General features: G+C 40.2%; 1 protein-coding gene across 1 annotated transcript; it reads right to left on the bottom strand.

Annotated features, from left to right (window-relative positions):
• Positions 1-17838: 17838 nt before the first annotated feature.
• ENAH (ENAH actin regulator) lies at positions 17839-109752 on the bottom strand. Its single transcript, XM_080616054.1, has 16 exons — positions 109620-109752; positions 62299-62464; positions 60106-60283; positions 48669-48680; positions 48218-48302; positions 32683-33002; positions 30663-31463; positions 28527-28834; positions 28123-28259; positions 27674-27728; positions 27338-27386; positions 26222-26288; positions 23732-23794; positions 19583-19661; positions 18805-18862; positions 17839-17975 (listed from the first exon to the last, which is right to left on the bottom strand). The coding sequence occupies exons 1-16, from the start codon at positions 109622-109624 to the stop codon at positions 17938-17940; spliced, it is 2421 nt and encodes an 806-aa protein (XP_080472180.1). The 5' UTR covers positions 109625-109752; the 3' UTR covers positions 17839-17937.
• Between the last annotated feature and the right edge of the window lie 6566 nt (positions 109753-116318).

Here is a 116318-nt window from a genome sequence, read left to right as displayed (position 1 = left end):
GGAAGAGAAGGGACAAGAATGGAAAAGAGGGGAAGAGAAGGAAAAAGAATGGAAAAGAGGGGAAGAGAAGGAAAAAGAATGGAAAAGAAGGGAAGAGAAGGGACGAGAAGAGAAGGGACAAGAAGAGAAGGGACAAGAAGGGAAGAGAAGGGACAAGAAGGGAAGAGAAGGGAAGGGAGGGGAAGGGAAGAGAAGGGAAAAGAAGCGAAGGGAAAAGAAGGGAAGGGAAAAGAAGGGAAGGGAAGAGAAAGGAAAAGAAAAGAAGAGCAGGGAAGGGAAGAGAAGGGAAGGGAAGAGAAAGGAAAAGAAAAGAAGAGAAGGGAAGGGAAGAGAAGGGAAGAGAGAAAAGCAAAAGCAGGTTAAGCTTTTAATTTTTATTTCGTTACTTCTCTGCACGTTTCTTCCCAGCTCTATCCCATTGCACAGAAGCCCAACTTGCCTAATGTCTACATTAGTGGCAGAGGAGCAGAGCTGAACGCTGATGTTGAGCTCTTGGTACATTTAGGTTCATGTGGGGAGGAAAACAAACCCTCAGCCATTTCTGCTACCTAAATCTCATGCTCAGGGTGCGAGTGCTTGGTGGCATGGCACAGCAGGGGACATTGGGGGGGAAGAAGCAGCGCTGTGCCAGTCCCAGAGCAGCATCGCTGCAGTCACACCACAAATGTACAGACTCATTTCCAACCTAAGTTTCGGGGGCTTGGACTCAGGATCATCCATTTGGCCCTGGAAGCCCCCACAAGTTTAAAGAGATTTACTTTTGGTTTTAATGCAGCCTGTTACCTCTCCATAGAAATAGCTTTTAGAGATGTTCTCAAAGAAACCACTGCCCCAGGATCATGGTGAGCTGCCTCTGGTCTTCACCTTATGGTCTCAGGGGTTGGTTTCCTGTGGGATCATACAGATAAAGAGACAAAAAATGAGACAAGGCAGAGAGGAGAAACTCTGCGTGTTTTGCACTAAATGCAGCTAGTTTTTTCACAGCTATAGACTCTTACAGTCCAGTCTAGACAGCCTTGTCTATATGTATTTGCTGTCTGGTGTGTATGATACAGAACAAAGTAATTTTAAAAGATTAGGGGTAAAATTAACAAACACACAGATCATTAAGAAAGAATCTTGTTTTGGTATCAAGAATGAGACCTTCACCTAATGATGGAAGCTGAAGCCCTTTCTGTCATGCTGGAAACATAGGAGCATTTAACCACATCCAAGAGGACACCAAGGCTTTGGGCTACTCCACATCTCACTGGTATTGCTATAAGTTCACACTCCTTTGGAGTACGTATTTCAACTGCTGTCGTTTATGCTTGATTATTACTGAGCTAGATACCAACAGCCCCCTCACCTGTCTGCTTGATGTGCTTACACTGAAGTCCTGCCTTGGTGACTGGCTCGCTGTGGACATTAGCTGCTACAGGCTGGGGGCTTGTTTTAGGGATGTAACAGCCCACAGTGTTCACAGTGTTAAAGGCATTATCCTGGTTTCTTCCCTTTCCGTCATTCAAAGTCCCTCCTCTTAGCTGTCCCCTTCTCTACTTGAGCCCACTGACAGGCAATGGATGATGCAGAGCACTTACACGTGTGACTGTCCTGTCCCTGTGAGCACGTTACTGTGTTCCTTCCCAAAAGGACGTCAGGTAGTGAGCAACAACCACCACAGTTTTCACCCCACCAAGCCCCAGGACTCTGCAGGATCAGGTTGTTACAGGGCTTTCTCTAGACCAAAGGGGAGTGCTTTGCAAGCCCAGACTGATGGCTCTGAACCGGGCACTCACGGGGCACAGGGGAGAATGTTGGTACCCAGGTGGGTGGGCATCCTCCCACTGCCACAACCAGCTCTTCCTCTCCTGTGCTTTCTGAAGACCCCTTGGAAACCATTCAGGGAGGCAGGAGGAAGAAGAACAACTCTTATGCCACAGTTTACTCATCCTGGAATAAAAACCCCAGGAATTGTTCTGACTTAAAAAAGAGCTTTGGTTAATCAGCTCTTAGAGGAAACAAAGCTTCCTTTAAATTTTGTCTGTTGAAACTGCAGCAGCACATTCAGTCTGTCACTGCTTCAGATTCCAGCTCTCCATCCAAAGAGCTTTCATGACTCACGCTGGCAGGAATGGCTATCACTGGGTAAACCCACGCAATTCAGTGCAGAATTTACCATCTATCTGAACAGAATTAGATGACTGCATGATGTGCTTTTCGAACCCTGCATCTACAGCCCTCTCAACACATGTACTTCTTTCTTCTCTTCTTTGAGGAAGCCATCTGAAAGCCTTCAAGTGCAACTTGAGACAGACACACGCACACAAGGGGATGATATTGGTAAACCTCTTCTTCCATATTCTACCTGAAAATTAGGATTTATTTACTGTGCACGTCTAATAAGCTGATGTCTACAGAACTGGCATGAGTTAAGAAAGGTTGCCCTGTGCCAATGTAATATATTATTACCTCTAGGGTGGTACTTAAGTGTTCAAACAGCCACACAGTTTGTGCTTTTAAAACATGTATCTGGGGACAAGAGATGACTCCAAATGGGTTTGTGCCCAACCCCAGTGCTCCACAATAGCCTTCAGGTCACATGAAGCAGCAGGTTGGCAGAGGGGTGTGCAAGTGAACTCCCTCTTGGGCTCACTTGCACACCAAGTGAGCTCTTGGGCTCACTCCCCTTGTTAAAAACCAGCTGAAACAGCATTTCATACATGCATGCACGCAGCCAACCTGTAAACATCAGCGCTGTGGGAAGGGTTTTGCACCATTAGCAGCTCTCTGACACAGTATCACACAGCACTGGGAGGGTTCAAGGTAAATGCTGCTTTTCTCAGCAAAAGTCCTAAGCAGCACATCTCCACAGCAACCTCACATACAAAACCAGAGAGGATGATGCACTCAGAGTGCAAGGGACCATTCACCAGTACCTGTTGTGCACATTAGAGCATGCACTGTGAACATGTGGTTTCTGGTTTGAGGTGCTGCAATTAGACTGGAGGAAGGCAAAGCAATCCATGTAGGCTCTGACCTCTCACTCTAGGTGTGTATTAAACACATCAGAGTTAGCATGCCAGTTATCTGTGAGAAAAATTGCCTGTAAGGCCTCTATCCCTGTCTTTTCCTGGTGGAAGGAGTGCTTTCCATCAGCTTGCTGGACTTGGCCTATATGTCACAGCGTTCCACATTTTCCCCATTTTCAATGGAAGTGCAAGCTATTGCTTCACGGATGTACAACTCTGAACAAAAGGCTTATTCAGTCTCCTCTGAGTTTTCCTTGGAGTCACTGGCAAATCACTGAAGGTTCATCAGTTATACCCTCCCCACACCAGGCTGTCCACGGAGCATGCAAGTGCTCCCCTCTAATGAAAACAGGGTTGTGGTACAGTGAGATGAGTACAGGGAGAGTAAGTGTGTGTGTGCAAGTGCAAACAGGGACCAGAGGTTGTGCCATCTTCCCTGCATCCAGCTGTGGCCTTGTCATAGCCTAGTTCAGATGTTATTCTTGGGCTTATGCCTTGCTTACCCAAGTAAAACTGAGTCCAGCAAACTAGGTGGTAGCCTTAAACATGCTGTGCAAAAGAAATCTTGAGGCTGGGGCACTTCTCATCACTGCTTTTTCTCCCTCCCCACTTTGTTTGTGGGAAATAACTCACTCGCAGTGTAAAATCTGATGCCTCTAACAGCAAAGACTGCATTTGCCGTGCCACAGTGCTGCTGTGTTGTTAACTGCATAACACTTATGAGTTTGATAAACACTTGTGAGCTTAATCAACTGAAATGCAAAAGTACTTCTCTGCCATTTAGCATGAGTAATTTCAAGCTGTGGTAATACAAGGTCTCAGTTTTTATCTGATCTCAGCGTTGTGAGATTTACTATTTGCACATAGTCTAATTCACAAGAGAGGCTAAGTAGCCCAGCAAAGACTGACTTTGTACTTACTGGATTCACCATTAGCTTCCAGGTAACACAGAAAGCTGGGAAGGCTGTTTTGAAGGAACCAATTGGATACAACTTTGATCGGGAAACAGCATCCAGATCTGAGCATTGCACTTTGAACAAGGAGCCGAATATTCATCTGGAGAGAGTTCAAAACCCCACCAACCCCTGGGACCCTAAGGTAGCAGATCTCCTCAGAAGCTGCAGGTGATGCACAGAGCAAAAGCTACAGTATAAATGCACAAGAATATGCTATTTGTGAAAGCCCAGGAGGCTCTGAGAGCCGTGATGAGTGGGTTGTTGTGAACTCAATGCAATAAAGCCACCACGAAGCAACCCGGAGCCTGCTCTGGCCTACATTGCTCTTATGAGCCCTGCTCCAGCTTCAGTCGTGTTCCACAGAAGTGAGCGCACAGCCCTTGCCTCTCGCAGCAGCAGCAGCTGCCAAGGGGGCATCATTAGCAGGGCTGGCAGCCCACAGAGAAATAATTGCGTGCATTATGAAGCAGCGACAGTGAAGACAGGCTCAGAAAGCAGCCCCATAATCAAATGTATAGGTAAGAACAATAATAGCATACGGTGACTTGGAGGAAGATGACAAGCGGGTTATTGAAATGCGCTTTAAGGAGTAGAAAGATCAGCTTAGATAGGCGGGAATCAAACTGGCATTCCTTTTAATTCAAGTTCAGCCTCAGCTATAATCTGCACATTCAGGTTTAGGTCCAATTCAGACTACCAGCAGACACCCTTACACACAGCCGTACCACCCCACTTCATGTGTGAAATTGAGCTGGATCACTTCAGATGTCAGCTTCATGAGACATACTTTAAAATTTGAACTCATAAAGTTCTGAAAATGCTCAAAGCTGACTTTTTCTGAAGGCCATTTTTTGTATTGCTGGGCAAAAGATGTAGGCATCGTTCTGATTTAACCTTGGATGCAAGGGGCAGAATGAGAATGTAAGTCTTGGTTACTGGGATATGTACTTTATAAGAGATTTTAGAAGTATTGATGGCCTTTGGAAAATGAAAAGTTTTAACGCACTGGAAATTACATATGAAAAGCCAGTAGCATCCCTTTAACGTCGTATCTGTGGCCTCATCCACTGGACTTGGTGGCAAGTTGTGCATGTTTGGATTTTGGGGTGAGATATAGCATTTTGTGGTACATCCTGAAGCCCAACAGTTTTTGTTGTATCCCATTTACAATGGATACTTCTAGACAAGCGTGTAGCAAACCAGCATCAACTTTCACAGTGCCTGCCTTAGAAAAGAGGAAAGGAAAATAGCAGTGTCCCTGTAGATGTTTTGAGTACAAATATGTCTATAGTCTTCTGTAGGTGTATGGTGATTTACTGCCTGCTTTCCTCCCGTCCCCAAAAATAAGCAGCAAACACTTTGAATGTCATGTATTTAATTCCAACAACCAGGGCAGGACCTTACCAGCAACAGGGCTTTTTTCCCTCCTAAGTATTGTGCAATTTAACAAATAAAATCAAATTTAAAAGATCTCTGGTTCGAGTTCAGTAAACTGGATAAAATCTAGATCCTCCCTTAGCAGCACATCTGGAAGCCATAGATGGAGTGTGGGACACTGGTCATGTAGCAAACACACAACTAACCCTCATGTGGGCATGAGGGTTAACCCTCATCCAGGACTCCCACACCTATTCCTGCACCCAGGCTGCTGGGCTGGGTGAAGTCAGACTTCTGACTCTTCCACTGGACTTCGGTTGACAAGAAGGACTTCACTACCAAAAGCAGAAGGGTTGGTGAATATGGAAACTTCCATTCAGGTTCCGTGGGAATTCACCTAAAGCACCAGTTTAGATTTCTGTGTGGAGCCAGACACAATGAGGAGTCAAGCCCTATTCAGAAGGAAAGGGATTTGCTGAGGAATTTGCTTTATTCAGCTCTTGCTCCCCCTCAGGACAAGCTGGTGGCATCTGAAAGGTGGGGAGGAAATTGCTGGGGGGTGTGTGTTAGTTTGTTTATTTTATCTTGTGCTATGGCAGATAAAAGCCTTTGACAGGGCACATCACTTACTGTCCCACAGCCTGGTTTCTGTGCTTCACATCTTCCCCTGTGCACTGCCATGGTCCATTAACTTCTCCACATGAGCACTGCAGTGGAGTGAGGGTTTAAAATACAGTTGCAGTAAGTTGTCAGGAATCAAACAGTACGGGAAAAGTTAACTTAATATGTTGGATCATTTAGGTCAACATTAGGCTCTTTTGTGCCTTTTGCTATTCTGTTCTGAAACAGAACCCACTGCAATATTCCCGAAGTGTAATATACTGTATCAGAGCATCAGTCCTATTGAGTTGCCTCAATAAAACCCTCAGATTCTACTCAGGATTAAATTCCTCCTGTACTAAAATAGTCTGTGTTGTGCTGCGTTTATACTGTTGCAGCTCAGAAACACAACACAGACAAGTTTCATTTTTATAGCACCAAGATGATGTGCAATAGGTTTCACAAAGCTCCACCAGCTCTTTGCTGAATAGTTTCTCCATTGTTTCCTCCCGTAGAGAACAAGTTATGTGTAACTAATGGATCTTGCAACTCCGCAGATAAAAGGTGAACGGTATTTTTATGATGCCTTTCATTTATTCACCACCAATATGTTCACTTGCCAAATTATTATGTAGGCCCAGCTACCAAACTTTGTCTTTCACTAATGTAATTGTAAAATAGATGCATATATTTTCTATACTAATCTGAAGCACTGAACCCAAAGAGCATCTGTGCAGGTCTAGTATGCCAAGTTAAATTTTTCCCACTGGAAAAAGATGTCTTTCAGATTATCTTCTTTTTTTTCCCCACAATTGCTCAATTCTATGCAATACATTTAATGCCATTTTAGATAAAATACACAGCTTGAAACCAACCATCCAATTTGGGTCTTTAAAAGACATCAGTACCAAACTGCTTTCAATTACATGATAAAAGGGGCTATAAGGACTTTTAAGCTGCTAATACAACTGCTTCTCCTTTACCCCTGACATTGTGCACCAGGAGATGTGTTAACTGAATGGTCTTTTTACATTACCTCCGGAACAGTGAATCCCTTCTGTGTTTAAAAAGCAGATGTTGCTCCGCGTGAAATCAGATGACCCTGTATCTTTTCTGGTGGGGAGCTTTTGGAGAGAATAAAGGAGAGTTTTGCTTGTTTAGCTTAAATCACTGAACATTTGTCTAAAAAGTAACTTCTTTCAGCAGTTAAAGTAAGTGGAATCCTGACTGGTGAAATACAATTCCCTGTAATTGCACAGTATTTGATGGGTAATGTTAATTCCAGAGTGATTTGCATTACATCTGTTCTCTCTTCTAGCATTCTCGTCAATGACTTAAATCAGCCTCCAAGAGGCTGCACGTGTATGTATGAGCAGAAGGGAAACATTTACACATGCAGATGGAAATGTGCTCAGTGTTTTGCTTGCACTGCTCCTTACTGAGAACATACTGCTTGCTTTGACAGCGTCCCAGTGAAAAATACTGAGATTACCTGGCCAGACTAGGGACACACGTTCTCATGGTTTAGCCACTTTCCATCTGTGCCAGACTTCAAAGAAAGGCAACTTCAGTAGGGCTGAGATGTTCTAGGACTGACATTGACCTGAGGAAAGCAAATCCTTAAAATAAATGAGGAAATCAAAATCAGTGAGTTTAGTCCATCATATTTAAAGCAAAGAATTAAACTTATAAAGTAGATTACAGGGAAATTCTAGTGGAACAAACCCCAGGAGTGCCTCATCCAACCTCTGGCTCAAACCAGGGTCAGCCGTAAGGTCAAGCCTCTTGCTCAGAGCTTTTAAATGTCCTTCATATGGCATTTTAAATAGCTCTATAAAACATGCTTTAGCGCCCAGCTTTAGTATCCCATCTATTGTCATTGAAAACGCTGCAGTTGTAAACCTTGCCAGCAGATGCCACTACAGTAAAGTTGTTACAAAATACAAAGAACCAAGAATGAAGACCTTTTGTTCCTTGGTGGTGCATCTTGGTCCCTACCCAGCATCTTCACAGAAACACTTAGTTCAGAAGCTGGTCATTGGAGTAGAATCCCCCAAATCCTGCACCACCACCACCCAGGGGAATGAGTTTTCTTGGGTTTAGCAAAGAAAGAAACCCGCAGCATCGAAAAGCATGAAGGTGCTGCTTGATGCAAGCAGAAGGGCTGAACATGGCAGATGCTGATCATGGCAGTTAACCCACCCTGGCAGATGCTGAGGCAGACAACGAGAGGCATGACAAAAACCTCAAGGAACAGCCACACTTAGAGCATCCTGCCTGCAGCTTGTGCTCCATGAATCCTCAGAGACCTGCCAATGCTCATGCAGCCTGAAGCATCTCACCTCCTTCAATACAGAAAGGCCTAGAAAAGGGCTCTGGTTTCAGTTTTGGGTTTATGTTATTTTGGTTTTGTGACGTTTCACCATAAACTGTTGCTTGTTGATACAAGAAACATGGCCATGCACAGGCATCAAAAAGCAGCAATCAGCAGGCACCAGAGCCACATCTAGGGAACGTCAGGCTCCATCTCAGCTGGGGCTATTTTCCTAGTCAGGTCTCTCCTTGGCTGTCAGTCTCCGAACATCATTATGCTTTTCAGAGAAGGAAAGATCTGCACTATTACTAATAGTCATAGACAATACATGTCTGTCCTTGAAGAGGCTGCAGAGAAGTGGTGGAAGAACCCATCTGCTTTTCTTGGCCTATGTCAGCTAGAGACAGTTCCTCAGTGATAGGGGAAGCCCAGCTGCAGAAATGCTCCTGGCTGCTGCCAGTTCAGCAGCCTGAGAAGCCTGATAAGGCTCAAAATGCTGTGCTGGGACTTGACAGCGGCAGCCTATGACTTATCCAAGAAGCAGGTTGGCACAGGCGGCAGGCATGCAACACCACACCCTGACCTCCCGCTGCTGTATGGGGATCCGAGCTGTTTGTTAAACTGATGGTTACAAAGGCGACATAGAGAAGAAGGGAGAGAGATGGGGTAATGCTGGCTCATGTACTGTGAGACAGGTTGAATGACAGGGAGGCAAACCTTCAATTCACACAACAGTAATTAAGGTATCACCACTTCTGAAGACAGTTGAGGTGGGCACGGGAAGGCAAGAAAATACATCTATAATGGATTCACCTAGAAAGTGGGACAGGAACAAAGGCAGACCCTTAAACAAAAAGCACAGCATCCACACAGTTCCTGGACATCCTTCAAACTAAGGGAGCTCACCAGCTTCTGATAAAGATGGAGAGGGACACAGTAGAAAAGCATTCTCCTCCCAGGAGGAGAGACAGGGTAGTCTAATCTGGGCGCTTGGGTTTCTCAGAAGGGAATTTCTCTGCTTATGATGCCCCCAGGGAAAGAGCCTTGTTTAATGAGTCTCTCTCTGCCTTTGTAATCTCACTGATCTCAAGTTGAGTGATAGAAACCTACTTATGACAGCAGCCAAACCATCAGCTGTGCAGCAGTCAGGGAACTGGAGCAAATTTCTTTGGTGATAAGCCATACCCTTGGGAATTAACTCTCCTTCTCCTGTTCCCAAGTAGTGATTTCTTCCAGTCACACTTGGGAACAGAGGATGTCTCAGCACTGCTCCTGATATACCCCTCTCTCTGTGGACAGAGCAGACTTGTAGGGAGATCATAGATGACATCTCTTCTGCAGCAGGGTGCTGAGGATGCAGTAGCTCCCCAACACACCCCACTGTGTATCAGCACCCGGTGTTCAGCTGAACAAATAGCACGAACCAGGCTCCCATCAGCAACTCTAACTTGACTAACTCCCAAAAGCCTTTTGCCTGACAAGCTTCACACTCCAGTGGCCATGGGACAGTAGCACTTGTACATCTCTATTCTGAACACATCAGTGGGATTAGCAGCTCTTCACAAGACCATTTTCTGTGAACTTAAATTATGTTTACAGCATATGAAGGTGTTGCCTCATGTCAGGAAGTAACGTAACTCAGACCACAGAACCAACATTTCCTTCTCCTTTTTTTACTTGCAATTTTAGCAGCAGGTTTTTGGGTCTACTGTTCAAAATACAATGGTGTCACTGTCAGGTTTGGGTTTTTTAGAAGGTAAAGTGCCTTTTTTTTACTGGTTGATTATTTGAAGCATCATTATTTTTGCCTTTCAGAAAATTCTACCTGAATATAACACCAAGGCCTTTTAATAGAAACTTGTGTGTTTAGGAATAGGGATCTTATGCACAAACACCTCCTAATTGCCCATCGTTATTCTTGCTGAAGCTAGCAGAGTGCAAACACAGGCACCCCCATTACAATTAATACCTTTGTTCCCACAGACCTTATTTTTCCCCTTCATTGGCTCCAGCTATATTGCATGTTTCCCATGACATAGCACAATATTGGGCATTGTATCCCGAGTGGAACCACCCTGAGATTTACTGCAGCTGCTGCCTTTGCTGGCTGATTTCACAGCAAATGACTATTTCCTCATTAATATACAGCCATGTGAATACCACTCTGGTTTGGGCATTTTGAGGGTTGTTTTATAGGCTTTTAGTTTTAAATTGCATTCTTGATTCTGGAATAAGTACTTGGATGTTTGTATTACTGTGTCCTGAGGTTTGTCAGGTTTTTTTTCTACTTGTTTAGTAACAAAGAGCACTATGTTAAGCAGCCCAGTCCACATTGCCTGCTGCCTCCTCTACAACTGCAGACAGCTTTTCCATTCATTACAGCATCGCTATTTTTGGATAGTAACTGAAGATGATCCTGCTATGGCTGCAAGGAACCAACACACTAGTACATGATCACTAATAAAGTCCCAGTGAATTACGGTGAGGTGCAGACCTTCTAGACCCTAAACCTAACTATTACTACCCACATCACCTCAGCAAAAGCTTGTGAAGTAGCTCAGATCTAGAGGCTCAGAACCACTCTTCGGATGAGGAGGCTCACCAGAAAACCCCTACCTCTGCCCTGTACTCAGCAGAATGTGTCATCTGCTGCAGCCCTGAAAGCTCAGTAACTCTGAGATACTGAACTCTGGACCAGAGTACATGGAAACAAACAAACAGGCACTGGTTTCCCAAAGTAGTGGTAAATGCTCCATCCCTGGCAGTGTTCAAGGCCAGGCTAGACAGAGCCTTGGGCGACATGGTCTAGTGTGAGGTGTCCCTGCCCATGGCAGGGGGTTTGGAACTGGGTGATCTTAAGGTCCTTTCCAACCCAAACCATTCTATGACTCTGAAGTTCTGGGGAGACCTTATACCAGTTTTCCAGTACCTAAAGGGGACTACAAGAAAGCTGGAGAGGGACTTTTTACAAGGGCATGTAGTGCCAGGACAAGGGGGATGGCTTTAAACTGACAGAAGGTAGGTTTGCCTTTTCTGAAGCTATTTTAAGAGTAAAAACACCCAAAAGAAGTTGCTTTTCAGCTCTTGAAGGGAACAATTCAATTAACAATTTAGTGATGCTTCAGCCATGCTATAGGATATCCCCTATAGAGACTGAAACTATGATGAGCACCAAACAAATCTATTTTGTTTTTCCTTACTGTTCTACACACAGAGTATCTAAATCCTTTTGTTAAAAGCAAGACATCACAGAGCAGAGACATTTCTGGTTTCTGCCCTCTCTCAAGCACTTCAATTACCTTTCTAAATCAATGCCCATTGCTAGAAAAAACCCTACACCTCTTACATTCATGCCAAATCATCAGAATTTATTTCACAAAGAAAACGGGTATTTTGCTAACTCAAAATAGTGCCTCTTCTAATTAGGAAAGCATGGATGAGGAAGAAAAGTTAATCCATTATTCCTCAGAATATATTCCCTTGTAAGACAAGCTTCCTCCCTCCCCTCCCTTTCCAAAGCAACATACATTCAAGAGGAAAAAACTGAAATTAGCAGGGGAAATCTATATGCAGTTCCTAAAGGACTATTTTAAAGTCACTGTTTGCAACACAGACTCTCAATCCAGCTGTGCTCCATCTTTACAGCACTGAAGTTTTCCTCTGGGAGCATTAGTTTGGCAATGACATCTGAAAAAAAGGTACTCTGAGGTCACTCTAATTGGAGCATTTTCATTTATAGCCTTTTTAAAGCAGACATCAAGCCATTTCTGAATTTTAAGTGAGGAGTTGCTCCATAGAAAGCTGTTTTCGTTACCTATAGCTAATTTAGTTCTAAGTGAACTCAGTAGCATAGTTCAAATATCCCCCAACACATGTACTGGCTGCAGCACCCTGTAATGCTGGCTCCAGACTGCACCAGCTGATGATGCCAACTCCTTACTCAAAAAGAAGACCTTACTTGTCAGCAGTTACTATTGATTTATTCAGTCTGTGTCTCATTTAACAAATTAATTTTAGTTTAGAAATACGGCCAAATGCCTTTTATTCTTTAGTCTTTACTATAATAGCTATAATGTAGTCATATTACAGTATGTGCAATTACTATGTTACTAGGACACTGATAACAAGCACCACTGTACATAAAAAGCCATTCTAGAGCTTACAGATCGAAAGTAAGCAATTAGAAATACTTTTGAGCCATGCTCTTGCACCCCTGACAGTATTAGAAGCAGGATTCCCAATCTCCAGTAAAAACATTTCCTGTAATTCAAGTTACATTTTACTGGTTACATATTTTTCACAGATGCATAAAAAATGCTGAGCAGTGTTTACTAGATTGTATAGTAACTGCTTTTGTGGCAGTGAGAGATTCCCTAGATCCACATCCAGGAGACATTTATGACCATGGCTGCACTGCCCCTTTCCTCAGGGCTATGTGTCAGCTACTGGGGCTGGTTCTGCAGCATCCCAGGAGCTGTGGAGGGTTAAACTGGTTTCATAGTACAGTACTGGGGAGAAAGTGTCAAATAGCAGATAATTTACCTTCAACACAGTAGTATTTCATTAGTTCTAGATGCTCTCTTCCCTGCGGGCATCAGCCTACACTGAACACTTGAGAACTCCCTCACACTTTCTCTTCCTACGCTCACTTCTTTGCTAGCGTTTTACGTTTTTCTCTGCCTGTGTCAGCAGCTTGCGGACCAGCTCCTGGAGGCTCTGCAAAGAAAACCAGGATGCAGTTCAGCACGTTGAATGGTGTAGTTAGTATACATAACTTTATTGCTGAGTTGAAAGTTGTTCAGAGAGGAGGTAGGGATTTCAACTGGCTAATGGTAAAAAATCACAATTTAAGGTGGAAAATATGGGATGACGATGGGAGATCACTTCCAACTCTACTGTGCTTGAGCAGTTGAAGAGACCTGCAGTTGTGAAGAGAAGTGAAAATGTCACACCAATAGCAGCTCTAAAATAGGCTGGGAAGGGAGGAGAAGGTGGTCCAGAGAACTGAACAACGATGACAAAATGAAGCATCTCAACATTCTCAACAGAGAAAATGATCAGCTTGCAGCTGAAAGCTGCAGCAGGCAGAGCAGCAGTACAGCTCATCTGCAGTAGCTGCTCTGTATCTTTGCCATTTAACAGTTTTATCAAGGTGGGACACCAGAAAAATACTCAAAAAATACCACTGAGTAAGATCCAGGACACCGAGCTCTATAAAATAAACATTAGAAAATGCATTTATACAAATGATTTGAGAGCTCAACAGGGGTCCATTTATAAAATGGAGATAATTCTACAAAGCTTCTTGCCTTTCAGCATCATTGTGACGAACAGCTACATGAAGAACAGAGCTGCTGATTACCAGGTAACATGCAGACACTAGTGCTGTGACTTTAAAGTTTTGTTGAGCTTTCCCAACATGCAGAACTACACCTCTTCTTCCACACTTTGGACAATTATGCCAAATTCTAGTTCACATTTGTTTTAAGAATATAAAACTAAATCAACTTGAATGTATTTCCTGATATATCAATTTCAACAGTCTTAGGTGACCACCTCCAAGGAATTAAAATATCCATTTAACACCTGTCAGACCTTCCTATGGGCTGACTTAAAGATACTTCTTTTGAGTATCTTTACATAAATTACATATGTCAAAATACATGTATTAATGTATTCTTCCAGTTAATACTTCTCTCTCCGTTAAGACTTTCCTAGATAGCATGTAACTGAACATTAAATAATCTTCAGTGCTTTCATACCCCTAAATGACCCCCCCAAGACAAGTGATTTCAGTGAACTTTAGCCCGTTCTTCAAGTACTTTGCACTGGCCCCAGTTCCACTGAAACCACCAACTCCTTCCCTTTTCACCTGCTATCAACACCCACCAGTGACAGCCTACACAGCGAGAATTTAATCCCCCAGGAACTATTAGTCTCAGGTAAAAAGCCAGTTTGGGAAACTTTCTCCTTGCTCCTCTCATCAGCCCAATCTTGTTCACCTACAGAAAACAAAGGGAATATTCTCTTGATTTTGCAAGCTTTGTATGATTAGTTGTTAGAGATACGCTGGCAAGTAATACTTAGCACTGGAACTGAGCCTCATGTAAAGTGCTGATAATCACCAGTTTGCTCAACTGCAGATCACCGTCCTACTTTTGTAATACTCCACTTTAAAAAGCAGATGCATCCATCTCTTGTCACTGATACAGCAGGGAAGTGCAGCTTTCAGGATGCTAAGTCAGGTACTCTCAATATTCTGCTGTAAGACAAATTAAGCAAGTCCTCAGTGTACAGAGAGCTATATTAATCTTTCATGGTAGTTTTTCTTTATTACCAGTACTGAAAATGTCATGAACATAAAAGCAGAAAAAGTCTGATTAACTGCAACTGTTTTTCCCTCAGTCTTTCCCTCTCCCTCCCTCCCAAGTTCTCTGCGGACAGAGACCAAAATGTATATGGTGTGAGAATGTAAATCACGTCATGCGTTTAAAATGGATTTTAATGTGTGTATAGCAATTACCGTTCATGAATGTTACACAGTCCCTGCAATTACATCCTTTGTAAGGTAAGTCTTCACTTCTAATGACTGCAATCGTTCCTTACTCCTTGATCTCACTCCTCCATTCTGTTTTGCATTAGAAGATTCAGCAAAGATTTCAGGAATTCAAGCAGTAAACCTTAGAGAGTCTTCTACAGAGTTCCAGAAATAAATGGTGGCAACGTGTATATATTGCAATTTTATTTCATTCGCTCAAACAAAATGTTAGCATGTAAGAAATTTAAAACGACACAATATGATAAAAATAGCAGAGAATGAACTGAGGAACTAAAAAGAAGGTAAACCTAAATGTATGAAAAGTCAACATTCATTAGTGATCATCTTCAGTCTTTGATTGACACTTGGTGCTCGTTAACTTTCGAAAACAATGAACTGGAAACCATTATGACTATCGGAAGAGATTTCAGCACCAGCACTAAGATTTTTACATTCAGTTGGTTTGCAGTTGACTTGGTAGCCACTTGTCTATAGTGCAGGTTTATCACAGGTCAGATCACAGTGTTGAGGAAAGCAACGCCTTCCTGGCATTAGAAAGGATCCCTTAAACTGCCCTCAGCTTAAGACATCCAGTGTACAAAAGCACAGAACCACCACAATATGGTTTTTAAAGAACTCAGCAGTAAGCAAAATAACCTCAGCTTCTGCAGTTCATTTTCAATACTGAAATCTCTGGAAACGGTGCAACTGTCGGTAGGACAGGAAATGTCTACAGTAATCTTTAATTCAATCCAATTTCCTGGAAAGAACCAATTCGGCGGTTTGGGATTACAGAAAGTGTGTATGTAGAAGCAGCACGAAAGACAATATCTGTTCCTTTTTCTTTTAAACAGAAATCATGTTAATTGTAGACCAAGGCACAAAACGTTTAGTGCATAAGCCAGTTCCTTGCACAATCTAGTAGTTCAGCCTTTAGTTTTGGACCACTTTATACCCATTCACACTACTCCGCTATGCTATTCCTGAACTCTCCTAGAAACAAATCAAACATGATTTCTGACAACGGTAAACACCCTCAATGCTCAAAAAGTCCGTGTAAAACAAAAACTTACATCAACAAAGATGAAAATGCCTCCTCTTGTTTTGAGAAAAATAGTACTTGGCAAGCTTACTACAGAGTTGGTTTTTAATGCCTTCAATAAATGCATGCAGAAAAATGTTTTTGTCTATTTCCACTGTAGTCTTCTCTTAGAATTTGAACCTTCAGAAACAGGAAATGTTTGAATTGGAGAAAAATTTCTCATCAAAGCCTTTCCAAAGCTGTAAGTGCTGTTTTGCTTTGGTGTTCAGCACTTAAGACAGTATGTCACTGAAAGCATTTGTCTTATGAATGGAGCTGCATATAACTTTTAAGCTGAAACATTAATCTCCAAAAGTTGCAAATAAACTTCTCTTTGGGACCAGCACAGACCCCAAAGCAAACATGGCACTGTTACGGCTCAGAAAAACTGACAGTACAAAGGAAAAAGGGAAGATTTTGATCCATGTTCTTTGTCTGAAGCACTACAGATCCAATTCATGGACTTTCTATTCCACTGAATTGTACCACATTAGAGAAATTCAAAAACTAAAGTTTACAAGCATAAAGTCTGAAAACCCTGGGAAACGGGAAGGTATCATCTCCCCTAACAATGATTCTCAAATTGCTGATTGAAACCAATGGCATACAGGTGCTATTTGTTTCAGAGGCTGGGCTGTGTGGACCTGTGGGGTCTTCTATTGGTTTTGATTTTTTTGGAAGGAGGGTGGCAGATAAATGAGGAGGAGAAGGGGACATTTGCTGTGACCTGATGCTCTGTCGTTCTAAGGTAACTAACTGCTGCCCTGTTTCATTAAACAGCCAAACAAGGATTCTCAGAAAAGAGTGAAGCAGAGGGTCATGGTAAAAAGGTAAAGGACAACGCACTTACACAGGGGCATCCTCAGTAAAGTCAGATGCTTACACATTTGTTCTCTCACCGAGAAATGAGTTCGGTTCACACGGGAGTTTAAGAACCATTATGGAAGTATTACTGAATTTCAAATAGAAAACTGAAAAAGATACAAAAGGATTAAGTACCTGGTTCCATTAACATGGTTACTGATAAAAGTAGTGTTTTCCCTCATTATTACACATGCATGTAAGATGAAGAAAAAGTGTAGAAAGTAATAAAAATGTGTCACCTTCCCCCTCCCTCATCCCACATCTTTCTGGGCATAAATTAAGCCTTACAAATGAAAAGGCTACTCTGTGACATGCAATTTTTCTTTTAATTAAAAAGCTGGCTGTGTTGTGTTACATTACAAAAATGTCCACATGCATAAATCTAAAAAAAGCCCCAAAATCTACCGTAAATCTACAACATACTAATGATTTACATTTGACTGCTGATTCGCATTATGTCGAAGTCTTAGATTTGGTAAAGCATCGTAACAATGTAGGAAGGCATCTACATCTTTAAACTCTGGACTGTATTTGCTTTTTTTCATTTTCCTATAAAATTGCATGAAGGCTAACTAGAGAGGCTTCCTATCATAAAATTCCCAAATCTTGATATGTCATCACTGTCTAGGTCATTCACTTACAAATATTGCCCTTTAAAAGCACACGTTTCTAATTGTTCCATGTTTCGTGAACTGAACTTCTACACATCTGATCTTGTAAATTATGCATGGAAGTATCAGATATGATAGGAAGACAAACCTGAGATACATTTGAAGTACAACAGTATAACTTGCTAACTCCTTCATTAACAAAGAAAACCTCTCTGAAAAGCCTTCCCACGCTTTTCCCTGTTTTTTTGTCTTAACAACAAATTCTGAAACATGTGCAATTTTATCTTGACATGAGTAGACTTCAAAAGCACTGTGATCTTGTCTGACAGGTGTAGGAATTTCTGCATAATCATTACAGTAACGTTAAGAGTCTTTTCCACCCTGCTGTAAAGGTCAGAAAAAAGCTGCAAACTAGGAGGGGAATAGCGTATCACCCGAGTGATGCGTCTGAAGCTTTCAGAATAGGTTGTTTTCTCCCTCCTTCCAAGTGTCTGTTTGTCTGTCTCCGTTTTCTTCTAACAGCTCACAAAACGTAGTCAGTTTTATACCAAGTTAAAGAGTCACATCGGCTTAGTACTAGTCTTTCTATGCAGTATTCGACTTGCTGAGTTCCTGCCTGATAGCTAAAGAAAGAGAAACAGAGAGAGAAGTTAACACATCAAATATTCAAAGTTAAAACAGAAAGCCAGGATACACAACTGACCTCTTAAAGAAAGCTCACCCCTCTCCAACAGTCTTATAATGTGAATAACCTATACGTAAGATAGCTTCATGTGGCTTCAGACATCTGGTATTTTACCAGCAGTGGTATCAGTTTAATATCCCTTTTTCTCTTCCGTACTTTTAGCACTTTCCATAAAGGAACAAAAAATGCTCACCAAGGCAGTAAGTCACACACAGAGTTTTATTTCCTTCACTGGTGGACCTTTTAAGGTTATACTTTCTCAGTGATATCCCTCAACTACAGAGGACTACTTAGGAAAATACATTCTGTTAAATTAAAAATGAAAATAGTGAGAATTCTCTTCTTTGACTCTTCTGTTACAGACCAAAGAAAACTGAAAGCTGGAAGCACAATCCTAGTCTGAGTATCACCAGTTTTGAAATAGGCACCTCAGCAGCTCTGGATTATTTAAAACTAACCCACCTACCACCACATGATACTAAAGATAACTGCAAATCACTCAAATACAGCATCCCTCCAACTGCTTTTAAAAGAAACTACTTGGTGTCAATGTTCTATTCAAACACAATATGCAGGAGAGAAAACACGGAAACAAAGTCAGTCAGAACTGGGCTGGCACAAATTAAAGTAGGCCACCAGAGTAAGCACAGAGCTACTTTTACCAATACATTCTTTTCAGGCTAGAAACACATTACACTGACGTTGTTGTATCCCTGTAGTTAATTACTCTAAGACTGAACAGCAGCAGTAAACAGACTGATACCTACCATCAATGAGCTCTTCCTTTAATTTCGTTAACTCCTTCCTCATTTCATCTAAAATGTCCTACGGTGTCAGAACATAAATAGATCAGTTTTGCAACACAAACAGCCCAGTTTTGCCACCTGTCATTTTCAGCAGAGAGAAATCTGAAATTCTTCCAACCTTTAATCCTTCTGAAATGCATAACGCACCCTTTAGCTTCCAAGTTAATCCCCAAAACCTAAAGCATCCCTAGAACAGTCTTACTGCTGGTACAGTGAAGAAAAAACTTTCTGGAGAAGTTCTATAAACTGATTCCTTTACAACTTACGAAAGAAGAAGGGACATACTGAGGTTAGACTTTCACACTAACCTAAGTGCTAAATAAAAGTAGGAAAAATAATACTTGCCACATCCCTTTAAAATGAAAGCTAGAACTGCTTCTGAGGGCTTGTTGTTTGTTGGTTTGCTTGTTTGTTTGGGTAGAGAGAGGATAAGGTAAGATTTTGCAGGCAAACCAGTTTCCCAGTTCTAGCTATAGTATCAACAGCATAGTATCAGCACACTTGTGCTTGATATTGCAAAAGCAGGAATCAGCATCTGTAAGAAGGTGATGGGGCTGTGTAAGCCACCATCCCACAGTTACAGCTCCTAACAATACTGAAACATGTCTGGGGACAAATAATGACTAATAATTACTAAATCATTATTTAAGTCTGGAACTAGTTAGCAAAACAGTTAAAAAGTGGTATTAGACAGCTACAAGTTCTTATACCCAAGTTTTCTATTCAATTATATACGTACCTGCTTCAATCTGTCATAATCTAGACCTTCTGTCTGTACTCCATTGGCACTGGGTTGTCCCGCTGGTGTAGATTTTGGTCTGCAGTACAAAAACACATCCTTGAATTACTTGCCACTCTTTATTACAGGAGACATAGGACTTCCTCATCAAACTTGCTAACATGTGTTCACCAAAACCATAGTAAAGAGTCAGAATAAAAACAAATGTTGGGAGTGGGAGGGTGGGAAAATCAAGCAGACCCAAAATACCACACAGAGTAGAAAGCAACAACCAAGAATATTTTCCACACACTGGAACTAATACCATAAGAGTTATTAGTTCAAAACAAGAACTTTTCAAGTGGCAGACAGATTTCACTGACAGTGGTTTCTGATTTTTTCATAATGGGCATGAAAAGCTGAATGCCTTCAAATGTCAAATACTTTCCCTTCTCCCTTTTCAGCTGCTTACTCATTTCAAAAGAGGTCCTCTCAAAGAAACACTCCCACTAATGACTACATGTTGATGCTGGAACTGTATGAATGCTGTGGAATCATCCTGGCACATTTTCAACATTTGACAGAACAGGGCTGAGCAACCTTATCTAACTCTCTTCCCACCTGAACTATTCCAGTAGCTTTCTAAAGCTACTGAAAGCAAATATTGTAACAGCAAACTTGATTTATAAGATAATACTTGAGAAGTTGTAGTGTTTTGGACTATGTCACATTCAATGTTTGCTTACATAAAACTCTCTTAAGACATCAAAAACATGCTTACCAAGATAAACTTGTATTTTTAACACACATTCCAGAAGAAGCAGGTTTCCTGCCTTCTCACTTCTCTTTTCTGATGTCCTCTGTTTATACACAGCATAACTCAGACTCATGTACTTACTACACTTCCACAGGGCCTTGCATACCTACAGCTATTAGCAGAGACAGAACCTAGATGCTAACAGTAGAAATGGTTCTCCAAAGCAGGGATGGGTGGGTGGATGGATGGATAGATGGATGGATGGAGTGGGACAAAGGGAGGAGTGCTCTGCTGTTCTTAATTGCTTTTTACATCTTGGTTAACGTTCTCTCTCCACTGCCCTGTAAAATGTTAAATCAAAAAGCTGTTGATAAAAATGCTGACTGCTCACGCCAGGAGGTTTCCCCAGTGTTTAGAATTATCACACTATGATAACATTAAGGAAGGGAAATGTATTAGTAGGCTAAACTAGGTCCTATTTTCTTGTCCTTGTATGTGACATCACTGAACAAAAAAGCCTGTGTCTCACTTCAAAATTCTAACAACGGAGGAATTCATTAAACAGTGTATTTTTCTGGATTTGTTGCCTGAAAGTATAACCTTATTTATTACAATGGAAGGTGGCCAGGAACAAAAAAAGACAGACCAGCAGGAAAAGCACAGTTCCGTGCTTTCAAATATACAGTATGAAACGATCTACTTTCAGAATAAAGCAGAATGTGTGAGGGACACAAGCAGTATACCCATTGCTTTAGTATTTCCATTTATGTATTTTAATTTAGCTAACAGAGAAAAACTGGGTTCTCAGAAAAAAAGGAATAGTGAACCTATATATATAGAGAGAGGCTTGTTTTTACAAAATCACTACTTTCAGCTTTCATGCATCTTCTCGTACAATACAGCAGTTCATCCATGAAGAAATTGTCTATTACACTTTCTTCAGTACCAGGTAAATGAGCCTCATACTGGATTGTCTGGATGACTTTTAGGACTGCAAATGCAACTCCCAACAGAAAAGGGCATCCACACCAAAATGTCATTTTGCTACTAAAGAACCTTCTCAGGTTTGTGCTTTCCATCAGATACTTTTACATCTTATAGGTTTCCAGTGTGAAAAATGCTAAGAAACAACATGGGACACAAGGGTTGCCGATTTGCCTCCCCCTAACCTATAACAACATATGCCTGTGTCACTGAAGAGCCTGTCACATTCAAAAGATTCATTAAAACCTTCATAGCTACCAAGTAATCCTGGTGACAGGACATTTTAAATTGGTACACCCGAGCCCATTCATCTTTTCAAAAGGCAGTAACTCCAGTGTAGGTGGTAGAAACCTCTTGACGATCTTTTTAATGCTTCACGATTATTTCTGTGCTCTTGAGTCAGTTATGTCAAGCCTAGTGGCACCCACTTAGGAAAAAACTGTAGTTAACCACACAAAACAGTCAGCAAAAGGGATTGTATTAACTATCCCTTTGCTGCTGGACTTTGCATCAAAGCAGAGAGATGCAGGAACATCCTGTGTTGTTCTACCAGCTCAGCTCTTCACTTGGGATCAAAATACTCAATTGCTACAACTGTTTAGATGTAAGCTCCAAGAGAGAAATCATTAACATTATTATTGCTTGAAACACACCAAAGTGAAATACACAATCTACTGAGGAAGGCAGAAGGTGAAAGGTTCAGTAACTTGGATAGCGGAAGAAATCAGAAAATAGAATTCACCTCACATCCACCAGAAACTTTACAGTGTGTGCTAATGCTATGAAGACAAACCACAGTTTAGGATCTGTTACAAAACTCTTTAGATATCATCAGAGCTTAGTTCATTATGAAAGAATTCCTTGCTCAAAAAACTTCATCGAGATGAGAGCTTTGGCAATTGCTGCTTCATCATGTGTCTGATATTGAAAGTGTTACTTGCAGTTTACCCCTCAAACTGAACACTGACTGACTCCAAGCAGAACAGCGTGAGTTCTTCCAGTTCTCCATATATAGTTTCTGATCATTTCCATTGACTATCGCTTCACTCCCATACACGATGATATTACAGCATCTACCCAACATGACCAAAAAAAGAATCAGTGAACTCCCAAATGCAACCCCTGGCAACTGAAAAAGGGCACCTACTACCTGCCTTAATGGAAGAACCCAAACAAGAACATACTGGACTATTTTAATAAAATTACTTATGACTTTAATATTTTAATGAGATGACTTTAAAGAAAAGGTCTCCACAGACAGAGTGCTTAAATGTTTCTTTTGCTTCACGTCTTTAGAATAAAAAGACAGCGCTACCAATCATACACTTATATATTCCTGCTACCTGTTAAAAATCTCAACTGGAAAGTCTCTTCATAAACTCTATGACTCAGTCTTAAGAACTCATTGCATTTTCGCTTTCTAAAATGCATGACATTCTTCATTCAAATGTGAAAGACCATCATTTGTAAACTAGATAATTTCTAATCTCAGGCAAATGTAGCTGTCACCTCCAAGAATTATCCTTTTTCCTTCTTCAATTTGCTCAGAAGAAAGATCAATGGTGAATGTAGTTGCCATTATGGAAAACATTAACTATTGAAATTTAGTGAGTAAAACACCCCAACCATTCGATGCTAAGATGGCTAAAGAGCTCTCCCGTGTGGTTTTTCATAGCATTGCCTAACAGGACAGTAAGGCAACCTCCACAGTCCAGAAAACACCTTTTATCAATCATGCAAGATAAGATTTTTATTCATGCCAACATGCAGAATACACCACCCAAGATAAGTAGCTAAAGGGGAACTTTTCATACAAAAGATTAAGTAGTCACCACAATGAGTGCGTTCATGGAAAACAAAGCTGGAATTTGACTCAGTAATTCCGAGGGGCTCCAACACATTTACCTGTGTGAAGATCTTAAAACCTGAGGGCTTTTAAGACTGCCACTACAGACAGTGAAACAGAGATCCGCAGCTTAAAATACACATAATGTTAATTCTAACTTGTGAATATATTCCCAGCAGAAACACTGATTTCTCTTTTCAATTATTTTGGTTTTCCTTTCCCATGTTTATCTTTACTTAATTTGTGAAAAGCAGATGTGAAAACCCACCTGGAAATATATTTGCTATTCCTGTGAATGGTTCACTGAATCCTGGCATATCCAACAGGAATATGCATTTTTGCAGGTGGTAACTGCCAGAAAACCAGTAGCTACTATAAATCCATAGCTAGTTCCTAATCCATCTCAATTTGCCTTTGACATCATCTGCTTTTAACCAGTCCAAAAATGGGCTCAACTGGACAAACAAAATGTGATGAGGGACCTGGTGGTGCATGTGGTGATTACCAATCCATGTAGAAAAAGTCCAACCCTGAACTGGTCAAAATGGTTATTACAAAGTCCCAAATCCCAACAGGATGATACCTGTTTAATGAATCATAGAACCTGTTTTCAGAAGCAAGCAGATTTTTCCACGGAGATTCCCGTCTACGAAGGGGAGAAACACTACCTTAACAAGCTATAATAGGTCTTAATTTTGTTCAGTACTAGCACCTTAAATGCCATGGAGTTTCACTAGTTGTGTTCCAAGAATGTTTCAGGAAATACTAAAAGCACATTGCTTAAGTCTTTTCAAAGTCTGCTACAAGAAAAAGGCCTGATTTTAAACATGACACTAACTTACAATAGTCAGAACATTCATTCTGAATAACAACTCCTTCATTATCTACCTGTTTGGAAGCTCTGAAGAAAAAATTTTGCTTATTCACCAGTTTCTGAGGTAGGCTTTGTTTAATCCCTGTAAATGACTCACATACTCTGTAGAGGTCAGAAGCAGGTTCTGGAGCCTTACCAGGCAAAAGATATCCCCTTTTGGGGAAGAAGGTATTACAGTGTTTCAAACAGCTGCACCCTTTGATTAACTCACTGAAACAAAGCCACTTAAACAAGCTGCTGGCTGAGATAAACTTGGTAACTGTGGAAAATTAACTAAAATGCAAGGATATTCAAGAGAAACTTCCACTAATACATTTTATTCCTTGGTCTATGAAACATTCTTTATCCTGGCAGAGCAAACTGTCAACACTAACTAGAAAACTGTACCTGCAGTTGTAGAATACATGCTATGGCACCTTCCTGTATGTTATGACAGCACTGGAAAATAATACTGATATTTGATAAACATGGAATTCTTATTTTGGAAGTACTTTTATTAGAGTATACACCCAGTGAGGCTCTCATCAAGCTGAATTCTATCAATATTTTCCATTGAATGACTGAAGACGAAAGTTTAATGGAGAGATTGTCTCAATACATCAAGAGAAGTCTCAAAACTCCTCTGTACTCCTTTTCTCTTCTAGGTCAGAAAACATGTTTAAACAGACCATAGTAACCTCTGAATTTCACCAGCTGAAACAAGATCAATGAAATGGGATGCATAAAAGAGTTGTAAGAAGACTCCAGCTGTAGGGACAGGCAGAATAAAGACTTAAGGGCACCCAAAACTCCCCCAAAGAGTCTGATACGGAGAGCTGCCCTACTTACGAATCCCTTCACTTTCCTTACTTCACTTGGTTATCCATAGGGTATCTATAGCCAAAAGGCCAGGTCAGCAACTGTCTTAAACACTGTGAAATCTAAAATGCTCTTTAGAATTCCTTACACAAATTATTTCTGCAACAAGTACCCCTCGATGCCATGTATCAAGACCCTGATCTCCTTGAGAAAAAGAGACCTTGGTTAAAGGAGTTAGATCTAGTGGGGGTGTGGTGAAGAATACAGGGAGAAGTCAGGCCCAAAAGTAAAGCAATGTTTTGTTACACTGACAGTATAGCAGGGTGTACATCACTACCGATGTCACCTGCAAAGCAAGCAACCAGAATCAAGGCTGGAGACATTTTAAGCTCCTTGATTTAATTTGAAAGACAGACAAGGATACTGGTATAGGCTGAGAGTGTTTAGTGTGTTATAGAACTGAAGACCTCGATGGCAACCTCAACCACAAGTAATGCCACTTAGAGAACAATTGATTTTTCTTCTATAGTCACCAAATCTTGCATATCTGTTTCCAACAGGCCTGAATTTTAGGGAGAATTCAAGTAACTTCAAACACAGCATTCTCAATTTTAATGTGTTTTCTTGATTTCTCAAGAACTTCAGGTAACTTTGCCAGGTTATCAGAAGTCAGAATCCTTTAACCTCTCTACACAGAATGTGTAAGAACTCTAAAATGGACCGTAAAACTTCTTAATGTAAATGGCAATTAAATACACCTCAAAAAACAATTCAGAAAAAGCTATGGCAGCCATTTCACTCTTGCCTTACTGAAATGCCTACCAAAACACCCAGTGCCTACCAAAGTTCCAGCTGACAAGTTACCAAAGACTGGTTAATGCACTGAGGGATGTATAATATTTCTACTCTTCTTTGGGATGGACTCCTTTGGATTGGTATGAGACAGCTACTGAAAACTGTCACAGGATCAAATCTTACCAAGATGGCTTAAATATCTAGATAACCATTCTATGACTAGCACAGAAATAAAAAGGAGATACACTACTGAACATACAAATCACAGCACTGAATTTGGTGACTTTTGGTGAATTACAGACTTTAAAATTTAAAGAAACAGAAAGAATTAAACATTGCTGTAGGCAAACACACATCTCAATTGAAGATATACGCCAGCAATTGTTAAGAAATCTTTTTGGGTTTTACTTTGGACTTTACTGTCAAATGCAACTCTTCATTCCTAATTAAAACTGACAAAAGCAGTTTCACAGCAGTAATTTTAACCCCATACATTTTGCTTTTCATACTATTAAAGCAATTTTCACTATTTTAGTCCAGTAGCTTTGGCAGCATGAGCAACAACAACAAGCATAAGGAGAAGACAGCTGGCACAAAAGGGAGTACCTGGAGATAACAGGCGACTTGCTTCCATTCACTGTATTTGTCCTTTCCCAAGGCTTTCTTGTTAGTTCTGGAAAACATAGTGACAAGATTAAAAATGGTCCTTTTCTATTTGCTGTGCAACTTATGTGAGGAAAGTTCAAGTACCTGGCATCTTAAGTCAGACTTTGTGGGGTTTTGTTTTGGTTTTGGGTTTTGTTGCATTTTGTTGCATTTTACATTGCATTAGTTCTTTCATATTAAGCTACCACCTGTTGTATATATCTTATTTTTAGTCATTCTACCATTTATGTTGTGATGGCATCTTGAAGTCTTGCTTTTTTCTAGACATTGTAAATACCATTTGATTCTCAATCCAACTGGGAGCATGTCTGCCTGTGCTTTATGCATCCGACTGCTTCAGTCGTGAAACATGGAATTCTGGAACTATAAGCAAATAGTCAACTTCAAATACTGGGGGAGGGTACTGACAGAAAAAGAAAGGCTTGAGTGTCACCTGAGTCCTTGTAACACAAGTGTTTACAGTATGAACACATATGCATGATGACAACACAGCCTGGCCAACTATAGAATTGGAGAGATACAAGCTTTCCCTACTGACTGCAGCAGAAGTGTTGGCTACACACTTCCAAACTGCCGCAAGCATACCTCAGCACAGGAATCATGATTAAAGAATTTCTATTCCATGCACTTACATTCATTTAGAAAGGGCACCTGCATGTGAGGGAATCTTTACTTAAGTAGCTGAAGAGACCACTCTTTCTGTCTGACTCTGATAGTCTTGTGCGTCTGCCTCGACGGAAACAAGCTACTGTCCCAACTTGTGTCCTGCAATGACTGAAACAACTTGCTTTCACATTCACTACCAACTGCTTTGTGTGCACCAGACCCATAGTTTCAACACATGAGGACCCTATACCAAGTGCAGTGTTCCAGTGGATGTTCTTTTTATCTGTCATTTTATGAAGTACTTCTGAACCAGGACCAGCTCTACAGCAAAATACCAGGCTATAATCATAGGAGAGGAGGCAGAGTCAAAAATTCAGCAGAGCTGACTGAGATTTGTCCTTAGGTTTTAACATTATAGAATCACACAGCTGACAAACCTGTGGTACTTACCAGGTGTGCTTGTTGAAGAAACCTTAGAAGTTGAAGACTCTGATTCTTCCTGATTAAAAGGGAGGAGAAAGGGAGAAAGGAGAGGGGAGGAAGAGAAAAAAAAAAACCACTTTTGACTCAACAGATTAATCTCAACTGTTTCCATATTTAACTTTTTATATTTAAATGGTTCTGTTCAGTTTTATGTAGAAAATGCACACGCACTAGGCACTTCACAAAATAGTGCTTATGTAAAAAGATGTATGGTAAAGTATAAATAAACTCATGTACACCATCAGAATCTCTCTCATAATCTAGTATTGAATAATGTGAAGTAGGTAGAATTTCTCAACTCACAGTTTTATCTTCTTTCTGCTCTGGTTCTGTTGATCCCTTTTCAGCAATTCTTCTCCTATAAGCAGAGACAAAAAGTTACCAAGGTCATCTTGGCTTTAAGACGGAAGAATGTTGTTTAGTGTAATTAAAGACATACAGCTTGATAGCTAGGATAACAAAATCAGTGTTTAGAAAAAGCACTTTCACAATACTTTCAAAGGCAAAGCGCTCCTGCCAAAGTGACTGTGCAAGTCTGTATCCCCTCCCCATCTGCTAAACAAAGACTTACACAGAAGAAAAGTATTCGATTACACTCAAGTAAAAATGGCTATTCATAAAACATTATCAACTTCACAAAGCAACCACACGAGCAAGCCAAGTTTGATCTTTAGCCAGCTGCAAAGAGGCACTCAAAATCCTACCTCTTACAATGACTAAGCAGCTGGAGCACAGCAGAAACAGCTCCTTACCTCCTGGCCAGCAGGGCACTCATTTCTTCCATCAACCCACTGCCTCCCAAGGGAAGTGGTCCATTTCCACGGCCACTATCTGTTTTAGATGAAGCACAGCCTCCTCCTCCTCCACTTGAACTGGAGGAGTCTTCACCCTTCATAATACACAAAATAACAGCAGATGTGCAAATAAAAGGATAGCTGACTTAATGAAAGAAGCAAAGTTCACATACAGGAAAGAAACAACTGTATAAAGAATGTGATGGGCTGGTAGTACATCCTGTAATACTTTTTTAGTAATGAAGCAAGCCTACCCCGAAAGTGTTAATACTGTTACTCATCTTGAACGAAAATTACAAACAGCTCAGGAAGACAGGACTTAAGAGGCAAGAACTGGAGAAAGAAACAAGAGCTGTATTTACCCGTGAGACTTTCCTAAGTTTGGCTCCAGCGAGTGCAGCTGCTAGTCCAGTTAAAGGGCGATTTTCTTCGGACACGAATCCCACTGAAAATCCAGAGGCAGGAAGAGGGGGAGCAGGAGGTGGAAGGGGAACAGAAGGAGCTTGGCTAGGAAGTGGAGGAGGTGGTGGCGGCGGTGGCGGAGGCCCCGAAGGTGGAAGTGGAGGTGGTGGTGGTGGGCCAGGAGGAGGTGGGGCTGCTACTGAAGACTGAGCTGGGCCAGGGGGCAAAGGTGGTGGGGGAGGAGGTGCAGGTGGTCCTTGGACAACACCTAGTATCAAAGAGAAAACACGTAGACTGTATTAAGGATTTAGAAAATAAAGGTCTTATTTCTATTGAAATACTGGTTCTTTTGCTCAGTGTATGAGACTGTATGTATACTGGTAAGGGTCCTTTTTATAAGCAAGGAAACACTGCAAGTTTCAGCAGGAGAGAAGTATTCCTATTAAACGCACTGAAAAGATGACAGTTATGCTATGAGAGAACAGACAGCTTCAGAGACATTTACATACAAAACCCCTCCAGTAAGGTTCTGTGCTGCAACCAAGAAGAATCTTACATTGGGAAACAGGCAAAGCTTTTTATAAAGAGTCAAGTAAGGCACGAGCATCGTACTGCGTAGGAACAATCTGTGTGTTCAAATGGTGCTACCACAGAGTGACTTCTGATTCTACTAACAGGCATTTAACACTCCACCCAAACATCTGAACCCTGGAACAGTTTAAGTTCCAACATGTTCTAAGCTATATAAAAATCTTTCCTATAAAGAACATTCCAGGAATAAAGTTTAATAATTTAATAGAAATGCTAATTAGTGAGTTAGAAGACTGACATGTTTTAAGCTGATGGGAACAAGTTCTTCTATTATTTATCTCTGATTCCTTTGATACTTTAAATTTGCATTGATATGCAATACAAAAATGTGTTTTGAAGAAACACTATTGTGATGATCCCTGTGTTATTATTATAGGAACAGTTTAAGAAATTGTGACTAAGAAAACAGCCCCACACATCCTCCCCCTGCCTCGCCCAAACTGCCATGAGCTACTAAAAATGCTGAGCAACTACCTTAAGCCATGTCTACAGGCAGAAATTTCACACACAAGTCTTCCTGGTTTCCTACCCTGATGACCATTGTGTAAATTTAAAAGCCCTTTACGCTCTCTTGGTGTCAACTCAGCATCCAAGTGCTGACTGACTCTTTTATTCCATACTACACGTTGAGGCCATTCACCCAATTTCTACTCCATCTCAGAGTAGCTCACACCTTCATTTAAGACAAGAGGGTATAAACAGGATCTACTCTGCATGGCTCATGTGGGATGAAGCCATTGTCTGCTCATCTCCCAGGAGCTTCTCTGTCCACGCCTTTAGCTGAGCTACTGCAGACCTATGTATAAAGACCTAAATCTATTAATATAAAAGCAGTGTTCAGGTTAACAAAGACATTTACATCCATGTAAAACACATTTCTGTCATATTGGTAGAGTGTCCATTAAGACTGTCACCTTCAGCTATGCTGGTAGAATACTACAGGAGACCTGGTTTTTATATATATATATATATATATATATACACACATGCATAAAGCCATGTATCAGAATATGACCACTATCCAGAAAGAAATTCTGTTGGTGTCACATACTACTTCCTAAATTTGAAACTACCTGGAGTATCAAAGTGGTTTAGATTACTCTTCACTTAAGGCCATTCACGTTTCCAAAGCTGCACATTCGCTCTTCCATGCTGGCTGCCATCAGGAAATGAATGATGATTGTTATTAGCCTGTTAACACCATGTTCCAAATAAACCAACAGTGCAAGATTTACCAAGCAAGTATCTGACAAGCTCTGTTCTTGTGGAGTGCTTCAAGAAACCAGCATTTTACTCATGACAGGCCACAAAACGCCGGCTCTTTTCCACAGAGCCTTAAAGTGTCCCTTACCCCATCTTCCAACTGGTATTTCATTGTGGTATTAAGATCACTGCAACTTTGGAGCCATTGTATTAATTCTTCGAGGCAGTTACAGGCTTTGATACCAACTGGTTTCGACTGCATTCCTGATTAGTGCATTAGTAGCAATAACAGAAAGCCTTACCCTGCTGGGTCGTAGGTTCAATCGGCTGAGAGGCTGCCTGCAAGACTGGCTCAGAAGCAGAGGAGTCTCCCAGCACAGAGTTTAGAGAGTTCTCAACAGAGGCAGGGGTAGCTGCAGAGGGAGAAGGGAGAACACTAGGCTTGGATGAGGGAGTCGAGGCATTCGGGGAGTTGGGAGAAGGAGAAGCTTGAGGTCCAGAGAGTGACAGAGGCGGAAAGGAAGGCAGTGGGGGGGGAGGAGGCGGCGGAGGCGGCGTTGGACCTGAGGTAGAAGGTGAAGGAACCGGATAAGCCAGGTTTTCAGGAAGCCCGTTAGGAGCCGTGGGAGACGTGGACACTTGGGTCACTGGATTAGAAGCCGACACTGGGAGGACGGGTCTCGGACCAGTAGCTTTGCCTGGTGGACTGCTTATCATTACTGGAGGAGATGGGGGAAGTGGGGCAAAACTGGGTGCGGACCAGGCAACAGGCTTTGTATTTGGAGGCAAAGTCGCCATGGCATTGACAGGTGAAGGGGGCCGAGAACTTTTGTTCAGTGGACGAGGAACCGTAGCATAATGGGGGAGAACAGGGTGGAAAGCTGAGCCTAAAGATGTAGCAAAACGTGATGCAGAGTGCCTTAGAGGCGGTGTAGGGGGAGTGGAAGTCGGTGGTGCAGAAGTCACTACAGCGTACTCCGGTGTGGCCTCTGACATTGGTGCTGAGACTGCTTTTGCATAAGATGGAGGAGGTGCTGAAGGAGGCTGGCAACTGGAGTATTCAGGAAGTGGAGTGCTATACGGGGAGTTGTCGAAAGATGGAGCTGGACAGAAGATGGAAAGCAGCAGCAAAGGCAGGATAAAAAAAGGAGAAAGAGAAAAAGGGAGCTAATGAAGCAACAAAACCAGCATTCAAACAAAATGTATAAACGTAGACTACAGTTAGTATCAGAGGATTAGGCACAAGTGAAAATACTGTTAGGAAAGTTTCACATATTATCAACAGCTGCTTGTAAGTTTTACCAACTATTTTTGTGCCAACATTTGAATTTACAAGCATGTTCTAGAATAAGATTTCTCAAATCCCATCTGTGAGATGGATTAGGCATAGGGTTGATTAATGAGTCTTTTATCAGCTTTTATCTTCTTGTTTGGTTGCAAACTGCAAGCAAGTGTAGTGATCTTAACATCTGTTACAACTCCACTAACAAAACTCATACCATAGGCAGCAAGTATCATCTTTCTCTTCCCCAGAAAAAGCTCCATTGCAAACTTGAAAGTACTGGGAATAAAAATACCAATAAAATCCTCTGCTTTAAAGTGACAGCTCTCACATAGTGTTCCTTGATTCCTACTAGGAGCTGAGTTATGTAGATTGAGTTTGTTACTAAAGAACAACCGAATGCTTGACTAATGTTCCATTATATTACCAAAATGCGAAGGCTTTCAGCTATCACTTGATACATTTCCACAGGCAGTGTATTATCTTATCTACAAGCAGATACAATACACTTCACTGAAGTGTTACTACAACGCTGAATTAAACAAGACTTCATTCTGAAATGCATTTCTTGCACTATTACTTCGCCTTATATAGTTACATACCTTCTACATTAATACATTCAACCCGATATGTTTAAGGAGGGTTTCCCCCGGCTCCCCCCCCGATTATGTAATGAGAATACATCTTGTTGAATAGAGCAAACAATGACATGGTATTTAGCAACTCATCATATTTTAACCTATGTTGGAGGCACCCAATGTGATTCAAGCACTTCAAGCGATCAAACTATGGCAATGGAGGAAGCAAGTAGCGCAAATAATTTTATTTCAGAGTTAATGGAAAATTATGACAGGAAAGCCAAAGCTCTTGGACTTCTTGCCATAGAAAAAGGAAGCAATTTCAGCAAACAGAAGCCTGAAATACTGACTGTTGTTACACAGTTGTACTCACTGCCCTTTGTTGCTTCTCTCCCAACTCCATCACCCAAACACATAAAGAGTAATCTGGTACTCAAATACACTTTGTTTTGAAAGTCTTACCAGCATTTGAAATTCTTCTCTCTCTTTCCCATTCCAACTGTTCCCTTTCCAACTGTTCTTGCCGTTCTCTTTCTTGCCTTTCCCGTTCAAGTCGTTCAAGTCTCTCTCGATCCTGCCTCTCCTTCTCTTGTCTCTCCCTTTCTAGGCGCTCTTGCCGTTCCCTTTCTTGCCGTTCTCTCTCCAGCTGCTCCTGTTCTAGGCGCTCTCTTTCAAGTCTTTCCCTTTCAAGCCTCTCTCTCTCCAGCCTCTCCCGTTCCATTCGTTCACGATCCAGCCTCTCCCGTTCCAGCTCCTTCTGCCTCTGTTGCTCTTGCAACTGTCTACAATCGTGGAAAAAAGGGAAAAAGACTAAGCTGCAAAGCGAAAATCAGTATCAAGCAACTGTTAAGAGGACAAGAGATAAACTAATAAACAGTCTTTGCACCAGCAAGAACACACGCACAGCATTTGTACCTACATAAAACTCTTAATTCCACATGTCATTTTTCTGAGCTGGATAATAGCTTTATTATGTCTACAGTAACAAAATCATATATCCAATTTCCTCTTAACTAATTTAACATTGAGAGACAGCTTTCAAGAGATAAGAATAGAAAGCTGCTGTTGCTCATTTACTAACTGATACAATCTTCCCACTTTGGGATGTGGAGTTATATTTGTTCTTTGCACAGTATTTTATACTGTGAAGCAGTGAATAAAAGTACAGTGAAACAGCAGTAATACAAATACTTCTTAGAAAAAACCAGCCCCAAACAAAGTTTTTCAGATAGTAAGCTAGTATTTATCAAAATTTTTTAGAAGCATCAAAATGCACACATCTGTCTCCACTTGCATAATACTACACGCACATACAACTTAACCAGCATCAAGGCAAGAAGACCCTGAAGGCAGGGGAAAACTGGACATGGTCAGAAAAAGATCCTGGGTGCAGCAGCCAAGGAAGCCTGCAGGGAGCTGGCAGGGTTTCCAGCTCATGGGAGTCTTTGCAAAGGAAAGCAGATAGTGGGAAGATGTGGAGAAGAGGAAAACAAGTAAAAGCAAGGCAGAGGAGACAAAGAACTTCCTATAGGTAAGAAGAAATTGTGCACAATTTGTTGCCAAAGCCACTAGCTCGGCTGAAAGGACGGACTTTCCTGCAAAAACTTCCCTTTGGAACAGGTTGCCCAGAGAAGCTGTGGCTGCCCCATCCCTGGCAGAGTTCAAGGCCAGGTTGGATGGGGCTTGGAGCAACCTGCTCTAGTGGAAGGTGTCCCTGCCCATGGCCAGGGGGTTGGAACTGGGTAAGCTTTAAGGTCTCTTCCAACCCAAACCACGATTCTATGAAAATACAGTGGGAAAAGCTGTAAACAACCCTCTAGTGTCTTTTCCTCACTTGTTTTATATTTTGTTCAGGTTGTTTGAAGGGTGTAAATTAAGTTTAAAAGATACATGTATCTAGTAAGCTAAAATAACAGCTTTTTGATTTCCAAAGCTTTTTCATCTCCTGGGAGAGCTTATTATCGAAACAAGAATTAGGCACATTCTCTTCCAAGCTGTGGCCAGTATGTTCTTGTCAGTGCATATCACTGAAAATGCTGTTAGTTTTTATCCTCTGAGTTGTTCTTTTCCAAAAAGAACCCAATAAGCTTAAAACAAAAAGCTTGTATATTAAGCATGGCAGGAAAAAATGGCTGCAAGCTTTAAGATGAAAACTGAAGATAGCTTCTCAACAAATACAAAGTACAGCCAGCTTTTAAGTATAAAGCAAAAAGGAGACCTAAATTTTAACACCATGAACTACTAGGTATGTGTTTTGTATAGACTGCCACTGGGCAATCTGATTTGGAAAGGTCATCAGTAATTCTATACTATATGCTTAGAGCCATATAAAACTGAAGTCTAAAACTGAAGGGGACTGCAGCTATTTCACTCTTATTCATGCCCAGAAAATACTGGCAGAACAGGAAACCCCATCCCATGCACTGTTAAATACTGAAGTCCATTCTCTTTCAGACCAATGTTTTTCTTTCATAAACAATGTTGGAATTTCAAAATCACTGTAAGAAATTAAGTTCCAGTTATGTACAGCAAAAGTACTTTTCCTTTACTGAATTCGTTACCCAACATCTTAAGAAGCACCAAAATAGCTCTGCTGTAGTACCACTTCTTCCCTCAGCTCCTGCTCTCCCATATAATAAAGCTGTAACATCAGTCACTAAGAAATTAGGGTTGACATTCAGCTTGTTAAATTCTCGATTTTTTGCCTCAGAAGTCCACTAAGAAGTCTGGTAACTGACTGACACAAATTTGGAACCAGTAGAGGATTGCTATAAGTATCAAGACAATACAGTATAAGCCACAGAAATTTAAGCTCCAAAAGATATGGTAGAAGTGTTTTTGGCATTACATTTTTGCTTGCTCTGTATTTTGCTTGCTCTGTAAAACTAACTAACTAAATAAATAAATAGTTTTTACTATGTGCTCTTTTCCCCTTGGATAAAATCTATTATTAGAGGAAAGCAGCGTTTCCATCCTGGCTAACTTCAGCTTGGTCATCTTTGGCTCTTTTTTTGTAAAGAGGAGGTGGAAGTATGTATGTTTGTAGCTAAATGGCTATTCAGAGCAGGAGTCAATATTTACAGACTCCAAAGCAGCTTTATTTTGCTCACTCATTTTTGTTTATTTTCCAGAAATTAGTATATTCTACTTAGAAATGTACACACTGTTAAACCTAAAAATAAATGTAGATATGGCATTTGAGGTCATAAACATTCTATGTCATATTTAGTTTATAAAACTAGAAGGTATCAATCTGCAAAGTTTAACAACACATGAAGCAGATGCCAGGTATTTAAAGTTTCCTTTCCTTAAATTCTTCACCTCTTTAGAGAAATAGAAACTCGATATAGGTCACTTCTCACATAAGACGAGCATCACCAAGGCAGTTCCAGAATAAGCCAAACCAAGAGCTGTGCCATTTTGTATTTTCATAAGCAATGTGGAAAAGAAACAGCAAGGTGCTCTTGAATAAGCTCCTTAATATTAGGTTATTTAGGACAGCAAGGATGACGGGCTGATTATGAAGAACTACTGATGTATCGCTAATTCCAAGTGACTGGGCAACAAAATTAGCAAATAAAACTCAACTGAGATATTAACTGATGCAGGGAAGAGAGGGAGAATCTGCTGAATTCATATATAAAATGTTGGACTTTGAGTCGACTGCTGACTCAGGAGAGAGATACTAGTGTTAAAACAGGCAGCTCTATGACCACATCCATTCATCAACATTTTCTGTTCAAAAACATAAACCAGATGCTACACGTTAGGAAAGGATTACAGAGCAGTACAGAAGATACCATCATCTGCTTCATGAACCCCACATCTCTGTTCCCACCTCAGAAGGGGAAAAAGGCAGAACTGAACATGTTCAAAGAGCAGCAACACTGTGATCAAACGTACCAAACGGTTTCCATTTAAAATAACTAAAGAAGCTGGAATCCTGGATTCTGGAAAAGACAACTGGAGGTCTATAAAATCCTGAGCAATGAGGGCATTGTAATACAACAGTTGGGAGGGAAGATTTGATGCAACTAGTAAGAGCAAAGCTGAAAAGAAGAGAGCATCTCTGCACATCAGGCAGATAAACTACGGAAATCCTTGCAAAAGCAATTCAAAGAGAAAAAGCCCACATGGAAAAAAACTAAAACAACAAAAAACAAGCCACAGGAGGTCATTTAGGAAATAGAAACTGCATCATGCACAAGAAGTAGTTGAACCAAAAATAGCCATGAGATGGAAGAGTACCAGAGGGAAGTATTCACGATGTTTGCCCTGGCTGAGAAGGGTTTCACTTAAAGCTTTTCTAACTATGGAGAAAGGTAAGCACACATGTGTGTGTAGGTATGTACTATATACGGGAAAGGTGGGGATGTGAGTCTCCATAGGGCATGTAATTACATGCAATTTTGATTTAGGCATGCATTTTATGCAATTACAGCATAATTGCAGATGCAGGTTTGGATTGACTAGTTATCTCAGTATGTTTTAATACATTCCTGAAGCTTACCTGGGTGTTTTCTCCTCTTCAGAGAGCTATGAAGACACACAGTGCCCACATATCATAGCAAAATGTACCTAAGTGGTTTAAGGCTTTAAGCTTGAGCTAAGTAAAACATTTCAGTCAGCAACCCATGCCATCAAACTGCACTGGCTGTCTACTAAGATATAGATAAGAGGCAGTGAGATAATCACAGTCATCTACACAGGACCTGAATGAGAAGTTCTCATTATTAAATAAATCGTGGGTGACCCCTCAGTGTTTAACATTTTATTTTTGTAAAACAATCCTCATCTTCAGTTTCTTCAGGAAATAAAGCAATGAAAACAGAATTTGAAATGTACAAGTAAAAGCTATGAACAAAACAAGCACTTTGCTTATGATACAAAAGCTCTACCAAGAGAGGGCAGCAAAATACCTTGCAAACATTTCTTACATAAAATTCCCATGCAGTAAAACGTAAGATGAAATACATCACTGTTGAGAATAATTTTAAGTTTAGTCTCATTATGTATTGCTGAAGCATACATATAATATGTATTGAAAAGCAAATCAAACAAAACCCACCGCTACCCCCAAACCAAACCCATACCTCACAACCCACTACATTTTAGAAGTCTTTTTAACAATTTTCATAAACCTTTCAAATAGAAAAAACCACAAGTGGCACAGGGCAAAAGATCAGTATGTCAGTAATGCAATCAAGTTGCTTTCACACAACTTAATGAGCAAGGCTGAATTTCATTAAGCTGGAGATCTTTCTTAGTTTATAAGTGTTAAAGCCGTAGCTTAAAAGATTAAGAACTCATTTTGCTTATTAAAGAAAAGAGAGAACAAATTTGTTTGCATTAAATCCCCCCCCCCCCCCCCGGGGTTTGTTTAGTTAGCACTAGATAATGTGGTTTTAAAGTTTTGTCAGAGATCTCAATTATATTATGCAAAAGCATTAGTAGATTACGAAGAGTCGCTACACAACAATTAAAGCATTTCTGAAATGTCAGGACTTTGCTAGTTCTAAAGCATGGGAATGTTCAAGAACATCATGAAAGCAATACATGAAAATCCTTCAGCCTTATAAAGCATGGTATAGCTACTAGGACAACATTCGAAAAAGCTAAAAAGGTACTACAAATGCCTCAGAAAGCCATCTTGTAACAAACTGCTCATGATGCTAAGGCAAAGGGATTCTAATTATTTTAATTACTAGAATCTAAGAGCTAATTTACACTGAATAGCTGAGATTGCTATAAAACTATACAGCACAATCATATACAAGGTTCTGTTACATATGGGTTTAGATTCAAATAGCCAACTTCAGAATTTCAGAACAGCTGCTAGCTTTATCACATATCCTATTCATGAAACTTCCTTTCTGGCTTTTCATTAGTTTCATGCCAAAAGCAACTTTGGAAACTTCCCTGTGGGGTGTTTGGGCAGGAGAGGCTCTTGAAAATTTTTATTTATGGATTGATTGGTGGTGATGTTTTTAAATAAACTTACTTTGACATCACAACAGCTTTTACAATTATTTTTCCTCTTGCCCTTACACTTTTATCCAGTTAAGGAGGTATGAGGAGGCATTGTCAGAGGATGAAGAAAGAATCATATTTAGAACAGTAACTTGTGACTTTTAACTCTATCACCTTTAATCCTGCAGTTCTCTGGTCAGCCAAGAATCAGGAACATGACTACATTCTTGAAATAACAAGGAGAAAAATGCAGTGAGCAGAGTTACATACACACCGTTGTATCCCTGCTGAAAAAAACCCCAACCCTATATCCCACGATGGTGAAAGTGTTTAGGATTTCTCCTACACCCTGACTGCAAAACAGAACTGCAGTTAATTTTCACAGGTACACACAAAGCCTTCCTAGTTTGTTCTGAATCAGATCATAAAAGGAAATAAGAAGCGTTCCTTTCTTTCCTCTTGATGTTACATGAAATAAGCTGATACCACATGTACACGAAGGTATTATGCCTTTGGCAGGTCACATCACTACAATTTAACAACTACTGTGTGTCATCATCAACTAGGAATCTGTCCCAAGTTAATACTATCCATTATCTTTAGGTCTGTATTGGAGGCAGTGGGTGGGAAACAGGTGGTTGTTTTTGCTTCTGCTCTTAGAGGTGAATGACTGACAAGAGAGCCTCTGGTCCCTCTGCTAAAAACTCAATCAAAAGAATTGAAGCCTCAACCAATTGTATCAAAATACAGCCATTACCATGTGGGGTGAAGGGAAGACAAGAGATCTCAACTAGATCAAGAAACTTCAGTGTTTACTGGTAAAACAGTATTCTGGGTCAGAGCAGACTTAACAGCCAGAGAGAACCCATCCTTTTCTGGAACATTTCTCACATTTAAGCCTGTATCTTGGTCATCAGCAGAAGAGTTACCACACGTGTCTCAGTTTTTGTCCTGCCACCAGAGAAAGTATGCCTAGACATTAAGCAACCCCATGGTATCAAAAACCAGAGCTGTTGTCACCGGGGCACCAAGATCAAAATCCTACATGTAACAAATCCATTGCTGAAACAGTTTGCGATAGCAAATAACTGTCTGCTCTGGCAGGTCACCTTGTTTCCTCAACTGGAAGCTTTTCTGTACATTCACATAAATCCTCAGGATTCTAACACTAGCTTGCTTTGCTTTTGGATGCAAGATCAAGCCTTTATTTTTTTTTTTTTTCCCCTAAAAAGATGACAGGAAACTGCACCAAGACAGCCATATATCAACCTAAGTAACAGAATTCTGCCACAAACCGGAAAGGCTTCTTGTCACGAAGCCAGATACATTAAACCAGAAGTATTTCCATGAACAATACAGACAAAAGCATCTTTGTATCATATCCAAATTCAACAGGCACTGAGTTGGTAGACATTCCAAGATAACAGAAACTGGTTTGAAGTATTTCATTTTAAAACTCACTGTAGAAGACAAAGATCCAAGACAAAGCCAGCAGAAAACAAAACATCTTGAGGAACAGACCTGACTGAAGTAATTGCTGCCCTGAGTGAAGAGGTCAGCTGCAGGCAGAAAATACATAGTATCTGACAATTGTTAGTCATCATTTATGAACACACTCATTTCATAGCCCACTGTTTCCTGGCTGAAAACCTGGGGTCAAAGCAGGGCGTCAAATCAGGCAGAAAAATCAATAGGAACATCCCTGTTTTGTTTGCTTGAAGATACAACAAGGATTGGGGAAAAAAATACCACTAATGAGTGTAATGAAAGAGGACACCAAAACCCATCACTTGAGCCACTAAAAAAAATAACATGGAATTAAAAATCATCAAACAGATGCACTTGAGGGGAGATTTGCAGGTCTGTGTCCCACACTGGTCTTTGCTGGTTTTGAAAATGGTTTCTTGCTTGTGATGTTACCTATTCTAAAACAAATGTGGCACCACAGAAGAGACATAATGGTGACACCCAAAAGGCAGCATGAACGTTGCTAGACTACTGCTAGCTTAAAATGTTGGAGTAATATTCTGCACTAACTATTCTGAAAGTTACCATTAAGACATTCTGTATAAGAAACCGAATGTGATTATACAAAACTATTCAACAAATGTATGCATCTTCCATTCTGTGCGTCATTAGGTGGGTTTTTTTGTTTTTAATTTATGTTTTATAACCCAACATCAACAAGAAATCTAGGAATAATGCTTCTGTGTCAAAGTTCGAAAGTTAAGTATGTAATATCAACTATAACTGAACCTGGACTCATCAATCCAAACCAATGAGTTTGGATTGATGAGTTTGAAGTTGTTCAAACTGTGCTGCTGATCTGGCCATTAAACTTATGCTTACTAATTAAATAAATATTAAAATACATTTAACCATTAAAATACGTTCACCAGTTTAAAAATCTGCATTGCAATGACCAGCTTTCAGGGCTGTTCCAAGCTCTTGCACCAGCTTCTCTAACCCTGCCTCAATCTATGGAGCAATAAACAAGACAGTGATGTTTGGAGTTTTATTCTAAAATGCAGAAAACCCCAGCATGTGGGCACAGATACCATTATCTAATACAACAGTCACTACTTACGAGAATACATCTCACATGATGGCTGTCCTCCTCCCACCACTGAGTCACTGCAACAAACAGAGCAGCTGCCTGCAAACAGGCTACACAATGAGTAGCTGAGCGAGAGGCGCCAGCACCAGATGCAGGATGACCTCAGCTCCATCTGAGCATGCTGTCGTCTACACAAGAGCATCTACCTTGCAATTGCAAGGATCTGCATGCACTCTATGGACATCAATTTAACTGGATACAGTCAACCTGCTTTATTCACTGTTAAAACCATTTATAGGGAAAAGATGAAAAAGTTCTTTAGCAAGTTATTCGGAACTTGGCTGCTAGTTTGAGTTTTAATAGCTTAATCTTCTGGTCATCTTCCACGCAAGTTCAGAAAAAGATGTGTCCTGGGTGGCCCTTCAGATTTGCAGGAACTTATCTGAATAATAAAAACTGAATGTCAATGTGAAACTTGCTATTCTATCTTTAATATTTATTTATCATGCCAAAATTCAGCATTTACCACAGAGCTCACTCTCCTGTATGGTCACGTAAACCTACGGTATACATATCTCAAGGCCTACACTTCAACACTTACGTATCATGGAATGAACCACCACCACCACCACCACCCAGTTTCGTAATTCATTTACGAAGACAAAATACAACCTAAATCATAACATAAACAAACATAACATAAAGCAAATTTCCATCAAACACAGGCAGCCACCACTGAGATCAAGAATCTTCATTACTAAAAAGTACACTCGATGCACCAATAACATCAGCAGAAGCAATCAATATTTAACTCCTTTGCACTTTCCTTAGCTATCAGTTGCATGAGCTTCACTTTGCACTATCTAAGCTGAATTCCTGCTATATGGTCTCCCTGCTTACCGAGTTAGCTTTTTTAAGTGCTAGACAGTCCAGACAACTCCTACCTGAACATACTGCACATTGTTTCAGAGAAACCCAGACAAGAGGCAGGCAGCTTGATAAAATGAGCAAGAAAAAGATACTTAGATGATCTGCAAAGCTTGACTGTTCAAAGGCAAGTGAGTTTATGCATATATTCTGGAACTGACAATTGCAGTTTCAACAGTGGTGGACCTCTAGTTCTTTAAAGAGTAGTGAAAGGTGAGACTGTTTCAAATCATGTCTTTAAAACAAAATATATCAAAGAACAGTTTACACCTAATTTAATGCAAAATTATGAAGGCATTTAACTGACCACTTTATGATGATTTTGAAACACTAAGCAAATCTCAAAGTCATTATAGCTATTTCCAATGTTCAAGTAGCTTTCCCCTGACTGACAGATCGCTACTACATGTAACACTTCCACTGCCAATTTGATTTTTCCCATACATTAGTGTTAAGACATCCTGAAAACTAGTATATGGTCTACAGGTTAACAGGTTTTTTCCCTGAGAAATGTCTAAAACCAGGACAGTTGTTATGTATTATTTCTCATTCCTTTTTGATCACGAAAATCTGCAACATCACCCAACTCCTCCTGTTCTCCTTTGTACTCAACTCGCATCAGCAGCAACGACTTGCTTTGGTCAACAAAACACGAAATAAAATTTGACTGCTCCCAATCCCAATGAGAACTGCCTGTTCTTATGCTCCTCACACTTTCACAGCGCTCCTCCTCTCTTCCACCCTAACCAGGAAATTCCTTCTTGGTATCTGTCAACTGCATTACTGAAGCCAAAGGAACACCTCATGAACAGCCTTTCTGCTTTTGCAAATTATTCTTTTCTTCAAAAGTAGTTCTAAAGCTTTTCACATTACCAAAGTCAAGCTAACAAGCTTTCATTTCCTTGATCAAAAGGGATTTAAGGTCTAGCAATAAGCCTCTATAAACTCAAAACGCATTAGTTGGAAATAAGAAAATTAAGAACTAGGTTTTATCAGTCAAGCAAAAACTTGTAACCAGCCACACAATGAAGACGTGAAGAGGTAACTATAAACCTAAAGGTTATTAGATCTAAGAATTCTAACAGACAAAGGGATCTATTAATACTCTTTGATCAAACCTCATCAAGCCTAGTTTTCCTCACCTTGATCTTTCAATATATTATGTAAACTGAACAGAACACTTGAACTTTTTTGGCAGAAGCCAGATTGCAGGAAGTCATCTGTGCACATAAAGGTTTAGAAAACCCCAAGAATCTCAGTGGTAGAAAAATTTACTTTCACTGGCAGCTCCCTCTCAGTGGTATATTTGAGTGAGTATGGTCAGGACAGAACTTATAACAGGGAACCACAATAACTAAAACTATGCAAAAAAGTGCAACAGTTTTTAATCCTAATACCATGGTTTGTATTAAACAGAAAAAAACCTACAGAACTGAGAATTTTGCATAAGCGGTAGGATTTCAGAGCAATTTTGTCAATGTAATCAGAAGACTGGTTAATGAGTGCTCTTTCTCAGTCTGCTAAACATGTCAATGGTACCCAACATCTACCTCTATTCACTACTGTAACCAGACAGCAGCCATTACTTCTCCATAAAGCCAGTTATTAAGTCTCTGAGAGCTAGACTTGACAGCATTAAGGAAAACTTTTCTGTGAACTGGAAGAAACTGTGAATGGAAAGAAAATGAGAGGCACTAAAAAAAAATATTATACTAGAAGTCTGTTTTCCAGAAACTTTGAGGGCAAGGAAAAAGAGTCTTCAGGATGAGATTAACAATACTGACTGGTGGGTCTTTCTGCTTTTGTCTCCCTTTGTCTCCTGTCCTAGTATGCAATGCAGAGGCTGGAAAGATCCAAACGGCTGCAGGGTGTCCCATGAAAGTACCTCAGCAAGCTCAACTTGAAAATTAACTAAAAGTCACTAAACTACCAACTACACTTGAAAGATTGAGCTGCTGGAAACCCTTAGTTTAGGCACTAAATCCTCCTTTGATTCCATCTAAACCAAGTCTCTCTGGTTTACGCCCATTTTGTAACGTGCACAGCACACAATACAATCATGTGACAGTATTCTACAGACCACTCCGATACCCTAAACCAAAAAGCCAACTACTGTATCATATTCATATGCCTATCTCAGATTAGAACTGTTTGTTTAGTTATAATGTAATCAATCCATATGCCTTTAAAGAAAGCCTGCTTCCTCAAAATAAGCTGTTGGATAAATGGCACTATTTCAAAAGCAAAGAAAACAGTACATCCACAGTGCTAGGGAAAGGTCATGGGTTGTGGGAAATCGGTAGAAACCAGGCTACCAGGGACAAAAACTGACAGGCAAACTTTCCTTCCTTAAAATTATTATAGCTACACTGCCATTGAACTGGGGGACGCAGGGTTTTCTCTTTCAGTATTTCCACACATTTCCAAAAGAGTTCAGGAATTACAGATGTAATAAATGATTTATGGGGGGAAAAAAAATTCTTTTACTGTAATTAAAAATTAAGATTAGCAAAATCTCAGAAAGAATACTTTTAATCTGTAAAATAAAAACCATTCCTTTAAGTCTATCAGTAAATAAGAAATTGCTACCCATGTCAGCCTCTGAACTTGCACTATCTACAAATAAGAAACCTTCCAAAAGATGTTACAAAACCCACACCATATCAATACTATTTTCTAGCAGTCACACACCAAGTTTTCTTTAACAGTATCATCCCAATCCATGAAATAAACTAAAACTGCAGGCAACCTTAAAGCATTTAATGATTATAAACCCCACTAATACTCCACTGTTGCATTTTGTGAACTTCTAAACATTTTGGAGCACTTACGACAGAAGTCGGTCAAGTTTTGGTCCATTGCGCCCCTGAAGGACAGCAGGCGGCTTGTATACCTTCATTACCCTTACAATCTATGGGCTTTCTCTGTTTCTGGTGTTCTTGGTTTCTTTATTTATGAAGCAGTGATGATTTTGAAGTTATTTATAACCATTAACTCATTAAATTCCCAAGTGTCATATTAGATACCAACCCAGTGACTCATACTCCTGACAATATATTTATCACGGCTGGAAGGTAAATTTACATGCACGAGTAGCACACACAGGCATGCCATGAACTAATCTTATATTTTAAAACGGTATTTGACATTAAGTAACTCAAGTTATTAACAAATACGTGTATGTCAACTGAAGTTGGCTCATTATCAAACAGATCAGTGGAATTTGCAAACACTGCCTGAACACCACTGTGACAAGATGAAAAATAACCCATATAACAAAATTTCCCTTCATTTTCTGAGGATTGAAAATGGAGGCTGTAGTGTTTTAAAGCTTGTTATTACTGTACTTAAAATATGTGCAAGCTAAGGAAAACCACAGTTATCTCCAAATACTCCCTGAGAGGGAAAGCATACTCCATGTATGTTAAGGTTTATTAGAAGACAGTAACAAAGTTATCAACTCACCAGACAAAATTATTTCAATAAGCACCTATGTGTAATCTTGGCCTTATGAAAACCTCAGTGTTTAAGATCACACATCTGGTCCTAGTGGCTTTACAGACTGTCTCACTGCACAGAAAACAATGCAAATATTCAAGTAACAAGCTCTGCAGCAAAATAAACACAGTAATATTGGTGCTTTAGCCCTTTCAAAATATCTAAACCCTTTGTAAACTGAAGAAAAATCTCTGCACCAAAATAATAGATTTTTGTCGGCTATGACCTAATTTAGTTCTTTAGTTCCCAATTTCCCCAAGATTCCTGAACACCAGTTATAAAAGTGAAGGAAAACACTGGATCAGTTGAAGAGCTCTCTTTAATATGCCATTCTTCACCCATTATTCCTCGAGCAAAACATTTCTGAGGAAATGTTTCTACTTGTGCCTAGGAAAACCCTGAAGCTACAAGCCACATAATTTAACTTTGAAATCCGCCCTGCTCTGAGCAGAGGGTTGGACTAGATGACCCCCATGGGCTTCTTTTCCAACTGTAACTTTCTATGTGAGCAGATTTTTGTTATCAGACTTAGAATAATGCCAGAAAATGTCTTCCTGAACTTGACACAAGAGTCAGTCAGACACCACTGAATCCAGGTACACTTAAGGGGAGAGATGAGACCAGCACTTAAAGGCAACTATTATCCAAGCCACATCTTAAGCAAAACCCAACCTTAGAGACATTTCATGAGCAATACTTAGCAAAGCCTGTGTTTCTACTGATCCATCACAAATCCCATGTGCCTTCCTACACAGTAACATTTATTCCCTTCTCTTGCGCTCCCTGTAGTCCTACCGCTCCCCACAGCATTCAGTTCTGCCCACGCTGCCTTTACCCTTTACTGAGAATGGAAATGTCACTTGTAAACACGTTAAAAGTAATATATACCTAAACCTTTTCTTCCCAACTGTTTACTACTCTCTACATTATGGTAGTAAGACTATTGTTATTACGGTCTGTAAGCTGAAAGACAGCTACTACCGAAGAGAAGTTCCAGCTTCGAGTTAACTGAACTCTATTATAACCATACAGTTACGGCAGGAAAGAGACCAGAGAAGCATTTGTGAAATGTTTTAACAAAATTATGTGTTCTTCTTAGGCTTAATGGCACAACAGCAATAGACTTTCCACAGACAATTGGGCTAGCAACATGAGTAAACACTCATTCCAGCTGTCAATCCATTTTCAGGGGAAAATCAAATCAGAACCAGGACCAGACTTCAGTGAGGACACTGTATTAGATGAAAACAAGCAGAGCACACTGATGAAATGAGGAAGTGAAGCCTTAAGAATGCCATTTGATAATACGCCCTTTACGCACAAAAACTTGAGACTTGCAGAGCTCTTAGTATGTGGCAGCACTTTCTGCTGAAGAAATGTCTATCTAAAATACTTTCCTCTGAAACACTGTTGAGAAGTGTTCAGCATTATAAATGTCAATTAATACAGCCTTCTACAGGAACAGACGGGAAATAAAAATATTAAAAAGCCACTACTGTAGAACAGAAAAGAATATCAAAAGAAAAAAGCTTTTTAAAAGCCTGTCAAAAGAAGTGACATAAAAGACCTTTAACATGACAGCAGACTTGCACGTAAACACATCAAACAGACAGCTTTGTAATGAGCTTCTTGCTGTTTGTTTTTAAACAAGGCACCTTTCAGACAAAGCGACCCTGCTCAGATTTAAGAACATACTGCAGAAGAGACCGACAAGTATGACCTATTTTGATGTCAAAACTTTGTTCAACACCTATGGCTAGTTTATCAAATCTGTATTAGGAATTATTCCCCAATTACTTATCTGTTTCTGCTCACCTTTACATAAACAAACTAAATGCAAAGTATCAAAATAGGCAACATTTCAGTGCCATTTAGAGCAAACATGTTGAAGTATTTTTTTTCCAGTTACCACTGAAATCTATGAAATGCATTTACACCATCAATCTGGACCACCTCCTGTTTATTCAAGGATCCTATTCCCTGCATCTGTACTGCATGTGACCTAAATCGCTCCCAGCATCCCTTCTGGAAGGGAACAGCTAATCTCCTGGGAGTATTTTGATGGTAAAATAATCCAGGATTGCACCACAGGCAGTATGCTTGAGACAGCCCAAGGACTTGCTGTTTTCACTAACCCAATCTCATAGCACTATCCTAGAAGTCTTTGCCATCTCATATACCAGACACTCAACCTATAGCACCAACCCACACTGCCATGCAACAAAAGCGGGAATATAGCAACTAAAAAAGGCTGTTCCCAGGACTTGGGCACATGACTAATACATAGCAACTATTAAAAGGAGCTGATAAAAACCCTGTCTGTTAAAAATGCTATGGGTCTGAAAGATACCCCACGGAGTATGGGACAGGATACAGTGGCTTCACACTGAAGGGAACAGCTTAGCTGGGAGGAATGCCAGCTAGTCGGGGGAACATGGTCTGCTCCCTGAGGGCAGCACAGATACAACCAGTATTGCTACAGCTGAAAATAAACTAGTAAAAAGTTACATAAATTCATACACTAAAAGCCGAAAATGAAGGTTTCTTTGCTGAAGAACTAATATAGTATAAAGACAAACAAGCTTTCCAAAACAATGTTTGATCTAGTGCATCCACATTCAGGAAGAAAAACTGTCATTCTCCATGATGATTTAATTCTCTACTTCTAAAGGTTAAAAACTTCCTTCCATGCTTGCTGCTTTCTTCTTTATAAGCATGTGTCAAAAACTGAAGGCACAACAGGCACTGAAAAATTAATTAGCCTGGTTGAAAAGGACAACAGTGAAATCTTCCAAGGTTTCCCATATGATCTTCAACTCTTTCATTACAGGTCAACAGCAACTGAATTGTTTGGATGGGTGGAGAACACAGATGGGATCTAGTCAAAGTTTTTACACAGGAAAGCTGCACTGCTGAAAACTGCATGCATAAAAACGCTGTCCTACTGCAAGGAAGTAATTGCAAGTCCTTGACATTTATTTCTCATCATCAGTGAGGAGTCAGTACATTCTTTAACTGAACAGCTGTTCACACATAATACCATACCTCCTCTGGATTTCCAATTCTTCTTGTGATGGACCATTTTGTACTTGAGAGGGAAGCTGTGAATTCTGTCGAGGCAATGTAGGACCTAAAAGTCAAGACAGACCAGAAATTAATGACTTGAACTTTCAGTATGCAAAAAGGCACAAAAATCAAGGAAAAAGGCCAGCCACCACATGACATTATAAGAACTGTTTACTTCTGCTTTTTAAGCCAAACAAGCTCAACAACATAATAACAGCAACTAAAAACTGCAACAAATGTTACCTTGTATATTTGCAGAATGGATTTATTTCACACAGATGGAAAGGTTTCACAGAAATGCAAAATAAACTTTATATATGATGAAACTTGACAAAAGCTTTGAAAAGCACCCGAAGGCTGAGATTTTCTTGAAACAATGAACAAGTACTCTCGGAGAAACAGAAAAGGCTCAAAAAATTAACACACTCACCTAAATAGAACACTGGAAATGGGGAAGGAATAGTAAAAATAAGAAAAGAAGAACAGGAGAAAAAACATCAGAAGCTTAGATAAAGTATGTTTCTACAGGTCACACTTTTACTCAGATTTTAGCTTGTCTGCTTGGATCAAAGACCTTCCTTTTTGCATAGGTAAGTATTGTGTCCAAAGGAACAGAGGCATAACACGAACGTAACAAACTGTGCATTCCGCAAAGCACAAGAAATGCTAAAAAGAAGGACATGCAAATTCACCTTTGACTTTTACTGATGAGCAATTCTCAATCATACATCTTTCAAAAATTATATATACCAGATCATCTAAAAGCAAAGAGGCTTTTCGATTTTCCTCACAAATGCATTTACAGCACAAAACTATTTTAAAGGATAGAAAAGTGTGGAATGGAATGCATTAGACCATGAATGGTTTCTGTAAAAATGGTCAGTAAACCAGGATATTAATATTTAGATTATAGCTATACCAAAGATTATGGAATTTATAAGCAAGCAGAACTAAAACCAACAAAAATGTATCAAGTAATTTCTCGCTGAGATTCCACCAAACTGCTTAGAGTGACGGAGTTGAAATGAGATCCCTCCCATCTCAAATATCAAACTATAAAATTTCTTTGCCATCTGAACTTGTGAAAGTCATTCAAAAACATGAAGAGACCATGTGTGATACACTGAGACATCAAGGACAGGCGATCTGCCTCAGACTCACCAAACAAGTCCCTGTTTAAAGGCTATACAAAAACATTTACTCAGAACAGCTGTGCTCATGAAGACAACGAATGCTGAAAATTAAAGAGGTGTACACTATCTGCTGCACCCTACAGGTTAGAAGTCATCTAAGAACTTACTTCTAGAAGAAGATAAAAGCAGGAAGTGTACTACAGGGTTTGTACATATTCTTTACGCAGTCTTTTTGCCAGGCATTAGGTCCTCATACCGAAGGTACATGATGTTGCCCTGGATGGACTACTTTTGCTTGGAGTACCTCCAAGAGATATCCACAGATATAAATCTAGATTATTTTTAATGCAGAAGATTTAACTGCATTGATAATCATTAATATATCACCAAGCAGAAACATCTGTCATATTGCTCATCTGGAAACCACTTCTGCTTTAACACTTGCACAGTCTCACATCCTCCTCTGTCATATCTCCTGCATGACAAGTGGAAGGCTTTTATGCCCACTAAGCCATGACTGCAGCTCCCAGGCAGCTGGGCTATTTGTCTGCACCATGCTGCAGCCTTTCATGGACTTTCAGAAGTAGATGCAACCCAGCAGCAGCTGTGTTGCTGCTTAAAGGTGCTATATACCACTACCACTTGCCACGTCTAATACCCTCCCTTCCCTCAGATCTGCTGTATGAAACAAAAGAACAAAACCAAAAAGAAACAGTGATACTATAACCATTTACCAACTGGAACTATTTGGTACTGAAAATACAGTAGAAATGAAAACATCAAACTTCCACGCATTTAATCTTTAGGAGTTTAACAGGGTTTTTTTTTTAACAAGGCATTATCACGTTGCTGTAGCTGAGTGTGGACCACCATTCTGCAACCTTTCTACCAGTGTACATCCAACTCTTTCTTTTGATAGCTTCACCAGAAACCAACCATCTAGCTTTACTTGCACTGGCTATTCCAGTGAGCCTACCTATCAGGAAACCTGTTCCTATAGCCTCAAGCTTCATTCTAGAGCACTGTAGGTCAGAAAATCATGTGTCTGTGGAACACAACAGAGGCAAGCCAAGCTAGCATAACCTGGCCAACATACTCCAGTGAGATATGTGCTTTTTTCCATAGCTATACACGCAAAAGAGCTGAACACAATCACCTGCTAACAATTAACAGGGTGGTTTGATTATTTCTCATGTATTTTTGCCATAAGGAAATGCAACCGGAGCACACCAAAGGCTTTCAAGAAGGAAAAAAACAGCTACCGAGTAATTTGGCGTGTTCTCTGACAAATTCCTCTCTGCAAGCATAGATTCTAAGCAGCATGTTAACAGACATTGGCAAGTTAAAGGTACTCACCAGGTGGAAAAGTATGCTTTATAATATAATATATATTACAGCAAGCCAGGACCACCACTTCATTGCTAAAATACAACTGTCTGGCTAGTGGAACAGATGGTATAATAAATAAGAAGAGGTAGCTAATAAAAAAGCTCTGAGGCTTTTGAACACTTCAAGATACTTCAGAAACATCAGCCCCCAAGAGAAATATTCACTGAACCCCCAAGAGAAATATTCACAGATACTGCCTGGAAAAAAAAGTCTGATCCTCCTACAGGATCACTTTATCTTCAGAGACCAGTATAAGCCAAGTAGGAGATGAGGCTGAATGGTCTATTCATTCTGAGTTTTAAGGAAAACCTAACATCTTTCTTTTTCTAAAGAAAGCACAGATGGTGCACTCCGCAGCACACACTGACAGACAGAGGATATAATTTCATACTAATTTGTTCAGCAGCCATTCCAGTTTCAACGCTTTCTGCTTTTCAGCTTATTCTCACCTTTGCATCATCCTTCCTCTACGACAGTTCAGGCAACTGTTAGTGAGAGATGGGCTGGAAACCAATGCATTAAAAATCCCACAGAAAAAACCTGCAGGAAGTGTTTTCACAAGCTAAATCAGAACCCGTTCTGGCTCTTCACACAGTCACACAGACAGCTATGCTGGCACAGCTCAGAGAATGACATCAGACTGCCGGGGGTTGCTTGAACCAAATTAAGCATCCCCAGCATCACCTTTTTAAACCACAACCAGAGTTGTAGTTTATCAAACTCGGTAAGTTCATTTTCACCTCCAACTGAGTTCTTACCTTTGTATCTCCATTCAAGAGCTGCATTAATTCCAGTTGTACAAACCTATGAAAGTATAATTAGGAAGTTGGAGATGGAAAGACACAGCTTCTCCTCCCCGATGCCTTTTGGTCATCAGTTCCTCGCATCTTTTCAATTACATTAGCTGCTTTGCAGTTTCACACCAAACTCTACAACCCCACTTCTTTTCATGTCAGCTGCCTTATGCTAGCACCTGGCTTATACTGAAGACATCACATTCCTATGAAGTAACAGCCCTAAAAACCCCCAGGTATCAACTGTTCAGGATTGGAACAATACAGGTACTACAGGTCACACAAGGAGCAACAACCTGTATCTTAATTTGGCTGGACAGGCTTGCTCGGGAGCTGGTAATGTAATGAAAAGTGGTTTTTTGAGGTAATCTGGTAATCAGATCATCTCTCTCAGAAATGCACGTGCCTTATGGTTCAAGAAGGCCAAAACACACATAAAACCCCCCACTCCTGCAATCACTGTCTGCTCAGAGTACAGCATCAGAAAACAATCCACTGCCTTTAGAAAAAGTTGATCAACTGTCACACGAGAATTTTAGTTTGAGGTGAAGATCTCCATTCATCCCCCAGAGAAACAGTTTATAGAAACAACTCAGTAATTAAGAATTCCCACTCTTTCATTTCTCAGTATGCCAGCGCCAAAACTAAGCAACATTCCAATTACACAGTTTGATATTCAAATCAAAGTATGACTGACTATTCAAAGGAAGAACTGACTGAAAGCAGACGGCAAGTTAATTTATATAGGCATATATAAATGGGTGTAAAGATAAGTGTACTGACTAATTATAATGTTTAAAATGATTTTCATTGAGGACAGTTTGAGTACACCTACTAAGCAAAGAACGTACTCCAAGCAAGAGTTCAAAACCACAGCAAAAAAGATGCATTTCTGTTATAGGATATAATAACTTTAAAAAAAAGGTGTTTTAGTAAATGCTCAAATGTTTTCTGAATGAATGGAAAGCAGGATTTTCCAGAGATCTATGCTAGGAAGTAGTAAGAAAAATTATTATGGTGAAGTAACCTCTCACTGGTCTCTGGTTCCCTCTCCCGCTCAGATCCTGTCCCACTCTAGGATATGACAGAACAAAGTCTGAGGGGACTGACGGAACACTAGAATAGGCTGCCCAGGGAGGTTGTGGAGTCTCCTTCTCTGGAGACATTCAAAACCCGCCTGGACACATTCCTGTGTGACCTTATCTAGGTGTTCCTGCTCTGGCAGGGGGACTGGACTCGATGATCTTTTGAGGTCCCTTCCAATCTCTAACATACTGTGATACTGTGACTCATTAACTAGCCTTCCCCAGAAGCAAAAAGTCACCACTTCTCAAGACCTAGATTTCTGTTATACACTGATATGCAAGACCAGAATGGTCAAAAGCTAGGGCATTAACAAGTGATAAAGCTATTCCCCAGTACTTCTATTCAGATGAATCATCTTCCAGCTAAGACTTTTCTTCCCTTCAAATACTCACTTCCATAGCTATTGTTTTCCAAGTCCTTTCAGCTGAGTTAATTTACTCATCCCTTCGATTTATTTTAGCAGAGTGATATAACTATGTTGCATATTCTGTGCTGAAAGTAAATGCTTTCCATTTCACTTCACAAGCACTTTTGCTACCTGATGAAGGCAATAAAAGGGGAGAAGAATAACAAATATATTCATTAAGATACATTTGAATGGAAGTAGAGCTAAGCCTCCTATCAATGCCAGCACACTCTCTTACTATCGCCAGCAGAGCCTTGGAAACAGTGCTGATAACCTGGGTGGTAGCTTGGCTCAGCACAAACTTGCTGGGTGATCCCAAGCAAGCACGTGGCTTTTCCCTCCACTATCCTTTTATGCAGGGGGAGATAGAGACAAAGCTTCAGCAGTAGAATACTACAGTCGTTTAATGAAACTACAACATCACAATCTTACAATAGCAAGTATGACAAGTTAACTGTATCAATACCCATCTACTGCAGGATATTCATTACTTTTTCTTCTCCAATTCCACCAAAATTTCTTTGAATAGCAATTTTATAGATGGTGATGGTCATTGCTTGCATGTAACACTACAGAAATGAGCCTAACAAAGCTGTTTTCACTATTATGTTCACAACTTCACATCACCAACCTGTTCCCAAAAGGCAGCAGACTTAATACATCTACTGATATTTTTACGACAACAATATGAGCCCTCAAAAGAAAAATGTATTAACATTCCCCAATGTTAATTAAACAATACTTTATCCACAAAGTGAACGTACTTCTACATAGAAGAAGTCTGCCATGTGGTTAAGGCCAACTACCAAAATTTAATGAAATTCTTTGGGTTGCCCACCCAAACTTTAATGCTTTCACCTGACAGAACACCACTAATTCTTAAGAATCCCACAAGTAACCATTAAAAGCGAGTATAACTCTGACAATTTAGCAATCTCTCTCTTCACTTCCAAATACCACAACTAACATTGATAATGCTTTCAATAATCTTACATGTAATTAAAACATAATGGAAGAATTTTGTTCAATAAACAGTCAAAACTTCTTTTAGGTCATTATTTTATCATACACATCAGGATTAGTTAACCAGAATTAGGTGATTTCTTTAATCATCCCACATTTAAAAGGCAAAGAAAAAGCCTGCTAGCAAAAATAGATTCTATCCAATTTCTGACAACACTGGTAATAATACCACATCATGTTACTCCCATTCTGACAGGGAATGCTGACAGCCTGCTCCAGAGGCCTGCCAAAAGTATAGGTATAGCATAATTACCTCATTGCAGTAGAATAATTTTTCCCCTCAAAACAAGTTTTAGCATGATGCGAACCAAAACAGTATGAGGAGAACCGTCTGAGATCCCCTTCAGACCTGCGTATACATTCCTCTTTTCATTCTCCTTTAACATCTACATATACTCCAATTAGGCAACACCAATTTTTATTTCAGTTTGCATTTCCCAAAGATACTAAATTATTCAGTCTATGATAGGAGTAAGTGCATTCCCCTCCCAGCAAGGATTTAATGAACTATCTTTTCTGTAAGAGAAAGGACCACACATCAATATACAGCTGTGGAAAAAACAAGCATCTTTCCCCTATAAAGGTTTGATTATTTTGTAACTGGACAACCTAACTTCTAGGTTTAGTAATAATTTCAAAGCACTTTAACCTCAAGGGGTTTTTTTCCAAGATTAGACTAACAAAACCTATGTTTCTTTTTCCTCTGCCCGATTTTCCTATGAATTAAAATGTCATCTAAGGAAATATTAGAACAGCTTCACTGGAGCCATTTCTATCCTTGCCTTTATATCCAGAATGCCCAAAATCTTGTCAAGAACTAATACATAACTGTTAAAGATCAGTACAAAAACGATCAGGAATTTTACATATATGTAATTCTACTGCAAAGAATGAGAACAGGCTTATTTACAGCTGTATGATATCCTTCATTTTTTCTTTTCCTGCTTTCATCTTCCACAATGAACAACCCAAAGAACCTCCTCAAATGCAAATTACACCTATATAAATCCCACACTTAATTTCTTATTCTCTTAGCAAGGCTTTCCTGAAGACTGAAGACACATGCCACACAAGCCACTCCTAATTCCAGCTGAACTAGAAGGTACTTTCTGCAGCAAAACAGAGCATAATGCCCCTTAGTTCCCCCCATCTCCCAGCGCACACTTCCCTTACTTGCCCTTATTCCTTCAAAGGAATAATCCATTTCCTCACACATGAGAGAATTTTCTCAGCCACTTTCCTTTCATTGAGGTTTTTCCCTCATTCCAGAGTCACTCTGATTACAACACTGAGCTCTACTTGATGCAGGTGTGAAAATTTTCTCTGTACTGCAATGCAAAATCTCTGCAGCAAGCAGACATCTTTACTCTAGACCACTAAGACCGGTTACTGAATATCTGAACATGGTGCGCACAGCCTCAAAGCTAGAAATCCTCTTCAAGTGACCTCTTAAACTGATGACACATACTTGTCATACAATGGTGTAACTTTTGACCACCTCAGACAATTACTTACTGCAATGAGTAAGTCTTCTGAGCTTTTCCCAGAAACAAATCTTGCCTCATTTGTAACGTATCTCTTAAACAATATTAGGGAGGAACTTATAGCATTAGTAATCTACCTTAAAATTCCAGGAGAAAGTGTAGTCCTGCGTTGTCTTTCTCTTCTGGATTTGCAGATGGCCTACAATCTGCTTGACCAGCCAGCAGGAAAGTAGGGTCTGGGTGAAGAGCTACTAGCTAAGGCAATCATTCAAACCAGAACAGAGTGAAAACACTTTGACTTTAACAGTTATTTCAATAAACAGAATTCAAGCATAAGAGAAATTAGGGACAGTCAGTCGGGCTTGTTCAGATTGGAGAAGCGAAGGCTCTGGGGAGACCTTAGAGCAGCTTCCAGTGCCTGAAGGGGCTGACAAGAAAGCTGGAGAGGGACTTTTTACAAGGGCCTGTAGTGACAGGACAAGGGGAAATGGCTTTAAACTGACAGAGGGGAGATTTAGATGAGACATTTGGAAGAAGTTCTTCCCTGTGGGGGTGCTGAGGCACTGGCACAGGGTGCCCAGAGAAGCTGTGGCTGCCCCATCCCTGGCAGTGTTCAAAGCCAGGTTGGACGGGGCTTTGAGCAGTGGATTGGAACTAGGGGATCTTGAAGGTCCCTTCCAACCCACACCATTCTGTGATTCTATGAGAGGATAAATAACTAGATACACAGTATTTCAAACAGTTTCACTGACAAGGCAGCCATCCCTTCAGAGCCCTTTGAGACAAACCTGTATTGGGTTTCAATAAGAAAATTGCCAGTTGCAGTAAAGCCTTTTACCGTGCATTCTGAACTCATAAGAAGGACAAAATACCCATCGCTGGGTGCTCAGCGGACAGGCACCCAGCGGCTTCGCCTCTGCTCTGCAGATCCACTAGAGGGAGATCCTAAGTTAAACAACCTCAAGACACACAGGAGCCAGAAGAACAGCTGAGGATGCCAACTGCCACCAAAGATCAATGGCATTGTTCAAATACATGCAAGAGCAGGACACCATATCATTTTATATATACCCAAAAAAGGGCAAGGGAGCTGTAAGGAACAGCTGACTTGCAAACCAAAAGGAGGCTCACAAAATAATATTCCTCAGAAGTCATTTAGATTTCTGTGAACCTTTGCATAAAGTTTCAAATTCATCTGCAGCTTTATGAATTTCTGAGCAGTTATGCTCAGCTAACATTAAAGCTGCTTGCCTTTTATGAATAAAATATAATGTAAAATAACCAAGCTAATAAAAGAAATTGCCAAAAATGAGAAAACACAGCAGAAAATAAGGACACTGCAAGAACCAAACTTTAATTGCAAGCAGTTCTAGAGTAAAGGGAAGTCATCCATATAGGTTTTCTTTATTCTGAGCTGCAGATTCTATATGCTGGTTTAGATACAGCAGGAAACACAGCAATTCACATAAATTATTAGAGACAAGTTGTTCTCTTCAGGTACTGATTTATGAAGCATTATCAGCAGAATACCAACTAGGACTGAATGTGTTAGAAATGTTTAAGAGTCTAGTGGATAAACTGGAAGAAACAAAAACTATCAACATGTAACATACTGATCTTCATGTATTAGCACAAATTCCTTTCATAACATATAACCCCAACACCATCTCAAAAAAGGACAATTGGGGATGTTGAAATCCACCTTCTAAAGCGAAAACCTAATATCGGAGTCTCAACGCCAGTGAACTGTCTAAATAAATATTCAGCTATATCAGTGATGCTAGGGATAAAAAATTATTACCAAGGATTCATTTCTAGCCGTGCTTTTAGGAAGTTACACTAACCGCAGAGAAAAGAAATGTATTAAACTTTGAGCAAGGAATCTAATTTGCTTCTAAACTACAAACTACTTAGTATCCTATTTCCATTATTAAAGCAGGTATGTTCAGAAAGATACTTGATCTTTTTTACATCTTACACTGATACCGGTCAGAAATATATGTAGATACAAGTAATACATATAAGATCATAAACTGACAAACCTCTCAGCTGATAAAATTTCGGGACACTTTTTGATAAGTTTTCTAACACAGATGCATTATAAACATTTACTTTTAAACATTGTCTGGAAATGGTAATAGGCTTTCAAAGCAATTCTACATAGATAATTAGGATTTTTCTTCACAAGTAGCAGTGCAAAACTACTCATCTTCAGACACTGAAGTGACAGCAGTAACATTAAGCTTTAGTTGGATGGTTGGACAGGGCTTGGAGCAACCTGGTCTAATAGAAGATGTTCCTGCCCATGACAGGGGGTTGGAAATAGATGAGATTTAAGGTCCCTTCCAATCCAAACAATTCTATGATTTTATGATCCTGATGGAAGCTGGAGCACCTCTATATCTGTTATATATCTGAAATAGGTAAGTGATAGCTAATCTTTAATCTTTCTTGGCTGACAGAAATTACAGAAGGTCAGTTACCTCCTCCTATGCCAACAGTGTCCACCATTAGGCTCTGATGCAGCTAACATGCATTTTGACTTGTACTGACTACTACCAAGTCAAATCACAAGAAGGAGAAACAAAGTGACTACCTCACATTCAGGAAACCTGAGGGTCACCATCAGTCGCTATCAAACATAATTATGCAACTTATGTCATGTCCTTGTCAGACCTACATCTCAAAGCCACAAAGAACAAGCCAGACAGACTACAGCACTGTATCCAGCAACCTGGACATGGCATTAGTCATACTTAACTGAATCACACACAAATCCACCTGAAAATGAAACCTCCCCACAATCCTTAGAGATTAATTGGTATTAAACCAAATGATGCAGACAAACTCAAACTGAAGGGCCACTTCAGAGGTCAGTGAAGAGACTACTGGCAGAGTGATTTGGAGGACTTCACAACTTGGGATGAGCAGAGGACTGAATTCTAAGTACAATCACTTTTGGACTCATGGCAAAGCTCAGCTCCCCTTCCTTCACCACTGAAGAAATTACTGAAGTGATGCAACAGGAAAGAGTTCTTCGCACTGAGTTGTTTGAATGCTGTTTTGTATAACTAAAGTTACAGTTAAAAAAAACCCTAAAATTATTTTAGTTTTATCCAAGTCTTCAGAAACTGAAGCTGCATCTCAGCTCAATACATTTTCTGCTACTGAAGAATCTAATGACATAGCCGTTAGCCCACATACAGTTTGCACAAAGCAGCAAGAGAACTAGTCATTAGGCAAATCACAATAATACATTAAATGAAGAAACAGACACACTGGCTAATTAAAAAATGAGCACTGTCATGGCTGCCTATGCCATTTCGGCCTTCTAGTAGCTCAGTGTTAGTGTTGTGGGAAGGAGTTAAACTAAATTATGAAAATAAATATATGCATATATACACACAGTTGTTTTACAATTGAGTAACCCCAAGGGAAAGGAGAACTGGGGATTTAGAAGAGAAAATATCCAAGGAAGAGGTAGGAGAATGGGATACACAGCTAGATCATTTTAGCTGGCAAAAAGAAAGCTTTATCTCTAGCTACCCTTTCTACTTTGGCCTCATATGCTACGTAACAGCATAAGCACTGCAGAACATACCATCCTTGGTCTAGAACACTTAGTTTCAAATGTTAAGTCTTGAAAAAACTGTCAGAATGAAAAGCAACTTGAAAAGTCACCCTTTTTTGCTGAGAGACGGCCCTAGTAAGGTCATCTACAGCCTCTTTACAAGAGAAAACTGGCACAGAAGTACTCTCTCTTGTTACACAGACAATCTTTAAAGTTTAATGAGGACAAAAGAATTCATTTGGTTACAAGAACACTAAAGTCTCTTTCAGTCTTTTAAAATAAAACCTCTCTCTCTGTGTCTCAGTGTTATACTGATCAATTTGCTGTACAGCCTATCTAGAATATATGACAAATACCACCTGAAGACTGAAGCCATTAATGTTTCCACCAATGTTTTAAACTCTCTATGCCACCCTGTTCTCCAAATTGATAGACCTGCTGTCTAGATTATATGTGTTCATCTGAATGTTACGCCTGGATCCAAGGTCTCCAAGCTAGGAAACTCTTGTATGGTAAGGACTGCCAAAGAAGATGACTTGAATTCCCAGGTTTGGAGGAAAAAAACCCCAGAGTGTTTATAATAAACTGGTGGTCAATGAAAAGTGAAAATACCAATACACATTAAGAATGCCTCTAGAAATCCTCAAAAGTACCTTGACTAAGAGGTATGCACTCCTTGGTCAGGAGTTTTGGTGTTCCTTCCTTAAATAAAAGGCAAAACCAGCAGCTTTCTCTATGCAATAGATACTATGACAATCAATTTACTCGTTAGGAATCCCATTTACATGGATGGCAGTCAAGTTGAGATTCACTATTACAAAGCATTAACTTGGTAGACAAAACTCTCAAATAATGAAAATGGTTAGAGGCTGAATCATGATTAGAAACAACTTATTGACTTCTACGCATAAATATTTGAATGTTTTCCATCTGTATTTGAACAATCTTGTAAAAAAAAAAAAAAAGCTCAGAGACTCTTACCAGCTTCCTGTGAATTTAATACTTCTAAGGCATGCATCATGGCACTTGCGAAGACATTGGCATCTTCTTTGCTGCCAAAATTCAGACCATACACCTGCCTAGCATCACGCCACTGGTGGAAGGTCTGTGTAGCCTGATTGTACTTCAGCCCTTTCGGAATGGCACAATTTATTACCACCTAGAAACATTAAAAAATAAAAAGTTACTTATGTTTAAAGTTGCCTTTTCACAAGTTTCAGCTTCAAGCAGATTTTATTCCTTAACCATGTGGGTTAATTCAAGACCCATAATCTGTAAAATCACAATGCTGAAGCACATAACCATTTCAATTTTCATTCCAATGCCGCATGAAATCAGTGATGAGAATACACAAGGGGACTAACGAGATATTTTCTATCAACTGTGTAGCTTAAGCATTCTCATTTCTAAAGATGCAGTGATGTTTCATAACAGCAATGTAGTAATATCAACAGTTCTGGCTTTTAATAGCAGAGTACTTGATGTGAATATGCATCTGGATCTCAGAAATGCATTAGCTTTTTATTTTCTACATTAGCTTCACAGAGTACTTGTTAGAACTATTTTTTTTAACCAAGTTGTCACCTTCTCTCTGTGGCTGCTGCACCCCTTAGCTTGCAGTGCTTTCAGCAGCAGCTCATGGGGACTTCTACTATGCATCACAAGGTATCATTTTGCAAGATTGTTATGGCTCACACAAAAGGTGATAAATTCTAGCTAGTAGGACAACCACTTATTACAAGCCATCCACTAAGAGGATCCCATTGCACTTGGATAACTATATCCTCTAACCTTTTTCCACTGAATAATGGGAGGAAAATACCATGTTTCTTCTCAGATGAATTCACAGAGACCATTTATTACTTCAAATAAGTGTTTAATGATGTCACGGTTTAACCCCAGCCAGCAACTAAGCACCGCGCAGCCACTCATTCACTCTTCCCCAGTGGGATGAGGGAGAGAATCAGAAGAGTGAAGTGAGAAAACTCGTGGATTGAGATAAAGGGTTTTTAATAAGTAACGCAGAAGCCACGCACACAAGCAAAACAAGGAATTCATTCACCATTCCCCATTAGCAGGCATGTGTTCAGGCACTCCAGGACAGCAGGGCTCCATCACACAGAATGGTTACTTGGGAGGACAAATGCCATCACTCTGAACATCTCCCCCCTTCCTCCTCCTTCTTTCCCCAACTTCACATGCTGGGCATGATGCCATATGGTCTGGAATATGCATTTGGTCAGTTGGGGTCAGCTGTTCCAGCTGTGTCTCCTTCCAGCTCCTTGTGCACTCCCAGCCTGCTCACTGGTGGGGTGGTGTGAGGAGCAGAAAGGGCCTTGACTTTGTAAGCACTGCTCAGCAGTAACTAAAACATCCTGTGCTATTAACACTGTTTTCAGCACAATTCAAAACATAGCCGCACACTAGCTACTATGAAGAAAATTAACTCCGTCTCAGCCAAAACCAGCACAAACAACAAATCACATAGCAGATGATCAGTGTGTGTGATAAGTGACCATGAACAGACCAAAACAATTGTTTTTAAATGCTTGAGAGAGGGAAACAGGTATAGAAGCTTTACTCAAGCAAAAGGATTAGATTTTTAACCCCACCACAAGTTCTCACCAGGCAAAGCATATTTCAAGGCACAATGCTAAGTTTGCCATTTAATCAAGATTAACAACTTCATCAAGGAAATTTAGATGTAATCCTTGTAGTTCCCTTCTCAATCTCTTGAAGTGGTAGATGATGAGCACTACCAAATGTCAGAGGTTTTTTGAATTAAATGACCTGGGGAAATGAGGTATCATGCATCCAACTTTTCATAAAGAGCTACAAGAGAACTGCTGGTACCTGCAGTTAACAGGGAAGAAGAAAAGATTTTAGGTTGCCACTTTACCTTAAAAAAAAAGTCAGATGTCTTGTCTAGACCACTAGCCTTTATCTGTAGGAAGGAATGGTAAAAGACTGCACAAGGACTTTTGCCTTGGAGATATGTAAAGTGCTTAGTTCATGGGGAAAAAGCCATAATACAGTTTTGCTACTTCAGTTTAAAAGAAAATTGTTTAATATTTACAGTTCCCATAATTTTACTCAAGATTCACTTCTTAGTGTTAAAAACAATCACAAAAATAGCTTAAGATTCCTATTCCAAATTTTCAGAGATCTGCTTACCTGATGATCCTGAATCTTTCTGCCCACGACTCTGAACGTGTTGTTGCCTGTGTGATGATATATATGAACTCTGCTGAATCCAGTTGATCCACCAGCTGGTACCCATTTCTTATTGGCATCATCATAGACCATTACAGCAGCCCGTGCTTGGCAGATACTCTGTTCACTGTTAAAATACAAGCATTTTGGAGTAGAACATGATTGTTTATGGCAAATCATCATCTTTTTGGTTAGCTTTTGCTTTTTAAACTCAAAATGTTAAAGCAATGCTCCTTGCTGAAACATCCACCTTTCTAAATACGTAAGCCCAGTAGCACTTTGTCATTTTGCTTAAAGGTGTTCATTCTGAAACGCTGTGGTCAAGACAAACAGGCTGAACTATTACTAAGAGATCAAGAAGCGATTTACTTTTCACTTTTTTTTGCACTTCTCCCCTCTACAGGGTTTTTCCCCTCCTTTCTGCTCACCACCCACCATACATTTTAATTAAATGCCATAACCATGCACAAAGTTTACTGCAAAGACTGAATTACAAAGAATCTGGAGTTGCATCAGCTCCATATGACTTCTACAAGAAATGAGGATGGGAAGGCCGCTTGTTTGTCTTAACGTATATAGAAGGAAACACTCACACAGGGTAAAGTTCAGCACAAAATATTCACCTGCTCATAAATTAAATGCCTTTTGGTTTGATATATCTTACAATTGTAAAAATGTCTTTCTTACAGTTACAACAGTTCCTCCCTGAGAAAAGGTTCTCCTCATTACTAAAACGTAAAATTCCATTAGGAAATCGCTATCAGTAGCTAATTCTGATTATTATGGCAGTCATCTGGAAGCTATTCTACAGCCTGAAGTTAAGAGGGAGCATATCATGAATGTCATCAAACTAGAAACACAAGAAAGCATGATGTACCATAAACACACTATTTATTAGGAGGGGGTGAGAGGGTGATACTACACAAGTTGTCTTTACGGGAAATGTCCAGATGCAGACAGGAAATAAAAATAGAAAGGAATTATTTCTTATCAGTAAGGCAAATTCTCTGAACATACCACTCCAGTACATCCAACATTATAGAAAGCACATGATGCTTGGCTTGCTAGGAATGTGGCCTGCCGTTTGGAAAACTGAGAAGGCTGAAGAAACAGGCATTCTTCATAAATTACAAAAGGAAAGTAGTGAAATATTGCTTCATACTTTATAAAGGAAGAAGAACACAACTCTCCCCAGTCTTTCTTGGTTTTTTTTTTGTGGGTTTTAATTGTTTGGTTGCTTGGGTTTGGGGGGTGTCGTGTTTGTTGGTGTTTTTTAAATCAGACTGTGCTGAATTTCCTAGTATATGATTTCCATCTGACACACAAAACCTCAGCACTGTATCCAGCTGTTTCGTTAGCTTTCAGTATTGACATCGTTGAGAAAACATAGCCTCAATTTCTATCACACTTTCCACAGCACTGCAACAGTTGGAAAAGCACTTGACACTGGGATGCTTTTCAAGACTGGGGGAGAAGAGAGAATACTGAGATTATGTCTCCTATATGTACAAGAGAATCAATATTTCTAATTTTAAAAAGCATGTATGTTGTAGTCTCACCACCTATTCAACAACTAGATCAGAACGTGATAACATCCTCTAATTAAGCCACACTTTTTCTAGCCAGAAATTAGTTCAATGTAGGGATAGTAAAATTATAATACACATATATAGAGTGCTTCTTTTCTAAGCATAGTTTACATTTTAGACCAAAAGAACCACATTTAATCCAAAAAGAAAGACCAGATGCAAAGAAAATAAAGTTATTGACAAGTTTCAGGTGTTTTCACAGTCCCACTAAAAACATGCCAAAGGTACATAAAGTTCTCCCATTTAAGAAGAGGACAGTGCAAGAACTGACTGGATTTCCTTGGTTTGGTTTGGAAGTATTTTGGCACACTCAATCTTAGAAGTTCAAACCTAGAAACGATGTGTTCACAAAGTACACAACAAACAGTAGTGTTTTTTCTAAAATGCATAATAGTATTACAGTAAACTTGGAAGATTTCTGAACCCAAACTAAGTTTTTGCTACATCTGAAGTTGGGTCAATCACAGGCATAGTAAACTATAGGCGACAGGACCTAGATACTGATTTGGAAGCAGCGCCACGCGGTTTGCCGAGTTCTTGCCAAAAAATAACTTTATCTCAATCATGTGTCAGACAGATTAAAACAGAAATAATTTAGACTCTATTAAAAATTGAGGCTATGAGTATAAGCTAATATGTTCCAATTACAATGAAGGTAGAACCAGAGTGTGACTGAGTAATGGTACGGTGATCAGATTTAATTAGTAGGACAGACCATCCAAGTTCAGATGTTCTTATTCAGAGCATTCTCACTCTTTGCCCTGCCAAGGTCCTTCCATAGGCCCCTTACAGAGGTTTTTACATTATATTATTTAACATAACAAGAAAAAACCACCTACTCATTTTAGAACTGTTTAGTATTCAAGCGGCCTAATTCATATGCACAAATAAGTTGACCTTGAGTAGAGTTTCTAGCTTTTCTTTAACAACTGTTAAACTATTTTTAGTTCCACTTCTCAGGCTATGCCTTATAACTGGAAATATTACACAAGTCAAGATCTCAAATACTTCATGCTCCATTTAAAATAAAAGAATTTTCTTAATAGCAGGAGATTACTCTTTCTCATATAAAAATGTAAGATGATTCACATCCTTCAAAAAATGACAAAAACAAATGATTTCCAGTTGACCTATTCAATCACTACACAATAAGCCTTTTGCCTTCATTTCACACAAATCCTATAACTAAAATTTTAATGTTCCGGGTCTATAATTTTCATATCCAGGTACCAATCTGGAGGTGACACACTCCCCTCCTGCCAACACTTCCCACCACCCATCACTTTGTTTATCAGAATGCAGCGGTAAGACAGAAAAATGAAGCTATCCTTGTCAGAAACAAATTAAACATCACAGTGTGCTAGCCTTTTCCCAGGGTTCAATAACTGCACATTACTAGATGTAGGGGAGATTAATTCAATCTCTTTCTTGCAGAAAAAAGTTCTGCACTCTAAAGTTACTATATTTTCTTCTGAAGACAAGCATGGAGGCATGAGCTTTAGCAAGGAAGACTTTTTAGGTCTGTTTTTCAATGACCATTTGATAGTTTAATATTTGAATATAGCATATTACAGCAAATAGACATCACAAAGTTTAGTATTTAAGTCTCAAAAAAAATCACTTTTTAAACAAGATGCATACCTGAACTTCAAAGGGCTATAGCAAATCAAAAATCCATGCTGTTAGCTCATGACTATCTTTGACAGATCTAACAAAAACCAAAGTTTAGTTTTCTTTCCATGATCCATCTTTTCCCAGGAAAATGCTAAGTTTAACATACAGATTGTTACTAGAACCTGAGCCAATGCCCTTTGTATTCTCCTACAAATATAAATTTAAACTTCAGTTCAAAGGAACAAGAGCGGCGTGAATCAGAACAGCATCATTTATTATATTTCTTCCTTTCTAACTTATTACACTTCCCTGCTGTACTTTTAACAGGAAACAGGTCTTCACTGATCTCAGTGTTTATACATGAGCTCTTCACAGTCTACAGGGTTTTCTGTAACACACGTCCTTAGACTGCAGGAACTGTGAGATGCCAGGATGACTTGCTTCATTCACTGCACCAGAATCCCTTTGGTCTGGTCACAAAGACCCTTTTTATAGACAGATTACTTTAACACTGATGGGAAATAAATTGTCTACAGTCGTGTCGCAAAAGGAAAGAATAAAGGATGTTCATTTATTTGCTGTGTCATTAGGCCTTCAAAAGCAGTCTACAGGGTTTACTTGCCTAGCTACAGATTTTCCTTTTTCTGGTGTACTATACAGGTATAATGGTTCCAGAAACATTACACTTGGATTAGCCCGTACCTTCCCAACATGAGAACTCATTAGGGGATGCAGCAGAACAAGTGAAGGGATCCATCTCAAGCTTCAAATGCTACTGCCAAAATGCACAGCTGCTTAAAGAACTGATTGTTAACTTACTGGGGCAGTGGACTGGCGAACTAGAGTGACAATCTAAATATTAACTAAGAAAGATTAAGAAATTGTCTGTTCCCAAGTAAACTTACTGAACTAAGTATATGAAATCATATGCTATATATATCCTGTAAAATAGAAAATTGATAAAAGGCAACATTTATGCAGAACAGTGCTTACCACTTAGGAAACAAAGCATACAAGGTCTCTTCCCAAAGCGTAAAGCTTGACAAATAGGTGGATAAATATATGTCAGGTGGAGTTCTTCTCTTGACAAAGATGTAAGGTTCTTATTATTAAAGCCAACCATTATTCTGGTTAAGTCCACCTACAGTAATACCATATAAAGCCAAATACAGGGTGGCTGGTTTTTATTTGGGGTAGAGGAGTGGGGAGAGGTCTGGCACTCAAAAGGCTCAGACAAAAAAAACACAGTAGTAATGAATCATAAGATTATTCTTATGGGAGAATATACTTTCCTCCTCCAGTGATGAGATCATATGGAAAGCTCAAAAACCATAGCAAACTGAATCCTAACAGACACCATTCTTTTGCCCAGATGGAATGTGTTCATTCTTTCCCATCCCAAGTTCTTAAGCAAAATGCACAGTGACACCAATGCACAGTCTGCTGACCTAAGCCTTTATTTTCTTTTTACTACTCTTCCCAAAAAAGTGGATGCTTAAGATTTCCTCTCTCAAGAGCTAAAATGAATAAACAGACTTAAATAATCAAGCTCATATGGAAAACAGCACAACTGCAGTCACTAAAAAGATCATTTAAATCTACTAACAAGAGTGAGGAAAAGCTGAGATTGCTCCAATTCTCAACATTTAGTATTTTTGTCGGTGATGTAACAATGAGGTTTTTGGAAAATCCTATCCCTTTACCACTTCTTCTGGTGATTCAGGGCTTTTTTTGCTATGTTCTCAATTTACAGAAACATAACAACATGTTCTTCAGTGTGCAGTCTTTGTGGAAGGAATGGAAGGAGATGCTGATTCATCAAATGCCTGTTGAGGCTTTTCAAACCATGTGGCACAAAGCTAGAAAGAAACTCCAAATGCTTCCAGTACTAACATCTTAAAATACACATTTTCAATAAGCAGCTGAATGCTGGTCCAGATATCAAGTTTTGCATGTTGGCGGTGGTGTTTTGTAAGATGGTTTTCCCCGCTTGATCCTGAAGCCTGACTGGCACATCACTGTGAAAATGCACATTCTCTATTTTGCTGTTAAAAATGCAAACAACAAAATACTCTGCAACGTAATAGAAAGTAGTGGCGGAGTACACAGTAACTAAACCAGACACTCTGCAGACAAAAGTCATGTAATCTAAGCTGCTCATTTGGCTTAACTCAATAGTTAAGCTACTTGCTAGCACCTGAAAGCTAACATTAAAATGCTTTCAATACCTTCAAATATCTCCTCACATTATGGTCTGCTGAGAATCACACTGAACTCAACTGCATAGACTAGGATTTACTTTTGGAAGTAGGGGTCTGGATTTGAGGGTGGGGGGAAGAATAAACTTTTGAGTCACTTCAGTTTTTAACTCCTAATCTACTGCTTTAATTTTACTCATTTTTTGAACTCAAGCCAAAAAGCAAATCTCAGAGGAAGTCAAGGATAACAATTACCATCTCCTCCTGCCAACTACACCGGCATCCAAGCCATCAACAGGGCATCATGAAAAAATATAATCAATTTATAATCCATATGGGCTCAGCAAAGGTTAACATAGATCTTACAATAAATTCATGGTCTCTGTAACTCATCCTCTGTTAAAAGGTAAGAAACTCAACTTTTTCTGCACTACTAAAACATAGCTGAAATGCTGCTGCAAGGGAACATCACATGCTCGGTACAGCAGCAGGAGCTATGCCCTGTTATGCTACCTGCATCCAACTTCAAACGGTGTGACTTGCCCACTCCAGCACTTCAGCTAGTACAGAATTTATTTGCTAGTCAGGTTTTAGAATAAGACTAAATTGGAACCAGCTCATTTACCTGACTGGCTTTCATGCAGATTCTTCTTCGGATGCTATAATCCCCGAAGGACAAGAGCAATTGTTGATTTCTTCTAGCAGGTGAAACCAAACAAGAGCTGCTGTTCAACCAGGAGGTGAATGCAAAGGGAGCAGTTTCACATTGCTTCACTAACAGCTCTCTTGCTTATGAGTTAGTACTTGCCTGTGCCTAGAAAACTTTTGATTGATAACAAATTCATTCATCTCTCCCACTTTCTTGTCTCTGATAACCGAGAGATTCATTCATCTCTCCCACTTTTTCTTCTCATGAATTACTCCGAATATAGATTAGCTGCAATAGAGACCAGAGGGAAATCCTGCACAGGAAAGTTCCAATTAGAAATAAAACTACTACTGCACCTTGAGAAGCAAGGAAAACTGAATCTAAACACTGGGATTAATAGCTGGCAAAGGAAAGGTGCTTTACTTTTGGCACAGAATTCTGCAACACTCCATTCCAGAGTCTTACAGTTTATTGAAAACTTTCTTTGCTCAATGAGTACCTTCCACTGGAAGAAAATTGCTTTTCATCTTGTGTCCAAAAGCATTTAAGATTATTTTAAGAGCAATCTGTTCTTGGAGCAAGTGAAATTCACAGAATAAATTTCTCTTCTGCTATAAATCTGTTCCTTCACAACTTTGCAGCTGTAGCTTGTTCTGTAACAGCAGGTGAATATCAAACAGATGAAGGAAATCACTGCAGGACACTCAGCCAGAAAAAGAAGTATCATTTAAGACAACACCTTGATGTCAAATGAAAGTCCACTTTCCACACAGAATTACCAATTTATAGCCCCAGGATTTTCTAACATTGTTTCATGGTCCATATTTAACATGAGAGTATTTCATACACTAGACAATGTAATTTTGAGCTGGCAATTCAATAGTGTCTCTAGGTTTGTTATATGCTGATGATTATACTTATGGGAGAATATACCATATTATACCATACATAAAATTCACTCATTCCCTCAAAGGGAATCAGAGATATCTAAGAGAGAACACGATGACAGTCAAACCAAGAAAAAGCCACACTACAGTGATGAACCTTAATAAAAACGAAGGGTTGATAGGAATTAATAATAACAGTCTGAAACCCATGGATGTTTAATAGTATGAAACTAGTTATATTAATGATGCCTAACCATATATATAATATGCAATAATATAATAGCAATTGTTATTATATATTATTATCCATATGTGACTTAACCATATTTAGTTACAAACTCCATCCTAAATTTAGATTCCTAAATACTCTCTGAAGTGAACCTTCCAATTTTCATTGCAAACTGAAGATGATATCAAAATACCTAGAGCAAGTAGACATTTCAGGCACGGAACTATTTAACCAGCACAAGCCATCACTTCTCAAATCTTAAACTAACGAGACTGAATGACAACCCAAACTCAGGTATCTATTTTCAAACAGGAACAGAAACTAAAGTCACTTAATACACAAAGGGGTGGGTTTTAAGCAATTATTTCAGCAGACAAAAGGAACAACTGTCTTGCTTTGTAAAAAGGAAGAATAAAATTCCTGACTTTTATCATCCATAGCACAAATTGCTTTCTACAAAACCAGAGATGCTCAAAACTTACCTAGAAAAACCCCATGATCCAATTCACGTCTTCATTGCCATCACTTAGTTTTCCATAGGTTACCTGCTAACCTTTTTTAACCTTTACTTGTTTGTATTACCCAGGTATTTATCTATTTCTGTGTTTAAGAGGAACAGTTCTTCACAGCTTGCACTTCAGGTTCAAGCTTTCTCCTTTAAACTAATTTGGATTAGAAAAAAGCAGCACTAGAGTATTGTACATGTCCAAAAAGCATGCTCAGCCTGGGAAAAGACAATACTTTGGATGCTTAAAACAAAATGTAAGATTTTAAATCCCAGTGAATAATTCACTCCGTCCAAACTTTACCATCAAATAAATACCAGGTTTACTTAAAATTTCAAGTTACGAGATAGAGAAGTAAGAGCTTTGATATACTGGAATTTTATACACACAATTTGCTCTTTGCCTTGTATGCAAACCTAGTGATAACTTCATGGATGTACTTTGTTAAAAGCCTTCATTATTTAGCTTTGAGATAAGATGGTCAATAAAACAACCAACAAGTAACAAAAGCAGTATTTTCCCAATTTATCCTAGAATTTTCCAGATTTTTCATCCTGTAAAGAATCATTAATATTTTTTTCTAAAAAATGTTTTCAACAGACATTTAGGGAAAAAAATATCAGAACTACACAGAGACTATTTCATTATAATACATCAGCACTTGTGGCGCAGAACCTTTCTAGCCATTGCTTTTATACTGGTAAAATAAAGTCTTACATTTAGACTCCATAGAACCATGAAATAAGATAACTCAGTTTACTTCCTCCACGCACACATCCATATCCTTGTTTTCTTTTATCCTTTTACACAGGGTGTTCTCTTAGACATAGCATTTTTGGTTATTTATCCAGATATTTTCCCTGAACACACCGCATTGTTGTAATCAAATCCATTTTTCCACTGATTCTTCAAACATATTTCTCCAGGCCATTTACTGTTTTACTTATACTCAAAAGGTTATGCAGAATCTATGCAGCAATTTAAATAGATGACATTTCCTCAATGCAGATTCGACAGGGTGGCTTTGCATGCCAAAGATTTTGCCACAGTAAGGCTAATGCTGTCTAGAGAGTGATTCTACTGAGCAGTAAAACAGGAGCAGAAGATTTCTAACACGACTTTCATCCATCTCAAGGCAGATTTTTATCAAAATTCAGTTCCCTAGTTTGCTTATCCTTTGATAAAGCTAATAGAAAACAAGCTCTTCAGCACAATTTGGGAATTCTAAACACCGGGGTACACTTTAACTGAACAAAGCTAACAGTCACAAAATCAATACCTTTAAATCTATCATGATTGTTCCTATTCAGCAAAGTTCAAATCTTTAAACCTACAGGTCTTAAAGACCAGCGCCAAAAGCTACCTAGATCCACTGCTTCTTTCCTACAAATCGGCTATTTTTGATGGTTTGTTGCTTTTCTTGCTATGATTCCATAAAGCTGAACACAGTCATAACTGTGGAAAGCCTTTTTCAGTGGGCATGAAAAACAACATCTTCAGCAACTAGACTGACAGTTGATGATTTCCTGTGAGAAACCACTTAACATACATTTCCTACCTTCTATACATATTTTAACAGAAAGTGACCTTATTAAGTTATTTCTTAAGCTTTTGACACACGGTATAAATCACAGCTTTCAGAGTCCAGATTCCGCAGGCAATCTGAGTTCTTGAACAGACCCTGCAACAGAATCCATCGCTGCATTACCATTACTGCAGATCATGTAACTCATTTTACTTTCAGATAAAGAATGCCCAGCTCCTCCTGGAATAGCAAGATAGTAGCATTTTTACATTACCTACTTAATATAATGGCTGCCTCTGATGTAGAGAGCTGTGTAAGGGGAACGTGGCTGATGTCTGATTGAGCCATTATAGCCCCAGTGTTAATATGCAAATATGCAATTCACAGTTCATTACGAGATTCTTTTAAGAGTCTTTCTAAAAATCTCATCTAAAATATGAAAGTAAAAAAACATATTTTGTTAATTGAGAACTCGCTTTTAAGACGCGAAGTTGACATCAGCAGGAATTAATCAAGGAAAACGTGGATCTACTGCAGAAACAAGACAGGTTATCTAGCAGCAAAGGACACAGAAAAGGCTACGTTTGCCTTGGTGCCTACTGGCAAGTTCTGTTCTCAAGACTTCCCAGGTCTGTGTGAGTACTGGAATACTACCTGCAGTAGAGGAAAATTAAGTTAGGGGCCCTAGTTAGATAAAATGGATATAGAGAGTCTATTGAATTGAATAGTGTGCACCCAACAAGGGTGGAGGTAGCTACATAGTAACATCATTACTGGTGAATTTCTCAATACCAGCTCTTGATACCGTTTAATGTCCTTGTTAATGACCAGGAAAATGGGATGCAACTTTAGCAAGCCTGTGATGGCTTTTCGTAAATTGGGATAGACTGATACGCTGGACAGTAGAGCTACCTTTCAGAGGTGTCTCAGCATGCTGGAGAAACCAGCTGAACAGAAACCTCGAGAAACCTGAAGGCTGGAGCAAACCCTGGGACAAAACAATCACCAAGCTGTAGAAGGCGATCATTCCTCTCTACTCAGACCACATCTGGTCTTTGTGCCTATCATTTGAGACCAGTTTTAGGCTCCCCAATAGAAGGAAAGACTTTGACAAATTGGAGTAAATCAAACAGAAAACCATTAAGGGGGGTAGAGAAAAGATGCATAAGGAGAGGCTGAGAGAGCTGTGTTTGTTCAGTCTTAAGCTGAGACAGGAACATAACTGCCACTCTCAACTACTCAATAAGTCATTAACACAGAATACAGGCATAATCTTCTCAAAAGCACCATACGGAAAGATGAGAGGTAATGATCAAAACTTGCAGAAAAGGAACTTCCAACCAGGTAAGAAGTTGCACTAAAGCACTGGTGGAGCACTGGGACAGGCTGCCCTGGGGAGCTGTGGAATCTTTATCCGTGGAGACTTACAAATTCAGCTGGACAAGGCCCAAAGCAACCCAACCTAACGGGATAGCCTGTTCCAAGCAGGGGACTGGAGCAGATGAACTCTGAGCACTCTCTCACCTTGACTAAGTCATTCTATGGCTCTAGAAAAAATAAAATACCTTTGAGAAGATCCCACTGAATAGCAGACGTATCTTAAGTACCATATTTACGACAATTGCTACCTTAGCACCTCATTTTATTGGAATATTCTTCCCCCAAATTAACAACATGCATTTCACACTCCTCCTGTCCTCATGCAAGGCTTTCTGTTTTCACATCTGCGCTACCTGCTGCAGCCACCTCACTTTTTCACCTCCCCTCTCCCATATTCCTCCCTTCCCTACTTTATGCTTTCTTGCTCCAGAGATTGCCTTACTTCACTCTCTCCACAGCCCCTGGTTAACATGACCTGACTCCTCAAATCCCCTAATCCCAGAGGTGCCATTCTCACTCTTCCAGGTGAGACCACCTCTCCTCATATAACCAAACCCATGAACTCCTGCTCCACAGCAGTGCCGCTGCCTCCCAATCTCACCCACGACCATCTCATCACACACAGCCTCCATCCACTACCAACTAGCAGCACCTATGCTGCTTTCTGAACCAAGCCACTCATTGCAGCACACCTCAGAGGCACAGCTGCATGGAGACCTGCACTTCCTTTGCATGAAGAAGGTATTCAGTAAAGAGGTGCCTCTCCCCGATTTAGGAACAATGGACAAGAAAAGGCCCACTTTGAAATACAGTATTCTTCTGTATGCTTCAAGCACACACCTAAGTTATGGCCTGCCAGAAAGAACTGTAAAAATTGTCAGGTTTTACTAGGCTGTGTTTTCACACAGAAGCAGCTCATAGGGCACAGAATATTATCATTAAGTTCACAAGAAAGCCACAGAAGAACTCGAAAGTGAACTTATACTAGCCTTATAAAATAGCAGTTTCTTTGACACAGCAGTCAATATTTACTAAACACTGCAGAAGAAAGGTGTCAGCATCTCTTTTTACAATGCTGAGATACTGAAAAGTGATGTTCTTATGACTATGACAAAGATTCTCCCTGAAGACTATTAGTATTTTCTGAATACATTTTAAAATCAGAAGAAAAAACAACCAGGGTAGTAAACTATTTGTTTCAGTAACCTGAGAACAATATTAATAGGCAACTACAAAGCCAGAAGCGTCCATCGTGTTATTAATCCTAGCACTCTGAAAGGCACACCATATCTAGCACAATACCGTTTTCTTACCGTTCTGCACAAAAAGCACAAAAAGACAAAGCAACATCTTCATTTTCTCAAGTCAGTATTGAAATACTTTCTGTTCCCTAAAATAAATGTACTCCTCAAGGCTTAATCTGTGCTACGTTTATTCTCCTCCAGCTTGATGTTCTTTAGAAAGCAATGTATGTATGTTGAAGTGTGTGCAAGAGGCAACAATTTTCTCTGCTTGAAAGACATGAGACAAGTAAGTTTCTTAACCTGGCACTTTACCAAAGCAGCTAAGTAAACTGCTCCAAGATTCACGCCAATTCCTTATCTCACACACATATATTTTCAATACACACACTTCCTATTTTTAGATTTGATATCAAATATACACCAAAAAACACCTTTAAAAAAACAGGACATGTTAAGAAAAAAAGAATAACTGATAATACTAAATTATCAAGTTGTAGAATTCTCTTAATTAGGAAAAAAATAGGCCAAAATTCATGTTAAACAATCCTACAATTTTCAGTAATTCGTTTGGAGACAACAAAGAAGTGAAGAACAGTGTGGTAAAATTACCTACAGTTGGTCAATGAGACAAAACCAGGCAGCCTCTTGTGCAATAAGTCTTATTTTCTTGCATGCTCTCCTCCCAGCAAAGCACACAAGACTGATTCATGGATTTCTGCAACCTCTTACCAAGTCTGTACTACAAAATACTTCACAAACAAAAACACCTCTTGACAAGCTTGTTGTTATTTCTGAGGGCTCCAGGATAAGGTAAAGTTCTGGGCCTTCTTCAAGCAACTCTAAACAAGTGAACTCTTGAGTAACCCAATACCAGACATGGTGTAGTAAACAAACAGTGATCTGTAAAACCCACTCCAGCTACAACTGCTCCCTTGTATGGGAAGATCTAATGAACATTCTCATGTTGTATATTCAGTACAGACATTTGTGATCACCTGTAAAACAAAGGAATACTAAATTTCCACTTATGTCTGTACAGTAGTGCTCTACTCCCTTCCCGAGCACAGGTTTCCACATAAAAATTCTACCACAATTCAAAAAGAGGCTGTGATCATCAAGTTGACACAACCTGGAAGCATCCTGCTTTCACTTCAGTTATGGTTTATTTACATTTGCCTTTGAACATAGTCAAAGCTATCACCTGTATTAAAATATGAGTTCAACTTTCATGCCAAACTACTGCATTTACTCACCAAATAGCACATTTTTCTTTTACTCTTCTCTTCTTTGATCCAAATTACTTTTTGGCAAGTCTAACTCGGCCTTATTTGGAACAACTCCGGTTTCTTTCCCACACCATTTAATCCTAAAATACCACTTTTAAACAAGCGATTATCTTCTCACTTCTCCTAATCCCTACTTAGTAGTAATAGCCTCTTGAAGTGGTTACTCACACAGCTATTTCAGAAGCTCTTCTTCCAAGCTGGACTTCAAGTCAGTCAAGATCTTGGAAGAATGTTAGAATGGTTTGGGTTAGAAGCCTCTAACTTGAAGAAAGGCCTGATTCCACCCCACACACATCCCATTTCCTCACTTTTCCCAGCATTTTTTACTAATATACTTCCCCTCAAGGTACTAAGGCTTGTCTTTAAAATCTAGTCCCTTATGTAGAAACCCACTCTCATGCACTCTTCTATTAAATGCAGTTTAAATTAACGTGTAATCATTCAGACCTGTGATCACTTTTCATAGAACCATAGAATCATAGAATGGTTTGGGCTGGAAAGGACCTTAAGATCATCTAGTTCCATCCCCTCTGCCATGGGCAGGGACACCTCACACTAAACCATGCCACACAAGGCTTCATCCAACCTGGCCCTGAACACCACCAAGGATGGAGCATTCACAACCTCCCTGGGCAACCCATTCCAGTGCCTCACCACCCTAACAGTAAAGAATTTCTTCCTTATATCCAATCATACAGTGCTACTTAATAGCAAAAAGTAAAAAGACTTGCATTTCCCAAAGTGCGTAGTTTGGCTTCATCCGTTAATGGTTTTGATGAAAAGGTAGTGACGGTGATTTGATCTGAAAATTCTACCACTGTTCTAAAGTAGCCATGTTACCATAAGAAAATCCTTTTTTCAGAAGCTGGTGGAGGGATTCAGATGACTCCATCCTCTACTGTATGTGCTACTATAATTCTGACAGAAAGGAACAGGTTATTTTTACATCAATGAGGATTAAAGCAAAAGGCTTGAAGAGTTCTGCTCTTCCTATCCAAACTAGTAGCCAAACAGCACAAGCAGAAATACGAAAATCAATGCTAGAATTCATTGCAAAAGTATTCTGTGTTGGTGACCCACTTTGATCACCAACAGATGACTGCAGTAACTAATTCAATCTAATTAATAATTAACATTTGTGCATTCACTACATCTGATGCTCTGGCCTAGAAAAAGGGATGATCTAGATGCACCACCAACCATCGAGTAGAGCTGTGTTTTCCTCATAATGTCAGCTATTTCATGCATCTCTTGCAATAAAAATTAAGCAGCTAGAGTGAAGTGGCAGTAAGCACACAGCTCTTGAACTGAAGTGTATCAATGCAGATGTGTGCTCAAAACACTTGTTTGAAGGGGTTTTATCCATGCAGAGTAGCTAGCATAAATGGGCATTTGAATTGGCATCCCATAACAAGAACCACTTTTCAGCTCATCTTGCCTTGCTGAAATAGGTCTATCATCAAAACTCTACAAAAAAGGTTACCCTGTGGAAAAAATAAAACAAATCACACAAAGAGCACTCTTTCTCCAGAGCAGACAACACACACGTAGAAGAAATGACTAAATTATGATGCTAGTTCATAAAAGTTATTGATCAACATCTTTATCATGACATTACACACTGTTTTTCCAGACAGCAGCCCTTCTAGTATTTCAAACCTCTTGGCAATGTAATTATTGTCTGAGATTACAATACTTTTTCCCCCCCATTTCAGGATGTTTTGTTTGACAGCTTCTTTAATGTTGTCATTGAGATCTGGCTTCACACCAGAAAATGTGACCAAGTTAAACAGTGAGAAACTGTGCTTGCCTTGGTTTCCTGGTCTCAATTCCTAGGCAGCTCTCCCCAGATGTTCTCTCTGCTTTGCAAATGCTCATGTTTTGAGACAAAGCCTGAATTTTAAGACTGGAAAGTCAACTCTGTTTCACAGTAACTTTAATTTTAAATATGCTAATCTGTTAAACACATTGCCCAGAGAGGTGGTGAATGCACCATCCCTGGAGACATTCAAGGCCACGCTGGATGTGGTTCTAGGCAATCTGATCTAGTTGAATATGTCCCTGCTCACCGCAGGCAGCTTGGACTGCATGAGCTTTGAAGGTCCTTTCCAACCCTAATTATTCTATGATTCTATGATTTACAGTAATAGGGACATAATCCATGTTCACCTGAAGGACTTCTGCTCCATTGCAATACTACCTACCTCTATCCCCTAGAAGAAACTGCATCACACTACTGGTAACAGCAGCAAAAGGAGACTGCATTTCCCAAGAAATCAAACTCATTTTAAAGAACTCCCAGACACAACCCTTCATACCTTACTGAAGTATATCTGCATGAACAAGCACAAATGATTATTCAACAAATCCAGACTTCCACATGTGAATTTCTGTTTGCATTTGGGGACAGGATTTGACTCCAGAGTGAGCTAAATCTACAGAAAACATTACTCGAAGGAAAAAAGCCTACAGTTATTTATATTTTTATGTTGTATTTTATACATAATGCATTATATAAAAACCAAAATCCATTGCACAAGGCTTTTAGACACTATTATATTATCAGCATTATTCGGGAAGTCCCTGAAAGTTCTGACAACAGTATTTTTTCCTTTTAGAGCAGGGAGAAAAGTAGTTGCTGGCTTCCTTTACTAGAGCAGGGAGAAAAGTAGTTGCTGGCTTCCTTTACTAGAAGAACAGGAAAATAAGGTTTTCAAAACAGCAATAAGATTTAAAAAACCCTGATCTAGTAAGAGTACATTTATTACATTCCTATCAAATCTGGAAGAGATATTTAGACAAATTTTCTAATATCAGTTATAATCAGATGTCAATTATTCTATCTCTTCCTTTTTAAGAAGTGTAATTCACTTTACCTTATCTCACTTTACCTTATCTCACATTGAAAGCCCAAGTACTAAAACTGGAAGTAGCACATAGGTTACTACTACTTTGGACTTAATTCTTCTGCTAATCCTTTCTTTCCTAAGTTTCTTCAGTGAATCATTACATAAGTAAATAGTTCTCACTGAATTGAAAGTATAAATTCAGTATAGCATACACCCATACAAACACCCAAAGAGAACAACAGCTCTAGCCAATAAGGCTTTTATTCTGAGGTTTTACTATTAAAAGTATTAAAACACATCAGTGGCATAAAAAAAGGTAGAGATTTACATTAATCATTACTTTCCAACTGCAAAAAAACCCCAAATCATCTGTAAGCTCCAACTGGAAAAAGAATATTTAAAAGTATAATTATGTATCCCTTGATTATTTGTGCTAATAGATTACTTGGTGGAGTAACTATTATGCAAAGGTGAGTTGAAGAACGATTTTGTTCACACTGGAAAATTAAGACTCCTTATCAGCATATCCATTGTTTAGGTTTGTGCTAACTGCAAGTGCCAGAAAGCTTTATCTGACCAGAGACTTTTGCTGGTTCAGCTAATCCAGCAGTAACTATTGGAAAATGCTATTTTGAAGTATAAAAGCAGCACAATCCAGCTGGCATCCCATGGGTCTCTTTCATTGTACAAGATGGCTGTTATAGAGCTAGAAATTTAACATGGCTTTCATTACTCTGGATCAACAATCCAACCATTGTGCTATCTTTCCTCTCCAGCTCCAACTGCATTTTAGAAACCATCTTTCCCTGGCAATCTTGGGTTATTTTAATCAGCATTTTAATTTATCATGTTACTATGATAGTCATTTAAGTGCTAAAATACCTTAAAGTTTAATGCCACGGTACATAGTTCTGCTATTTACGGCATTTACTACTAGGCTGGGTTTTTCCAGTGTCATCACACCCTTCTAATAGGTACACTCCGTAGTTTAATTTTTAAACCACACAGGGAGTGTCTTGCATATTCCTTCTTAACAGCAGCTTTGGGAATTCTACTCTAACCAGGGCCTTCAGGTTCTGCTTGCAAACAAAGAGCTTTCAGGCAGTTTGGGGGTTTTCATTTGGGTTGGGTCGGGTAGGGTTTGGGGTGAGTGTGTTTTTAACTCCAGCTATAGTCATATACTACTATGCCATGGTGCACACATCAGTTTGATAACACCAGCTACGTACTTAACAAAACTTAATTATCCTCGTTACTTGCCCCACAAAAGCACTTCTTTGAGGTAAGCAATGCACAAGACAAGGAGCTTAACAGGATATTGCATTTTCAGTCTAGCTAAGCATTCATATTGTGGAATATATTATGTGATCAACTGCAATTCTCAGGTAAGCAAACAAGAACAGGTAGACTGCACCATCAACCTTTAATATGTATTTTGTGGGAGACACGGAGAAAAGAGAAGTGTTATTATCAGTTTTATGTCATATGTGGGTATGAAGACAGGCTAAGGACGTTGGGGCTGTTCAGCCTGGAGAAGAGAAGCTGCATGGAGACCTCATAGCAGCCTTCCAGTACCTGAAGGGGGCCTACAAGGATGCTGGGGAGGGACTCTTCATCAGGGACTGTAGTGACAGGGCACAAGGTAACGGTTTAAAACTTAAACAGGGGAAGTTCAGGTTAGGTATAAGGAAGAAGTTCTTTACTGTGAAGGTGGTGAGGCGCTGGAACAGGCAGCCCAAAGAAGTAGTAAATGCTCTATCCATGGCAGTGTTCAAGGCCAGGTTGGAGCTAGATGATCTTAAGGTCCTTTCCAATCCTAACAATGTTATGATTCTATATGCTATAACCACAGTTCAATTAGCTGGTCCCTGATACAGTATAATCAATTTTCCCTTTGTGCATATTGAGTTGTCCAAATCCACACTTAAAAAACATGTGATAAAAGGTAACAATAAAAATTTGATTCATGTAACACGAAACAAAGTCAACATAACTCAGTTTACCCTTGTGCATGTATAAAATGAAAACATGATGTTCCAGAAAACACTAACAAGCTTCTCATAGACTTCAGAAAATCACACACTTTAAACTTATTTCCATTTTCACCTCTTTTTCCCCCTACATCAGCAAATTAGTTGTGTTTCTTTCTTTGTTTTTAAAGGTGATCATTATCTTTGAAAGCAAAAAGGTAAACTGCTTGTCCTCCCCTCCTCCTATATACAAAGGACAGCATTCACTGCATCTATGAAGTACACCCAAGAGCTGTGAGTCATTTGTTTTGGAAAAAAAGCTCCCAAAGGCTATCAAGCAAGACTGTTGAGATAAAGCCCTTCAAGACTAACATCAGGGTTTCCCAGACACTACGTGTCCCAGTAAGTGCAGACTAATCACATTTTGTCAGACTGCACACTACTTCTGAACCCATCTACCAGCATGCCAGTGAGGATAATGTAAGCAGGAACTATTAGAAGCACATGCTACTCCATGCAGCAATTCTGTTTCTGTATCCTCACCCAAGTTGCCTCAAGGAGTGCTTCACAGCTTTTTACAAAGCTAAAATTAAGACAAATGGACTCATATGGTGCAAAAACAAGTAGGGGGGACACAAGGTGCTGACTGTCAGCAAGGAATGAATGAAGCAGAAAGCTATAGGAAGGCTGCTGGAGATCACAGGATGAAAGAAGCCCCAGCAAACTGGCTAGCTACCCCCACTGAATAATCCGAAGCTCTGGTTTGGTTTAGAAACCAGTTACTTCAGCTTTTATTCCAGCAATCAAAGGCTGCCAGTGACCTAAGCAGTCTAATCAAATCCAGGCCTTGTTAAAAACAGTAGTCTGAATGTCAGTAGCTGTTTTCCTTTTGGTACTCAGTCAGACTAACAGCATCATCTGCACTCAAATCAGGACACAAAGTTTATTTAAAACTAGATATGTCAACACAGCTCCTTCCACCAAACACCAGGTAGTGTCCTTTAACAACTTGTAGTTGCTAAATTGAGGCATGCACAGATGTTCACAGGAGCAAGAATTCAAACCCTCCCCCCCCAAAAAAAAAACCCAACAAAACCAACACAAAAAAGCCCAGAACCTCACTGGTCACTTGAACGAAAAATTCCATTACCTATTCCTGCCTAACAATGGACTGAAAAGCAGTCAACATATGTGAAGTGAACATTCAAAGCAACTGGAAAAGTCTGGGCAGGGGCCAAACAAATGCTAGCCACAATGCCTCACAAAATACAGCGTACAGTGGGATCCACCACGAGCACCAGTGTTTCCTTCACCTCAACAGCTGAAGAAACAACTATAAAAAGTCTTCCAAGGGGTGAAGCAGCATCCTGAAGCTGAACTGCTGTCAGGTAAGTATGTTCAGTTTATGGAGCAGACTCATGAAAATACAAATGAAGTCTTTTATATGGCAGAATAAGCCCATAGGGAATACCCATATTAAAAGCTTAAAAAAAATAATACATATTGTTTCCAGTACCTAAAGGAGCCAACAAGAAAGCCCGAGAGGGACTTTTGACAAGGGCCTGTAGTGACAGGACAAGGGGGAAAGGCTTTAAACCGACAGAGGGGAGGATTTAGATTAGACATGAGAAAGAAATTCTTCCCTGTGAGGGCAGTGAGGCCCTGCAACAGGTTGGCCAGAGATGCTGTGTACCCAGCATTCATACTGTAAGGGTCTAGAGGTGTTAACACCGGCTTAGCCAAAACAATTCAAATAGTGCCACTACTGCCAAGACCAAGAACTTCCTGTTGAGGCAAATTTACCACAAAGCATGATGAACATGCTCATAAAAACCTAGACTGCCAGTTACTTGCAGAACGTAAGATTTAGCACTTTACAACCTTTTCTGTGACAAATCTATTGATAAGTAGCTTGTCATGAAAAAGAATCACAGAACCACAGAATGGCTGGGGTTGGAAAGGGCCTTTAAAGCTTAAAGCTACAGGCAGGGACACCTTCCACTAGACCAGGTTGCTTCTAGGCCCATCCAACCTGACCTTGAATACTTAAAATGATGAATGTGGAAAACAAAAGTTGTACCTGCTAGTGGCTATTTGGGAACTGTTAGTAATAATCTGGCTCAAGTAACACAGGCACCTACACGACTACACACAAAGTACCACCCTGCTACCAGCAAGAACAAGCGATCACACAGAGACAGGCATTACCTTTCATCAATACCCAACCTACTCTGGGTGTGGGGAAATAAATAGGAGTCAAGAAAATAAAAAGGAAAGAAAAAAGCACTGCACATTAAGTATATGGTTTTGATAGCTAAATCATCACTGTGTAACTAATTAGTAAAATAGAGGTAGATGTGAAAAGTAAAGTAAAAGGGAAAAGTAAGTTTAATTAACTTTCCAGAAACATGAGCACAAAGTAGTATGCTTGGGACTACAGCTGACAAACAACTTGGGAAGGCAGAAGTGCATTAAAAAGTCATAGGGGTTACAAAATAAAGGAGAAAACTGTTCAACACAGAGGAAAAAACCTGGGAATGTACTAATGACATCCTTAATAAACAAGAATGGGTAACAGGAAAATTCCCCTAACAGTAACAGCAGTGAAATACTAGAACAGGCTGTTTGGAACTATTGTGAAATCTCACGCAAGATCCTGAAAAAGTCAGAGATGTCAAGATAAGTTTATTTGATTCTTGCTGCTCAACTTGGTCTTTTAGGAGTGCCTCTGTGTGTAGTGCAGCCCTTGAGCCTCACAACCATAGGAGCACACATGCAGACACATGTGGGGTGGGACAGAACCCCACTGTACGAAGGACCCCACTGTAGAGAGGACCCAGGGAAGCAATGAAAGTCAATGCCTTCACTGCCCCAGGGCATTCAGCTCACAGGTATCTGCTGCAGATGAACCCTGCCACAGAGCAGGCTGATGCTGGCTCTATGCAAACTGAGGTCAAGGTCCTGCAGAGTTACTAACTGTATTGCAGCACTCAGTAGGCGCTGGGTTTATCGTTTTCAGATCAGCAGGCTGCTGTTTCAGAAGGTATGGAGGAAGAATCCATCAGCCAAATGAATCTAGCTCAGATGTTCCCAGACCATGGCTCTGGTCCCATGTCTGAGAAACACCCAAGAAGCATGCATAACTTCATTAGGGTCCAAAGCTACAGCTCAACTAATTTGCAATTACAGCACCAGCTGGTGGCCCAAAACAAGGCGCCGTGTCATTTGAGCCTCTGCATCACAGTCCTCAGTATCCGTGGCAGTAAAAAAAAAGGATGCCAAGAATATCCCAACTTCCTTTGACACTCAAGGCAAAGCTACATGTAAGAAATCAACTGAGCAAGGATCAAAACACTTGCACTTACGTTGGTAGTTTAGGGAATGGAAAAAAGTCTCCTCAAAAACCACAAACTGAATTCACAATACCTCATCAACACAAGTTAGAGACAGCTTTATATCCTTACAAGTGTTCTGGCTGGGGTTTTTCACCCTCCTCTAACTCATTTGTATTTGACTTATCTGCCCAGGATAACCAGCCCCTCAAATAGTGGTGTCTAGAAATGCTCCTGGCAAATTACGAGCTGGCACCTCATTAATTCTGAGTCCCAGGGTAATAAATTACAGTATGAGCTCTGTATGGTTACAGCAGAATATTCTGCCTCCTTAGATACTCGACTGCCACAGGATACACAAAGACTTTCAGGGCTGTTGAAAAAAAAAATCAATCAATCTGTCTCCCCCAAAAAATAGGACAGTGCTTGCATCATTGTTTCCTATATGCTGATGGAGAGCCTAATTTTTTATTTTCAGGGTGAAAAAGCAGCGGAGACAAATGTTTTCATGACAAATGCTAGCACATGTAGAAATAACTTCTTGGAGGGGGGGCAAGAAACAAAACAGAACTCCTTCCTTTACATTACTGTTCTGAGAGCCAGGAGATACTCCACACAGTGCTGTAATATCATGGCAGCCTTCCAGTATCTGAAGGGGGCTTATAAGGATGCTGGGGAGGGACTCTTCCTTAGGGACTGTAGTGACGGGACAAGGGGTAACAGGTTAAAACTTAAACAGGGGAAGTTTAGATTGGATATAAGGAAGAAATTCTTTACTGTTAGGGTGGTAAGGCACTGGAATGGGTTGCCCAGGGAAGTTGTGAATGCTCCATCCCTGGCGGTGTTCAAGGTGAGGTTGGACAGAGCCTTAGGTGACATGATTTAGTGTGAGGTGTCCCTGCCCATGGCAGGGGGGTTGGAACTGGATGATCTTAAGGTCCTTTCCAACCCTAACTATTCTATGATTCTATGGCCCTCATAAATGATGGGAGATTGGGAAATGAGAAGAGTGGGGTTGAATAATCAGTGTCAAGAGTTACCTGGTCATTTCTAGAGCCCATAAGCTTTTAGCAGTATTTTCCCTTAAAAGGAAACAACCAGTCACTAAATGGAACAGACTCTTAGTTGCAGTTCCCAACGATTTGCAATATAGTAAACCTGGCAATTTGGGGTTTAGTATTATTCTACTGAAGTTTCAGTTGGTTTAGATTATAAAAGTATCTGATGAAACTCATTCTATTGTGGTTACTGAAATGGTTCCAGCCGATAAGAAAATGCAAGTTTTTCCCCCAAACAGTCTGGATCTTTATCTGCTTCCTTTAAAAGTTCTGGGGTACAGATAGCTCCAAAAGTCCTGAGCAGGTACAGCTTCTCTTCATGGTATAATGCACCATCAACCTTGCTACCAAAATGCTCAGAACTCTCTGCTTTACTTGAGTTGCTGTAGAAACCCAAAAATGTTCACCAGCACAAACACCTACAACTGCAACTATGGTAGTTTACTCCTGTCTGCAGCACAGATGCAGAAGCATACAAGCATTAGCTTCTCAGATGCTGCAGCCTGCATGCAAGTCTAATTTTACTTCAGTTATCAATAACTTCAGATGCTTACCCACTAGCTGCCACTACTACCATAGCAGGAAGTAACAAATGCTTGAGCAATCAATCTTATCAATGACTCTGAGGAACCCCATCAGCTCCTCTCTGTAATCCTACAGTATTTGGGTAAATTCTAACACCTTGGGACAAAACTCTGATAATTGTATTCAAACAACTGACTGCTGAAGGTTGAACAACTATTAACTAGCTCTTCATAAATGTTCAAGCATTTTGGGTTTGTGGTATTTGATGTAGGCTCTGAAATCTGCTGTTCACTCTTCAAAGCTCAAGCCGCTGTGAATGACCTTCCATGCCAGGTGCAGAAATAAGTATAAAGGATGAAAAGGAAATGGAGAACCTTCTTTTCTGCTTTTTGTAGTAGATTGGTCTGAATAGAACACAAGTGTGTAGGAAATGGATGTTCTCTGTCCCAGGATTGGGTTGGTGCAATCTATGCTCCCCTTTTGTATGCAAAGTCACATTTGTAGAAATACTGGCTAATGGAAGCTCAGACAGACCTAAAACTTGCATATATCAGCACTATTTGCAGTCATCAAGATACACACAGCAAATTTATGGTTTCTTCAAAGTTTTGACTTCAGGATATGTGAAGAGGGTACATTTTTAACAAACTGAGTCCAAAAACCCTGTCAGATACCAGACAAGGTCTGTCTGCAGAGTGCCTGCTCAAATTCCTGCTCTGTGCATGTCATTTGACTCAAAGTGCAACCTGAAAGACAACAGGTCCTTGTTTCTCACACACTAATACTTAGGTTGGATCTGTTAATACTGTCTGAGTTTGCATGGCCACAGCTGTAATGAAAAAGAACTTCTCTTTAAATTAAGGAAATAAAGAAAACTCTCTCCCCAAATTTTTAGAAGTACTTCAAATACTTTGGTATCAGAACACTATTTATTATTCTAAAGCAGTCTCCAGTCTTAAAAAATATACACATTTTGCAGGAAAAAACCCTGTCTTACAAAGCCCCACATTCTTGATTCTAAGGCTATTTAAAGTAACTTTCCATAAATTCCTATACCTTAAACAAAGAGTTGCACTCATTTTCCTGATGTCTCTGAAGCCTCTTTAAGATCAGAAGCCAAAGCACTCAGTTCTATCACAGTATCACATTCCACCTAGTTTGAATTGGTGTCTACTTAAACAGTGAGTTATTGCAGAACCCACTGAACCCTTTTCCTAACAGCAAGGCCACGCAGCCTGGGTGTGCCAGCACTGGAGTCAAAGCTGCTGCCAAACCCCTTCTTGGTTGATAACAACCCTGCTAACAAGTGAAAATGCTTATAAAGGAGAATTTCAGTATGCCAGCACTTCCTGTGAAGAGAAAACCATAGCAGTAAATGCATATATACTGCAATGATTAGTACTGCAGTCTAGGTTTAGTTTACCTGAAGTACCAAAGATTTAATTCACTTGAAATTGCTACACTTACATTTTACTAACAGTCCCATCATTTTTATTGAAGAAATATTTCTTCTTGCTTAGCACTTTTTGCTCAGTGTGTTTTCTCTACACCACTGAAGAATCACAACAGCCAAGAAACGCTCTTCTCTGAAGGATTTATGGCGCAACAACAGCCAGAATCATGTCCATCCTTCATCAATACTCAATTTTGGGTACTCCAGTGATAAAACTCAAACCAAATGATTGAATTACAGTAGCAAGTTGCTATAAATGGAATTGCATTACCAATTTGTTGTCATCATAATTTCAGTAGGAATTCTGATTTATTGCAGTATTTTTTGTACTTTTATTTGTGTTATGGTATTATATATGTCTATAAAGACAATCAGAGAGCTCAAGCACCTCTCCTATGAAGACGGGCTGAAAGGGCTGGGCTTGTTCGGCCTGAAGAGAAGACTCTGGGGAGACCTTAGAGCAGCTTCCAGTGTCTGAAGGGGCCAACAAGAAACCTGGAGAGGAACTTTTACAAGGACATTCAGAGACAGGACAAGGGGGAATGGGTTTAAGCCAAAAGAGGGGAGACTTAGGTTAGATATAAGGAAAAAATTCTTCCCTGTGAGGGTGCTGAGGCACTGGCACAGGGTGCCCAGAGAAGCTGTGGCTGCCCCATCCCTGGCAGTGTTCAAGGCCAGGTCGGACTGAGCTTGGAGCAACCTCATCTAGTGGAAGGTGTCCCTGCCTGTGGCAAGGGGTTGCAACTGGATGAGCTTTAAGGTCTCTTCCAATGCAAACCCTTCTGTGATTCTATGAAAACAATTACCAGGAAAAACATCTGTAGCACATTCATTTATTTAAAAACAAAAAAAAAAAAACAAAAAAAAAAAAAAAAAAAAAAAACAACAAAAAAAACCCAGAACACCTTTTCAGGTGAGAAGTTTTATTTCTCAGGACACAAAAAGGCATGTGAAAAGAAGTTACATTCAAAGCACCCAAGTACACTCTAAATTTTGCAGAGGGCTGTCTGCAAAAATACTGCAGAGAAACAAAACAGTTAAAAACAAAGTTTTAATTGGATCAATGTGATTATTCATTAAGTTTACAACAGTTTTGAAAGTAAACAAAAGGCAGAGGGTTTATGTATTAAAAATTATCTGCCTCAAATTGAAGTTCTAGGCAAGTTATAAAGGTACCTTATTGTGGTTAGCATATATTCTCACTAGGTGCTACCCCTTTGTAATTCTTACATACAAGACAAGAAAGGCTTTTTCTGCACAATTCACTGTTCTAAAGCATCCAAAAGAACCCAAGTTTGGCCTAAATTTAAATTACATAACCTCCATTTCTTTCAAGGGGAGCTTTACAAGTGTAAATAAAGACACCTTTTGGTCCTGACATGGAAACTTAATTGAATTTTCTTACACACAGCTACGATCATTCTTTACAGCCAGCAACTGTCAGACAAAAAAGGGAATTTTGGTGTAAGTAATTATACCTTCTGACTGCAGCCTTGAACACCGACTTCTTCTAAACAGCATTTCAGATGCCCCAGAACAAATCAGGAAGGGTTACTCATCAGTTTCTTGCTTGTACTTCAACATTAGACTGTTAACCCCTTCAATATCCAAAGCTCACCTTCCATCACTGAAGGACTACTCCTGTTCACGATAACAGAGGATATAAGAAAAAAATCAAGTCCAAAACCTTCATTAGTGTTAGATTAAGACTTAAAACATCCAGAAATGTTTGCTAAAATTCCCAGAGTAATCCAAACATTCATGGTATACAAACTATGTCAACCCTCAAATATAAGCAACAGGAATGGAACAGTCAGCATGCAACTTAAGAGGAGTGATCTCAAGCATTTCACTAGATTTTAACTGTGGTATTATAGATGGTGGGCTTTTTTTTTTCTCCCAGGCAATGAATGCTTACACTGAAAACCTCAAGTGTCAAGTAAAACACTTCTATCAAAGTCACACTATACAGAGTGCTGTTACCATAACTATCTTCTGAGGTCACCATGTTTTCTCCAGTTTGGTTTTACAACTCTCATAACAAGGAGATAGAGGAAAGGAATGTGGAAGAGTCAACTGATACTAGCGCACCATAAAAAACCACCTAACTTTTCTTCCGGCATACAAGGGTTCTGTGAATTTAAAGTTGAAAGATGATCTACTATTAAAATTTCTGCATTACAGGTACTGATTGCTCTATGTCATAGGATTTCTGCTTATGTTTTCTGTGTTTTGCTCTCAACACAGCTACCTAGGTTAAAGAAAAGAAAGCTAAGCAAAACTATACTGACCTAACAAGGTACAGAGCAGGAGGACAGTGACCTGAAGCAACAGATGCAAGGAAGCCCTGATCTTGCATAATGCAAATCATACACAGGAGCCGAACAAGTTTCAAGCTCTTCCCTCCAGCCATAAATATTATGCAACATGTACTGCCTCTGTGCTACACACACAAAGAATATTTTCATAGAGATGGTTTCATAAAAATACTACAAACTGCTAGAGCAATCACTAAAGTAACCCATCACAAAATTGTCAAAATGTTTAGAAAGAGCTCTCCTTACTTGTGCAGACCTTTTTTTGCTAAAAGGAGTAAACTGGAAGGTACTGTTTGGGTAGCCCGAACTACTTAAGCTGCATATCCACTTAATCCGCACTGAGGAAAATTAACAATGCCCTTTTGGACTTACAGTAGCACACACAACATGATTGTTCATCCTTTTCATTTCACCTGCAAAGAAATATATTTACTATACTGCAATGCATACCATAAACCAAACTGCTTAACAGAAGCTGAACTCGCAATGAGGGGGGGAAAAAGTGAAGCCAGTTGCCAAATTCCTACCACCCAAAAGGTTAAGAAGTTACATGCAAAGAGGGGGAATTTCTGGATGTTGCTGCTACAGGAAGTTACAGAGGCAGATAAGATCAGAAGGCTAAAAAGGGATTAGAAGAATTCATGGCAACAGGTTCTCAAAAAAAGAAAATAATAAAAGGAATCAACAGGCATGTTCCAAAATACCTTGAAACAGACAATGGAGTCTAGGGTGCCAGCAGAGGGGGAGAAGGGATCACTAGGTGGCTGCAGCTAGTTTCTTCCAAGCAGCTTAGAATCATAGGATCACAGAATGGTTTGGGTTGAAGGGCCCTTAAAGCTCATCCAGCTCCAACCCCCTACCACAGGCAGGGACGCCTCCCACTGGACCAGGTTGCTCCAAGCCCCATCCAACCTGGCCTTGAACACTGCCAGGGATGGGGCAGCCACAGCTTTTCTGGGCACCCTGTGCCAGCGCCTCAGCACTGTGACAACTTCTTCTATTGCTACTCTCCAAGACACAGCATGGGACTAGATCAACCACTGGTCTGCCCCATAGGACACTGCTCATTTTTAATGCTACTCTAATATTGAAATCTAATTGTCACAAAACTTAACTCCTTCCATGGGCAGGGAATTCTACTACTCTAAAATTTGTCTTAAATTATACATCCGGCTTTCTTTGTTTTGTTACCAAGGCAGTTAAATCTAAGATAGGAAGCAAAGTCTTTTGGATTAAGAGTCCCTTTCTATTGTTTTAAGTAGTCAGAAGGAAGTCTCAGTTTAAATACAGAGCCACACTGCTTGGAGACTAACAGGGGAAATCGTTGCAAGCTTTCTTTTTAATCTGACATTAATTTTAGCTATAGCAGCTTTCAAACCTATTTGCATGATTTCATAGGTAATGTGGTGCTCCACTACTTGTGATATATTTTTATTTATTTCACAACAAACCAATCAACCTAAGTCAAGGCCCAAAATGCCCTGTTCTCTAATCATCAGGCAACATCAGAAGAGCATTGCTACCTGCCCCTCTAATAGCATGTTATCAGATGTAATAAGACAGACCACATGCTGAAGTACAATGCAGACTGAGACTGAATTTGAGACAAACAGATCTGAGAAGAGTTTAGTATCCAAATTTCACACTGAAGAAAAAGACCATGATCTTTACTGCAACAGGCAAGAGGAAAGAAGCATGTATATGTGGGTTAGTGACACTGTTGTATTTAAAGGCTAGATGTGAACAGTGTTGTCCCCATCACCATCACACACACAAACAAACACTGTTTAATTTCAGTGGTAAGGTATTATCCAGAAAAAGCACTTATACTTCCAAGAGACTCTAAACAGGAAAGCAGAACACAGTGTATTTTATAGGCTTCTACAGATACTTCCTGCAGCCTTTTTAAGAATTTAAAAGCAAAATCAACCACATTAAGTTATGGTCTCCCACATCTCGGCTCCCCCACAGCTCCTAAAAGGATGGGAAGCCTGCCAATGCTATCACCACCTTTAACTACTCAAGACCAATACAGCAGTGTAGCAGGTCTGGCTAGACAATGTCAAAAGAGAAAAACAACTCCTGCTCTTGCTTCAGCTGGAGAGCTAACAATACATGCAGAGCATTCCACGGATCAAATAGAGCTGCAAATAATCCCAGCATTTTTCACCATGGGCACACAGAGTGCACAGGCTATCACTGAAGGTCTCCCTAAAATGGGGAACTACAAAGGGAAGTCTTAGGGCTTCTCTAGACTGCAGACAAGTTTTAAAGTGGCTTTTTAAGTTATAATCCCTGAAGATGATCTTAAGCAAACAGATTCCTGAGTAGTTTGAGCTGACCAAGCCTTGCCTAAACCGCAGATCAAGATATTCTAAAGCTGGGAAACAAAAGCTCCCATTTCAGACAAGAACCTGTTTTCCAATCAAGACATATCAAAAAAACCTTAAAAAATGCAAACTAATTTTAAGATTAATAGTTCATGTGAAGCTTGTCCAGTTAATTCCAAACACAGGGAAAAAAGCTGAAGATCTTTATCAGAATAAAATTGCATTTTTAAAACTAGTTTTAATCAGCATTACCAAAAATAATGTTTGAACATTATTATTATTGTTATTATTAACCTCAGAATTTTTAAGAGTAACAGCAAAAAGCAGTTCTACAGTTTTAGACAGAAATATACTATTCTGCTTCTAATTTCCACAAAGCTTATGATGAACCATAGTTTTAGCAAGCACTAAGACACTGCTCATCAGCATTTACTGATAAATCAGAAATGCTTCATAAACAATATTTACTTTGACTGACCATAATTAAGTTCCAAAACCCTGAACTGAGATATGCTATTGAGGTAAAACATAGAAAACAAGGTGAATGGCCATAGGCATTAACACAAGTTTGAAAACTTCACTAGCAGTCAAGTTTCTTTATCCTATTAAATTCTTTGGTAGCAGCTCCACCACCTCTGGGTTACAATCCCAAGCTACACAGAGGGCCTTCTGTATGTTCTCCTGGTCACCCCATCTACAGGTATCTGCATCCTCACAGTAATCATCTGGAAAGTGCACTTGGAAGGCTGAGCTAACAGCAAGACATGGATTGTCATGTGAAAAGAGTAAGAGTTTGTTTCATTAAGAACCCCACAAACAGGTTTACAAATCAAGTATCTATTTCAGGTTTTCATTTGTGCCTTTGCTGGCCTCACTAGTTAAGATGTACAGGTGGGAGTGAAAAGCAGCCCTTCTTTTTATGAAAGGAACATGACGCTACTAAGAAAAACGGTCACTTACCTCATGCCTCTGGATTTTACTTAATACAGTAAGTTAAATTCTTTCTGTACAGGCATTCACTAGCGCTGGATAAAAAGACTGGACACTCTCCCCACTCCTGTTCCCCTACTGATCTGTTCTTCCACATTATCTACAAAGAGTTTTAAGCCTAACATCCAACAGGGAGAGAAGCAGCATGAAGTTACTCACTTAAACCTAAAGATACTCAGCAGTATACAGTACATTAAAGGAACTCCGTGAAAAGACCATAACTACAAGGAGTAGCTTGTTGTAACACAGAAAGAAAGCAGAATGAATCCCAGAATCGTAGAATTGTTTGGGCTGGAAAGGACCTTAAGATCATTTAGTGTGACTTAAAGTCACAAATATTCTACATTCTAATGTACTAGACTTCCTTGAAGGTTTTTAAACCGTCTAGATTCCTGTTACAACAATATAGCTCATTCTGATGAAAACCTGGAGTTTCTCCCAAAAATCAGGGCAAGTGCAAGCATTTTAGATTCAGTACAGAACTTGGCTACAATTCACTGCAGCAAACAACAGCCTGGGTCAAACCAAAAAGGTTTTAATCAGTCAGGTAGCATGGGCAAGGAAAGGATCATATTGCAGTTGGGTAACTATAACAAGACAAAAATTTATGGTAAAAAGAGGGTTATTCCTGCAAAACCAACCTCCTCTCCTCTTTTAGGTTATTATCAGTAGGCTGTAACCCAACATCTTACCCTATGAACTGCTACACCCTACTTGGATCCCAAGAGGGTACCACTTCTAGCTGCGACACGTTGAACATTACCACAGAATTGCACTCTATGCTTTACTCTCTTCCCTGCAACACTATTAGTGATGCCAGCAACAGATTGCTCCATGCTGCTTTTTACAAAGCTCATGTTTTCAACCATGTAAAAATTTGCAAGCTTCAGCGATGACAGATGACTTTTTTGGGCTAGTTTGTGTCTGCATTTACTAGAGACTTTTTCTCAATGAGAAAACCCTGAATGTCATAGCTACAACCCTGTTTTCAGAAGACTGCAGTTGTCAGGCTTACAATGAACAGACTCCATTCCAAGCAGAGGAGAGAGCAAAATTTTCCCTGCAATTACTACCACTGTATTTTCAGGTAGTGTTCAGAACCTCAGACCACGGAGGGATGTCAATCAGATTGGCAGAAGCCTGTAGCCTCCCTGGCATCATTTTTCCCCAGAGCCTCCTAAGATATGGCCAGAGACCATGTACAGTTATTGGGAAAACTTGTTCCTCGCTGTTCAGAGGATACGACAACACTTCCCTCCTTAATAGCCAGGCCTGCATCTGCCATGCAGCCAGAACACACAGATGTGACCCATTCTATCGTTCATTATAGAACAGTCATATCCAAACAGTAAAAAGAGTCACCTAAGTGGATCGTCTCATTGTATAAGACAGGTGACTATTACCTGTCTTTCAGTTATATGGAAAAGGAGAGATCAGCATAGACCAATTCAAAGCATCTTCAGAAAAAAGCCATGGTCTAGCCCACACAAACCATTAGAACAATGAGCTAAGTGTCAAGGATCTTCCTAGTCCTACCATAAAAACTGACAGCTAAATATTGACGTATCTTAGCTCGCATGAAGTTAGCAACTCTGATTATGCCCAGTATGAGCAGAACATAGATTCCTGGAGCTGGTGTTCCTCTCTGTTAAGCACACACTGCTGTAATCACAGTTTCAGTGTCCTTCACTGCATGCTCTACCAGCAGAACAAGAACTACCAAGAGTTACGCTCATTTTAGGTAGCACATGTGGTTTAGAATGTACCTGTTGCAAATCTGCATGTTATTTCAAATACCATAGCACATTATGTTTGGCTTATTATTTCAATTCTAGAAGAATAGAGAAATTATACTATAATGCAGTGAAGAAAAATAACCTTCAGTTTAAAAAAAGTACAAGGGTTAAGAACAACTAAAACGTCTGATTGCTTATTTCTGAGAGGAAGGAATGACTTATGGTTGTAAAACCATTAAAAAGTCTTAGTTATAAACTTACTCCTCTCATCCCTCCTTCCTTTTTTATCAGACTACCTCCAACTGAGGAGTAAATGAACAGCTAGCAGGTTTCTTCATTATTCAATGTGCAGCAAGTGAGTGCTCTTTTCTGGACACTAATCAAAACTTGTTCTGAATAGCAAATTCAGAAGTTATTTGCGGTTTAAGCACAATGCCATAAGATACAGCACAACGGCTTCAAACCTGTACACATTTCTTTATAAGAAATTAGTAAAAGTTGGAAATTAAAGGAGAAACAGATGAGAAGCTGTTTCCTCCATTGGAGAACTGAAGCAAAATAACCAATGTATCCAGTCTCCTGATGTTGATTTTTTAATCCAAGACTATCTTGGCCCTTTGTCTTCAGCGGCCATATAATGTTCTCTGTGCTTTAAAGGATTAAGGTACATGCTGAATAATTTAATGTTTTGACAGATCAGGCCCACAGCCTTAAGTTAGCCAGTAAGACAAGTCAGGACACCACTAATGAACATCCCTGACAACTCTGAACAACTCAACCAGCACCTAAGGACAGAAACTCTTTGAAAAATAAAAAGCAGTCAGTTCTTGCAGAAAACACCGAGCTGAAACCATGAAATCCTCTTCTCTTCAAGCAGCTCCCTACTTTGTTCATTACAGACCTTCCAACCTCTGCAACAAAGAAAAACAACCTAAAACAAAACGAAGCAGCCTTCAAACCACAATCTTCTTTCTGCAAACCAGAATCCAGCCTCCATTGTAAGGGAGGCAAAATAGCATATAATTTACATGCTTCAATATCCTTCATACAGAATTCTGCATATAGTGTATGCATGCAGATATTAATGACCAAGAGCTGGTAGCTGTGAAAGAGCACACACACATAAAGAATGTATTCATTTATTTTCTACAGCTCAACAGAACTTTGGACTAACTGGGGCAAATCCCATAGGTTTGATACAACTTAATATCAATTTTGGGGAGGAAATGATGGATATGAAAAGCTGATTGGTTTGTAATAGCCCTACTTACAGCAGCATAGCACTGAGCTTAAAAACAAAAGAAGAAAGAAAAATCAAGATAGCATGCACTACTCATACACTGATTGCACTACTCATACACTGGTTGCCCTCTGGCAACCACTAACATGCAAACAGATTGCTTGCTTTATCTGATGCATCATTGCTCATTGTTGCTTTATCTGATGCATCTTTTTGCTCATTTTCGATGGCCACTCCATTATACCATGAAGCAAAAACAGTACAAACCCCTCAAAGTAGAAGAAAAGATGGGAGGGAACAAAAGGAGAAAAGTATTTCAAAGAGTGCCTGTTCCTAGCTGTTAATTTTTGTTCTTCATCTTTTGCCTTCCATCCCAAAGTTGTACCGGAAAATTTCTAAGGAGATTTTCTTTTACTCTGGACACTGTCAGCAAAATCATCGCTGTTAGCTGACTTGGAGGAAAAAAGAGAGGATGGGCTACATGATAACGGAAACTAAGAGGTTCCTCTTAACTCTCACGTTACAGTTGGACTTAGGGTCCAATTAAAAAAAAGTGTAGAGATAGTTCAGACACAGGAGGAGAAAAATAAATTGATTGATATTTTTGAGCATTTAAATTCTAAATGCTCTTTGTCCTACAGCCAGTGTTTTTAGAACACCCCTCTTCTACGCTGAGTTCCTTGAAAATTTACCCAATAGCCTACCAACACTTGTAACTTACATCTCAAATTTCCCAACTGCTTGTGCATACTCTAGAACTTCACCATTCTACACATTACAATAAGCTCATTTCATTAGTTACAGATAAAATTATTGGCTCCGCAATCAAGTTACGTTCTGCCCCCCTCCTCAGGAAGAGGAGGCAGTTTTACAAATTCCTACTCTTTCCTGTACCAAAAGACACCATTAAAAGAAGCCACCCCAGCACTGGAAGCCACAGGCAGCATTCTCATTCTCACCGAACAGTTCTGCAACAGAAGCAAAGATTCATCTACCCAAGCCAGAAAACAAAAAGCCCCCAAGCATCCCCATCCACATCTTTAAATCATTTCTATGTAACAGTGTTCAGGTCTGATCTCATCAAATAGAGAATGGCATAAGAATCAGGTTCTTCTTTGTGTACACAGAGAAATGTTTTTTATTGGGTCTGCTTGAGAACAGGCATGCAATGCTCTGGCATCGAGCTCTGTATTAAGCAGCAGACTACAAGAAAGAAAATGGTATTATTTAAGGCTGCTTGCTCCTTTAACGACGCTTTGTTTATTAGAGGCATCCCCCTTGGCAAAGTGAGCAAGAAAACAGGAGAGAGGTGTTCTGAATCTTTCCTATCTTCATTTTGACTCTTCCTTTTGACTTCTGCTTTATTAATAAGCCACACACAAGCAAATTTACAAAACATTAAAAACCCAGCGACTTACAAATCTGCTTCAGACTGACAATTTAAAATGAGATGTTCAACAATGGCATATTTCAGTTCTAAGAGCAGAAAAAGTGACAGTATTTGACCTGTTAATTTTAGTACCTGACTTTGTTTCAGTTTAGATTTTGTAAGCTGGCTTTCAAAATCCACAACAACATTTGGAGAACTGCTTAAAATAAGATGGATCATTATATAGCATAAACGTCACAGTACGTAAGACAATGCATGCGTCTCATTCTTAAAAGCACAGTATTAAAAATCCTCAGCTTTCAAGTTTCTGTATTTCAGTCATCACTATCGCATGACAGCCTTTGAAGCAAAGATCAAATTAACATCCTTCTAGCTCTCAAATATTATTTTTGCGTTCTTTTCCTCTACAGAAGTCTAACTAGATTACAAAATAATGTCTTACCAGATGCTGTTATTTGTCCATTACTTAATTACTGGTCCCAGAGCCATAGAACACACCCTAAACATTTATTCCACAATCCATCTAGAGCAAATGTAGAGTTTGGATGCTGAGATTGGTTGGGTTTAGCACTGGGGGAGCGGGGGAGGTAGGGAGGGGAGGTGTCAACATATTCAAATATCAAAGTCAATTCTAATCATTAAAAATTAACTGGGTATTTTAGTTTAAAGATCCATATACAGCCATCTGCATTAAAACTTTCCCTGCATCACATTTAAAGGCTTTCAGAATTCACAGCCAGAGATTTTTCCCCACACAAGGAATTTCTCCCTTTTGAAGCCTTAACATGCTGCTTGGCAATATCATCCAACCCTGGGGAAGATCACCACAACCCCTTTTTGTCTGGTTGGAAGCCCGATTGTGTTGCACAGGTATCCCATCCACCCGAAAACAAAGAAAGGCTCTGCAAATCCACTGACGTCACTGCAGCTCCAGCGAGCACCGGAATAGCAACTCCAATGTACACTTCATACTACAGTCCTTCAGGAAGCCAGAACCGTACCCTCCTGTTACAGTATAAGATGAACGTGCAGAGAGATGTGCCGGGAATACAAATTTAATATATCCTGTACTAAGTGACATTCTGTTTGTTGCATAGCAACAGGAATCTACTGCAGGAAAACAATATGGAACTTTCTTTTTTTTTTTTTCCCCTTGCCAAGCTACAATTAACCCCAGTCTTCCCAAGAAACAGAACATCCACAGCATAAACACTGCCCTCCTCACCAGTCTAACCAAAGATGCCACGTCCAGCACTCACTGGTTTACATCACATTGATTCCGTACATTTCAATGGTGGTAGGGTATCATGGTGCTGAGAGAAAATCCACTGATACAGTGCATACAGCCAGCAACATTTTAATTCTATAGTAATGCCCAGGAAAAAGTTCTTAGATGCACAAAGTTTCCATTTGGAAGTGTGGAACGCTTTCAACATTTTATACAAGATCTTTGTCATACTATGTGAAAACATTAAAGCTCTCATTCTGGAAGAAAAGCCTATGGCTTTATTTCTAACTGCTTTTGCTTTGTTATGCGTGTTTGTTTGTGGGCTGGTTTTGTTTCCCAAAAAAGAAATTAATTAAAAATAGCATCAACCCAAACTATTTTGAATTTAAGATCTGGTCTGAATTTTGAAGCTAAACTATGTGTGTGGACAAATGACCTGTGTTTCTCTTCGTGAGAGTTTTTGGTAAGATAGTATGAATTGCATAAAATCTCTCCCCCTTCCCCAAAGAACAGGAATATTATGATCACCCAACTGAATGGGAAATGGATACTTTGATACATCATCAGTTATATAAAAATGTGCAATACCAACTGGAGAGAATCCTCTCTCAGGTTTTTACTTCTTTGGGTTTTCGTTTTTAAACCTTCCCAAACAAGACCATGGTAAACTCCCTGAGTTACAACCAAAATATCTAATGCCCGAGCTTTGGGGTCAGTCCACTCCCTACACCCACCCCAACCACACACATGCTTGAAGACAGGGAGCTCCGTTCAGTTCAGTAGGAAAACAAAATACAAGATGTTGAACGCTGACATTGCCACTGTGTAAATCGCCAAATCTGAAAGCATTCCTAAGAGTTACATTAATAGCTCAGTCCTCAGCCGAACATCACTGACAAAACATGTGCAATTTACTTAGAACAAGTTCAGGAACAAAGTTATGAAAGCCTTACTATAAATAAGGCCCAGATAACATAAAGCACACCATGAATGAACAAGCTTACAAACACTTCCCCATTTAAAACAGCTAAGGATTTCTTATGCCATACAGGCAGTTCTCTCCCTCTTTATTCACACTAGTGAGGCACAGAACAGACGAGACAGAAATCAGATACCTGATCGGAGGTGAAGATTGTACATCGACTGTGGGGAATCCTAAACAAGTGAACAGCTTTGTACAGAGGCAGCACACAGAGGTTAAGCGTGTGTACCAGGAACAGTGTCTCCTTTCTATTGCAGGGAAGAGTGCAAGAGGAGAGGTTGCTTGGTTAGCACCCATCTGCCCTAAGAAAAGGATACGCATGAACCGAAGGCAAGATATTCAGAGTATTTAGAACTGGCTTAACTGCACACTCTTCTATCCTGTGATGACTAACCAGGGACTTCAACAGGACAAAAATAAAATCCTACTATCGAGTATTATTAAGCATTAGTCATGTCTAGATGCAACCCTTGCAATGCAATCCACTTTTATCTGCATCTTACGCATTTACTACACTAGTGACCAAGACCACATCCCCACAAAACCACCACAGTTGGGCTCCTCAAACCAGGCACTCCAAGCATTCATTTTTTTCCCCAGTGGTTCCCAATAGTCAGATGTTCCAAAGGAAAATACACCTTCACACAGGAACAGTAACATTTGAGAAGTATTTTCAGTGGTTTACTTTCTGGTATTTCCCTCTGCAAAGCAATCTCCACTTCCTTTATGCAGGCATCACCTTTGCACAGTAATTGGAAAATAAATGGCAATTTAAATAGTATCTTATGGCTGCTCAGGTGATTGCTTTAAAGCACCTAATTCCTTATTCTTTGAAATAACAATTACACCAAATACTGTTACTTCACCGGACACCAAAACTGTGAGCTACATACAAAACTATGAGCTAAAACACACAGAACATTTACCTGTATTCGCAACGTGCCTGCAACAATCCACAGTACTGAATCTCCACATGGTGTCTCCAAAGAATTGAGTAACTTTCCAAGGAACTCAGCACCTGAATGTCTGAAAGCTTGCCCAGCTCCTACTCCCCACCACTGCAGTAGCTGATCTAATAAAAGATATTGCCTCTCCTCATAAAACCTTTGTCATGTTTATATCCTTAGACCAATAGAGCTACAGCAACAGTATTCCTAACCCAGAATGCAACCTCTGTGTTTATTTTACTGCCATCCATTTGTGGCTTTAGCTACTGTTGGGAACAGTGGCAATTACAAGAACATAGAACTGATTCATCAGCAAATAAGAAATGTACAGCAAACAAAGATACACAGGAATACCCTTGGGTTTAAAGTCACCTTTAGAGCATGCCAAACCAAGAAGTCCACAATGTACTGTTCTTCCAACTTCACGAAAAGAATAGTAAAAGGTATTGCCAAAATACACGATGAGGTCCCTGAACCCAGCAGTCCAGAATTCTTCACCTCACAACTTGGTTGTAAGGTTGGATGTGAAGTTCAACAGTAATAGTTTTGAGAGTAATTCGTATATGGTTCAGTTTACTGAGTTGATAACTAAAGGTGACTATAGAGTCATTACACCATACCGGGGAAACTAGAACAATGGTACTATCATAATCCCTGAGATTACAGCACAACATATTTAGGATGCAAAATCTGTTTGATTTACTTTTTTTAAGTATTTGATGCTTTGGTCTTCTGCCTCAATCTCAAGTCAAAATTTTCACCTGAAACCCATTACTGCATTTCCAGTCAGTAGCTAAAACCCCAACAAGACCAGTGAAACGCTACAAAACCTCATTCTCAATTACTCTCCAAAACACATAACACTGAAGAAGCAGCTAAGTACTGGATTCAACTTCTGCTTAAGTTTATTAGCAACAACTTATCACTTGAGTGCTCAAGCCATTCATCTGCTCTTCCTTCTACTCATTAGACATGTCTCCCCTGCTGGCTTTCAGAGATGAACCTATCTCCTCAGCCATCTCTTGGTCGGAAGAGTGTGGGACTGGGGACGCCTTTCACATCTTCACTCACCCCTCAAACAGCAGGCTCTAACCAAGAGAAGCTAGTGGCTACAGTACACAGCAACTCATATACAACAACTCCATACTCAGTTTAGACTAGATGGTTCGTATCTTACTGGAAAGGTAGTCCTGTGTTCCAAATATGTTTGTTTCATATACATACATCCATTGAATGGAGACACAAAGTATCAGCCACTTCCTGCACCATCTTCCTGTTCTACTCACACCGAAGTGATTCCGCTAAACACATCAGTGGACAATATTAAAATACAACTATAGCTTCTTGAGTTCTGACTATATTCAAGATTCTATCAAAGCAGTACTCTGAACCAGAAAAAAAGTACTCCTAAATGTATTTTTTAAATGAAAGTCAGTATTTTTGCTGGAGTAGTACATAACTACAACCAAACTACACCTGATTTAAGTAAAATGTCCATCCAGTGATTAGGCTTATATATATAAATACTGAGCTTCAGCACTGATGATTTTCATAACAGTGCTCTCATCCACTGCTTTGACTGATTATCTCTGCCATAATTAGGTTCATTTGGATTAGATTTCACTGTTTTGGCAGTCTGGTCACACCATCTATTTCAGATAACAGATAACAATGTTTCTTCTTCAGCTGTGAAGTCCATTTAACTTAATCCACAGTAGGTCATTGCAGTCTTCTGAAAATGGGCTTTGTAAATACGATCAAGAACACAGTACAAGTTTTCCAATAAAGCTTTACTGTGTTCAATTTTAAGTATAAAACCAACAAGTTACAAAAAAAAATCTGTTCCATTAACTTAGCCTGAGTACTTTTACAGAAGAGTCAGCACTGTTTAATGGGCTAAGGTTTGCCAAACAATCATATATACTTTCCTCGAATATCAACAAGAGTTTAACACAGGAGAGGAAGTAAAAGGTGCAGACATCACTATGCACTGTTTATAAAAGACTAAAAGCTTTTGAAAGAACGCAAAGAAGGGGAAGGAGATTTTCATAGTACCAGAAAACATACAGAGAAAACAAGTTTTCAAAACATGTAGCAGTGTACATGGTTCATAATAACGCACTACTGACATGAACATCTACAGTAACTAAACTCCTGCTAGTCTAGGCTTGGAAGCTTGGTACCCAAAAAAGTTCTAATAGAAGCTATTTCAAGAGCTAGTGATTTTAAGCAGCAACGCTACCAGGTTCAAGGCCCAGATTTACTCAGAGCATATGCTTAAGTCAGACTTGCAAAGCCAACCAGAAAGCTGAATGGAACCTAAAAATACCAACCGCCTCTTTCCACCAATGCCAGTAAAAATACCACTAATACAGCGGTATTGAAAGTTCGGTTGAAAATACATTAATTACAACCGAATCCTAATCATCTTCCCATTTAGTATTTGCACTTGCAAACCCACACAATAAGGAAAATATGTAACTGCAATGGGAGTCTCCACAAAACATTCAATTCTAGCAGATATGACCACATATGAAGACGTATACTGATATATACAACTGAAATATAAAAGCATTTACCAGTAGCCAGATAAGACCACAATAAAACATTCCCTTAACTACATACCCTTCAAAGTGTTTCAGTTAAATATCTGGTACTACTGTATGGTAACCTGCAATAAAGTGACAGAAGTCAGTGGCTAAAAAAAACATTAAATAATGAACTATATTTAAGGAAATTGCTTTAAGGAGAATGACACATACATAGGAATTGATTTCTTCTGCTAAGAAAATTAAAATATTTCTCAATTGCTATAAAAATGCAGCTAAAACATAAGAGAGGCTTTACCTATACCAATGGTTTCTATTGTTCTTTTACTGTCCTGCTAATTTCCAGGGTTTAAAATGTTTTCTCTTTTAAACTAAGCAGCTAGTAGAACACACAACCATCTCACCTTCTTTATAGAGTATGCAATAAGTACAGATTACTTTGTAACCTGACTCGGGAAACAAAAAGGAGTTTGAAATTTGTGAAGAATAACGAACGAATGAGAGACCATTTGAAGCAAAATCCTTCCAAACTTGTCTGTGGTGCAAACCAGGAGTTTAGACAGTTATTTCTGGGCAGCACACCAGTCCAGCAAAGTAGTGTTTCTGTATCACCCTCTGCAGTACAGTCAGTTTCCACTTCCATCCCCCAGACTTCAGTGGGTGTCAGCACCTTTCTTTACCATAATTTAAAAAAAAAAAAACACAAACCAAAAAGCAAAAAAAACCCCAAAAAACTAGAAGAAAAAACCCACAAGACCAACCTATACACTTAGCAAAGCAGCATACTGGTTTTGCACTAAACTGAAAGAGTTTATATTGTTATTCCTTTACATAAGCCAGCTTCACCTGGAGAATTTTCAGTATGTGAAACTAGAAGAATCATAGAATGGTTTGGGTTGGAAAAGGCCTTAAGATCATCAAGTTCCAACCCCCTGCCGTTGGAGGGGACGCCTCACACTAGACCATGTCATCCAAGGCTCGTCCAACCTGGCCTTGAACACTGCCAAGGATGGAGCATTCACCACTTCTTTGGGAAAACAGTGCCAGTGCCTCACCACCCTCACAGTAAACATTGTTTTTTGCCTGAATGCTGTCTGTGTTTTAATGAGCCCTGACTAAAGATTACTCAAGAGAGCAAGAGAATCTTACTTCAACTTCTTACACTAACATGAACATTGATTCCCAAAACATGCTTATTACCAGCAGTTCAACTGGAAAGACTAATCCAAAGCAGACTGACACCACACCGTCACTATCATTTGAGTAGTAAGACCAGACAAATACCACATCATCTCCCAAAGAGCAGTTCCATAAGCTGTCCCTAAGTGTCTACAGAACTATAACATTAAGAGCAGCACATGCATAACACTGTCAAAAGGTGGTAAGCATGATTTTTGCATTCTGTTTTGGAATTTTTTAAACATTAGTTGTGAAACAGCTCCAGTGAAGGAGACTTGTAATAAGGGATAGTAGGGGAGAGGCATATCAATTATTAGAACAATTAATTAGGAATATCCGAAATAAAACTCAACCTTTTTCTCTAAAAACCGTACTGGTACAGAACATTTTAATGTAAGGCAAAACTACTTCAGACTCAGTTACTTAGACATACATTTCTATTTCTCAAATTAAAAAATTTGAAAGTTAAAATAAGATACTGCAGGCCTTCTAAACGAGGAAAAAGACTCTCTCTGTTACTCAAAAACAACAAAAGGTATACACAAACCTTATTCTTTTCCAGGTTTGCAGAACACATGGGAAGTTAGGGCAGGGAGGGACAGTAAGGACATAACACTGGCTCTTCATCTGGCAGGTTTAAACACTGACAGATACAGAAGTGCCTTTGCTCCTCTATTAATGCCAAGAGAGATGCCAACAGCCCAAGAACACAAGGTAGTTTTATACAACCCAAGGACTGGTGGGAAAGGCAGGCATGGAGTGGGGGACTGAGGTAGGTACCATGCAAAAGTACTTAAATATATTGAAGCTGCTCAACAAGGCTCATGTGACTTCTGTCTCTGCTACATTTACTTTTAGCTACTCCTAAAAGTCAACTTTTTTTTTTACTCATATATATAGAAAGCATGTATCTTCTGCTTTCCCTCAACACTACAGCACTCTTAAAACCTAAACATGTCTGGATGTTTAGAGAGCTGGCACATGTATTTCTACACTGCTGAGTGGAAGCAGGCATGGACTGTCAAGAGCCGTTCTAGATGAAAGGTCAAAGTAAAGAAGGGAATAATATCTGTTTCACAAAATAAATTTGCTTTTGAGTAATGAAAGCAAATGACTCTGCCCACCGATTCAATAATCTATAATAGTTCTGCATGAAACGCACCGGCATGGCAAGAAGCAGTCCTCAGTAGGAATTATTTCCAATCACATGCCTAAGACAGTGCTGAGATATGTCACTCGGGGTGTAAGTGTTCTAGCAAAGCATCTACTGAAACAGGTGCTGGAAGAATAATTCCTCTCCTTTTTATGGAAGCGTGGAAAAAAGGCTTTTACGCTGCAGCAGTCTGAAGTAGGACGTTACTTCACCCGGGCTTGTTTTCTGACCTCCAACAACAAACACCACGAAGCCCTGAATCAGAGACAAGAAAAAAGCCACCACATCCCCTTCCAGAGAGCATTCCTGAATTATACACACTCCCAGACTGTTTCTAATTTTTAGAGACTGACAACAGAATTGCTAAGATGGTCATAAATAGCTGTTTCTAAACCAACTCTCTTCTGATTCCTGCACCCTCCATTCACAGAGTCATCTTTTAAATTATACTTTTACTATCAAAATAATTCACTAAACTATCCAGAGACCTGGAGGGCAAAACAGTTGTCAGGTTCCATATCAGGTGGGCAGAAACAACCCCACCATAAATTACTTATAATTGTCACAAATAAAGTGGTAGCTAAAGGCTGCACTTCTATCAGACAGATGACTCAGTCCATCTGTTAGTTTACTTAAGAACAAGTAACCTGAATTCTTGTATCCACCTGAAAAAAAAAAAAAAAACAACCCTGCCTACACCACCTATTTTACTCTTGAGACATGAGCAATTTTAGGAACTGTATTGGTTGCAGTTATGCATCTCCAGTCTAATTTAACTGCCTGCTTACATTTCAACATTATGTCAAATATTTCTCACCTAAATTAAGCTTTCTCCTTCAAATACAGCATTGAAACCAAAGGAAAGGCACAATTCCAACGCATAACCCTACATATTGCTGTACACAATAACTTAATGCCACCGCTGAAATTAATGGCTTTGCTACTCTGGTATTTTACCACCTTAAATAATTGCAGTTATTGCAGTAGGCTGAACTATACTGTTGCCACTAAATAACACAACACTCTTGTATACCCACTTTTCTGGAAACCCTGGGAACTGTGTGTGGGTTCCTTTAAGAATTCCTAGCCCTAATAAACATACATGTTTTGTTACTTCTGCCATGCGCTTTCACTCCTGAATTAAAGACATAAAAGCTCAGTGAGTATGGTATCAGATTTCTTAGCATAATGTTTAAAATGTAATGAAGGTTCACTAACCCAGGCACAAAATACACTGACTTTTAGATGATAACATGCTTTACCTTCTGAAACAACATACTGGAGCAGAAAAGCTGGTGAATGTAAGCAAGCAGTAATTTTAATATGGTTTAGAGGCCACATATTTAGCTATTTTTTTAATATGAAAACACAAGTGAGGGTATGACATTGTTTTCTAAGAAGGCAGAATCTATAGTAATTTATCTAAACACAGAATGAACATTCACACCTATGACACACATACTTGCCTGTTGCAAACACAAATGAATATACCAGGCTGTGGAAAGACTAGAATTTGAAATCCTTAAAAACACTGTTTCTTTCCCAGTTCCTGCAACTTGGGTAATGAAATCAGCCTAAGCAGTCTGCGTTCTGACTAGCACACTAATGAAAAACAATTCTTTCCCACACAAAGACATAGATGTAGTAATCCCAAGAGAAGGCTGTACAGCTTGATTAAAAAAAAAGAAGTCAGTATCTTGGAAGGCTCATTTATTTTTATTGGAGTTAGCATATAAAATGAGCTGGATACCAAAAAATTAACAATTAAAGATAATTCAGTTAATCTTCACTGTAGAACCTCAGCTCTAGCAGTAGTTCTGCTCATCAGCTTCCGTGATACTGATTTCAACATATGCTTCAATACAAGTCTGTTCACACATGTTGTGATGGGAAGTTATGCTACTACTAGAACTAGGGCACCAAATTGTGCTGTTACCTTCTCCCCCACCACCATATCCCAGCCAGCTAGTAAATGGAAACCTCACTGAATATGCCTACTCCTATGATGAAATAAGTGCATTCAGGAAGCTACATCAAGAGCAGTTCTGACTTACTCAGCTAACCAAAATACAATAGGAGCAACAGGTGTTCACAGGAATCAACCCTGTACCGAAAGCCAGGGAGAGATACACACACAAGCCCTATTCAAGCTGGCACTTGAACCAAGTAACTTCATACTCAGGCTAGACCATTGGAGATTTAATATTCAAAGTTGATCAGCAACCTAAAACCCCTAACAGATGCTACTCAAATAGCATATAATTTTAATTTGAATACAAAACAGGGTTCTGCAAGAATTCTGCTGATGTTTGTGTTTTACTGAATCACTGATTATCTTACAAGAAGATGATGCTCTTTACAATGATGTTTAATTTTACCTGACATAAGCAAAACCAGTTTGCCCTTTGGTAACTGACCCAGACAAGATGCAAGATGTTAGCACAAAATCACCAGAATTAGTTCAGGATTGTGATGGCTAAACAATAACAGGTTCTCACATATGTATGTGTCAAAGGAAGGGAGAGAAATTTAGGGGTTGTTGGGGTTTTTTTTCCTGCAGCCCATCTATTTCTTTTTGCATTCGCTGAAGCACCAACTGCATACCTACCTGCAGAGCAGCAAACTGCAGAATGCAGTTTATACATTCCAGGAGACCATCAATAGTGTGTCAAAAGTATGGTTTTCATATTAACTGCTAAGATTTACCACCACTGGCAAATAGAGGAGCTATATATATGAAACACAGGCCACTTGTCCCAGCCACCTTGCCAATCGTCCCCCATCACAACTTGCCTTGACCAGCAAATGTATATTAAAAGATATTCCCCGAACAACATACAGCATGAAGCTATTGTTTAAACATGTTTCAGAGCCATACCGTCAATCGTAGTCTAAACAAGCCCAAAGACAGAGCGTGCAGTGAAAGCTTGCCATTGTCCTGGAGTCGGACCAACTAAACAAAACGGAGTCAATTTAATAGTGCCTCCACAGAGGGAAAATACTTCTTTAACCACATCATTTTCTTAGCCTGTGTAGTTTAACTGGTACAGTTTGCTGTTTTATTCGAAAGGCTTGGAGCTTCCAAATGCTTCAAGCATTCTCCAAGTCCGGTTTCTTTGAGATACCCGATGACCACTTGGAGCGACCATCCAACCTGCAAGTACATTTTCCTCTTCACACTCTGCACTCATGAGTGTCATAGCGCATTCATTTGCCTATATTTACTAATTGCTTCGAGTCAACTATTCCAACATCTAAATAAGCAACCTAAGGGTAGGTTCAACCTAGACACTTTCCTGTTATGCTGGTTAAGAGGAATATTTGTGCTCTCTCCAAGCTGGCAGAAGTCCTAGCACACATACAGTTACATCAGTGAAAGAGCAGTCTTGCTGGTATAGCTTACTTCCCTCAGCATCACCCGCGCAAGAAAAGTACTTTTTGTCAATAAAAAAAGGCAGATTTATAGGGGGCTTCTCAAAACATTTATGCCAACTCTTGCTGCATTAACAGCACTCATTGTGTTAAAGACTGTCAAGATAATAAAAACAACCCACCTCTGCTTAAAAGATCTGAACTGTGAGTTTTCCAAGTTGTAACTTTTTATTCACAGGGTATCTGACTTCTACATGAGCAGCATGAGTAAGTGAAAATAAATTATCACAAGACAAAACAAAGCTTAAAATAATGCAGGACATAAATACCTACAGTTAACAAAGGAAACTAGAGGGAAATACAGGAATGCAGTTCTAAACAAAACAGCAGGGAGGCTGTCCCTATGCCTCCTGCTGCAATGCTACCCTTTCCACTGATAAAGCACACACACCGGGCAGGGGAACTCTTAAACAAAAAATGTAATTAGGATGTTACTGCAATTTACAGAGAATTCTCATGGCTCATCATTTTTATGCAGCGGAAGAATTTGATGATTTTCACCGTGCAAATCTTGCCCACCTATACTCCAAAGGACCTCACGACTTACAGTCATCTTTAAGACAAAGAAGGTTTAAATCCAACTGCAAGGCAGACAGTATCTTGGGGGGGGGGGGGGGGGGAGAGTAACTCGGTTCTCCAGTTGTCTGACTGAGGGACAGGCCTACAGGGAAGCACAACGTCCCTCAACAGACCGGCCAGCGCTCGGGCTACCGAGCCGCATTTCTCACCGGGTCCTGCACCAAGCCAGAAAGAAGATTACAGAAACAGAACAGGCACTAAAAAGAGCTGGGAGGGGAGGGGAAGAACGGGCCGGAGGCGCAAAAAATCGCCTTCAAATGAATGAGCCGGCGGGGAGCGGGAGTCCCCGGCGGGAAGGCGGGCAGGGAGGCACCCACCTCCCTGCTCCTGCTGCTCCCCGGCCCCCAGCCGCGTCCACCTCAGTGTTTACATCCGAAACCTCCAAACGCGACACTTTCCCGGCTGCCGAGAGGGAGATCCCCCCCCACCCCCCGGACGCCTCTTTTATTGATTACACAGGGAAAAGCCCCGCCGCCGCCGCTGCTGCAATGCAACACGCACCCGTTAAGGCGGAGGGGAAGGGGAAAACAACCACCACCGACAGAGAAAGAAAGAACCCAGGCGGCGGGGGCTCTGCGCGAACCAGCCCGGGGGGGACCCCCCGGAGCGGGGCCGCCCCCCGCACCCCCTCCGGCCCGGGCCCCGCTGCCGCCCCCCGAGTGCAACTTCGCCGCCGTCGCCGCCGCCGCGGGGGACGGGGACGGCGGGGCCGCCCTTCCCCCACCCGCCGCTAACAATGGGCCCCTCCCCCACCGCGGGGCTCCCCTCAGCTCTGCCCCCTCCCCTCCGCCGGACGGGCCCCCCCTCAGCACGCCCCGGTTCGGGGCTGCGGGCCGGTAGAGGCGGGGGGCACGGAGCACACACATACAGACACATACACACACACCCCCCCTAGGCTCCCCGCCGGCACGCCCGCTCCGGGGCCGGCCCCTCACCTCATGGTGCTGCCCGGGGTCGGGGAGGCGCTCCCGCTCCCTCGGTCGCTCACGCTCTGTCCCCGGCTCGGCTCCTCGGGCGCTCCGCAGGGGCCGGAGCGTCAACCGGTCAGCGAGACCCGCAGCAGCCGGCACCTCCCCGCCCGTCTCCACCGCTCCCTCCGCCGCCGGGCCGGGCCACACCACCGCGGGGAGCCGGGGGGTGGGAGGGGACGAGAGAGGTGGGGGAAAGGGGCGGGGAGGAGCGAACCAACGCGCGGGAAGGGCGGGGGGGAGAAGGGAGGAAGAAGAAGGAGGAGGAGGAGAAAGGGCGGGCGGGGGGAGCGCGGGGCAGGCCGGAGGCACCGGCGGGGCTGAGGGAGGGAGGGAGGGAGGGAGGGAGGGAGCGGCGGCGGCGGCGGGCAGGGGGCGCGGCGGCGCGCAAAGGGGCATGCTACGGGTGGGAGGAAGGGGCGGGTCGCGGAGGCCTCGCCCATCGCCGCGCTGCCGACCTCCTGCCAGCCGGGGAGGTGAATGGGGCTCGGCGGCCCCGGGCAGAGTGGCGGACGAGCTGTCTTCAGGTGAGGCGGTGGCTCCCCGAGAGGCGCTGCTCAGCCCGGCCTCCGGAGCAGCTCCCCCCGTCCCGTGCCATCGTCCTGCGGGCTGGGGGACAGGCGGGACACGGCTCGGCTCCGCGGCGAGGACGTGCTGCCGGCCGGGAAGAGCGGATCCGGGCCCACCTCGGATGGGCCCCTCCGGGCGGCCGTGCCGTGACCTGGAGCGGCGGGGCGGGCTGCGCTCCCGGAGAGCAACGACCCGGAGCTCGGCCTCCCCGGGGGCTTCGGGCTCGCTGAGGCCGGTTGTGAACAATCCGTCAGCAGACCTTTCCCCTCCGTTCTCCCTCCCGCACCGGGGTCCTCCCGGGCAACCGGCGCTAGGTACAGAGGTAGCAGCGGGGTCTGTGCATAGGAAAGCACTGCATAACGCCTCAGAGGGGGCGGGCAGGTAAACAGCTCCCGGAGCGTGCGGCCCTTCCCATCGCCTCTCTGAGCCCTCGGAAGCCTGTGGCCTAAGGAGGGCATGTTTTCAGGAATACGGGAATGTTACTTCAGCTTTGCACCTTCCCAGAGCCCCTGTGTCTGTGCTACATACAGATTTACACTTTGCTGTCAGTATTCCCAGTGAAACCGGCACATGGTACATGTAACTTCAACCCGGCTCGTGTTCAGCTCGTTTCTGTCACAAGCGGAATACCCATCCTCTTTCGTCTCCGTTAACACAAGTGATGAGCGACTATCTCTGCAATTTTGCATTTTGGTGCTTCTGCATCACTGGTTTCGTTTTTCCCTAACAAACATCAGTGTTTCCTAGCATTTAGTTATTAAAAATGTATTGTACATGAGCAATAAATGTATATATGTATCTTTTTTATAGATTTCTAGACTTTATATAAAAAGGTGAAAAAATTTAGAAAGACATATATCTTCTTTGTATATTTCTGATCTAGGTTTCACACATTTAGGGGGGTTTACCATGAATCTCAGTTAAAAGCTCTTCCTTGTATGGTATCAGGGGCAGGGTCGTCCGCTGTCAATTAATGGTGTCAGTAACACAGTAAGAAGGGAGCTAGTCAATGAAAAAATGGCCAATTGTCAGAAAACACTGATTCAGGAGAAAGGACAGGCTCTGAAGCTGATGAATAAGGTTAGTAAGAAAACAAACATGTTTTTACTGGCATGGGGATGATGTCAATGAAAATGTTGCAGCAGAGGTGAATCACAAAATGCAGATGAGTAATCAGAAGAAAAGCAGCATTGTAGCCTTAAAAATTGAGCACTCACCTTTGACAACAATGTAAACGCAGCCTGACAAAGGGGAGAAAATGGAATCTGGTAAATAAATTTACCTTCATTGCTTCCAGCAAATACTGAGGACTCCAGTGACTGACAGTGGACCTCAGTTCTTAAGGAGTCCTGAATTTTCCAGGACCTGATCTCCGTATCACCAGAACATCCTCCAAATCAAAGGCTGGAAAAGGAGGCCATTCTGACAGTGAAAAGTAGCTTGAAGGCAGCCAAATATAAATTTTAAGATCTATACCAAACTCTTATATCTATGTGTCTATATAGGTCTGTCTAAGATAGATGGCTAGTGAGCTTCAGCAGATACATCAGTAGAAGGAATGGCAGAGACCATCAGAAGAAGGATTTTGTTCTAATATCCTGGTTGTTTTGTACCATGAAAAAGTCAGGGTCGGAATGCGGCTGTTCTGGTAAAACTGTTTGGTCATATTAGTCAAATCTAAAAGAGGTTTGACAGGTATATAAACCCCACTGAAAGTATGTCTGGGCTGCAAGCCTGCCTGAGAGGGAATGAAAATAGCCAGAAGCTGTTACTCTCACAAAATAACTATTATCGCTATTTGTGTTATATTACTTGGTGTTCTTCGCCAAATCAGATACGGTCATAGCTGGATTTCTCAAGACGCGCTCTGTGGTACAATAGAACTTGTCAAAATGCCAGGAGAATCATTTTGCATGCTGGCATCACAGATGTCACCGAGTGCAAAGTCATTCTGGACGCTAGCTTAGTCAAAAATCCCATTGAATTAATCTGTAACAAAATACTAAATCTGCAGTAACTCATATTAGCAGTTACATGAGAAGGAGGGGAGCCAAAACGATGTAGGGCAGACAATCAATTATAAATGTTCAGTGCCTCTTTCTTTCCAGGTCAATTTAGCAATGTTATTGTCAAGAAATTAAAGTATTCTAGCAGAAGAATGAGTTAGTGTCATGTACATGTTTATGATACTGAATTATGCATTGAGAAATCTGTAATCTCCTGTTGCGGGCCTGCGGGTTCTTAAACTGGAATCATTTGATGTGTCCAAGTCACTTGGTGCGATTCTGCTGTTATCTTCCTTGCTGACAGGATCCTCCAGCGGCACAGCATGGGTGTTAATGCCCTCTGCATCACCTCCCACTGCTCCCCCTTCTTCTGGCAATGACAAAACTAATGTGGCAGAAAGCCTTCGTAGCTGGTGGTGTCACACTAATAACCTGAGGTCCCTGACAACTTATGGGGCAGAGCCACATAGCAAGTCTTCTAATCTGTGTTTGTGCCTTCCTTCCTCCGGATCCAAGCAGCTCAGAATACCCCAAAGCCCCTTTGCATCCATCCCTCTTCCATTTTCTGCTGCTCAGCTCCAACCAGCGACTGGAATTCAGATGTTTCAAAAGGCTAAGCCAGCTCAGGTTGAGCAGTATGGTGTGCCTCCTCTCCAAACAACCCAACTATGAAGGCCTTCTGAATGCTACAGGAATGTCTCACCCAGGCATAAACCAAAAGAGAATGTGTTTCTGTTTAGTATCAGTCAGATACGAGAGGCTTGGCAGGCTGCTCCTTGAGCAAACCCATCCCAGTCTGTCGCATCTTGTCAGCATGGATCACCCTTAATGCAGGGTCATGAGGAGGATGTATGACTAATGTTCTGGAGACATTTGGGAAATCCAAAAGCTTCAAAGAGCAGAGTAATCCTTCCTCTTGCAGTGAGGTTCCCCCCATCTTCTCTGAAACACTCTCCTGCTTTGCAGTCTTTGTTTCTTTGGAAAGTTTGTATTCAAAAGGAAGAAGTAGCTGAGATCTTCGTATGTCTTACTACAGTCAGTGTCCTAGGACAACAGCACTTACACAAGATCATTTTGATCTTCTATGATGATCTGTAAATAGCACAACACAGGATACACAGTCAGAGAGGTTTCTGGAGTGGGGGGAAGTGGGTTTTTCTGATGGTTTTGGTTTTTTGAAGGGCGTTGTGTCTGGAATTTGGGTTTCAAATATGTAGGGAAAGACTTTTTTATTTCACTTGTTTGGATTATTTTCCATAACACTAGTATACTAAGGAAATGCAATTTACTATATAGCATAAGTGAGAGAATTGAAACCACAAAGCATGAGCTTTCCCTCTGGTAATAGTGAATGGCTTTCCAAAAATGGTGAAATAAAAGAACATGGCTCTGACAGTATGCTTCTGTTAGCATCGAAGATTATCAAAACAGAAGTGAATTAAATAATTTGTTATTCTCATCAGTGACTATGTTAATCTAATGTATAAATACATCTTTTGCTCTGGATCAGACACTGACCTGATGCCTGAATGAATTCTGTGAGGTCATGGTTAGCTGAACAAGATGAGGCTGAGACTACTATATAGATAGTTAAAATATACTGGCTACTATAATTCTTCCTGGCCTTTTCTTTCTTTCCCTCACCCCCAAATCATTTCTAATTTCAGGTTGCCATGAGTCAGCTGCCTGCTGAAGTGTTGCACAGCAGACCATTAAAGGAGATGCTTTCAACCAAACTCTTTAAAACTCTTTAGCTTTATTTTATTGATGAAGTTCTGCAGTATTTCTCAGCCGTCTTCTGGGGGACAGGGAGTAAATAATCTCTAAAGTTCTTTAAGAATGCTAAAATAAACTATTATTAGCATGACTCAGCAGATAAGGACAACAGTGGCCAACAAGCTCTTTTCTTAACAGAATAAAATTTGTCTTTTGTTGTAAAAACACAAAACAACATCACCAGAAAAGGAAGCAAGTCTTTTGCTATCAAACACAGACCTCTGACTCCTGAATGTGAAGCTGTGTCTTCCTACCAGCATATCCTGCTCCTTACTGTACAAGTAAACAAACGATAGATGTTCCATCAAGCACCTTCAAAGCAGAATAGAAACAACAGCTGAAGCTTTCCACTGTGTGTCTTCCCACCAAGGTTCCTACTTGTGCTGTCAAAAAGCATCAGCAAATCTAAACACAAGCTTCTGTAGATGTGACTCTGGAGTATGGTGTGTGCCTTTCAGTCTGTTCCCAGGATACTCAAAGATTTAAGTGAAAATTCCTCGAATAAAAAGGGGTTGTTTTATCCCCCCCCGCCTAGATTTATCATTTAAAAGAATTTGTATTTTGCTGCAGGCTATTCAGTGAAGGCTGAAGTCTTTGTGTAACTACTGTCTATCAGGTCTAAAACAATGCGTTGTGTACTAAGTGTAAAAATGCTTTTCTGATACTCTGATAAATTGTGATTGTTGTTTTCACCCTTGTGTTTCACTCACCTCCACTCGGTTGCTGACTTTTGTGGTTTCTGAGAGGACATGTTGATTTAGGACCACTGCGATAGACCAACCTCATCTCTTATTTTCCATCTAATTTTACACTCTTATCCCCTAATGGTCTTACTTGCCACCACTCTGCATTCTTCTTATGCATTACCAATACATTTATTTATTGTGTTCTTTGCTCTCCATTGCTAATGTCTTAGAACAGATTGTACTCTGCTACTTTATCTTATGCTGGAGGAAGGTCCAGGCACAAAGCTGGCTCAGGATTTGGTTAAGACTGTTTTGAGCCATCTTTTCTTACAACTGCAGATGACTTATGTTTTGAGTTCTTTAACTACAGCCAAGGATTTGGGCCATTATTAATTGGTCATTATTAATAACTGTTAAGTGCCTACAGCGCACTTGTAGCATAAAAAAAGGGCAGATTTCTTGCTCTTTAAGGGGGTGTCTACACTGCAGTCTCCCATATCTGAGCTAGCTTTAACACACTTACCTCAGTTAGCTGGTATTAGCTATCAGGTACATTCTAGCTGAAGCTGCCCTGAGCTCTGCAAGCAGCTGCTCATCTCACTCCTTGGCCCCAGCACCAGCAGAGATTTGACTTTAAATGAGCATGTTCTCTGCACCGTACCCCTTCATCCCGTCCAAGTATAGGTAGAGAGACGCCAAAGGAGGTGGTGTAGTCTTTCAGTTGGAAGCCTGTACCAAATGTCACCAATTTAAAGCTACCTTGCGCTTCGTAATTTGTCTTTAATGGACAAAAAAACTCCCACAGACAAACAACAAACAATTGCAAAGCATCTTGTGACACCCTGAGAATATTCTACTCTGACTCCATTGCAAATATATTCTGTCTTTTGACTGTCTTTCTCCTTCCTCTTCCCTTCTATTTTAGATGACTGACAACACACTTACTATTGCTGGTTAGTTTCCATTCACTGCAAAGTTGGAATAACTTATGATGGAAGTACTGTCCCAGTTATAGATGAATGACAGCACTTTTACTATAGCTGGTTAGTTTCCACTGACTGCAAAGTTGGAATAACTTGCAGTAAAAATAATGTCCCGATTATAGATGAATGACAACACTTTTGCTATTGTGAGTGAGCACCTGTGGACTGCAAAGCTGGAAGTAACTTACGATACAAATACTGTTCCAATAAAGGTAGAAGCTTAGTAAGATGATGCTAACCTCTTTAGTCCTTTCCAGCACTGCAGATTTTGCTTTCTGGCAATAGCTATAGCCAATTCCATAATTTGGATTTCAAATTTAGTAAGCGATAAATCATGCATGAGACCCAAAATATACAAAGCAGCACTTGCAAAAATATTCTTCCTTCAGTATTTTTGAGAGAACATCACAAAAATGTTTGCCAAATGAATTAACTTTTCTATAAAAAGATGCGAAGAAACGAGCTCTTAAGAAATTACAACACTAACACATGCCATTATTATTACTATAACTAGTTAGCAACAGTCTCAAAATGAAGATATACTCTATGAGAAGGAATTCCTTGCCATTGGCCCCAAGTCACACTACCAAGACTAGGGATCTGTATCTCAACAGTAATCACTCTGCTCAGTATTTATTCTCCACT

This window comes from Psittacula echo, assembly GCF_963264785.1.
Source record: "Psittacula echo genome assembly, chromosome: 4".
Classification (NCBI taxonomy): Eukaryota; Metazoa; Chordata; class Aves; order Psittaciformes; family Psittacidae; genus Psittacula; species Psittacula echo.
This window is presented reverse-complemented; position numbering and strand designations above follow the sequence as displayed.

Excerpts from the sequence above, each read along its gene's own strand:
- ENAH (XM_080616054.1), bottom strand. Across the intron at positions 23,795-26,221 it reads AAGTCGCCTGTTATCTCCAG|ACGGGAATCTCCGTGGAAAA; the intron begins GTACTCCCTTTT and ends TCCCCTTCGTAG. Across the intron at positions 17,976-18,804 it reads AAAGGAAGAGCTCATTGATG|CTATCAGGCAGGAACTCAGC; the intron begins GTAGGTATCAGT and ends CTCTTTCTTTAG.